This window comes from Pyxicephalus adspersus, chromosome 8, assembly GCF_032062135.1.
Source record: "Pyxicephalus adspersus chromosome 8, UCB_Pads_2.0, whole genome shotgun sequence".
Lineage (NCBI taxonomy): Eukaryota > Metazoa > Chordata > Amphibia > Anura > Pyxicephalidae > Pyxicephalus > Pyxicephalus adspersus.
The window spans coordinates 15479650-15623828 of record NC_092865.1 but is presented as its reverse complement, the minus strand read 5'-3'; the positions used below and the strand labels follow the sequence as shown (position 1 = coordinate 15623828).

The window sequence follows — 144179 nt, the reverse complement described above, 5'->3', positions numbered from 1 at the left end:
GGGAGCGAGTTGCACCCTGCTGTGCTTTCCAGCATAGGAAAGTACAGCACTTATTCATTGATAAATCATTCATTAATCCCTCAGGGCATATTGATGAACGACGCCAGGGCGTTGATGAACGAGCACAACCATTCATCTCGGGCAACAATCACCTGACACATTTACGCAGCTTTACTGTCCAATCACAGGCTGAATGTTGGGAAGTGACCCTGCTGTGTTGTTTACTGCATCAAATAAAAGTCTGATTGTCCGTGCTATATTGTAGATGTTTAAATCTCACAACTGTATAAACAATTTACCAATCTATTACCAATCCTTAAAGTGGAAGTAAACCCAAAACAATAAAATCACACTTACCTTCAATCCTGCAGATCAGTCTATCTGTCAGGAGGTTTCTTCCATTGGGTCCCACGTCGTCCTGGTATCTGTCTTTGCCCCAGCGCAGAGGGAGCACCAGGTGGCGCCATCTTCTCTCTTCTTCCACATCGTTCTTCATATGTCATCCGATCCCAGACTGTGCAGGCGCGAGATCAGGTGAAGTAGATTGGGAAAAAAAACTTGCAGATCTCACTGTGCATGTGTGAGGTCAGCAATTTTTTCCCTATTGATGAAAGGGCTCCTCCTGCACATGCCTGAAATGCTCGGGCATTAGTAGAAGGAGCAGCTAGGAGCCTCCCGGTATGCGTGACGTAGGTATCCCGGGAGGCTCTGCGCTCCCATTCACTCTTGATCTCCTGGTCGATCGAGAATTCAGGGGCCAGTGCTACATCCCCTTTTTTTTTTTTAATTTTCTATTTTTAGCTATTTGCCCTGAGTTAAGCTTTAAATGCCCACTGCATAAAAGCAATACAACACTTACCCACCTAAAGTGATATGTTCATTAATTACAATTACAAAACTGTAATCATCCTGAGACAATACAACAGACAGCGTTAATAATAAATCATTCCGAGCCTAAAGGGTCTCGACGTTTGTCCAGACCACAAAACAAAGCCAGGAGGACCCTGCAAAGGAGGAAAAAAGCATAAAAATAGGATAAAGAGAGCAAAAAACAGCCAAATAAAAAATGTGTTGTAAATGTCACAAGCAGAACGGAATTTGCATCCTCCTGATTGTCAATATGACCCTCGTGTAGAATAACAATGACAAAACTGACACAGGCCGGACGGCGACGCCTGGGAGGAGCCTACCAACAGAAATATATTTGCCGCAACCGCCATGATACAAAATCCCCAGCAGCCAAAGCCGTCCCTGGAGCTGCCGTTATCAGCATATTACACCTGCTACAGTTAAGAGATCAGGCTGAATTTTTTTTCCTGTAGCACACTGGGTTTTGGTACTGTTAATTATTCTCTGAGGGTTAGAAGGGCCCTAATCTCTAACTGGCACGCAGCGTCACTAACTGTCTGCAACCTCCTCCTGTAGGAGCTGATAATACAGCATCTGCATGAATGAACTCAATTATCAGGCCCTGTGCAGTGGCACTGACATGACTGCAGGAGCAGATAATAAATGTGCGCTGTGTAGTAATGACACGTCGCTCACGATTATCTGCCTGATAGCTATACGTTTACTTCAATTGTTTGGCTATCTGAAAATGACTGCTGATAAACGTTTGGTCTCAGCCACCGCTGTGCTAAAATACCGTCTTTTCACTGTGCCCCCTGATGCCAGCCGGGGGTATATTAACCCCATTTTTGGGGATCTTTGGATTAATATCTTTAAATAAAAATTGTCAAAGCTCAGATTTTAACGGCTGTAAAGACATAAATGTGTGTTTAGAGGACTTGTCAGTGAAATAAAATCAACGAGGGCAGATCTGTGAGATGGGCAAATTAAGGGGCTTTTTTTCTTTTCTTTACACAAGATGGAGAGTGGCGCTGGATAATAACGTAGATGTGAACCCCAGCCGGATGACGTAGTTTGTTCTGTATAGAAAACAATTGCCAATGTTTACCCTTTATAGGGATTCTGTTTTTTTGTGCTTTGTTTTATGCAAGTGTATTGTATATCTCTTGCAGCCCCCAATGGCATTTGGTTTATTTAAGCTCAGGACTGGAGAAGATAGACTATCACTTGGGTGATCCAGAGAAACCTGGACTGGATTCCAGGTTGGCTGGATCAAAGAGGTTCTCCCATGATAGTCTGGTTTACTGGATCACACAGGTTCTCCCATGATAGTCTGGTTTGCTGGATCACACAGGTTCTCCCATGATAGTCTGGTTTGCTGGATCACACAGGTTCTCCCTCTGGTTTACTGGATCACACAGGTTCTCCCATGATAGTCTAGTTTAGTGGATCACACAGGTTCTCCCATGATAGTCTGGTTTACTGGATCACACATGTTCTCCTATGATAGTCTAGTTTAGTGGATCACACAGGTTCTACCATGGTAGTCTGGATTGCTGGATCACACAGGTTCTCCCATGATTGTCTATCTTCTCCAGTGTTGAAAGGCTTTAATAAATCAGACCCTGTGTGTCCACATCCAATTAATCCAGAATCAGCTGCACATCAGTGCTTGGGACTTGCTTACCGTTAGTGACAACATTGTACCATAACTGCACAATGACACCCAGCAAAGCCACTTTAAATCTGATTTGTGCACCACGGTCACTCGATGATGTTCATGGATCCGTAAGGAAAGATCCATGAATAACCATTGGGGAACAACGCTATACAAGTAAAGGGAGGAGAGCACAGTGGGGTGCTGCACACTCGTTCTCCCTCCTCCCGTCTCCATAGAACAGAACGACACTGTGTGTACAGCGCTCATTCTTTCAACAGTCACTCTCTGCCCCTGGAAATGATCATGAATAATAATTTCCACATGTGCACATGTGTACACAGCCTTAGAATGACAATAGTGGACTGTACCAGCACAATGAGCATCGGTAGAGCTGTCTATGGCATCCATCATTGCTTTGGACTGGTTTCCAGATAGTGACAAGAGTAGCAATGTTGGTGCAATGAGCATTGGCACAGATCCTTACCATCCTCAAGAAGCACATATAGAAAAGTGGCCCCTATGGAATAATAACAAATAGACAGGGACACAGAGGAGTCACCCTGTAACAAGAAAGATCACCCAGTGTTATCACTTAAAGCGGAACTAAACCAAAAACAAAAAATTACACTTACCTTTAATCCTGTAGATCCCGCAATGGCGCTGGTCCTTTCCGTTAACCGGTCCTTTGTCGTCCTGGAATTCTTCTTCGTCACGGCGCCGAAGAAGCATCGGGGACCGCCATCTTTATTCTTCACTTCTTCTTCCTTGGTCTTCTTGGCACAGCACCCGATCTTGCACTGCTCAGGTGAGAGATCGCGTGACACAGCCCCTCTGAAGGGGAAAGAAAAAGAGAGCCGATCTCACTGTGCTTGCGTGAGATCGGCATCTATTTCCTCCAATAGAAAAAATGCCCCTTCCGCGCATGTCCGAGATTAAGGCGAGCACAGAAGGAGCACCCTAAGCCTCCCGGGATGAGTGATGTAGGTATCCCAAAAGGCTCTGGGCTCCCATTCAGTCTTGATCACAAAAAAGGGTGCAGCACCTCCTCCTTTCAGCACTTAAAAAAATAAAAATGAATAACACACACCTAGGTGTCACAGAGGATGGAGGTTCTTCTTACAATTTAAGTGCAAGTCTGATCATGGATGGAATCATATGATTGAATCTAGTTTTTGAAGGTAATTGCTTATTATCACTCCATAATGGAGTGAGCATTACCAATAATACCTGGAGAAGTACTGAATATCGCTGTGGAGAACATATATGGGACACCGCCATCTCTGTGTGTTGTGATTTTAATTCTGCCTTTTGCCTGCCTTCATGACAAGAAAGTAAGAATACTGGTGAATGTAACAACTTTTGTGCTGATACATCTACTAGCTGTACCAATTACATCCCTGAGGAAGCAGACACAGTCTGCGAAACGCGTCGGATGATCTCATCATATGTAATGTGTACAATGTATCTAGCCCATGTATGCTAACAGTGTTGATTAACTCTTCTTGAAACTTGGTATGAAGGAAGAGGCATGTATATTTTGTTTCTTAAAAAAGGAAATAAAAGGTATTTGATCATTTTTTTACAAATCCATGGGATAGAATAAAGAAATGCAGAATAATGATGAGACACAATACATGAAATGTTTAGGGCTATCAATAAATAAATAAATGTAAAGATATAATTAGAAAAAGCAGAGGAGCTGATTTTAAAATCAAGCCGACAACACACCTATTATATTAGTTTTGTTTTAAATGTAATACTGGGCCTTGGGATTGGGGTTCCACAATCTGCATATGTGATCACCAGGGACTCTCGCTCATTACCTAGAGATCATGGACTCCCAAAGAACGACTATTGCCTATATGGCCATAAAATGTGGACACCTGATCAGCAAATCTCTAAGTTTGGTGAGCATGCAATTTCTAAAACCATAGGTATTAATATGGAAATCGCTTTTTTATGGCTTTAGCAATCCTTACTCTGTTTGGACAGGCATGCCATACAATTTTGGAGAGAATGTGTGCCAATAAATTCATATGTAAGGTCAGGTGAGAAAACTCACAATACATGTAATTAATGCCAAAGGTGTTCTGTAGGGTTGAGGTTGGAGATCTGAGCAGGTCACTCCTGTTTCTGAACACCGGCCCCATCACACTTCACACAAGTCTTTATGGAGTTGGCTTTATGTGCAGTCATGTTGGAACATAAAGGGGCCTTCCGAAAACTGTTGCTTCAAGGTAGAAGAATACAATGGTCTAAAACAACATTTCTCAGCCTTTGAGGAACCATTAAAATTATGCTCAGATCTTGGAAAAGCCCCTCTAAAACCAAATTAGTGGTGGCCAGTAGAACAAATGACCCCTTACAGTTTTTATTAAACTTTTACCCTCATAGACAACTAAGTGTCATGCAGCTGGCCCCTCCACATGGCCTTGGATCCAGAACTATGCAGACATCATCATATAAGAGGTCAATCAGCCACAGTATAAGGAATTCTGATCCAACTCTGGAAGAACCCTGAAGTTCCACAGAACCGTGGTTGGGAAAAGCTGTTCTAAAATGTATTTGCATACTGCAGCATCAACAGTCCCGTTCCCTAAAAAACCCTGAACTCAGTTTGTAGTTTGTCTATATACCTTTAACCGTATAGTACCTGTCCCCTGAGACCACCAAACTCCTTGTATACGCTCTTATCATTTCTCGTCTGGACTACTGTAACATCCTTCTCGCTGGTATTCCACTAACCCGACTCTCCCCTCTACAATCTATTATGAATGCTGCAGCCAGACTCATCCATCCTTCGCTCCGCTCCTCTTCTGCTGCATCTCTTTGTAGTTCTCTCCATTGGCTTCCTTTTCACCTTAGAATCAAATTTAAGCTCCTGTGCTTTGCCTTCAAATCCCTACACAGTTATTGTCCCACTTACATCTCTGACATGGTTAAAAAATACTCCCCTTGCCGCTCTCTCCGCTCCTCCAATGACCTACTAATGACTTCCTCACTCATAACCTCATCACACGCACGAATACAAGACTTTTCTAGAGCTGCTCCAACTCTCTGGAATGGTCTTCCTCATCCTATTCGGCTTGCTCCTACTTTCTGCTCATTTAAAAGAGCACTCAAAACCCATTTTTTCAAACTTGCCTACCCGGCTTCTTCTGTCATTTGAAACCATCACTACTTCCCACACTACATATCTCCCATCCTATTGTGTGTGAAATTCCCCCACCTACTAGATTGTAAGCTCTTCGGGGCAGGGTCCTCTCCTCCTGTATCACTGTCTGTATTAGTCTGTCATTTGCAATCCCTATTTAATGTACAGCGCTGCGTAATATGTTGGCGCTATATAAATCCTGTTTAATAATAATAATAATAATAATAATAAATAGTGCACCTGTCTAAAAATACATGTTCTACTTTATATGATTATGTGCTTATTTTTATGAAAAGGTGCCAATATTAATGCTACCATATCTTTCACACATAAAATATAAATATTTAAACTTCCTTCAAAAATAGAATGTCAGTGTGTGATAGGAAGAAAATTAATATCCAGAATCCACAACAGCGACAGCGTTCTTGCAAGATCACTAATAAGCACCATGCTAAAAATACAGAAAGACGTATTGTCCGTCATGCTGGTAATTTTGGATATTTAACCTTGTATTGTATTCCCAGCCCTAACAGTAATAAGGGAAATTAGGGATTATGTGATATTATTGTGGAGTGCACATTGCTCAGATGCTTGGGTCTGCAATGGGCTCTGCTTTATCCCCTGCTGCCATCTAGTGGTAAATCGTGTAACCGCATTCATCAAAAATCAAAGAATCAGAGTGCCCTCCACCATTCATTGCAATGTAATGCACAGAGGAGGTGGTAGGTGGGCAGCTAATATGCACCTGGCATCCCTTCTGTAACTTCACATAAACTATCAGTCTAATTCAGCCTTTTTTTATTATTTTATTTTGCAACACTGTATCATATCATACACTAAACTGTCTCACATAAGCAATAGACAAAAAAAGTAAAACTCATATTTATTACATCTTGCTAATACAAGCATATTAATGCAGAGTTTGCATTACAAGAGGTATTTTTCTGTATTTGCCATGTTTTAATTCTGGTATGCACATATCTTCACACCCATTGGGAGATCTTTCATTACTTTATACCCAGGTGATGGCAGAGGTCAGGCAGGGGTGCGTGTAGCGCAAAAAACAGACCCACTTGCCCCAAAGGTGGCAAGGACAATCCTTGAGTGAGAGGACCTTTTCCTTACAATGTGGCTGGTGCTGTGGGGTTCTACGGCCTCCCGCTGTACACACTTAGTACAGGGACACATAGTACCCCTTACCCGTTCCTTGAAAGGGTTAAAAATCCCTAGAAATATTCAGGGCCCATTCAGATTTGGCACCTTGTTGCAAGGTGGTGTTGTTCCTTTCAATGTGCACTGCATTATGGAAGGAGTAGGCTGGTAACACCATTCATAGAAAACATCTTGCAGCATTTTGTCAGTGCAATTCAGCAAAATGAGGGCTAGTGCATTACGGCGTATTGTGCTGCGTCAGTGCAGCATTGTTATGTGATCAGTAGTTTAGGAATCTATTTCAAATTGCAGAATTGAGGTTAACAAAGGTCATTCAAAAAAAGTGTAGAAGGCCAATCTAAAATTGCTGTTATATTTATCTATTTCGGTTTTGCAGGCAATCATCAAATGATCTGCTGCCGTCTACAAGTGTGTTGTTTATGAAGCTTCAATCTTCCTAAGTTTTATATGAATTCCATTTAAAGAACGAAGAACTATTTGGGAGATTTTAATTGGTTCATTATCTGGATCTGGAAGCAGCTGAAACCTGTGTAGTGTCAGAGCCACGGCCACTTTCATTTCATTCATTGCAAAGTTTTGTCCAATGCAGTTCCTGTAAAAAAAAAATACAGTTGAATTTCTAAAATGAAAACATTTTTTTGTAAAATGCTAAAGAAATTTCAGGTGCATCAAAACTAAAAGTTGTGCCAAGTTTGTTTTTAAAGCAGCCACAGACTGAGATCTGCCAGGGCAGGTTGATAAATGACATCAGGGGATTGCTGTACACTAAATTTACACCTGAATCAGTCACAACCGTTTGTCTTGGGTGACAATCATCTATTCCATCCATGTAGTTTAACTTGGCATAAGTGGAAATTTAACAAAATCGAAAGTGATTGCAAATAATAATAGGGGAACTAAGATTCCAAATGAGTGACTTTAGCTGGCATTAACTTTACATATAGTACAATATTTTCATATCTGTATATGCCATTATCAAGGATCTGAAAACATTCTGTGCTCTGCCAGTTCAGCCTTCATTTGCCAATATATCTTACATTGAACTTGTGACCATGTGTGGTCATTTGGACTTTATATATTCTTAGCAGTTACTGAGCATTAAAAACAAGCCCACAATAACCTTTGTAACAGGTAATGTGGAAGACTTCATCCTTAAATCTCACAAAGAAAGAAATGACCTGATTAAACTCCTCCTCCTCCTGGGAACTTGCTGTGTGAACTACGGATAGTAAATATGCTTCTGCTTTGAGGATGAAATGTACAGTTCCTGCAGCTACATAGATCAGTAGGTGTTTGATTTGGAGGTCATTTAATGCTTGATAAAATATTTGAATGTCCCTTATGGAAAATGTTCTTTTGCTTTTTAAATCTGTGTTCAAAATGAGTCTTATGTGGCCTGAAATAATGTGGATAATATTTTCATATGCAATATGTTTTTAGCCCTAAACGCATCTTAAGCTACGTACACACGGCAGATTTTTATCGCCCGATAATCGGCATCGGCCAATTATCGGGTGAAAATCTTCCGTGTGTACAGTCGGTGTCGTCCATCGTCCGGACGACCGACCTGCCGGATCCACGGACGATGGACGACAGCCGATCGTAATGAAAGGGAAGGGGAGAGCGCGCAGCAGGGTGCCGCTCCGTCGCTCTCCCCCCTCCCCTCTCCATAGAGCATGAACGGTGCTGTATGTACAGCATCGTTCATGCATCTTGCAGCCCCTTGTCGTTGGAAAGGATCGTGAAAGATCCTTTCCAACGACAAAAATTGGTGATCTGAAACCAAAAGGTAAAATCTAGTGGCCATGTCTCCCCAAGCGTGACACTCAATCTCAATACAAGAATATTGAGTTTCATCTATTTGTACTTTTAAGACTACAAAGTTAGGAGCTGCGACAGGTAAGGCCACACCTAATGGAGATTAAAGACCTTATGGTTATTTATCCACCAAATTGTGTTAAAAAAAGTTTCAAAGTACTTAATGAATTCTATGGGGGAATGATTTTTTTTCAACGGATAAACAGTAAAGTCGCCTCCCCCATGCTTGTGAGGCCATTACTCCGCTCAGCTCCTACCTATCTCTCATCTTTCCAGCTCTCTTGTATTGTGAAATTGTCTTTATTTTGTAAAACATTTATTGCCTCAGCAGACTCACCATAGACCGTAAAAAATTAAACTTGGAGTCTCCGTTTATGTGTACTTCTGTAAAACCAAAATGGCCCCATTTGTACCTGACTAGTTTTTTTATCATATAGTCTATGAACTGTAAATTAACTGCCAGTATTGTGGTATAGATGGTGAAATCCAATGACAGCAGTAACATGGTGATGTGATCATGCTGATATTTGCTTACCGTGAACCAGCAGAGAATGGAAGGAAGGCGTGGGGATGTCTGTCTATTGAGTTGTCTGGAGAAAACCGAAGAGGGTCAAACACCTAATTGATACAGAATTCAGATATTATCTTGCAGGAACATGTAAGGCACCTCTATAATACCTTGCATGCACATTGCAGTACTCAACTTTAACAATTAGAAAAAAATGTAACTGGCATTTTTTTTGCCCAAACTTTCTTGTTTCAGATAAAGTGAGAGAAGGATTATGATTTCTGTTTTTTCTCGTTGTCTGTGTGTAAATTTAATACATTTCTATTGGTTTTTCTTGATATTTTACATGAGGATTACAATGGGAAAAGAAAATCTACCCAATGGAGATGCAAACAGAAGAAAAATCTGACAGTGGGTCGTGATTTGCCCCAATCCTTGTCATTCATGGAGGTTAATGGAATGCCATTATCGAAATTAGCTGCATATAGTTATCACTATATCAGAATGAATAGTTAAACTTTGTATAAATTCACTTCTGTCTCACTTATATTCTAAAATGTCTCTTTCTTTTAAATTGTCTGAATGTATGCTTGGCCTGTAAAGCCTTTTACACACAAGCCAATATTCACTTCCAATCTGATAAATGAACAGATTTGTAGAGAATCTGAAGGTAAATCAGCTCTGATCCACATTAGGGTTTCTGAACACACATGGATAGATTGGATGTGTACATTCAAATGAAAGTCGTATATACAATTGATTAAAACCAACAAAATCTAAATTAGTATTCAAACCACTTTCATTCTGAGAAAAACAGAAATGCACAACATCAAACAAATATATGAGGCATTGGTGATAAGGACGATAATTTCTGGGCCCCATACTAGTTAAACTTTCTGGGTTAATCTTGCCTACATCTATAAGTTCCATCATTACAAAAGTCAAGCTCCTTTGATTGGGGACCAGTACAGAAGTACCCCTTGCCCCTCTCTCGATGGTAGCTCTGCTTCTGATTGATTCATTCACAAAATCTATTGGATTGGTCAGGCTAGAGCGAAGTAAGCAGCAGGTTTGCTAATATGTGCTAGGTTTACGTCTTTTAGTAAGCCGGCTCTCCTGGAAGGGGCCAGTAAATGCCCCTGAATCTCTCTATTATGGGGAAAAGAAGTGTATTAACATATGATATTATCACTTATTTCTTTACCTCTGGATTTTCCCAAAAACCGGTTGATCTGTTTACACAGTAAATGCTCAGGATAATCAGTGAACCTAAAAAAATAAAACAAATGTTATTTAAATACTACAAGAACACCAGCATTTCAGTGGCAGCACCAAAACATAAGGAAGGCAGGGTATTGGACTGCATTTGTGCCAGTTAAAAAATATATAGTACATTATAAAAAATATAAAAAATAACCAATCTAGCAGGAGGTCTAAACAGCTTTTAATATTTTAAATATACACACGTCACACGCTCACAAGAAACTATTATATGCAGTTGATTGATTTTGGTTGACTTATCCAAGAAGCTTAGGCTGTTCCCTTACCAAAGGTAATCATCAAATTGCAAGAGACATTAACTTATCTTAGTGAATGAGAAAGTTCTAATGACCTCCCCTATCCAATCATATGTATGGAAAAATATTGTTGCATGTGATAGGGTAGTCTTGGCAAAATGGAATATTACCGCATTCATTAAGCTAAATGCATGGTAATAGTTCAACTTTGTGAACAATTGTACACCCACTTTTCTAAGCCTTGGATATATCAAGAGGGAATAGGAATTACATTAAAGCAGAACAGATTACAAAGTGCATTGAATAAGCACAGTATAGCACTTTTAATGCAAAAATAAACATAATGGTTGCAGTTAGTAATATTTACATTACTGATTACCCAGTTCCTTGTTTAAAATCTGCAGACAATTGCTGACTCTGATGGCTAATACAGGAACAAATATGGAGAACGCACACAGTGGACCCGATTTATCGCTCTCCAATACTGGAGAAGATAGTCCATCAAGGGAGAACAGATTTGCTGGATCATCCATGAAAGTCTATCTTCTCCAGTCTCGGAGAGCTTTAATAAATCAGACCCAGTGACTACAAAGAAGAAATATCATTTGTGTGTTCCCAAGCTGGGTAATATATCTCCAGCTATTGCAACTTACATCCTCCCCACCTAATGCAGGAGTTGCAAAACATTTGATCCTTTTCTGTTCATCATATAATACCTACTGTCTAGAAACTTCACCTACCTAAACTTTGCCTGATGAATCTGTGTGAAACTAGTGATATGCAAATCGCTCCTTTGTATTTTCAATTATTTTTTGTTTGCAATAAAAGTGAATATTGCTATGGTATAAGTTTTAGGGATCTCCAAAACTGGAAACAAAGTTCTGCATGGCCTTTAAAGAATGTTTATGATAAGAAAATTGATGGACCTTGATGGACCTGGAATAAGATTTTGTGAAAGTTCCCATTTATCCAAGTTTATGTATATCTAGTAGCAGTTAGTTAAATTCAACTGGATTTCTTCTTGTAATGCTTTGCAGCTTTCCAAGCCACTCCATTGGGTCTCAATGAACTGAAGTGGCCTGCAAAGTTGGGAACAGTCCAGCTGAATGTGTCTACCTAGTACAAGATAAAATTTGTTATAATACATAATTCAGATTCAGATCAGGTCTTTCACATTAAAAGAAGGATTATTTAAAATAGCATTTAGGACCAAACAAGAGATAGAAATGGATTTTAGTTGAATCTTATAATTCTATAGGCATAATTCTAAACATTTTCCAATTATATTTCTATTATACTAAAAAATCATAGCCCTCGTAGATAGAATGAAATTAATGTTAATATTTATTGAAACACAACTAAGCAAATGACATAAGCTTGTGTAAGCACAAATGTACCTTAAAGCTTATGACAATTGGAAGAGTTGCAGGTAGGCTGTATATTGTTGTATTTAATTATAGACTTTACTGAGAACACAAAGCTTTTTATGCCTGTGTTCCTTAGGAACTTACAATCTAAAATCTAGGTGACCAAACCTGCCATTATGTGTTTGGATTGTGGAAGGAACCTAAGATGCCCAAAAAAAAACCTAATATAAACTGAGGCGTAACAAACATTCCATTCAGCTAATATTTCAGGTTGGAAATTAACTTGGGATCCCAGTACTGCAAGCATTGTGTTAGTTTGTATTTCTATATATATATATATATATATATATATATATATATATATATATGTATAAGACCAGTCTGATGGTACAGAATAAGAAAACTAACCTTTTGGAAGGCTCCGTCCATCGCAGAAGGTGATGGGTTTACTCAATTTCCTAGCGACCCCAGGAACAGGAGGATAAAGACGCAAACTCTCCTTAATGCACATAGTGGTGTAGGGTATTTTCCCAAGGTCTTCCCTTGTACAAAATAAAACAATAAAAAAGTAGATTGGTAACTTTTAATGTGAAATAATATCCATGAATAAAATAAATTTAAGGGAAATCATACCAATGGCTGCTGCTCGGTTTAACTTATCTCTAAGTAGCAGTACACATTAGGCACTAATGTACCTATTAGGGATGAGAGAGTGAGTTTTTAAAACTCAACTCAACAAAGCTCAGCAAATACAACCATTCTCACTTAGCCGTTCTCGCTTGAGGAAAGCTTTCCTCAGCCAATCAGGGAGCACTAAAGGTTTTTAATGGGGATACTTGTCCCCATTTAACCTCTAATGCCGGGGATCGCAAACAGGATTCCCAGGGCTGCAAGAATGATTGCAGATCTGAGAATCCACTGCAATCCCGGGGCACTAGAGGTAAATTAACCTCTAGTGTCCGGGATCACAGTGGAACTGCAGAAGAACTCCCAATGGAGTTTCTCCATTGAGAGTTCTTCTGCAGTCCCACTGCGATCCCCGGGCACTAGAGGTTAGTTAACCTCTAGTGCCCGGGGATCTTCTCAATGAATACGGCCTTGGCCACATTCATTGAGAACAGTGTGCGATCCCCGGCACTAGAGGTTAAATAACAAACACAAGTTGGACACATGAACTCCTAGTGCCCCGGGGATCGCAAACAGGAACCATCAGATGTTCGAGGAAATTTTTGCCTAGTACCTATAAAATGCATGCAAAATGAAGCAAAAGTGAATCTTTAAATGTGCAGACTTGACTGAATTTTAATAGCCTTCCTGCTGACATGGAAGTAAAGCCTCATACGGATGTCTAGTGGACGTCAGATGATTGTTGTTGGAAACAATCTTTCTCGATTGTTTCCAGTGATGAAAAGTGAACAAGCCGATCTGTTCCATGGAGGAGGGAGAATTAAGCTGCCTGGTAATTCTCTGGATACAGGTACAAGTCATTAGAATGGCTTCCATATTACAACTATCAGACCTTCTTTGTCTTTTTATTATCATTATATGCCCATCTAGGCCAATTACAAACAGAAGAAAAGAGTCATTATGATAACTGCTTAATGAAGATAGCTCTCTTGCCTTTGCAGCACTAGGGTACAAGGTGCCAATCTTGACCAGGACATATGCATGGAGTTCATGTGTCCAACCTGTCTTTGCGTGGCTTTCATCCCAAAAACATGCACTTTTTCTAGGGTTATTGACTTCCCCTTACAAAACTGGCCCTAGACTATGTAAATGACATATGACTATGGTATGGACATCAGATTGTGATGGACAGGTATTGACATGACTACAGAATTTGTATAGCGGTGTTGGTGTTAATACTTTTTCAAGTTGTATGTAAAACTCACTTTCTCATTTTTTAAATGAATACACAACTCTATTAGGCTGGGTTTTTAATATCTGCCTGGAGTTAAGTGGTCATCAATGGTGGCCGCCATGTTTTATGGTGAGACGTTTTCTCCAAATATAACTGTAGACCAGAAGCTTTAAGCACAAAATAAAGATAATTTATTAGAGCTGATTCTTACCATTCTAGTGTGTCCCGATCTCCCAGCACCTCTCTGATCTCCTCCCGACATTTCTGTTGGTGTTCGGGGTATTTGGCCATACAGTATAATATCCAGGAGATTCCACTGGCCGTTGTATCGTGTCCTTCAAACATGAACGTGTCTACCTCTGCGCGCAGGTCCTTATCAGACAAACCATGACCGTTCTCATCCTAAAACACACAGCTAATACATAATTTATTTACCTTTGAGATTCACAAGTTCATCTTGGAACACACATGACCACATATTGTTCAAGCAACTCTGAGCATTCCCAAAACAGATGTATTTGTACAGAACAGGGAGACGTAATTGAATTGTGTCGAAGAATGCAGAAAAACGGGTTTGCTATGTTATTTTTTATTAATGTTTTTCAAAGCCTTTTAATGAGTTTCCTATTTTCTTCTATATGAACTTACACCCATTTAACCAAAGTTTCTATTTGTTAATGTGCCTTCTAAAAAATAAGCTGACCAATAATACCGGTAAATGTTCTCTTTTTAGTAAAAAGAAGAAAAAGCCAATGAGAGCAACTGTAGTGCACAATGCTGGCAATCTAATGCAGGGAGAATGCAGATAGCAAGGAAAAGCACGGCCATGTACATAGCTCCTTGACTATGTAATTAGAATCTAGGACAAGTTCTTGAAAAAGCACCATTCCTTTAACTGCAATACATAAAGTTAAAATCTTCATTAGTTAGAGGTGCCTGAATCACAAGGCTAAACTACAAATCTATTGACAAGCAAGGTAATTTACACAAACAGGATGTATTTGAACTAAACAGAGAGTTTAGCTGTTTACTGGCTTTTATCATATATGTAACCTGGATAACTATATTCACACCTAGCATTCACATTGCGTCTAAAATCTTACCTTAGCACACAAGAGAATATCAAGAAAATCAAGATGTCTCTTTTGGCTGATTTTGTCCAACTCCTTCTCACATTTTAGCAATTCTTTCCTTTGTTTAATGACTTTATCTGCAATGCAAATCAAATAATTATACAATTTACATAAACATGTGTGCTGTGAATAATAATTCCATGTTGTGTAGCTGACCATTTTTATCTCTGTTCCCTACAATCTTGCAATACGAGACTATAGTCATCCCAGCTTTTACTTTTTTGGCTGTATCAGCTTCACTAACAAACTGTTATATTACCAGCACCAACAGAACCAGTCCCGTGCCTTATGTAATAAACAGCCAAACATACCTAATGAGTAATCATCCCTCTACAAACAATATCACATTATGGCCATATGGCCACCCCTGTACCTCCAAGGAACCTTCTAGCTGTGATCTGATCTAAGTGGAAGTATCACCTACCCCTTCACCATTATAGACCTCACCTGGTATGTGGCATTCATTCTATACACACATAAAAAAAAATCCCACCTGTATGTTGATGCGCTATTCTTTGTGCCTTTCGAAAACGGAATCCCTGAGGGCTCAGGTAGTAAATAATGTCACTATGATAAATGAAGTTACGAAATCTGTGATCAACCTGGTAGGACAGCTGATAAACTGCTTTAATGTAGTCATTGTCACTGTAAAATAAAAATAAAAATAATGTAACATTAAGACTGAATTCAAACCATTTGTGTTACATTTAAATCATCTGCTAAACCCAGTTGAGTTGATGTGCATTGACATATCATTTTAACATGTGAATTAATGATGTCCTAAATTTTCGTTTACTTCTGATTTGCATGCCAGTGGGTTGTCCTGCATTTGAATGCATTTTTACCCAGTGAACACCATCATAGCATGTTGGTATGAACTGAGCCACTTGGAAACAATGGAATTTGGCTTGTCATTTAGCTTGATAGTTTGAATAGGTTTTAAGACTTTTTGCTATTCTGAAGACATAATGCTGGTAAACTGAACAGGAAACATTTGTATGACTTCAAAATCATTATACAGAAAAATAAGAAAAAACCTTTAAATATGTGAATTTATTGGCACTGTAATGATACATTTTCAGTATTCTGGCACAGAACCTGCATGTTTTTTTTAGCACAGAAGCTATCTGGGCAGGAATTGGTGGGGATGAAAAATGTTTAAGTGTTGGGAAAAGGGAATGGCAAAATTGATTCCTGAAATCTCACTCTAACATGGCCAAATCAATACAGTCCAGAAATCACCACCCTGGGCTTCTTCTTAGCTGAAATCTTCTGGCATCACTTCTTACCCAGTAAATGGCCATTACCTGCAAGTTGTAGAGTAGATGTATTTAAATCTCACAGGTGAGGGTCTGCAATCTTTAAAGTTCACATCTACCTGTATGTTTGGCAGTTGCTCTGATAACTGAAGGCACATTTCATGATCGTGTCCAGAGTCATGAGGCTGACATGATGAAAGAGCTCCAGTGGCTTCCTATCTGGAACTAGCTGTTCCCATTTGTCCTGAAATAAAAATCAGAATGGTTTTACCCTATTTGGCCAGCTTTTGAAACCACATCATCATTCCACAATATAGCCAACTGAAGTAGGATCAGGTAACCATCAAGTCAGTAGGACGTTTGAGAGTGCAAGAGACATTCCAAGCTAAGTAGTTTTAAGAAGAAAAGACAGATTGCATTTCCCTGAACAATACTCATACACTATTTAGCAAGGGAACCTAATCCCAAGACAACCATACCACTAAAAAAGTATATGATACGGCAGTTGTGAAAGACCTCAATCTTTCTGCAATTGTTTTCTCCAATTTCAAATATTCCATTAGTATTTTGCAGAACCCTTATCCCTTCTATTCTGTCTCAGTTGCTGCTGCTCAGTACCATTTGTGGTCTACTAAACAACTAATGAACCATTTCTGTTAGGTCTACTGTAGAAATCTGAAGTTACCGAACACATATTACCTTGGAATTAAAATAAATTTACAATTATCTCAGTTTACTTTGTATGTAAACAATAAAAATCTGATTGATATTATATAATCTTTAAGGAAACATTCATTACCAGCATGATCTTAGTGCAGTCAGACGTTATTCGGACGTAGGGTTTCAAGACATCGTAGTGGAAGCCAGGAGTCAGAAGCCTGCGATGTTGGAACCACTTTGGCCCAGATAATACCAATAATCCTTCACCTAATTCAAAGGACATTTACTTTAGAAAGTTGTCAGACCAGACTGGTAAGTAAAACAAATTGCAGTGCCCAAGGGCAACAGAACACACATCTTCACACGTTGTTCTGTGTCATTAGCATTTTACTGTTTTTATTAAAGAGCAGGTTCAGATCTTGCCAGCAACTCAGCTAACCACAATTTACAAGAAGGTAGCAGTGTGTGATTCAGTGAAGTGAAGAAAAGTTCTATAGGGCTAGCATGGGTAGACTCTCCCCAAGGAAGAATTTTAGTGGCGCGTGGAAGTGGTGACTGCACCACAACCTCATTGCCAGTCTGAACATAGCCTACATTACTTCCCAGACTACCATGCATTCCATATTTCTATAGTTTGTTTATTTAATGTGGAGGTTGGAACTCGAGTCGCACTACTTGGACTCAAGTCTGACGTAAGTCGCCTAATGAACGACTTGCAACTCGACTTGGGGGTTTTCCCCAGCTACTTGCAACTAGACTTAGGACTTGCTTTCTCTGCTGACAGCTAAAAGGGGAAGGGAAGGGGAAGAGAGGAAAGCCTTGAGGCTTCTGTAACACAGCCTACCTCCCCGCCCCCTTCAGAAGAAAAAACTTGCAAGAAAAGAATGCAAGAAAGTTGGGGAGGAAGGTAGCGAGTCTTCTATAACACTGCCTTCCTCCCCACTTTTTTTGCATTGTAAGTTTTCTCCTCTGACAGCTGAAGGAGGGGGGTGTAACAGAAGCCTTACTGCCTTCTTATTTTCCCCCTTCAGCTGTCAGAGGAGAAAGCAATGGACTTAAAATGTGATCCTGTGCTCTGAAGTCAGAGCTCTGTTTCTATGGGGGACAAATGGGGACTTGAAAGAATTCTTGGTGACTTGAGACTTGACTTGGAACGTGGTGTCAATGACTTGAGACTTGACTTTGACATGAAGAGAGATGACTTAGTCAAACCTCTGATAATGTATTCTTACATTTTTTCCACTCTGAGCTTGTAAAACTTGAACCAAAATAGCAAACTGAATGGGACAACAGTTTTCTGTGGTACCCCTAGATATTAAGGATTGTAAGTTTGAATTCTGCCTTGACAATGGACATTATATTTTATCAATGGCAGATAACCAGGATAAATTTATTCTAAAACATGAAGTAACATGATGGTTAAAGTGAAATCTAATATAAAAAAAAAACAGTTTCTATCATTTTTAGAATTGGTGGAGCATGGCTGAATCCCTTGTTAGGTCTTCAAAGCTAACTTCTAGCACAGATAGAAAAAGCAGCAAAAAGTGGAAGTGTTTTAATCATAGGAGGTTTCAACTACCCTGACATTGGCTGGAGTAATGGCACTAAAGGAACAGCAAAAGGGAGGAAACTTGTGAATTTATTACAAGATAATTTTATGGTACTGTTTATAGAAGCCCCAACTAGAAATGATACTCTGCTGGACATAGTTCTTTCTAACAATGCAGACCTTATAACAAAAGTGCATATAAAAGAGAATCTGGGTACAAGTGACCATAATATGATTTCATTTAATGTAAGCTGTAAACAGGGAGCAAAAACAGGAAAGATAAAATCATTTAATTTTAAGAGAGCAAATTTTCCATTATTAGGGCGGCTCTCTGTGGCTTGGACTGGGAGACAATATTGTCCTCAAAGAGCACAGAACAGAAATGGGAATGTTTCAAGTCTGTTTTACAAAAGCAAACTGAAAAATATATTCCAAGGGGTAATAAGTTTAATGGGCTAAAATTAAAACCTATGTGGCTCACAGCTGATGTTAAAAAAGCCATAAGGAACAAGAAAAGGGCATTCCAAAAATATAAAAAATTAAGGATCACCTTCATTGTTTGAAAACTTTAAAGAATATAAGTAAAAATGTAAAAAGGAGATAAAATGTGCAAAACTTCAAAATGAAAGACAGATTGCAAAGGAAAGTAAGGCAAACCCCATTTGTTTTTAAATATAATAATAGCAAATAGTTTAGATCTGAGCATGCAGGCCCCTTGAAGAATGTCTTTGGGTTGGTAACTGGGGATAAAGAAAAGGCAGATTTACTAAATACTTTTTAGCTCTGTTTGCACAAAGGCAAATGGCAGAGCTCATGTCCAAATTCATAATAGCAATGTCACTGCCTTAAATGAGTCACCATGGCTAACAATTAATATGATTGAGAAACAGTTGGGCAAAATAAAGGTTGATGAAGCACCAGGACCCGATGGGCTACATCCACATGTCCTCAAAGAGCTAAGCTCAGTTATTTCAAAACCATTATTTATAATTTTTAGAGACTCTTTAGTCACTGGCATGGTACCAATGGATTGGCCTAAAACCAATGTGGTTCCTATCTTCAAAAAGGGAGCAAAGTCATTACCAGGTAACTTCAGACTGGTTACTTTTAACGTCCATAGTTGGAAAGGCCCTAGAGAGTTTATAAAGAACCACATTGGTTCCTGGCCTCAAGCCTGTGCTGCCATTGGTTACTGGGACTTTATAGCCTCTGCTCCCTTTTGTAGTCTTTAGCTTGGCTGACCTGCTGCTGGTGTGATTCTCTGCTGGATTTACTGTTTCTTGACCCTGTAATTGTATGCTGCTTAGACCAACCTTGGCCTGTGACCCTGACACTGCTTTGTCTTTACCTTTGGATACTTTGGTGGACTGATTACCTGTGTATGGCCTCTGTTTTCTGGACTTTTCTGGCTACTGCTGGACTGCGTCCTGTACTGTGGACCAACTGGTTACTGACCCTGGGCTATCCGACTTCCTTTTGTGTCCTCTAACCTGTTCTGTAGGCTTCTGGTCCTCTGTCATTCCTTCCTCAGATGCCATCTTTGGTGCACAAAATATCTGGGGGAAACCGTGTGCTAGGACAGTGCAACTAGGTGAGCACTGATGCTGGACCACACAAAAGGTAAACCTTTCTAACCTAAAATTAGGTATTAGCTATAGATAAACTTTTATTCACTTACCAATCCATGGGACAATAAACCTATAGGCTGCATCATCTTTAGGATCTGAAAAATCATACAGAAATGTATACAGAATGAAAAGTTTATACAATTTTAATATAGAGAGGCACTTATTTTTAATATTTGAGCTTGTAGCCACTGACCCTGCAGAAATTTATGGTCCTCTTTCCCCAATGCCTTAAAGTCCCAGCATTGCAAGAGTCAAGCTTTTTTTGATCATGGCCCGGATACAGAAGTATCCTTTGTGCCCCCATGCTGGTGGCCCTGTGCACCATTCTCTGCTCTGCTAGGATCACATCACAAATGCCCCAAACTTCCTATGAGATGGCCACCTCAACTGATGAGGTACAACATATCGGGTTGATAACTATACAGGAAAATACCTAATTGCTTCCTATAGACGTATGCCTACTGATAAGGATTAATGGGTAAGAGAAGGCATGAATACATTCTAAAATAAAAGATATTTTCTTTAGAGGATATGTCAATGATTAATAAAGAAAGGTTGACAGAAGGTTGACAGTTAGGTCCCTTTCACATGTGGTTAGCCGCTCCTAGACGTGTAGCAAGCTGCCTATATATGCCCAGGAGCAGCAAACCCTACCACAGGTGAACACGCTTGCTCACGTTGGAGAGTTGTTCTTCTTCTAGAAGAGAAAAAGCAATTGGGTAGCCAAAATCAAATTGTTATTTCCAGAAACTGAACCAAGATCCACTGCAAACACCGCCACAACTGTGCAGAATGCTGTAGTCAACCAAGTCGAAATAGCCCCAGCCCTTCTTGTTGCCCATACTGATGATCTCAATGGTCTTCACAGACTACCCTGGCTGAAAAGTCTTTAGTACAAGACACTTTCTGCAGTGTAGAATGCCTGATTCCCCCCTATGGTCTGTGGTTTCTTGCATTGGAACCTATGTCACTGCAAGACATAACAGTGAAAAAAGACCAGACGAGACCACAGCATTTAGAAAAGAACCAGGTTTTGGACACATTGAGTGGGTTTGATGCTAAAGGTAGTATACCTAACAGAGATTGGTGGCACAGGTAGCAGAAAGGGTATTTACTAAACCCAGTGAAACTATTTTTCCCAATTTATTAGTCATTTTAACAACAATTTGACACAAATATAGACATGTTGATATCAATTCCTTACCTTGTCTGGCAAGAATAGCCTTTGCATATTCAGGATGGGTGATTACCAGCCATGCATTGAAATTGCCAAGCCACAATGGGAATCCATATGAATATATCTGAGCCCAATGTTGGGCAAAGTCCAAATCTTTTCCGATTTTAAGGAACTGCAATGAAACAGACTATATTAATACACAGTAGCTGAAGTAGACAATCATCACTTTTTTAGACAACATAGGTCCCTGATTTCCAAAAACATTCATTGGTATTGAAAGTTTTATTTTTCTGCCTGGTAATTTTTATCCTGGGGGTCTTATGTATAGCAGCGTTGGCTCACATTGTCTACTGCTTCATGCTTACTGTTCCAGATGCTGAAGTCCAAGCAGATAGTAACATTCCATACATGGAAAATGTGTTATCTACCAATGGTTTCCAAATTTTCCCCAGGCATTTTTAGGTTTCTTACATCTGTGACAAACAGTACAGCCAGAATAATCATCAGCCTTCTCTTTCAACATGTCAGCACAGCTGAATACAGCGGAGTCTAAATGACTTGAAATGCTGTCAAAAACTCTACCGAACCTAGGGCTTGGTCATATTCAGTGTCTTTATTTAGAATCTATGCGTCCCAACTGCAGCCAGGTGCTGGGATTTATGATGAACATTTGATAAGATTCATCAAACACCCTCAACCATCCCAGTGGCTTCTCCATAAGGCCAAGAGGAGCTTGCAGGATTCAGCATGCCAGGTTACGATGTGATGAAGTTTTCAGTGCTTCTGTAATAAACTCACAGGTTTAGAAGAAGAAAAAGATGGCATCACTAGTGATGGAACAAGGACAGGTGAATGCACTTGAAAAATTGGAACCAGGCAGGTAAGGTTATTTTATTGCATAGTCCCCTCCTCCCCACCTGTCCCCTCTACCTGACTGGTGGCAATGTTTGAAAACTTGGATCTCCACTTAAGTAAAGCTTGGTGCAGGCAGAATGGCAAGTATCATTTGGTTTTACGTCAGTTTTTTACAGAAACACAAGAAGAGTAACTTTATATATTAGTAGTAGTATTTTTTATCTACCTGTCGCTAATACAAACATTTACGAAATACAACACACTTATGCAATAATTTAGAGGATGAATGGAAAGCTTAGCACAATATAAACACCTTTGCTAGATTTAATTCTACATAAATTCATATAGGTCTAGAAAGAGAGGGAGGAGGAAGAGGAATGTTCGGCTTCAGATATAACAGTTACCTGCAAGGGATTAAAGTGCACCTTACCTCTCGTGCATTTCCATACAGCCAGTGACACGGAGGACCAGGAAAGGGTTGAAATGCAGTAACCAGCTCCCTCCAGTTAATATAAAACTTACCAATTCTATATAGTACATATAATGAAAACAGAAAGGCTGTCCCCTGACACAGGTTTGTGATACTCAGTGACAAGAGAGAGGAAAATAGAAGAGACAAAGCCATGGTAGTATACAGAACTGGTCTTGCAGCTACACTGGGCATGTGTAATAAATGACACAGCTGCAGCTGGGATAGGCAGCCTTGTCCTATCAGAATGACTAGAGGGTTGGCTATAAATGAGAAGGGCTGGGAAAATATTTTTCAGACGGAGGCGAAGCTGCAGGCAAAAGAAGGGAGAAATGGAGCATTTCTAAACATTGCACTTGCAAGAATCTCAGTGCCAAGCTTTAGATAAGAGGAATAGACGAGTTGTCTATAATGAATATTACCAAACCAAAACACTATTTCTAAAATGAAATATACACTCATTCACGGCATTCTTATTTGAAAATCTATGAAAGATGGATACAAGGAAGCAAACATCAGGAGTCCAGAACTACAACACAAAATGTTCACCGAGATGGCCATATGGTCTGCAGATCCCAGCACCTGTTGGTCCGACTTCAGTCAAACTTCAACTTCTTTCAGCAAGTTTTTGGAATGGTAAAGTTTAGTACGCAGTGATGGATTTTCACTTTTCATCTGATTTCTGAACCAATAAAATGATTAAGGAAAATTATAAACTGATCGTAAGTTGATTTTCCATTTGGATGTGTTGGTAGACATCGATTAAAAGTACACATGTTGTGTGTAGGAATGATGCAATAAAACCTGATCACAATTTCATATATTTTTATCCAAGGAGAAACAGAATGTTTGTACAGAGTTTTGAGGACTCTGATCAGTGAAATCTATGGGTTCCGTCAGTCAAGCAAAAATTTGGTGAATTGCTCGTGTGTGATTGGCCCCCAAGTTACAACCAGCACCAGTTGCACGGTGGAAACAGCACAAATATGACCCCCGGACAGGGCATCCAAATTCTTTTTGGGCCATAACATAGTCGCATTCTTTAGGATAAATTGGAGGGATGTCATTAATAGCATGAACCACCTTTTTACAAAATTCCCAGCAACAGGTTAGAGTGTAAAGTGATTTGTGGGAGAAAAAAATGCTTTCCTGGAAATCTCAATTCTTAAAGATAATGTTCACACAGAGGAGGATAAGAACAAAATATCTTGGCAGCCCTGCAAATCTCATAATAGCCAAAGTTTAAACTAAGCAAGTAGGGGCAGCAGACGATCCTACAGCTTGAGTGATGCAAACCAAATGAATGAAGAAAGGCAATGAGCTGGCTGTGTTCAGGAAAGATGGCCGCAAACTGCAGATCTTCTATAAAAGGCTCTTCAAGCAAGTATGGCAGGGACTGAGATTCAAAGGATGGGAGGAGGGAGTCAGTTATTAGCTAGCAGCAGCTAGGAATGCGTGCAAAGCACAAAAGACGAGGGTGTGGGGCCTTCCAGGCCTCGGCATTCAGACAAATCCCACCATGACTGAGAAGAAAAGGGGGGCAAAGGTCCAAACTGCTTGCAGAGGGTAACTCAGCATTGTGATGGCCCCTTTTCCATCTCTCTGTCCATAGGTGTGATAAATGCAGAGAAAATCCCAAGGACAAGGATGATTTTTGCAGGATGACCTCCACTGCTTAGTGGAGTCAGCCATGTTGTGACCACAAAAAGGGGTAAGCAAAAACTAGACCTAAGGTCTGGGTCTTTGTTTCCCATGTATCTTGAACGTTCATGTATCTTGAAGGCCGGAACAGCATTATGGAGATTTATTTACTTAGTTGTATTTATATAGTGCTGACACAAAACTTTACAAAGTCCATAGTTATGTCTAACTGTCCATCAAAGGAGCTCACAATCTAATGTCTCTATCATAGTGACCTGTCATTAAAATTTTTCAGTTTTTGAAAGGAAGCCAATTAACCTAACTGCATGATTTTGGAATGTGGATGGAAACCAGAGTACCCGGAAGAAATACAGGCAAATACGAGAGAACATCCATACTCTTTGCAGATAGCGCCCTGGCTGGGATTAGAACCTGGGACCTAGCACTGCAATGGTAATAGAGCCACTTAGACTGCATACACACATGCAATAATTGTCTTTCATGATCCTTTCCAACGACAAACTACTGCACGATGCATGATAGTCTGCTGTACATACATCACCATTCTGCTCTATGGAGAGGGGAGAGCGCCAGACCGGCACTATGCTACGCGCTCTTCCCCTTTACTTCCATTAAGATCGTTCATCGTTCGTGGATCTGCCAGAACAGTCGTTGGGACGATGGATGATGGGCGCTGTACACACGCCTAATTCTTGCTGTCAAAAATCAAATAATATTAAATCAACCAGCAGCTCTCCATTAAAAAGTTTACAATTTTAAAGCAGAATCTCCAATTATTTAAAAAATGACACCTTTACCTTTGCAAAGCCCTCAACCCCTATGCAGTTTCCATTTGGTCCCGCTCGCCCCTGATTTCTTCTTTTTCTCGGTGCAGAGGAACCACTGGGCACCATCATCTACTTCCAGGTTCTTCTTCTTACATCATCCAATACTGCACTGCGCGGGAACAAGATTGGGTGATGCAACATTCGGAAAATGTAAAAAAAAAAAAAAATGATTGCTGATCTCTCTGCACATGCGTAAGATGTGCACTTTTTTTACACTAGAGAAAAGCCCCTTGTGTGCATGCCCTACTTGAGCAGCCCACAGCCACCTGGGGTATGTGTTGTAGGTACTTTAATTTGTGCCTTGGGATAGGTTTTTAATATCAGATCTCCGCAGAAATGTCTACAGAAATAGACCTCAGATACAGGCTTTTTGTATGTGGCTCAGCTTACACAAAGCAAACATTGTGAGCATGCATTTTACATTAGGAGCCACTTCTTATGCAATCAGGCTGTGGTTGGTGATTCTGCCACTGGGGGGTGCTGTGCCGGTATTTATGCTTTAACTTCTTTGTTAAAGCTTTTTTCCTTCTTTTTGTTGTTTTTGGTGTTATTTAATATGGGGAGATGTTATTTTTTATGTTATACATTTTGTAGGAAGGAGTTTGCAGTAGTAATTTGTATAAAAAACATTTGTTCTCAAAGGTTTCCAGGGGTTCTTTGAGCAATGAGCAATTTGTGCCTCTCAGGTCAGTTTAATAGATACCAATGATCTTTTTGGCTAATCTGGAAGAATGACATTCTTCCTACTTGCCAGCTATGTAAGGAGCGTTCCTCCTACTGACCACCACACTAATGTGAGCTAATGTAGGGGATTCCTTGGAGACATAAATGTTATTTCAAGGGGTCCCCCATGTTAAAAAAAGAAACACCATAATATGCTATGGTCAGACTGGCCATAGGGAAGTCACTGTGAGCCTAATTCATTAAAGATCTCCAAGTTTGGGTAACATGGACTATTATAGGAGAATCTGGGTGATCCAGCAATCCTGGGATTAAAAAAAAATATTTGGTTCTAGTTGGTAAATGTTTTTATTCCTGGAACTGATCCATTCCAAGTTTGCTGGATTGCCCAGATTCACCCATGATAGTCTATCAGGCCCTATATGTAAAATCTACTGCAGTCCAATAGAGAATTAATTTAATTTGAGTTTAATAACTAGCAGTGTGGTACAGACAGCCAAGCAGCAGGCACCACTTCCCGCCGTGGGTTCATTTTGTTTATTTTGGGAATGTTAGGCTTTCATTCTGAAAATGATTTTGAAATACATATAACAAAACAATTAAATTCACCTTTCTGTACTTTCCCCAAAACAACTTTACACGCAGTACAAATATCTCCTGATATTAACCACGGGCTTTTTTGAAGTGTTATTCTATTTATTTAATATAAGTGAAAATAAATGAAATAGTATTTTTGTTAGCTTTTTATCATTTGCGTTTTTTATTTGTAGATGATTGTTAAGGATTCACTTTAATTGTGAGAAATAAATTCCAATGTTGTCTTCTCACTATGACTTACCTCTGTAACTCGGTGTGTGTTTTGAGGATATAAAACAATAATATAAATACAGATATCTAAAGTCAGTAAAATGATGTACCTCTATATTACATTGGGGAACACATTTTTGTTGAGTTAGATTTTACACTTGTTTTTTACTAATTTTTGGGTAGTGAATCCAGAAATGACCTCAGTTTTTTGCTATCACATCCAGCTTTTACAATACAGGATACCCTCAATTTTTGTCAAAAAACATACAAATTTTACATACAATGAAAGAATAATGAAATAATAACTTGAATGTACTGTTTATTTAAATTTATTTTGTTCATACAAAAGATTTAGTGTTACTATATGACATTTTTTCTTACAGTAAAACCTTTGAATATTAATTTGGTAAGCAATTGAGGTATACATTTACGCTTATAGCTTTTCCTTGAGTGTTTAGTGTTAGGACAATCCTGCCGGATGCTCCAACAATAGTCAGCCATCATATCTATATCCCATCCACTCTGATAACGTCCTTCCGTGACCTTCAGATCTTGGTGGAATCGTTCACCTTGCTTATTATTGACTGCACCAAGGTTTTCCGGGAAGTTAGAAAGATGTCAATGCAGAAAATGCACCTTGATGCTCATATTGCAACCAAGCATTTTGTAGCTGGACAATTTCTGTGTAGTTATTTGCTAGTGTGTTTCTAAGAAAGTCCTTGACAATGGCTTTGAATGATAAACAAGCATTCTTTTCATCTTTGATGAGCTGCCGAGTCTGTGGACCATCAAACACACCGGCCTTAATTTTTTAAAATGACAGGCTAGGAAATCCCAAAATTAAGTACTTGAAAAAGTCTCCTTCAGTTGGCAAAGCTTTAACAAACTGCTTCATCAAACCCAGTTTCATGTGCAGAGGCGGGAATATAATATTCCTTCTATCAACAAGTGGCTCATGTAGAATGTTTGGATCACCTGGTTTTAGGGCAGATCTTGGAGGCCAATTCCTTTCCACCCAATGCCTCTCACAAGCTCTGCTGTCCCACATGCACAGATAACAGGGATACTTGGTGTATCCGCATTGCTGACCAAGAAGGAAGCATACCATTTTAAGGTCAACACAGATGACCCAATTGTGTTGGTGATATTGCAACAAGAGAAACTGAATGGCCAATTGGGACTGACCCAAATATATTGCCATTGTGAAGGAGGACACACTTTAAGCTCCGCTTTGAGCTATTGATGAATACACAAAAGCAACTGTTGGTTCTAAAGTGTCACGGGATAAGGGGGATGGAGAGGAACACCAGAATGTAAACAGGAAGATAATGACAAGAACTAGACCTCCAAGCTAGGGAGAGGGAAACGGTCACCACCTACAGAAACCCTAATCTAGCCCTGGCTCCTGTCAGTATAAATAGACCCTGAAGGTGGGAGGATTCATACACCGGAACCTGAAATGCCCTGAAAGTAGTGACAGGGTATGAGAGTACTGGTTCCTTCCCAGATGAACAAACCAGCGTCTCCCTGAGGCCTAGTAACAACAAACAAAGGGTAACAACCAAAATACAAAGAGAAGTAAACTTATCTTCAATAGCAAATGGATGAGCAGGAACTCAGGAGAAAACCACACACCAGCTCTTCCACCTCCAAGCAATGAATATCAACCCCATGGCCTGCAGTGTAAGGCCAGCTTAATAGAGGAATAGAAATGATAACAAGCTGCAGCTGAGACCAGAGGTGTGGTCATTACCAACAACAACACTGAAACATGCAGCCAGTCTCTCAGGTTTTCTATCTTACCTCAGTCAGGGGAAGGACCGGGACATAAACTACTGCAGAAATGCAATTTCTCTGGTTCGGAAGTAAGATACTTTTGTTCCTTTTTCAAGTAAGTTTTTCTCACGCAGTCTTGATGCTAGGAGTTCTGAAGCCTTCTTCGATAGTCCCAAATCACGTGCAAAATCACTCAACTCATGCTGATCAAATCCCTTACGAACGGAGTCCTCTTCAATTTCAAACTCTTCATCATTGTTGTCACCTAGTTCATCACCATAATCATGTTCTTCAAGAGAGGGTAGTGTAACGAAAACTGACACTGGGATTTCATATGAATAAGCCACTGGGCGTATAGCCGATGGTAGACTAGGTTACTCTATGTTACATTTATTTTTCTTGTTATTTCCTGAAGTTTTCACTATACAAAAGTAACAGTCACTGAAATGATCTCCTGGATCTCACCAAACCATAGGTATACCAAATGGCATCTTATCACGCGTTCCCTTTGTCCACATCCGTAAACCCTCCACACACTGTTTGCACACCTTATGCGGGGCCCAAGACTTATCTTGATCACCAAGTTTAACTTTGAAATATGCCAAATTGGCTTGCTCTACAAATGTGCTGATGTTCACCTTTTGACTGGGAATGGTGAAACTGCCACAGATATAACAAAATGAATCAGGGTTGTTTAGGTATTTACAACGAGAAACAGCAGAGCCAGACATGATCTGAAAGAAAGGAAATACATGTGTAAGAAGAAAAATAAATTTTGCTTATTCACTACGTAGAGCAGCGCACAACCTCTGACCACACTGTCTTGCGTGTAAATGAATAGCCTATACAAATCCACGCTACAGTAATCACATTAATATGAGTGCTAGAGAAAAAACATGACGTGATAGAAGAAAACTAACTGCACTTTCAGAATCAGCATAACTATTTTAGAGTAAATACGCTTAAAAATTTAAATCAACAAAAAATTTGTTCAAAATTGTTCCCCGGTGTAATATAACTGTAATTGTCTTGTTTATTATTTTAAAAATCACATGAACAATAAAATGAGTGAATAGGTCTTTGTATAGTTTGTGAAGGATTAGCTTCAAATGGCTGGCTGGCAATAAGGTAACTCCGGGCAAACAGCTTCTCTTTAGGACTCCTGCCCATATTTAATAAACAAAGGTGGCAAACAAACAAAAACTTCCCCTGGAGGTTGTGTCAGCAACACAGGAGTTATTTAAAAGCAATAGCCTCCTGGCTAGCAAAACTGATGATTAGAGGTGGCTTCCAGAACTTCACCTTTCCCAGGTATAACTGAGAAACCACAGTGGCTGCTGTTCAGCACCAGGTGCGCTATATAGGTTTGTGGGTCTTGGAAAAACCTTGGACCTGGAATTGGGAATCTTCCCTAACCAACTCTTGCAGATTCACAGTAAAACAAGCCCCAGGACAGAAATTTTAAAGAACAAGCATGGAAATCTAGATTTTCCCAGCAACAAATCTCTGCTGGCTTCACCTCAATAATAAAAGCTGGGAAACCGCGGTCCCACATAAAGCCCATCCAAGACTTTTCCCAGTAACACAGGTGCCTGCTTTATCCTTGTGTTACAGGTTATATAAATATTAGTACCCCATCATCAAAATGCTGAGCTTTGGACAATAATCTGGCACTGCAATTCCTTGTTATTTATAGTCCATCTATACAAGCACCTTTAAACTACATACACATGTCAGATAATACATTTGACATGTGTACAACAGTCCCCCGACACCGGTCATCAATTCGCCACAGGTAGATGAATGACTGATCCGGAATGACTGCTAATCATTTCAATGGAAGAGACCGGGGTGCCGCTCACTCGTCCTCCCCTCTTCACAGAACAGAACGGTGCTGTATGTACAGAGTTAGTTCATTCATCTGTCTCTGGAAATGATTGTGGAAGTTCATTTCTATTGACAACCATCAGACCTCCATTGGAGGCTTTGGGCTGCATTGCCTATCGCAATCCCAAAGCAAAAACAAGGCATGTTCTTATGTCTTCTGCTTTGAATTCACAACAAGAATTTCCATGATTCATCACAATCTTCCACCCACACAACTAGATCTTACACCGACATACTACAAAGTTACATCATGAACAAATTCTTCATATCTGCCGAATACTTCTTGACAAGGGTGCTGTTTATTTACAGGAAAAATCTGCAGGAAGAGAGTCAATAAAAGTGATTATATAATGTGTTTAAGCTAAGGGTGCGGACAGACAGGTGATCACAAGACTTCCATGTTTCACCTTTACCTTCCTTTCAATAAAAAAAGATGATTGTAAAAATGATGAAATGGGCTGTACTGTCCTGAAACAACAGGAAAGAAGATATTTGTTCATTTACAACTCTAATGAGCCACAAGCTTTTTCAGTGAAGTAGTGAAAAGGGCAAAGTGCTGTATCCAAAGTAACTAATTAGATTACAGTTTACTGAAGACAAACAAGATTAATATGGAATCCAAATAGTTATTATGGATATGTACAGTGCAGTTTGCTCTTTGCTCTTTTTTATAGAACTGTCATTACTTTCACCTCTTACCCCAAAGAAGACGTACCATCATAGACATAGCGGTCTTGAAAATGTTTGTATTACATATACAGTACAGGTAGAAACATTCATGTATGTATTTTATTATTAATATTTTTTTCCCCCATGTAAGAATAGGTTTAGACCAGCAATCCCGCTTGGCTCCTGATGTCTGGTACTTTGCCAGCTGCTTAATCACTCGCACTCCTGTCTGCACATTTGACAGAGGGTTCTGTACCGATTACTGCTGCCCCTATTCATTCTCTATGGGGTTGCCACAAGTGGAATCTCTTTGTTGCATCTACCTCAAAGCAGTGGTTCACCAGCATGAGGAAGCCGTAATTGCCCCACAATCTTTTGGCGGAATGAGCGAGCAAAGTTTTTCATTTCAATCTTGCGGCGAATTGGGCCTTTTTCGTTTACAGAACATGTAAGCGAGAATGGCAGCGTGATTCGCCATGAGGTCGCGTTCTCGCCGGACTTAGGTGATCTCTCAATGGAGAATCTCCATTGAGAGTTCATCTGGGGTTCGTTTGCAGTCACCGCTGACTGGAGGCACCAGCATGGCTCCAATCAGCTGTGACTGCAGGTTTTCACGTTCCCTGGGCTGTACTTATCAATGATAAGTACAGCCCAGTGACCGTGGCAACTGAACTCAGATGAACTCTCAATGGAGAAACTCATCGAGAGTTCATCTGGAGTTCACCTGCAGTCACAGATGATTGGAAGCACTTGCGTGCCTCCAATTAGCTGTGACTGCAAGTTCCCACGCTCTCCAGGCTGTACTTATCAATGATATCAATGTACTTATCAATGATAAGTACAGCCCAGGGTGGGTGGGAACCTGCACTTCAATAGAGTTCGCAAAATCGGAAGTTTGGGGAAATTTTCATGAGAATGTCAGAGGCATTCTTGCTCACCCCTACTTATGGCTAATATGGCTAAATAAACATTATTACAGACTTTAATGGTGCCTTTTATCAATAGGTTTCACAAACATATTTATAAAATCATAATTTATAATAATTATTTTATATAAAATAATAAATATAATATATTATAAATTATTTAAATGTTAAAAAAACAATACTTGTAGCATCATTATTGGACCGTACGTTGGGGGTCTCATTTATCCATCAACGCGTTTCGCAAGATGTGCTTTTTCAGGAAAGAAAAATGATGAGACTAGTAGGCCCTACCCCATGGACAACCTACATAGAAGCTGATATGAGGAGCTGAACTCTTGAATACTTTAAATATGCCCCTGTAAGGCCCTGGACCAGCACCAGTGTGCACCAGACACCAGTCTTCCAATCTATTGCCACACTTTTCTCCTATAGCAATCACCCACTCAGTTGCCCCCAGGACTTCTGGGGAAGGACTTTCAGAGGACCAGCAACCCACCCAGAGTCCATTATACATAGGGGGGGACTTGACTACCCGTCAACTTTTTTAAACTGGGAGCAGAAGGCATAATATTGCTAATAGGACGTATTATTCTCATTAATATGCATTGAGAGATAAATAGGATCCCAATGTGCAGTACGTAAGTCCCATAATATTGCTACATGTAATATTTTTTAACATTTATAAAAAATTATGATTTTATGAATATGTTTGTGAACACCTATTGATAAAAGGTGCGATACAAGTCCATAAAAACTTTTATTTACACGTTTTGTATTTCTGATGATATTGGATGTGCCATGTTTATTTTTACTAGTTTTATGTGTTACTTTATACACTAAACATAGCTTATAAATGTATGAAAAAAAATATTTTTTTGTACTGTAGCTGCAATAAGTAAAATAATTACTTTGGATGATTTTGGCTAATTCATTACAAAAATCACTGTAATTGTATTTTAATAAACTCCATGGTTTGCTTTGCGCTGACTCATGCACCTGCTGTGCTCAATGAAATTGTTTGGGTAGTCACACCTTCCTGCAAGATCCGTCCACCTACTCTGCACATTGTCCTATCCTAAGCATTGCTGCAGTCATGCCTTCTCCTGTCACTGAACTATTTATATGGCTTGACATACAGCACACAGATCAATGCAAGCATGGCTTCCTCTTTATTTGGACTCCCTTCTCTGAGCTTCTCAGATACATTCCATTGGGCTATATGGCTTTGTGTTCTGTATGTCCTATACAAAGCTTATTCATTGCACCTGACCAGGAAAAAGCTGCTGAAAAGTTTTATTTCTTTTCCAGGTCCAGAGACGCACTGGCTAAAGGGTAACACTCATATGGTAAGGAATCGCTATGCTTAGATTGTCAAAGATTAAAATTTGGTTTCAAGTATCAGAATTTTAATATGTGCATATTGTGCATTTTATTATGTATGTTGGGATCTGTGCACTTTATGTGCATTGGATTCTATTTTCTTAAAATACTTTCTCGTTACAATCAATTTTATTGAGTTTTACAAGGTATAACAATACAATGATACAATGTTACAATAAAAATGATGTAACATGAAATGATATAATTTAGGTTATAATGTAAATGAAAAAAAAAATATAATGTAATTAAGATAACTTATAAAAAAGAGATAATTAAAGAAAATAATCAAATAAAAGAAAAGAGGAAAATAAAATGAAATATTCTTTCAGGGGAGATATGTATAACTATTATATGGAAAGAGTATCTATATTTATTTTCTATAATTTATCCATGGGTCCCAGATCTTTAAAAATTTACTTTCAAAGCAAAACAAGTTGTTTGATGGTTTTTTTGTAATCCTGCAGGTAAACATATGTGCACACATATTAAATTACCGGGACACAGAGCTTACCGGTATCCAATACTCATTAATAAAAGACCTTAGCTGAGCACAGATTACATTGAAACTGGACAGAAAACAAATATCACTGGGATTTCAGAAAGTAAAATCTTGTGTGAATATGGCACAAGCGCAAAGATTAAAAAAGTGAAGATTACCTCTCAATGTTTTTTGCTTGTCATATGTGAACAGGGCTGATCTGGGAAAACAAATCAGAGCATGACTTTTAATAAGTTTGTAGAAGAGGGGGTGGAAGCACATGACTATTTTTATTTTCTTTTTTTTTATTTTATTTGAAATTTTTGTAGCAATTTGGTTCCCAAATCAGGTTTGTGACCTTAAATAATTCTAACTATTATTTAGTATGTCAGGGTAAAATTCAAAAGAAGCATGCGTTTTATCTCTAAAATACATGCACACTTTTTTATGATCTATCCCTTGAGAAAAGCCTGAAGTGCAGAAAAATATCTGTTGCTCTGCCAGAAAATGCACTCTTTGTATTTTCTATTGTAGACTGACATTGCAAGAAAAAATGTCAAACTTGCCCTGTTGTTGTTTTCTGTACCATTCTGAGTCCTCCTTTAATAAGCCCAAAGAGTGGTTCTGTAGTCCAAGATAAGATGGGAAGGCTAATAAGACTTTTTCCAGCAGGATCAACAGATTTTTATGTCTTTTTGCATTTTTCAGATAGTAAGTAATAAAAAAAAACTACTTTAGTGGAGAAAAGGGTAACAAATAAATAAGTCCATTGGCAGGGTTGACACAATACTATCAGAGCCAGAGGATGGGTTTCTGCAGCTAGAATTCTATGCGCTTTGGTAACCTTTAGACCAGTGATCGCCAACCTTTTGGCCCTCACGGACCACTCCCACGGTCCACTAAATCCACAGAATCCAGACTGTGCATGCGCAAGGAGCCATGTGTCACTCAAAGGGGAAGAAACCTTCCTCCAGGGTGACGTCATGATGCCAGAACAGCGAACTCTACTATTGCAGGCTCAAACCTGCTTGCTTAAGATCCTGGGGGGACAGTAGCACAGGGCTGTGGACGCAACAAAAGTGAGCGGGTGCCCATACGGAGGACAAACCACCAAAATTTGCTGTTGGCGACCGCTGTCTTAGGCTATGTTCACACTGGCCATGAGGTTGTGGTGCGGTTACTGCTTCCTCCACATGTTGCTTCTCCTGGCGGCAGCTCCATAGGGAATAAATGGGGGAAGCAGTGATTGATATGCCAGCAGTACAGTTGCCAGCTATTAAACATGCAGACATTGTTTCTTTAAGAACCAGCACTGCAATACGAGTGACCAAGCCGCTGGCAAGATGCCAGCCACAGGGAGCTGCGCGGGATCCCTTGATCCTGAAGAAGGTCTGAACCTACCTTTACTTACCTTTAATGTATTAGGTGTACATGTGTAGCCAATAAGTGGTGAGATCTTTTATATCATTGTTGAGTGCATGGTCTCATGGAAGTTTTTCATTAAAACATAAAGTATAAGCAATGGGAGCAAAGAGGAATGGTTATATTTTCTTTATTGCTCTTCGTTTTTAGCATTCATTATAATTGTGCTGGACTGAACTACCAGTAGACCTGTTGGGATGAATTCACTACTTATCCTGATAACTGGGATTTATGTATGTGGGCAGGGATAACATAATGGAATACCTTACATAATGACCCTTATTTGCCAGGGATGAAACTAGTATCATAGCATGTAATTACACTTCATGTTATGACATGTTGTCCCTAAACAGGGTGTGCCAAATCAGTGTAGAGGAGCATCATGAAGGTTTGTCATGGACTTCATTTCCAGTTAAATTCTTCTTTACATTTCCAAATCTGAATCTGATTTTCTATGATGCAATTAAATTGTATTGGTTTTTGGGGATGCCACATCTATATTTAAAGGAGGACTCAATAGAGGTATTATGTGGGTATTGTTTGCTATTTATCCACCATTTACCAGCTTGTTTCCAATGAATGAAATGTAGGACCTTTTTTTATTTTTCCAATGTTTTCATGCTGCAAAAATGACAGCTTTACAATGCATTTTTCCGGCATGGAGACCATGGTAAAATAGCAGCATGCAAAAATTTCTGCATGCAACGTGCAACACCTCAGCAGTCTCATTCATTCCTGTTGGGTCATTTGCGCTTGGGTGGTGGGTTGGAGGCCACCATGAGTACTTCTCACCCGTAAGAGGAAACAGGGCTGTGTCGTGCATGCACAGTAAAAAAAAGGCTTTACACAGGATTGCACAGAATAGGAGGAATTATTTTGCCAGGCAGGCCGTGTTTAAAGAGTAGGTGGGAGAGTTAAAGAATAATTGCACTATACGTACAATTGTTTTACTTGCTTAAACAACTTTCTGGGTCTTTTCCAAAGATTCTATGTGACAGAGACCTGGATAGTAGGCGAGACCAGATTACAAAACAGCTTCTGACTCTATTCCAACAAGAGATGTGACTATCAGTCATACACAGGCTGCTAATGTGCAGGCAGGTAGTGCTGGGCTCTTACTAAACAACTTAGTTTGCATGTCTTAAAGGTTTATTTGTATCAGTGTATAAACTGTCCCCTCACAGTACATAATAAAACTTGTATTACAAAGTCCAGCGAACGTTTGCCCTTTATTTTAGCTTCACTTGTTTATGAAGCCTGAAGACTGCAGTTTGATGTCAGATTTCAGAGGTCTCGCTGATAAGTTTAACTGAGTTCTCCGTCCTATAACATAACTGCCTTGCCCGGTGTTGTGCATTACATAGCCGTGTCAATGGACTGCTTGTCACATAGTTCTTATCAGTTTTAGAATGGAAACAAAGTCAGGAGGTAACAACAGACAGGCCTGGGTTCAATGTTAAGATCAGATCTACTGGGTGAAAGGTGTAAATACACAATACTGACCATAGACACCCCGCAGTATCAGTTGTGTTCGAACACTCCAACAGTATAAGGAATTGGCTGAAGACGGGAGTCAATCAAAACTTAATATACGTTACTACTCTACTATACACATTGCAACTGATGTGGTCCAACAGGAGAAAAGTGCATTAAAGATAAGCAAGTGTGTGCACCAAAGTGTGATTGAACAGAAATACCAAATGTCTCAAATACCATTGGATACTTTTTGACTTGGAAATTTTCCGACTCAATCAAAGTTCTTTAGATTCCACATTTCCCATGGATTGATCAAGCAGTCAGTCAACTTTTGGTCTACCTAATTCAGACATTCCAAAATGATTTATTTCCAGAAAAACAATTCAATGGACAGCTCAAACGAGCAAGAAAATTGTTGCATATATAGCCAGGCCAAAGTGGACCACGTACATGCCTTTTTTCAATTTTGTATTCACCTACTTTTTCCATTTCGAATTCAGTGAACATATTTAGACTCCCAGTGATTCTAGCATTGTAGTCATTGTTTCCGTCATTCTGCTGCTTCATATAAGGTCCTGCACCACCTGGACTCTTTTTTGCTGGCCTCTCATGACCTCATGTATGACGTGGAAGCAATGTCCAATTTCTATCTACAGATTGGGCACCATGTTCAACAAAACCAAATTACTTGATGTGCATATGCAACACTGACCATCAAATGATTTCATTCTGTAAGACACCCTTAAAAATCATGGTGCCCGATCTCCCACAGAACAGGACTGGGCACTGCAGTGTAGTCATTTTTTAATCACAGCAACTTTCTTCTGTGATATGTGATGTGGGTATCTCACGTGACTGTGGCATTCACCTGTGGAAGGGGTGAAGGGAAGTCTTCCAATAGAGACACCTGTTTCATGAAAACACTGCTAAGGATCTAGTACATGTGGAGTTTCACTGCAAATCTAATCAATATATCAGTTCTGCCCTTCCAATTGTTTACCCTGTTTATTCCTACAAATGATAGAATTTGTGTTCCTTTTTTTAACATTCACCCATGCCTGATCTAATACCAACTGGACAGCCTGGATGGAGCAATGAGTATGGGAATTGGAGGGTGCTGACACTATTTAAATAATCCAAACCAACCAGAGCTCATCATCACTTCGTGCTTACACAAATCAAGATAGAATATTTTGGTTGGCAACTTTTATTCAATATATATTCAGTGACCCAAATGTATATTTTATTCTGTTTGATTACAGTTTAAACAAGATGGCACAGATCTGGACATTGTGGCCGGTTTCGCTAAACAATTTGATTACGCCTTTCCAATGTGGCTTGGGAGATACTTCGCTTCTCTTACTATCTGTCATCCAGACTATGCAAAGACCATTCTGTCCAGACAAGGTAAGAAGGTTTCTTTTTTTTTTTTTTGGTTAATGATTCAGATTTATTAGATGATAACCTTTTCTGCCATAATACTATAGGTAAGATATGGTTCTTGGTAAGATTAAGTGTTCTTCAAACAAGTAAATGGATTTCATGAGGATATAATGGCTTCAATACTTTATGTATTGCAGCTCCAGAGCAAGTATGTAGCAGAGGAATTTAGGATTTCTAATATGCATAATTGTTGCTGGTCCTGTTGAGGATACCAATGGCAATCTGTATACTCCTGTCCGTACAAGTAAAAAGGAAAGCTGTCATAGGACAATAATGAATGTTGCCATTGTGTACCTCATGTAGATTGAGAATTTGTGGATTTTTTTTTTGTTGTTGCTTATATAAAAAGGTCATTTTTTCTCTAACAGATCCAAAGGACAACTTTGCTTATTACTTTATCACTCCATGGATTGGTATGTAATAACTTTTTAATATGAATTATTGTTGGATTAGGAGCCACTTTTTATGTTGATAATTTGCTATTCTTATTATATCCCACCCTGTACGCTCTGGTTTATTGGCAGGTCCTATATACCTGCTTTCAGAGTCTCCAAATATCCAAAAATGATATTTTGTTTTAAAACACACATCTCTTTCCTGCAACAAGACACTTTTAAGTCCAGAAGAAGGGTAATTTGTGCATTCTTTTGGTTCAAATGAGATGACAGTCATAGAGTATGAGGGCAATTTAGCACCTGTAATTCTAGCTGTACAAACTTGCCAAGTATTATTGTCCGTGTTAAACTTTTTCATTGCATTCTGTGACAATAGAGCTGGAAGTATGAGACTTCATGGTAGAAAGGGATGTACAGGGGGCCTATAATCCTTTGCAGGAAGCCCCTCCGTCTAGTGCCACAAAGTGTAACGAAGCTGAAATAAAGTTTTTTTTCTTTGCTTATTATGGGACAAAATAATTTACCGGGATAAAGTTCCCCCACTGCCCTTTGTGTCTACAGGTAAATCTGGCCTTCATTTAATGCATCTGGAAAGGTATACCACAACTATTCTTAGGGTTTTGTTCACTTTAGGTGATTTTACATCCCCATACTAGTCTATGGGAATGCATAATCTGCTTTAAGTGGGTCAGATGCAAAACAAAAGGGGCTCAACTGCAGCTCAACTTCCCATAAATGCAGCATCTTAAAAAGGGATGAGCGAGCAAAATTTTTAAATTCGATCTCGCGGCGAATCGGGCCGTTCTCTCGATCAAATTTTTTGGGACCTGAAAGATCAATAAGGGGACCAGAGCTGACAGCTCTTGCAGCCCTGTAGTATGTGTTCTTGGATAGAGATTCTCTATCCAAGAACACAGAAGTCCAGCGGCTGTGCTCATCAATGTATCGAGTACTGCGGCTCATCAATAAATGCAGCCGTGGGAATCATCCCAGGATGATTCCCACAGCTGCATTTATTCATAATGAGCACACTAACTGGGACTCACACTAACAGGAGGAGTACCCGAGCCTTGAGAATCCTCCTGTGCGAGATCCCTGGGCACTGGAGGTTAAATTTCGGTTTGCCGAACTTTCGCGGACCAATTGCCAGTTCGAGGAAATTCTCCCGAAAATGTCGGAGGCATTCTCGCTTATCCCTAATCTTAAACAGATGTCATCAACACAAGCCCAAAGCCCCTTGACAGCTTTAAACATCTAAAGAGCCATTGGATGATTCAACTCAATTCTAGAATTAAACATAAATCTCTAGCTGCTCTAGATGAATAGTTCTTTTTGATCATTCTGATGTGCTTTTCTTATGCAGGAAAAGGCTTATTGGTATTGTCTGGTGCAAAGTGGTTCCAGCACCGCAAACTGCTAACCCCGGGTTTCCATTACGATGTTCTGAAGCCGTATGTGAAATTGATGTCGGAGTGCACCAATGTCATGCTGGTAAGGAGCAGAGTATCAGTATCAGAGGAGCTGAGTATCAGGAGTAATTAAGGATCTCTCAAACACTTTGATCAAATGTTTATTTGCCATTATTGACCTTCTAGTTAGAACCCTTCTCAGGGTTTTGTTGTGTTCCAATGGGGGGGGGGGGGGGGTTCCTTGTACTTGGAATAAGATTTGAAAAATTTAATTTGTACATTTCTCTATTGAATGTTATTAGGACAAGTTAGAGCATCTGGCCTCAGAAAATAAATCCATAGAGTTGTTCCATCATGTCAGCCTCATGACACTGGACACCATCATGAAATGCGCCTTCAGTTACCAAAGTAACTGCCAGAATGACAGGTCAGTATATACTTAGCTAGCAGTGTCCAATGTGCAAACTATATGGGGCCCTATACAGTTCCAAAGGGCCAAACAGTATCAGTGTGTTTTCATGCATTGAGGTACATTGTGTTTAGTTAAGCATCCCCTGTTAGAATTTGTTCCTACTGGATTATTTTATTAACACACATTTACATGGAAATGCATGCCTTACTGCAACGTACATCACATATGTTTGTGTGCTGTTTTTCTATTTATCCCTAATGGCACCCCAAATTCACCTTACCAATTCAAGGCATGGGCCTGATTTAGTAAAGCTCTCCAAGGCTGGAGAAGATACAAATTCATCACTAAACCTGGGTGATCCAGCAAACCTAGAATGGATTTGCTATTTGTTAGCAAATGTTTTCAATCCTGGACCAGATCCTTTACAGGTTTGCTTGATCACTGATGGAAGTGTATTGTCTACTGTCTTGGAGAGCTTATAAATCAGTCCCATTGTGTTTTACAAAAGTGCAGTATGCACAATTTTTATATGGGTTGTGGCGCATAAGTAAGCCTACTTACTACTTCTGTCCAAAAACAACATACATCAATGTGTTGCCTTTTTACACAAATGCAATGCACAGCCTTAGCAAGCACAGGTTCTAATGCAGCTCTTTGATTGCAATGCATTGCAATGCTCACTGAGACAACTGGTATCATTAACTGCATTAACCCCCCCACATATTTGTCAGGCTGCATGATAAGAACCCCCAGCTTTGGAGTTAGTGACCACAGTAATAACTCCCCGCACTGTTGTCAATAAACACAATAAAAACACCTAGTATTGTTGTTAGTAGCCATAATAAATCCCCCCAGCATTGGTGTCAGCTACAGCAATAACCCCAAGCATTGGCATTGGTGATCTTAATATTACCCCTTCAAGCATTGGTGTCAGCGTCCACAATAGAAACCTCCAGCAATATTGTCAGCTGCACCTGATGGCCCAACAATATTACTGATGGCACAGACCTGTCTCATGTTTTCTCCCCTTACAGTGAGAGTGAATACATCAAGGCTGTATATGAACTGTCCTATCTAGTAGATCACCGATTCCGCTGCTTCCCATACCACAATGATCTAATTTTCAACCTGAGCCCCCATGGATTCCGCTTCCGGAGGGCACTAAGAACCGCTCATCAACACACAGGTAAACGTCAACTTATAAATGCTACAGATCACCTACAATGAATAAAAATATGGTGGCTGCCATTACTGACCTGGATGTGTTTTGTCATGCTGCCTCTGAATTTAGTGCTTAATCAGTTACTGATCTAGAATGGGTATGCAGAGCTCCTGATCTTTGTGAATAAAAGATTACCAGTGCAGTAGAACTTTAGAAGGCTGAGCAATGGAATCCAGTGCTGGCCCATAATGGGAGATTGTATTGGGTAGACTTTACTGAACAGTTACTGTTGTTCTTAATGGTACCCTAAATTAAAGCTCGGTTTCGTATAACTTTGCTCAAACGTCATTATAACAAGATTTCTTGCTAAGTTCAAAATGTAAACTTGAAATCCAGGTTTGTAAACTAATACTGTCTCAATAAAAGGCATGCCTAATCTTGAAAGCTGGTGTTCATTGTGTATTTCTTTCCGTAGTAATCTAGCATGAAACTACTCCTTCATTTTTTTTGCTTATGGGCAGAGGGGTTGCCCAAATTGGATTGGAAGACCATCCAATCTTTCTTCTTGTCCCGGGTGGCCGTTCTTGTATGGTGGACCTCTTGGCTCCCTTGCGCTCTGCCCCCTGCACAGACTGGTGGTGCAAAGATGGTGTCAATGCTACTTTCAAAAGATAAAATACTGATTTAAACTGCTTCTAGTACACTCATGTTGGTTTTTATCCTATGTAGAAATTGAAGAATATATTGAATTACTCTTTTTGTTCCCAGAAATCAGGTTTGAATTAATTTTTGAAAGTAAGAACATATTATACATATGCATTATAACATCATTTTAGTTGTAACAACAGCTGTAACATTTTCCCTTTTCAATACAGAAAATGTGATAAAGCAGAGGAAAGAATCTCTTAAACAGGACACAGAACTGGAGAAGATCAAGCAGAAAAGACATCTAGACTTTCTTGATATTCTTCTATATGCTAAGGTACCAAATCCAGGCTGAATGGGCCACCTTACATAGATGACTTTATTATTTTCCAAAATATTGTATTAGGTTTTAGGGGAACATGGGGAATACTTATTTTTTATTAAAAACAAAGATTTTTTATTATCAGTAGATACATATCTTAATTTTTAGAAGATTGTCATAATGGGCTATTTCTCATAATTTGCCATTCAGCAACTGCTAGTATACTGTCTGCAATGATGACCTTTGGGACACTGACTTGGAACAAACACTCATATGTCTTAGCTGATCTGAAAAGGTTTTTTATTTTGCTGTGCTTGACTTCATTGAAAAAGTCTATCATGTTGATCCGGGAGAAAGAAAACTCTTCCTAAGGTTGATGTCAAAAGAGAGTCAACTCTTCAGTGACAGGACCATCCACTGACCCCTTATCTTTTCTTATGGAGTTCATTTCAGCCAGCCGGACTGGCAAGATATTATCTCTTATCTTTTTTAAGGTTCTTCAAGGCATGAGGAGATACACTTTCATCGGTGAAGCTAGGTGATCTAGCAAATCTGGAATGGATTTCTAAAAAGCCATTAGCAATTTTTAGCAGATGCTTTCAGTTCTGACCCAGATCAAATCCAGGTTTGCTGGATCACCCAGCTTCACTGATGAAAGTGTATCCTCTCCAGCCTTGAAGAGCTTTTATAAACCAGGCCCAAATGTCAATTACAAGCAAAGGAAACGCATAAGAGAAAACATCAGGTTCTCTGCGTCATTCTGGGCCAATATTGGGAAATGGTTACTCCACCAGGAACAGACTCACTCATCTTTTAAAGATGCAACAACTCTAAATACTTTTTAGTATAGTAGGGTAAGGCTAAATGTATAGAAGTTTGCTAATGCTTTGAGTGTTCTCTTTGGAGATTTAACTTCATGTGCTTCACCTTCTCATTGTTAACAGAGAAGTGAGGAAATCCTCCCAAAATGAACACAGAGTCATAAAGACCTCACAATACATCTATTACTATCCAAAAACAAATAATTATGGTCACATTTTAGCCACATTTTTATCAATTGGGACATGATGGGGTTAAAGGAGAGTTACATCATAAATGTAATGTGATGCAAGAAATCCATTTAACTGGAACAGCACCAGGTTTTAATGAAGGTGGGATCCCTTGGGGGTGAACTACAGATCACAGTGACTTTTGTCTTTATATTTCCGTCCTAATATAAACAGTGAGTGCCTCACATTCATTTCTTTGTACTTGTGATTTTTTGAAACCATCAGGATGAAAATGGTCAGAGTTTGTCTGATGAGGACCTGCGTGCAGAAGTGGACACATTCATGTTTGAAGGACATGATACAACAGCCAGTGGGATCTCCTGGGCATTATACTGTATGGCTATACACCCAGAACACCAAGAGAAATGTCGGGAGGAGATCAGAGAACTTTTAGGAGGTCGTACAACCTTGGAATGGTGAGAACAATTTATCTACATGTCTGAGATTAAATGATGACCCACTAAAAGCGTTGCACTAATAATCTCCAATCAATTACAATGCCGTTTAAATACCCATTATCTCACAGTTTTCTTTGGAGAGAACTATGAAGATAATGGTGCACATGTGCTGAGTTCTCTGATTATCCTGTACATGAAATGTAGAATAAAATGAGATTTCCAAACCTGGCAATATAATAGATTTGGGTTTTTGGGGATCCTATAGCTGGGTTTTCCAGATATAAAGATTTAGTGAGTAGTAAAATGTACTACTGTTCATGCAAACATTTGTATTAGTTTTGGTTGGACTTGGCAAACAGATAAACTGGTAAGTGGGATATAAAGGTTTTTTAACTGCAACTTGCCCTCATATTATAATCATGTAATATTCATATAATCATATCAATAAAGGAAAATTCATGATACTATATGCCATTACTAACATTAACAAACTTGTTATAGGGGATACAGTATGGCAACATTACGCAATGCTGAAATAAGAAGGTTATAAACAATTAATTAACATTAAATTCCTGCCTTATAGTCCGACCTGGTGGTTCCTGTCTCAGATAGATATCTTTTTGCTTACTTTTCCCAATAATTAAGGCTAGCCACGTGATATGCAGGGTCCTCTTAGTTTGTGGATCTTCTCTAGCAGCGGGCCATCCTTAGTAATGTTCTAACATGAGCACTGCTGTCAGCATTATTGTATGAGAGGGATCTATACCAATATTCTCTGTGCCATTCAACCCAAAAGACTAAGGATATTTGGTGGCAAGAAGGATCTACCATCAAGGGTTGGGTATTGCAGTCAGTTCTGGTTTTCAATTTTTGCTAGGAGAGTATTAAAATTGCTTTGAGTGGGTTTTAGGAATATTACACATTTTTTTTTTGTGTGATTAGGGAGGATCTTGGTAAGATGCCATATACCACCATGTGTATTAAGGAGAGCATGCGCCTGTATCCACCAGTGCCAGGAGTGGCCCGTCAGCTTACCTCACCCGTCACTTTCCCTGATGGACGGGGCCTTCCCAAAGGTCAGACATTACAAATGCTTTATATACTACAATACTGTTTACTATTTTTGTTTTAATTTTTCAGTGTGCACTTTTAATAAATGGCATTTATAACTTTTGTTAACATATCTATAATTTTACCCATAGTGCACATTAAGAATGTCATTGCTAGAAAGTTAGGTCACCCTTATACCAGCGACTGTACTAATTTGTAACTGTTAGTTGTTAGTACATCACCCGTACCATTCAAACTAACTACTCTTAGTATGACGACAACATGCCACTACAAACATGGGACAAAATTCAATGCTAAATATACCTAGATTATAACTTCTTAATGTGCCTATGCAACAGGAAATGCACCATTATGTAAAGTCATTCCCACATCAGTTTTCATTTCATATTACTAATTATAGAAGGTAACTTAAGTACTTTCTACTAATAACTTTTTTTTTCTTTATCCCCAATGGTTGTGGTTATTTCACTTTCCACCCTGTATGGTTACCAGCTATAGCTGTATTTCATGTGAACATAATTCAATAAATCCTAGAAACCACTGAAAACAAATAAACAACGTACCCTCCTACATGTGAGATTTGCAGACTTTATCAGACTTATTTCTTATTTCATTTGACAGATTCTGTTGTTCTTATGAGCATATATTCAATGAACAGATGCCCCAGTGTTTGGGATGATCCAGAGGTAAGGCTTTTCTACCTTTAACATTAATACATTTAATAATACCAAATTATTTAATATTTTATCTCTTTCTTATTGTTTTGTTCTGTGATATCTACAACAATTTAGTAATAGCTCTGTGCAAAATCACACCCCCTTTTGAAGAAGTAATATTTGCATTTGATGAAACACACCAATTTTTACATTTTTGCGTACGGCAATCAAACTCTGTGGCATAAAAAAAATCCAATTTTTTGCATCTCCTTGACCATCTCTACTAAACATGGTGGTACAACCCATTGTGGCTTTGTACACCATTGGCTGAATACTTTTTTTTACAGTGCAGTTCATTGTTCAGAAGTTTTAAACTTGTCCAATTTTGGGATGTGTCCCTCTTTAGCATTCCTACTCTGGAGTGTTTTCTTTATTAGGAATTTACTGTCACTCCGTCTATTAGCTGTTTCTATGCCCGCGCCTATCTTGACTCTTGCATTCCAGTCTCTGTATGTTCCTGTGCTGGGCTTGTCCTTTTTTTCTTGATATATTCTGACCAGACCTGTTTTTTTATGATTTCTGTTCCTTGTTGTCTTTCTGTCTGTTTGTATTAACTTTTAATTCCGAACATGTTTACTTATTTGTGTATTCTTTTACCCAAAGACCTGGGGCTATGTGTAAACTTTAAGAATAAAATCAGTAACAAAAGGTGAACATGAGAGGAGACCTATGGACCAAGAAGTATCTCTCTTCTCTCTTGAGGACTAAGGAGGTGTCTATCTTATGCTCTATCTAGACAAAGAAGGCATATTTTTTTTCCCTTCATGTTCATGTTTTCTTCTCTCTTCTAACGAGGAAAAATACGCCTTCACTTTATTCCTTTGAACACAGATGTCCTCTCTTTCTCTCTTTAAAGCACAGGTGTGCCTATTGTCTCATTTGGGATCTTCAATTGAAAAAAGGATTTAAACTTAACAGTACATTACAGTAGTATATTAGATCGCAGCTTTTATTGCCAGATGCTGGGTCTATTCAGAAGAATGGGAGCCAGGCACACAAAGGGTCTACAGTACCTGCTGGCCCATCCCAGATAGAGATTGCTGTAAAAGTACAGTTATTCTTTAACTTGTCAGGATCTAAACGTGGCTAGTGTGCCCTTCAACTAAAAGTAACAAAAGTTGGAAGTTTATAGGCAAACGTTACAACAGCTTTTTCGGTTTATGTATACCCAAAGCTTTTTAAGTTTATTTTTGGATATATAGATTTGTTGGTTTATATATCCTGTCTGTATCCTGTTGACCCAATACAAACCCTGTAATTCATTTTATGCTTTCAGGTGTTTGATCCCTTGAGATTCTCCTCAGAGAATACTTCTGGCCGACATTCATATGGCTTTATTCCTTTCTCAGCTGGATCAAGGTATACTTCTTAGCCTGATTTTACTGTATATAATAATGTCAAAGTTTATATGTAACTTACATGACAGCCTCTCCTTTAGGGTAAGCAACCTCCTAAAGAACAATAAGCTCAGAACATCACGTAGGATGGTCATCATGAAGTTCATTTCTTCCAGTTAAATCCAAAAAATAAAAAAGTGAATGTTGGGTAAAATTTGAACCTGGTGTGACAACATTTATATATATCTATATATACTTACATATATATCTTATATTTATACATCTACTATATATACTAGATGGAGATAAATTTATATAGACACATTTTATATTTCACTTTTTTTTCCATAGATGTTGTTTGACATAGACTGATGGTAGATATATACTCTGAAGGACTTAGTAAAGATATTAGGTTATAGTAAAGAAATTGCTAACAGCCGTTGCTCCATTTACATAGCCATAAGCCCAAATACCATTTTTTTTGATGATTTAATGGCAGAGATATTAACAGTATTTCCATTGCCGGGTATTTACTGCCATGTATGATGAATGTATCTCAATGGCATCAATTGCTTCAGATGGATCCATGCTAATGGACCTGGCTGTGTGTGATCAAAAAGATTTGGTAATTTATCATTTATTATTTGAAGATCTAGGCTCCTCTGTTGCACCACCGGGCCCTCCTGTTTTTTGGATCCGCTGTGCAGGAGTGAAGGTTAAAAAGCCATTACCAGACGCTGGGGCATACTGTATATGCCCATACTTACATAGTTAGTTTGGTGGAAAAAAAGACACAGGACAAGTCCATCAACCAGCATAACCCAGATAAAACCCAATAGATATAGTTGATCTAGAGGAAGGAAAAAAAATTTTTCAATTTGCTCCAACCAGGGGAAAAAAATCCTTACTGCTCCTGTGAGGCAGATGTTTCCTGGATCAACACTCCCTGGTGTCATTTCTTTAAAATTTTAATACCATGCATATCATGCTGAAAGTTTTAAAAGTTCTCATTGTTCTCCAGAATGTAATTAGAAAGATATTTTAGCAATTTCGTGAATATGGCGTTTTTTATAGTATAACAGTACAAAATATATCAATCAAACGAAGGTCCAAACAGTCTGAACAAAGCAATATTGATATACAATCAAGTTGCAATCACAGAACAATAATATATCATTTATATTTTAAAGAAATTCAAAGTAGTGTGTACTTGTGTGTGGTTTTTTTTTTTGTGTGTAAAGTATAAAATGCTTATCTGAAATGTGCCACATCACGATTCAAATATAGAAAACAATTTTTAAAAAAAAGATGAGGAAACACAGAGAAACATTGAAAGGTGGAGGGAACAGAACATGACAATGTAGCATGTGAAGGGGGATTGTTGGTGTGGTTAGAGATTTTTTGGATAATACAGGTTTAAATAATTCATTGCCCAAAAAAAATAGGTTTTAGATTCCAGGTGGTAGACTATATGGGGTAATGCATTCATACAGTGCATATATGAAAGTTCATTGATTCCTTTCAACATAGTTGGGATATAGAAGTCTTTACCAGGTCCATTGACACAGCTGATTTTTGCAGAAAAGGAAAAAGCAGCGGGGAAGGGCAAGAAAGGTGAGTATAGGGGCTGAGAAGGGGAGTCAAGGTCGAACCTTTACCAAGGACATCATAACTTTATACATAGGCAAGGTGACAGTGTCTTTTCATTTTTGAAACTTATCCTATAAAGCAACTTTTGGTACCAGCAATTGTTAAATGTCATATGGGGGTTACTATTATGTTTTAGCATATCGGCTAACGTAACGAATTGGCCACTATTATGTAGATGTTCTTTTTTGGGTTTATTTATGGACGTTTATTAAATAACTGTTACTCTGTTCTCTGCAGGAACTGCATCGGACAGAACTTTGCTATGAATGAGATGAAAGTCGCCCTCGCATTGACGTTACAGAAATTTGAACTGAGTCCAGACCCTGAGAATGTGCCAAAGAAAATTCCTCAGCTAGTTCTACGTTCCAAAAATGGTGTCCATGTATATCTGAAGAAATTATCCCAGAAAAAATAAGACACAGAAAACAGAAGAATAACATTTGTGTGATGTTGCTGCAATGTTACTGAACTTTTTTTGTAAAATACAAATATATCATTATGTGTGATTTGGATATTTTTGATATTTGACATTTTTTTTTTTGTAGAAGACAGGTGGAATAAACCCATTATGATGACACAAAATAAATAAATTGCTGCTTTTATGATAATGACAAAACTGTTGTGATACGTGTGTTATATAAGGGATAGCTGGACAGTCAGTGGGCGATTGACAGTCTGCCAGCCACCAATAAGCCACGACCACCAAAATGATGGATTTGGTTGTCAATGTTCATCAACCGTTCACCATGGTTCCTACATACCACAGATGTTGCATTCAGTATCTGGTATTTGGCCAAGGTTACATGGGGTTGTAAAAGTGAAAAACAGAACACTTCACAACCAGCTGTGCCAATTTCTTTGCAACAGTGCTGCAAAATACTGCAAAAAAGTGGATTCCTAACTGAAACACACAATAAAGTACAATACACTGCATGTTATCACGCTTGTGGTAATAGTCCTTAAATGTAAAATTGAAGAGCCTTTTTTGGGGGGTGCAGTGTCCATAGGTGGTTTGCTGCCCCTGCAACCTCCATAGCCCCGAATTAGTGCAGCTTGCAAATGCCTGAAATCATTTGTGTTTATACAAGCGGTTTCAATTCACATTTATAAAAAGTGAATAAAAGGAAGATTGGTGCTAAGTTTTTGCAGCCACTTGAAAACACTTGTAAAGGCTTTCTAGCCTGTTACTGTTACCAAGTGTTTCACAGCAGGCACCCAGGAGCAGTAAATGTTGCTGAAAAATATTGATTTCTTGCACGTCTGCCAAAAAATTTCAAACTCTGAATAAAACCAGGTGAAGATGGAATATTGAATTATTTAGAGACAAGAATGGTGGTGATATCACATGATTTGCAAACATGGTGTGTATACTTGGACATTATGGTGATCAGCATCCAGTGGCTCAAAACCTTTGGTGCTTTACTTTGGCACTCTGTGAAATGTTTTATGACCTAATTTATCAAGAAATATGGTGTTGCATCATAAATACATTTAATAATTATATACATTCATTCATAAGAAATAATATATTGCCTTTCCCCATGAGAAGTACCATGTAGCCAGTGAGAATTCAGATCTGGAAGGCACTGAAGACTCAATGGGGCACCTTACTCAGTGGGTTACCCCACTAAATGGGGTATGTATAAAGAAGAGAGCTCCCCAATGAGGACATATAAAAAACACAGCAGAGGTTCTAAGCCTTCTCCAGATTGTATAAACCATAAAAACAATAACATGCAGTGAGCTTTATGTTCATAACAACCTGGTAATCTGTGACAGATGGCTGACATCATATACAACATGAGAGCTACACAGAACTGATGAAACAGTGATGGGATTGCATGTTACAAGAATAGATAAATCATAGCAACAGAAGGAAATGGCTTATTTCCAGTTGCAGTTTGTTTAATCATTGGTCCAAGAAGATTCCTGGAAATGATCTGTCAGCTGATTCATATAAAACATATAAAAAATAAAACCTAAACAACCCTGCATACCAGACTTATCACTCATTTCCAATAAATGCTGCTTCTGCAGTGTATTAGGTAGTATTGATTTTGTTATAGATCTTTTTACTGAATATTTACTAGATTGGATTAAAAAAATTAATTTTTTTTTAATTTTCAGTGTACGTTTAAGGGTATTCGTTATATTTAAAGTAGAATATTCAGTAATATCACAATTCTTCACAAATTAGTTCATGACATGTTACAATATACAGAAATCCTAAACTTAAAAAAATATCTACCTTGTCATGAGAAACTTTTCTTAGAGCCCCAGTCCAATGCCTAGTCTGTGATTTTACTAGTCTGCTGCAGGCATGAGGAAGCATTTCCTCAATTTCCCTTTTTTAAATGACCAGACAACAACTTTGTACATTTGTAACAAGTAAGTGAGAGGCTACAGAAAGGGTTAATATGTGCCAGACATTTGCAAACACAGCCAAGGATTGTCGAGAGACCAGGATACACATGATTGTGTCATTGCAGATCCTTGGAAAGAAGAGACTGGGGACAGTTTGGTACAGGTACATAGCAAGGAATATCACAGTAGTGGCTAGGAGTCAAGGTGGCCTTGTCTTAGATTTCACATCATAGATATACAGTGATGAGGCTGTATGCACAGGAATGTCTAGACAGTGTTCCTCACCCAGGGTTCTGTAGAACCCTATAGTTCCTCCAAAACATGTTGGGGTGGCTATTCTTCCCAATGGCCAGCAATGTAGTTTAGCATTCTTCCCTTGACTACCACACTAATGTAGTGTGAGCTGTGGACATAGTAATAGTAGGAGGGGTAATCCGAAGACCTAAAAGTTATTTCAGAGGTTCCCCCATGGTAAAAAGGGCGAGAAAGGCTGCTCTAGCCTTACACACCAACATACTAGGACATGCACTGATAGTTTTTTGGCATTCAAGACAAAAGGTACAATTTTAGGCTAAGCTAATAAATTAGTTAATGCTAACATTTTTAGATATCTCATATACTGTAGCAATTATTCTGCAGTTCAGGTCTACTAGGTGAAAAATAATAAAATGTATCATTAAACACACATACGTACCTAAAATACTCACATCCCAAGCTCACATAGGTACATAAATATAACTGAAGTTAGAGTAAGTAATTCCAGGGCATTAGAATCCGAAAAAATGAGCTGCAAAGTTTTGTAAGCATTGCCTATGGACAATTTGTGGCATTGTACTGTTAACGAGGAAACACAATTATGAGGCTTGATATATGGGGTGTCTAATAACATGACACAGCCCCATCTTTACATAGTGTTGTGTTCACTTAAACTAATTTTAGTGTAATATTATGCAACATATCAATGGGCAACTCCTGTCCTACCAGAGGAACTGCCATTATTCTACAACCCCTCACATTAAAACATATTTGCGGGGAAATGTATCATTTGATTTGCTTATGTAAGAGTTAAACTACCAGAAGCCATGCTGAAAGTGGAACTATGAAAAATCAACAAAACCCTATGTATACCATTGGCTGCTGGAAAAAAATAAACTCCTGCCCACGTCATTACATCAATTCAGCATGGCCAATTACAATGGCTGAAAACCCAAACCCAGAAAAAGACCGAGTGAAGATGGTGGCACTGAGTGTACCAAAAAAATGCAAACTGGTGGGTAAGTTTATTTTATTGCAGGGACGTCGCCTTATAATTTTACCTTGGTTCTGCTGTAACCCGTCAAACATATTCTAAGAGGTGCCTTTAACACAAGTTGAGGACTTACTTTGAGAACTAGAAGGAAGCTTAAGTTAAGAACTTGTGTGACCTGGCTCATAGGGAGCGCCTCCCTCTCCACACAGTCACTGTGTGAGAGTTCACTAGAGTTTCCTACTTTCCTTTTAACTTTAAAGTATGAACAAGCTCTATGATTCATGTGTGTAAAAAGAAAAAGACACGTGTTGAACTCGTTTAACCCAACCATATTACACCGGTGAGCATAAGGATTCACGAGCATAAGGTGATTCATGGACAGCATTATATACTAAATAAAGAAATAAAGTTTTTAGTTATGTCCGTAAAAGTTTAAGATTGATAAAATATAGAGATTTCAAACACTTTGTTTACCTGCATATTGGTGGGTGTCTGTATTTTTATGCTGGAATATTGAGGAAAGCTGGGAAGAATTGTACATTGTATAACTATGCAGGGCAATGTGACAGGTTCTCCTTTCAGAACAACCACACCTATTAACACTCACCTTCATGCTCATTGAATTCTGGCCTTACCTGGGCTGCAGCTGGACCTTGTTACTCCAATAAATGTTAAAGTGTACCTGTCTTCCTCAGGCTTATATAGAGTAAAAGCATGAAAGTGCCATGTTAGGGAGGGATTGGCGCAGATATGATAATCTATTAAATGTTGAAATCCAATGCATTTTAGGTATCATACACAAATCTCCTTCCTTCAGGACATGGAGTTATTGTGAATGGTTAGGCAGATTTTGGTGGGGAAATCCTAAATTGTACAGTTCACTTAATTAAGCTTTTTTGACAATATAAAAATACCAGCTTCTAAAGAATTTAAATCTTGGATTAACAAGTTGTTTTTGCAAAATAAATTCAAGACCTGTGCAATAAATATTTGTGTATAACCCCTGAAATGTATTGGTATTTTAATTATTGATAGACTCTTTTTACAACAAAAAATACAAATTAATATCTGCACCAATTCTTAGCATTTGGTGTCCTAATCCTTTCACCTATACACACTGGGCCTGATTTAATACAGCTCTCCAAAGCTGGAGAGAATACACATTTTTTCAGTGAAGCAGGGTAATCCAGCAAACCTGGAATGAACCTGGTCCAGAACTCAAAACATTGGCTAGCAAAGAGCAACTAAGTTTGAAGAAATCCACTCTAGGTTTGTTGGATCACCCAGCTTCACTGATGAAAGTATATTCTTTCCAGGTTAGGGGAGCTTTAATAAATCAGGCCCACTGACTCCACCAAGAACCCATTGGGGCTTCACCAGGCAGTAGAGAGCTGGCACATGATACCAAGCAAATGATTTGGCAAAAAATTCCATCAAGCTTGATGTCCAGTGCTCCACCACCCTAATACATTTAACTAGCAAGACTTATGTACCAAAAAAGAGCAAACACGACTAAAACAAAGTAATCAATGGAAAAGACTACAAAAGTTAAATTTTAATTTTATGAATTACTGGACGTGGCACAATGTTATTTGCCTTACTAAATAAATCTTGGTCACATCATTGCACCCTGTTAAGTATTTGGCAGGAACTGTATGAACCCTGACTCAGGCTACATATAGTGGCACACCGTGTAATAGGTGCACATTAATATATTGTTTAATAAACCTGTTCTTTGCAAAAATGAAGTATAAAATTACAAAAAAATTGCCAGTTCATAAAATTACACTTTGCTCTTTTTGAAAGACTATTTTCTTCAGGTTTAGGTGATTTGAGTTCATAAAATTATACTTTATTCTATTTGGAAGAGTCTATTTTCTTTAGGTTTAGATGTATTCCATTTAAGGATCGCAGGACTAACTGAGGAAGAAGTAAGGGTTCCTTTCCATTATCTGGGTATAATTCAAATCTCTGTATTGTAAGTGCGATGGCCACCTTCATCTCATTCATTGCAAAGTTCTGTCCAATGCAGTTTCTGGAAGGAGAAATAAAAAGCTCTTAGTTTTTTCTTAGTAAAGTCATATTAAAATATTTTTGCACTATAGTAAGTAATTTACATTTCACACTCAAAAAACAAAACAAAGGATTTGTATGCCAAAAAGGGCAAAATATTGCTTATCTTGTAACTATAAACTCTGTGACAGCTCTGCTGCACATTTTTTTTCTATGCAAATACCAACTTTAGGAACCAGTCAGGTCAGTATTTGTATAGGCTCAGACACACTACCCCACATGGGACAGATTGTGCTTAGGCCTGGTACTTGGTCACTGAGACACTCAGCGTGGTCACAGAGGAGGTGTCTACCTTCGCTAATCCCCAAATCAGCACAACTAGGCAGCTGACATAGCTAAATTTATCACATTCACTATAGAAAACAATTACAGGTAGTTCCTGAGTTACAGACATCCAACATACGGACGACTCTTAGATACGAACGGGGCTTCCCTGCTTGTTGGTGTGCAGGATGCCTGATAAGGGGAGAGGGTGGTTTGCAGGACTTGCAGAAAAAGTCTTTTGCTAAATGCAGCTGAGTTTGTGGATGATCTTAAGGACCAAGCTCTTTCTGCAGCTTCTTGTAACTCTTTAATGACAAGACAAACTGCAGTTGTTTCTTTTTGCATATCAAATCACAGCTTGCTCTAGAAGTTAATGAAATATCTAGGCTCCATAATTTTTTTTTTCCTTTGTTTGTGATTAACTCACAGTGATTATTTTATATAGTACCATGCTGCCTAATATTATGTTGGGACAAACATCTGCCCTAATTGCATTTATTAAAAGAATGTACCTGTTCCAACTTACATACAAATTCAACTTAAGAACAAACCTTCAGTCCCTGTCTTGCATGTAACCCAGGGACTACCTGTATTTAGGAATAGAAGTACCGTATTTTTCGGACTATAAGACGCTCCGGCCTATAAGACGCACCCAATTTTAAAGGAGAAAAACCTAGAAAAAAAAGATTCTGAACAAAATACTAAAAAATCACTCTGTGTCAATGTATCGCCTTCTAATCACTCTGTGTCAATGTATCCCCTTCTAATCACTCTGACACAGAGTGATCAGAAGGGGATACATTGACACAGAGTGATTAGAAGGGGATACATTGACACAGAGTGATTAGAAGGGGATACATTGACACAATGTATCCCCTTCTGATCACCCTGTGCCAAAAAATCATACTCACCCGATACCGCGATCCAGCCTGCTTACCGGATCGCGAGGGCACGTGTGCCGGCTTCTCCTCGCTCAGAGGAGGAGGAGGAGACACGCACTGCAGCCGGGAGGAGAGCCAGGAGAAGCCGGCACCCGTGCCCTCGCGATCCGGTAAGCAGGCTGGATCAGCCTGCTTATGGGATCGCTGGGGTATGCGTGTCGGCTTCTCCTCGCTCAGAGGAGGAGGAGACACTCACTGCAGCCAGGAGGAGAGCGAGGAGAAGAAGAAGCCCACAGCATCGCGGGATCGCGGTATCGGGTGAGTATGATTTTTTTTAATTATATTTAACATGTATTCGGTGTATAAGACGCACCCACTTTTCCCCCCCAGTTTTGGGGAAGAAAAAGTGCGTCTTATAGTCCGAAAAATACGGTATTAACTGTGAAAAAACAATCAGATTTTCCTTTTTTATTAGTTTGGTGCTGGAGGCACAATGGACGATGATTACTGATTAGCTGCTCTGGGTTATTTGTTAAGATATAACACCATCCAAAGATGATATTTTCGGTACACAACCCCTAGGCCCTTTCTGAATGCAAACAATTCAACCATAGAAAGAAATTACTCTCAGTCAAAAACTCTGCTTTCTGCCATAACAATGGAGTCTGGCTGGTAATATACAGAGGCCTTGACAAAAATACCAAAACAGCAAAAATAACAAGGCTGTTAAGGAACAGATTCCTATGTCACACATAACAGTAAAGCCTTCATTGTATTTTTTTAGACCCACTGGCCACCTGGTTCCCAGGATTTTTTAAGGTCCTATCCCACATATTGAAACCATTTAACTATTTTCCAAAACATGTAGTGATATAAAGGGACTAAGATACCATATGTGGAGCTGGAGTGCAAGAGGTGGATACAACCATTATACATGCCAATCATTCTCTTATTTCTACAAATTCCAGAATAATATTTGGTAAAAAATATAGCAAAATATAAATTTATTTGCTACTGTACCCTGTATGTGAATGGCCCCAGCACCAATGGTTAGGAATGAAGGGAGTACAGAATATAGGGGAAACAGTACACAAATTTGTCAGTTAGCAGAAAATAAGAGATGATGTTGGAGACAAAAAACATCTAGTTTTCATTGTTTTAAGTCTCATAAATTTTCAATCTAGGAGACCTTGGCTGCCTCTGTCCTAAACCTAACAATGCCCCTAGACCAAAGCAATGCCCCTAGACCATATCAATGCCCCTGCTCTATTAAAAGATGTACTGATAGGGTCGCTATGCATTGATCGTGGCAAGGTGAGGGGAACCAATAGTAGTTGAATTAGGTTAACTCCCCCCCCACCTTTCTTCCCGAATAATCAAGGGATAGACCATCTCTCATGTCCTCAGTTTAATAAAACCATATATTTTGTGTATACCTTGATCCAGCTGAGAAGGGCAGAAAAGCATGTGAGTGTCTTTCAAAGGAATTTTCTGGTGAAAACCTCAATGGATCAAATACCTAAAAGTAAGGAAGACAGCCATTGTTCACATTCTATACAGAAAAGCAGTTAAACAACTTTCTCATATAAATAAAACAAATTGTTGTCTGTACTCTTGTCTCGGAGATGTACTTGTTCTGAATCTTGTCCAATCAAGAACTAAAGAAGCAAAACATTGTACAAAGTGGTACAAAGAATAGGCAAAAAATACAAAATCTAATAAATACTGTAATAGTGAAAAAATAAAATTTTGCTCAGGGTCAATTGAACTCCATCATGAACAAATATTGTTATCTTAATCCTCAGGGCACCTTTTCTCTGTTCATATTCTGCATTGAAGTGTTTAGTGCTATAGTGTTTGATTTTTTTCACTGATCTGTATGGTTCAATAAAATGGAAAAGATTAGAAAACCGAAATTACCTCTGGATCATCCCACAAGCTGGAGCATCTATTAATAGCATACAGACTTAGCAGAACATGAATACCTGGAACACAATAAGAACCAAAATCATTTGTCAGATATTCCAGTGATTCCAGTGATGATATATTGAAAAAATTAGAAACAATTCCTGACCTTTAGGAATTCTCCGCCCATCACAGAAAGTTATTGGAGAGGTAAGTTCACGAGCTATCCCTGGCACGGGTGGATACAGACGCATGCTCTCCTTAATACACATGGTGATATACGGCATCTTACTCAGATCCTCCCTAATCACATACAAGTTTTTAAATTCAATTTCTGCCCCAATACCAATGGTTTACAAATACAAAAATCATATATACATATATAGTGATATAATAAGGCTCTCCAGGAATGACGAAGATCATGGAAGAATGTGGTTGATTCAGACTTAGAATGGATCCGGTCCAGGACTAAGCACCCTAGCCAACTAAAGCAAATGATAAATTATTTACAGGTTTGCTGAATTGCCCCATGTTCTCCTATGATAGTCTATCTTCTCCCATCTTAAGTGTTGCAATGCCATTCATTTTAAATTGCACTACAATGTATTTTGCAAACCCACCCAAAACTACATTTATTCTCTATAAGTACATACCATCTGTGTGCTGTTGTGCAGTCCATTACAAAAGGTGATCATTTCTGGTTTAGGTGTGTGGAGTTGTATTGCACACCCAAATAAATAGGCCACCTAATAAAACCATTTAACTGTTTTTTCAAAAATGTAGTGATGTAAAGGGACTAAGATACCATCTGTGCAAGTGCAAGGGGTGGAGTACTAGGGATGAGCGAGAATCCTTCTGACATTCTCGCGAAAATTACCTCAAACTTCTGATGAGTCCGCGAAATTTCGGTGAACAGATTTCGATTTCACAGACCCATCGGAAGATGCTATCAGCTGCAATGTTATTGTGTTACTGCTAGTGTGACTCCCACGGCTGTGCTCACCAATAAATGCAGCCATGGGAATCATCACAGGATTATTCCCACGGCTGCATTCATTCATGATGAGCACAGCTGCTGGACTTCTGTGTTCTTGGATAGAGAATCTCTATCCAAGAACACATACTACAGGGCTGCAAAAGCAATCAAGGGAGCTCCCCTGATTGCTTTCACAGGTCCCAAAAAATTTGATCCCGACGGCCGAATTTACACTGTTCTCGCTTACATGTTCAGTAAGGCCCAATTTGCAGCAAGATCAAATTTTAAAATTTGCTCGCTCTTCCCTAGTGGATAAAATTATTATATATGTCAATGATTCTCTCATTTACACAAATTCCAGAATTTTTCTTTCAAAAGTCCAAAGAGTAATGTTTTGTGAATTATATAGGAAAGGACAAATTTATTTGGTACTGTACCCTGTATGTGAATGACCCCAGCACCAATGGGAGGTATGAAGGGAGTACAAAAGTATAGGGCAAACATTACAAAAAGATGGAAGTTAGCAGAAAATGACAAATGATGTTTGGGACTAAAATCCATGTAGTTTTCATTATTTTATGGTACAAATCTCATACATTTTCAATCTACGAGACTTTGGCTGTCTCTGTCTTTTGTCTGTCTCCAGTGTGGCTGATTGACTGTCCTCCGAGACCATCTCTCATTTCCCTAGTTTATTAAAAACATATATTTTGTGTATACTTTGATTTTTTTGTACATACCATATGTGTGCTGTGGTGCGGTGCATTACAAAAGCTGATCCCTTCCTGGTTTAGGTGTGTGGAGTTGTATTGGACACCCAAATTAAATAGGCCTTAACCTGTGGAATACTAAACATTAATGTGCATGCATTAAAGCACAGCAACAGTAAGAAAGGGCTCCTAAACATTTTTCAGAATCTCTATATTGTCTGTGGCTCTGTTGGGAAGATTTCACCTTAAAATAAGCTGGTACAATGTTACACAATACAAAAATATAAATAGAATTCTCACAATTCCACAGTATTTCGATCTCCAAGGACTTCTCTGATCTCCTCCCGACATTTCTCCTGATGTTCAGGGTATTTGGCCATACAGTATAGTGCCCAGGAGATGCCACTGGCCGTTGTATCGTGTCCTTCAAACATGAATGTGTCTACCTCTGCACGCAGGTCCTCATCAGACAAACCCTGACCGTTCTCATCCTGCGTAAAAGGAAAATATCAACCAACAGACCTGGATTTGTACTTTTTATGTCCCCTAATCTGGCTTCTAGGGGTCAATACTGGAGAAAAAGTGGAGGGTCATTGGTGGGAGCCATGATGGTTGTGGGCAGAATAGGCCTATGCTAAGCACTTCTATGTATTATAATGATTATATTACAACAGCCACAAATGTAAAAATGTCACCCTGTGCTAGGTAGTCTTTAGAGAAATCCGGCCCTGCATGCCAAATACTGCTACTGACAAACAACTTTTTTTGGTTTCTTATGGTTCTACTCCCACACATCAGCAAAACAATGATACAAATTTGAAGCCTGTATCTAGATAAAAGCTATCTACTTCCCTTCTCTTTCTTTTTAGGTATTCTTTACTATGTGAAGCAAAATATGCTCACCTAAATCTGCTGTGCAAGTCATTTGACAGTGCTTCTTCAGGGTCTTCGGGATCATTGATCCAACTCTGCAGATGCACCCCCTGTCCTCATCTGTGCCCTATTGCTGATATCACCATTGCATCTATTTCTTCATTCTGAAAACACCACTTTACTGGACAGACACGAGTAAGAGGCCGTGATGATGACACAAACCCCACCAGAAGTACATGGGAAGAAAAGATTTGGAGCTAGAGTGTCGGGGATAGGATTATCCTGGAGATCAACGCTAAATATATTCTATACCATTAATTGTATTGTAGCGATTCCTCTCTTCATTAGATAAATGCAGATAAATACATTCTCTTAACCTTAGCACAGAGAAGAATGTCCAGAAAATCCCGATGTCTCTTCTGAAGAATCTTCGCCAACTCTTTCTCTTTCTTGTGGGATTCTTTCCTTTCCTTAATAACTGCATCTATTAGAAATGAACCATATAAAAATGTTGCAGAATACAAAGCTACCTGAACTTTACTGCTCACCAACTATGCACCAAATAGGGAGAGCTAAACAAATTGAGGTATCTCATTTACCAATCTGATAACCCTGGGTCCATTGAGCTTCATTTCTATAGTTATAGCCCAGGAAAATTCTTATAAACTAATGTGGTACTGACACCTAGGGGAGGGAGATGGAAGTGTAGACTAATAGGTTCCTATAGTACTTGGAGAGGTGGCTAAAAAAAAAGTTATACTAGATGTTACTACATGTTACTAAAGGGGCCACTGTGATTGATGTCTATTTTAAAGTACATGGTTTATTGGAACTTACCTTTTCACGTAGACATGCTAAAAATTATGTAAAGTAGGAAATGCGTTATATATAAATATGTATTAGACTAGGTAAGACTGCTGCTGATCATATATTTTCAAGGGGTGCTGAAAGTTATATAGCAACTAGAAGCTGTCACTGAATGCAGGATTAATTGTATAAGTATTGAACGGGGTATTATCTCTACTCAGAACCACCAGACAATATATATTTGAGAACATTACTAGATTGTAAGCTCTTCGGGGCAGGGTCCTCCTCTCCTGTATCACTGTCTATTTTAGTCTGTCATTTGCAACCCCTATTTAATGTACAGCGCTGCGTAATATGTTGGCGCTATATAAATCCTCTTTATTATTAATAATAATAATATTAGGCTTTTATCTACCATAACACAAATAAAGCAAACCTCTGTGCAAATGCACTGTCCTTTTTGCTCTCCCGAATGGAAATGTATGGGGATAGGGGTGCAAAGAAATATCATAAAGACAAAATATGTCAGATGTATATGTATACCTGTATGCTGATGTGCTATCCTTAGAGCTCTCCTGAATCGGAATCCATGGGGACTCAGGTGGAAAATAAAATCGCTGTGATAAGGCAGACAGGTGAATCTATAATCCACCAGGTAAGAGAGATCATATACCGCCTTGATGTAGGCACTTTCACTAAGGAGAAGATAAACAAATACAGATAAAAGCATGGTATTAAGCTTCTCTCTCTCTCTCTCTCTCTCTCTCTCTCTATATATATATATATATATATATATATATATATATACAACTTTTATCATGCCTTGCCATAAAACCATTGCCCATGCACACATGCATTATACAATAGAGGGTTATAAAACTTTGTGCCACTTGAAATATCTCTTCATTCGTAGCTGCTGCTTACATGCAAGAGAATCTAAAAGATTCCGCAACTTGGATGAAACTGTTGGCTTCTATTCAGCAAATTGCAAATTTTTACAACATCTCTCTGGTTTGCAGAACTAACACTTAAGTTGCTGCTGTCCATTTATTGTTAGTTTTCCTTTTTGATGATTGTTGAATCAGAATTCATCAGGAGTACAAAATCATATCGAGACATATTTCCTTTTTACTGTGTCCCAGGTTTACTAAAAGCTCCTTGGCTTCTCTGTACAATTCAGATTTTAATTATCATTTAAATATGTCTAAAAGCTCATTTCGTATTCTGGTGATTATTGCCACCAAAACAAAAAAAGAGCACACCTCCATGTTTAATTGCCTCCTGAATAGAAGTAAAATGGAAGACTCCTTGGAAGATTCAAGGGTAAATCTGCTCAATGAGCAATAAAACTAGACCATGGAATGATCAGATTTTATTACAGTCCACATTACTTTATACATTTTAAACATTTCTGCAGAGCTGCAGTAAAAATTCTAGCTGATGGTAATGGAGGGTCCATTAATAAAAAGAAATATATTCTATTCAACCAATATATCTAAAGTAAGCCTCATTTCTTTCTACGGGCTCAAATACAGGCAAATATTTTCTTCCAAAAGCAGAGAAAAAAATAGTTAATCACTTAGTGTTTTAGGAATGACTACAGCAGCCAATTGATCTCTTGACTCAGTTTTAACTTTTGCTGGAAAATTTTAGAAGGTGATTGGTTGCTGAGGACAGCACAACATTGTTTTCATATTTTATACATCCTTTTGGGGTCTATTTTTAAAACAATGAATCTGACATTCCCTGGAGAACCTTCCAGGTCCATGTGTTTCAATGACAGTAATTGATTCTCCATCTAGGAATGGTGGAAAGGATTTCCCTGTTTATAAACAGAGCCTATTGTGTTTTGGCTGCTGAACAGTTAGCATATAATTATTCTTAAAATGTCTTAAAATTTAAATATCTAACATTATATATCACAGCGCTGCATACTATGTTGGCGCTATATACATCCTGTTTATTATTATTATTATTAATAATAATAATAATTATTATTATTATTATTAATAATAATATTAAGCACATTTTTTTGGTTGTACCACATTTCTATTGACTGATCCTGCTAGGACAGGGGTCAGCAAACTTTTTGGACTACTAGGCCATTTCAGGAGGTCAAGAAGGCACACTAGGCCAGAAGAAACAAGGTGTCCAAGGAAAGGTTTTTTCCAACCGTGACTGCAAGCGAGCAGCCCTCAGTCTTCCGTTCATCCGCGGTGTAGTCTCCGTACGTGTGAGTGTGCTTAGCATCAAAATGCCTCCTGAGATTCGACTGCTTGAAAGTGCTGTTGGTGTCGTTGCACACTAAACACAGGGCTTTGTTGCTGCGTTGGACGAGGAATAATTTGTCAGTCCATTCGGGGTTGAAGTCATGAGGTTCGAGGTCTACCTTCTGAGGCTGGTAACTGCGTGTTGCTTCTGCTCTTTAGGCATAGTAATTGGGGTTACTGTGCAGGAACTCGATGATATCGCAGGAACTCGCGACAACGCAACAATTCAATTAGGCCAGATCCAATAATAAATACCTAGGGGGGCGTTAGGCCGGACTGGAATATTGGCTAGGTCGTATCTGGCCTAAAGGCCGGAGTTTGCCTACCTCTGTGCTAGGAGATCCTGGATTGGGTGACTACACTGTTGATTCTGCAACAAAATCACACAACAGCAATGCCACCTGGTGGTCAGGGTTGTCTTAACAGGCTATGTAGTTTTCAATGGACTTTGAATAGGAGACATATTTTGATACTTCAGTTCCACTTTTTAGGCAGTTACAACTGTCTGTCTGTTATCTTTGGAAAAAATGTGTACACCATATAAATAACTACTATTGTAAAAACTGCTAAATGGGTATTTATAACATCTGTTTAACACTCTAACTTTACAGATTGGTTGAAGAATGTGAAACATAACAGTTCTGCTGGGAGGATCAACAGGCAATGTTACAGAGGGGACTTATTGATAGAAGAATAGTGCATTATATATGTATTTTTTTCTATGGCAAGCCCTTTAGTATGCTGTATTAAGCTTGAATTTTTCAATAATGGAAGCTGGTGAATAAATTCTCGGATACTAACCTGTCATATTGGCAGTTGCTTTGGTAACTGAAGGCACATTTCATGATAGTGTCCAGTGTCATAAGACTGACATGATGGAAGAGTTCCACTGGATTCTTATCTGGGGTGATACAATCCCATTTATCCTAAAATAATGGTAAAAAATATATAAAAAAAAACAAAACAATATAATTTATTAAAAGATAATAAAAGAACCTACAAATCATAAGAAATACAATAAACAGAATATATTAGCACTGAGACATTCATTACACATTATCACCATATGTAATGAAACTGTTTGAAAGAAAGATGTGCTACTTATAACAACCAATCAGATTTAAAAATTAAAAGGAAAAATCCTATTGGTAGTTTTGGACAGCTACAAAAAGGAGTTTAGAATTTAAATCAATTATCCAACTGTGTGAAAAGTAAATTACTGTATATTTATTTCATATGCACAAGACTGATTATTTAACATAAATAGGCAGTAATTGATTCCCACAAGGAAATGTTTAAGGGAAAGTCAGATTCTCTGTTTTTTAAATAGAGCCCTATGATAAATTAAATCCTTATTTCAGCTATGATTTGAATTAAACATACTAATATATGCTTTTTGTAATTACCAGCATGACATTCACACAGTCTGACATCAGTTTGACGTATGGCTTCAACACATCATAATGGAAGGCGGGCGTCAGCAGCTTACGGTGCTGGTACCATTTCTGGCCCGATAACACCAGCAACCCTTTACCTAAATGATTGAAAAAGATTATGAAAGACACAAATCAGTTTAAGATTCACAGATAGATTTTTATAAAGTTGTGCAGGGATTTCACACTCTTTCTTTCTTCATGGAATATTAAAATTAAATGTACTGTATAATATGTGCAAGATTAATTTACAAAGAAAGAAACTGAGCTGAAAGAATGCCAATTGCTTGAATGTATCTTTTTGTTTCCTTCACACATATAGTGTAGTGATTATCTGAACATCTGAGCTACATACTCATTTTAAATCAAAATGTATTAAAGGAAAAATTTACAGAAAACCAACTGATCTTAGATCATTTGAGAAATCCAACAGGATTCAAAACTTCAGTCTTTATTGGCCTAAATTTGGAGCTCATCAATTATATATTGGCTTAGCAAATCTATCTGGTGGCCATTGAAAGTTGTCAACAACTACTGGATGGATTGGGTGAGCCATTTGCAATGTCCAAGAACAAGTTTAGTGTGTGGGTATAGAGTATAGCTTAACCAATTTATTATCCAGTTCTGCATACTTGTATTCTTCATTAGATTCAGTAATGACCAGGGCCAATTTAACTCCTGAAAGCTGTAATATTCTAAACAGCCTTTCTCATTTTTTTTTACCATGGGGGAACACCTTGAATAATTTCAGATCTTAGGAACCCCTGCTATAATTATTACATCCACAGCTCACAGTATATTAGAGAAGTGGTCATTAAGAATGCCTCGTACATTGCCGGCCATAAGGAAGAATGTCATCCTTACAGATACCCAAAAAGATTATTGGGGTCAGGTAAACTGAGTTGAGAGCCCCAAATTGCTCATTGCTCAAGGAACCCCTAGCAAAGTCTGGAGTAACCCCAATTGAGAAACAATGTTCTAAACCAGGGGAGTCAAACTCAGGCCTGTGGGCCAGAATTATATTTGGCCCTCAAGAAAATACCAAATTTCTACTAGAGTTGGCCCGCCAGTAGATAGTACATGCACCGCTAATACTAATACAGCAGAATGCTCTGCTGGCACGTCAATCAGGACCCACAAGCGCCCCCTCCTCTGTTGACATTTATTAGTGACCTTTCTCAAATGTAGATATTTTTTCAATTTTTATTATTAAACAGGATTTATATAGCGCCAACATATTACGCAGCGCTGTACATTAAATAGGGATTGCAAATGACAGACTAATACAGACAGTGACTAATACAGACAGTGATACAGGAGGAGAGGACCCTGCCCCGAAGAGCTTACAATCTAGAAGATATAAATATCAAGGCTGGCCCTTGACTTTGGCCCACTGCGTTTTTGAGTTTGACACCCCTGTTCTAAATAATCACTAACACTTTGCATGCCTCTGAGGAAGTTGGCGTTAATAAATTGTTTTTTGTAGTGAAATGTTGACACCTGCGTGGAAGAGAAGCTACAACATTAAACCTGACTGAAGGTGGAGTAGATGGGGCAGCAAATGGGAATTATGCATGTACAGATTATGTTTAAAAGAGAATCTAGTCCACTCCAACACCTAGTCTCTAATGTACAAAACATAAATCACATTGCTTTTAATTTTTGGAGAACTGTTTTCTGTTCAAATAATGATACTTACCAATCCATGGAGTAATGAAGTAATAGCCAAAATTATCCTTTGGATCTGTCAAAAAAAAATACTACTATTAGAAGTCAGCATTATATATAAATAATTCAATTCAATGTCATAAATATCAGGACTTACCCTGTCTAGAGAGAATGGTCTTGGCATAATCAGGATGACAGACAGTCAATGATGCAAAGAAATTCCCCATCCATAGTGGGTAGGCATATGGATACTGTTCAGAATAACGCATAATGATATCCAAGTCTTTTCCATCACCGTGGAACTAAGATTCATATAAAGACACAAACTCAATCGTAAAAGAAACTTGTGATGATCCATAACTGGTTAGTGTTATTGCACACATCTGAATTTCTGTAATACATAAAATAGAAATTCCCACTTTGTTCAGATGTACGGGATGGGTGGTCACATCACTGCGGAGATGAACATTAATTGTCCAACTTGCAAGGCAGCGGGGCAGAGGCACCAAATACAGAATCACCTTTATTTTGGAATTCTTTTAGGGAGCCAGCCTGCTCCCATTATTTTTTGTTTTAGCTGTTTGGAAAGAAATGTCCGTGGTACATAGTAACATGCATCAGAATATCTTAGTGTTTCAAGTTTACAGAAGACATTATTCAGTGATGACCTTAGCACAGAGAATGTGGTTTATGGTAACTCAAGCAAAGTAAGAGCGCAGATTTATTATGCATCATTAAAAGACGTGCTAGAGCCATATACCATGCGGCCGTACACCAAAAGTACAACAACAAAAGATAACAAAGACACATTATCAGATATCTAACTATCAGAAGACATCCTTGATATCATAAGTATAGTCCAAACTCCAGACCTCCGATAGCTGTACAGATTACTACAATTACTGCTGTAATGTAATCAATACAGATCAGGGGCCTACAGACAGAAACCTTATCTCAAATTACATATTTTATTCAGCCCAAAGGTATATTGATAGCAGAGGGAAGACATCTACCTGTTATGATGTACCATCCAATTCAGTTGACAAATCTTTATGTTCTCCATGGAAAAATAAGCCATTTTTTCTTAAGCTGTTGCCTTGTAGTTTAGTAAATACATTTTATTCACTTTAGGATATATGTAGGAAAGTTAGGTAGGTAATTATTTTAAACCTGTTACAAATTTCCTTACATAAAGGATGTACATCTCTTTCCAGGCTTACAACCCTAAGCTGTTGCTTTGCGATGATTGGTCCAATGGTCTGCCTATTGGGTATGTGCATGTTTTTGGCAAACCCGATAGGCAACCTAAAGGAAATTGCTGCTCTTTACAAGGCATTGTAAGCATGGATGGGCCCATTCCCATAGAAATACGTCTACATTTTGTTTACAATGCAAACTTTTTATGGAAATGCTTTTAACTCCATTATATGGCCTTTTTTGGTGAAATGTGACCAGTGTTAATGTTCTTATCATTGGTTTCATTAGTATCAATTCAAAGGCTGATCAATTTGAATATTTGCTTTGCAAGTACCACTTTGCAGGGGACCTATCATTTAGGTAAATATCACCACTTGTTGGGTAATTGCAATTGTTGATGTATTTACATTTCTGGACAATGCTTGACACTGGATCTACCTTTTATTGTTTTGTTTGGTATTTGTGATTTTATTGTATTAGGACTTTTTCACTGTGTGAAGCACTATGCACAAATATATTAAAATCTATGTGGGAATAGGTAAGGCATTACCCGTACAAGGGCAAAATTGTTCTGCTTTTCCAATTAATTCCAGGCTATTCCTCCATAATTTCCAAGGTTTACAGCTAGGCAGAATTTACAATTTTACCTCATTCTTAAGTCTAAGTTTATAACAAAAAATGCTTTCACTGACAGTATCTACAGTTATGATTTTTTCAACAGATCTAAAAAAAATGATTTGCTAATGAACATAGAAAACAAAGTGGGATGATACAAAATGTACTGAAAACGATCACTGAATATAGCTGTGGATATAGCAATCACAGAAGGGGTTCACCAAGACCTGAAAGACCTGAAAACTATTTCAAGGGTTCCCCTGTTAAAAAAAAAGTTTAGAAACACTACTTGAGAGTATACCTAAGGCTATGTACAAACGTGCAATATTTATTGTTGAAAACGAAGGACTAATGACTGATCGTCCGATAAGCGACGCCAATGAATGAGGAATGTCGCTGGAATTGAATGACCATTCCGGCAGATCTGATTGAGCGACGATCATTCGCTATCCATTGTGTGTACGGTTGTTTAGTGATCCTGGATTGTTCTGTGAGACACTTTCTCCTGTAGACGTCACTTCCTGCATCGTTCAAACAATCGTATCTTGTGTGTGTACAATATTGCTGGATTATATTTGAACAAAATAATCATGAATAATCGTTGAGCGGTCGTTAATCGTTTAGTTTTCTGACAACAATTATTGCAGGTGTGTACGTAGCCTTAGTCTGTTGATATCCTATCCAAGATGCCGGCCCCAGTAAAAGTTTCAGGCATTTTAGATGTCTACACGAGGAACGATTTGCAGGTGAATAAAATGTTAGGTGCATATATATTTGTGCTAGAACCTTTTTGTTGAAATAAATATTCTGGCAACAGGGTCTTTTTTCTGCTGTACAACAAAAATAAAGCAATGCACCCTATTCTGCTATTCTCTCCCCATTTTGGTTAAATAGGGGCATTGTGGTTAGCTCAGTGGTTAGCACTCTGGCCTTTGCAGTGCTAGGTCCTAGGTTTAAATCTTGGCCAGGACACTATCTGCATGGATTTTGCAGGTTCTCCCCGTGCTTGCATGGGTTTCCTCTGGGTACTCCATTTATTTCCTCACTTACAAAACATACAGTTAGGTTAAATGGCTTCTTCTCAAATTTGCCTCAGGTTGTATTATGACATATGACCATGGTAGGAACATTAGATTGTGAGCCCCTTTGAGAGACAGTGAATGACGTGACTGTGGACTTGCAAAACTCTACGTTATATGTCGGTGCTTGTGACACCAAGGCAGGATTGGAGGTGGAAGGGAGATATATTTGCCCAGGATTCCACTTTTATGTGAGGTATAATTGCCCAAGATTCCTCTCCTGTGTGGAGTAGCAGGTGGAAGACTCTCACCTGTGAGATAATTAATGAAGAAGCACTAAGGGTGGGGATATAATATAGAGCCAGGAGCTTAGTCAGTAGCTTAACTTGGAGAGACACAGACAGTGGTCTGTGCGGGCTCAGCTTCACTTGAAGAGACACAGACAGGGGTCTGTGCGGGCTCAACTTGGCTTGGAGAGACACAGACAGGGGTTTGTGTCAGTGCAGCTCTATTTGGAGACACAGACAGTCGGTCTGTAAGGGAGCTCGGCTGAGAGACTCAGAAAGTCAGTATGGGTGAGTGAGCTGAAAAGTGAGCAGAAGGTTGCTGAAAGCTTTGTTTGGAGCTGACAGGGAGAAGCCCTCCAGCTGATAGACAGGAATGTCAGATGTAAAGTAAGTGCCGGACAGGCAAGGTTTTCTTTTGCAGTTTTGTTATTTTATCTGCAACCTTCAATAAACCTGGCTGCAAGCCATCTTAACACTTATACTCGGTTTGTAATCTGAGTTGGATGAACCAGACAAGTGTCCTTTGACCCCCGCAAAGGTGATCCTGAGCGTAACCCCTCACAGTGCTATATAAATGAAAGGTAACAATAAATAATCTCAGATATATGGCTTACCTCATGGGCATTCCCATACAGCCAGTGACCTTTAGGACCCGGGAATGAGCTGAATGCTCTGTTTAGCTCCCTCCATCTCACATACAGCTTGAAGGCTTTAAATAGAACATAAAGGAGGCAGAGCCAGGCAGCCCAATGACACAGACCAGAGAAGCTCAATGAAAAGAAGCCAAACAGCATAGGGAAAGCCATGACACATTCCTAGACAAAAGCAGGGTGAAAGCTACAGAGTGGAAAGCGACAGCAGGAAGAGCCTGCCCAGATGACACAGGGACATAGGACAACGTACAGAATCAGATAGAAGATCAGAAAGCGAAGAGGTGGAGCTGAGCACTGTGTAATACCTTCCAAGTAAACAATGCCCTTTAAAGAACACCTGTACAGTATTCATAACAGTCCCCATAGAAGCTGTAGTAAAATGGCTTGCAAATCTAGTATATTGTAATTGTTTGGATAACAGTGTTCCAATTGTAATTATTCTCTCATCTGAAGAAGTCATTAAATAAATAATTGTTGTTCCCAGAGGGATCGTTAAAATTGGTTAGTTGTTAGTTACAGTTTATCCTCAATGCAAGGGAGAAACCGTTCAAGCTTTTCTGTGCAGCTCTTTGTCACTCCAATCACATTGTGGTTCACAAAGGAATATAGGTTGTTACTTAGCAAAGTGTATGACCTGCTTGTAGGAAATATTTCACTTAGTTTAGTGAATTCAGTGACAAATTCACATTGAATAAAATACGTAAAACCAAAAACATTATTTTTCCTTGCACGTGATTGGATGGCTGAAGTAAGCACAGCTTCACTTCGTTCATAAAGTGAACATTCTCTTTGCAAAATGATAATTCACTTAGGTAAGTAAACACATTGGACCTGATTTATTAAACCTCTCCAAGACTGGAAAGGACACACTTTCATCAGTGATCCATCAAACCTGGAATGGATTTGGTCCAGGAAATATTTGCTAACAAAAAGCAAATTACTTTTAGGAAATCCATTTCAGATTTGCTGGATGACCCAGCTTCCCTACTCCAAATGGACTTTACCTAGTGCTCACCTGCACCAGGTATGAACTTCCCCTCCACCCGCAAAACACACTTAACCAAAATTCAGGATGGATATTGCTATCAACATTTTTTTTATTTCAGTCAGCTTTATGAATACAAAACATACAAACAGGCATTGTTACGGATTTGTATGTTTTGCATTCTTGGATTGGACGTGGCACCATACTTTTACCAGTTCCATTAGCTAATCTATAGAATTTCAATCAGTTTTATTTGCTAATTACCAGCATTACAAGGTACAGAAACATTTCTATTACAATACATTGTAATATGAACTTAAGTTCATATTAGTGGATATTCAAGTTAAGGAAAATCCTAAGCCACCCTTGGGAGATCACTTCTAAATGACTGGAGTATTTTCTCCATATAAATTGACAACCCCCACCCCTACGGTGCATTGCATTTAGCTTATCTCTGTAATAAACTCTTGTACTGTCCAATAGGAATCTGCTAGAGGCAAAACGGGATAGGAAAACTTTGCAACTAGCTGAATTCATCAAAGTTTTGCAGTCAGAATTGATGGGATTTTAGTGGTAGGTCATGTAGGTATGGATGGGCAACTTTAGATATTTAGATATTTGCATTTTATATTGCCAGTTTTTTTTCCTTAATGAGTGCCAGACTTTTTAACTTCTAATTTATTCTAAATTATTATACCCTTTTTTATTGGGATTGTATTTGGAACCTTTACATATATATTTTCATTTATCAGGTTTAAGCTAGGAAGAAAAAGAGAAAAATATTACTGTAATTACCATAAAGTAACTGCAATGTAATTTGTAAATGTACATTATAATGTAACTTGCAAATTTTCAAAGCCCCAGATAGTTACTTCAAAATATTGGTGTCAAGGTAGCAATTTTAACCTAATATAATAGAATATTTAAATAAAATTAATTTATTCAAAAATTATGGAGCTTGTTTTTACCAGGTGGAAGGATTCAGGTCCAGGAGTACAAACAAGTTTTCTGCAGGCAGTACTAGGCACTTGGATTGCAATGGTGGAGCCTAGCCCAAAAATCTAGTGTGCCTCCAGCTACACTTAAACCCGAACTCTGGGAGAAATTATGATTTACTCTTTGTACACCTCATTGTACAAGGGTTGTGTACTTGTTTTGTTCAGGGGTAGTTAGTTTTAGAGAAAAACCTACCTTGTGCCTCACTTACAAGACAGCCAGTGCTCTCCCACTCTTCTCTGATCCCCCATAGCCTTTTGGACCACCAAAATTTTCCTGCAGACCACCGATTGGCGACCACTGATCTGGAGCATTGGCAAGAACAGAGTGCCGCATTCCTTGGAACTTGGAATAAGGTAAGTTTTACTGCTTATTTATTTACACCCACACAGTTAGTGCAATCCTTTTTGCAACTACATAACCTGAGCTATAATTTTTGAAACCAAATAGTGCAAACCTACTTCATGGTGCTCAGTTTGAGATGGCTGATGTACATGCACAATGCCAGGAAGTGCAACCGACAGGAGTAGTAGTCAGCAGTTTTATTTATCAAAATCTAAATTAAACCTGTTGAATATCCAATTATAAATTATCTCCCGTCTAAAGAGAACTAGTCATAACTTACTTTATGCAGATATCTTCATTGTATGTCTTTCAGTGGTAAAACTGTGACAGCTTGCTTTTAATATAAATATATGATTCTCCGTTAATTTTACTTATTTTGCCTTGCATGGCACTTGCATTGTCGAAGGGTTCATAAATCATCTGAAATAAATCTTGTCAACTGATTGATCTCACATGATATGCAGAAGTAAGAAAGATGGTGTTAAGGACTGGGTCATTGTGCCTGATTTATTAAAGCACCCCAAGGCTGGAGAAGATACACTTTCTGGGTAATCCAGCAAACCTAGAATGGATCTTGTCCAGGACTGAAAACAAGCAATGACAATTTCCACATCTTGCCAGCTTCCTTTGAAGAATGTTTGTAGAAACATGGCAGAAAGGAAATTGTCGATTCTCGATTAGCTTCCATTTGCTGCCATACTAATCCCAAGGCTTCACCTTCATGAGTCACTATGGCCAAAGGAAGTATAAAATTAAGTCAGACCTCTTGTCCTGCCTATTCATTTCTGATCAGGAATCAAATGAGTCAAAGATTTAGCATTATAGGCAGGTGACTTTTATTTTAAGAAATGAGAATGGTAACAGGAATTTGGTTCATGACAGCTTTCTTAAATGGAAAAAGAAAAAATACAGAAAAAAGTAACACCCCTTATCTGCTAAGCATACACTCCTTTTTATTTACACAATACATGTGTTAATATGATATAATATTTTAGTATTTAAAAAAAAAAATCACTTTAATACATACATACTTTGAATACTGACTTGATTATGTGTATTGAACTATTGCAATGATAATACTTGGTTTGTACAGGAAATTTTGTAAAAGTTTGCCAGCATTTGCCCTTACTGGTTCTTCTCTTGCATGCGGTCGATTTTTTTCAGATTTAGGTGAATTCCATTTAAAGATTTCAAAACCAACTGTATAGTTTTAATGGGTTCCTTTCCGGGTTCCAGGTTCAATTCAAATCTCTGTAATGTAAGTGCCAGGGCAACCTTCATCTCATTCATTGCAAAAGTCTGTCCGATGCAGTTTCTGGGAAAAGGGATCAAAAGTTTTAACTTAAATTGTTTTAAATAACAATACTTCCTTAACTTTTTTACTTATATTATTGTAGCATTTTTTAATATACAAACCTTTATTTAGGTGCCTATTTTCTTTCCTACATTTTTGTTTCTTTAGCAAAACTGTAACCTGTATTTATTTTCAGATATCCACATACATGCCATGATAGTGTGATATCAGTGGCGGGAAGGGGAAGGGGGGTCTTGTGTATACTTCACTTTTTCAAAAAGCAGATATTTGTATAGACACTGCAGAGTCCAAAGGTGCTAGGGAAAACTGGACAGTGATACAAAAGGAATGCCCTGCCAATATATGATGTCTCCTCTGTTGAAGTGTTACTTTACAACAGTTTATTTTTGTTTTACATTTTTAAAAGCCCTACCTAACAATTGTCACCTGCTTGCTAGATACAAAAAATGGGTACAAGTTTTCTTGACCATAAAAGCATTAGGCTGCAGACTGATAGTGTTTATCCCAAAAAAATTGCACAGGGTCCAACAGTGGGCCCCTGTACAAAACTTACTCAGGCTCCCCTACTGAACTGAGTTGGGGCCCCTTGTGGCTAAGGAGGGTACAGGGCACAGGGCTGCACTTCTCTATGTCTGTCCCTGTATGGAAATAACCTGTATGAAAATAAACCTTAGTATTTCAAGCAATATATGTATATTTAGGACTTTAGAGGCACCATATGTTCAACATTTCTCAATGCCCACAGTTATTTACCATATAATAATTCATTATTGGTATCTAAATTAGAGTTCATATGACCAAATGATTAATACAAAAACATTTTAATAAAACATACCAGCATGTATACAAACATGCATGTTCTCTTTAGCATGCCGCTAACAGAGACATGCAATCCTAGACGCGTTTCGTGGATTGCGTCCACTTCTTCAGGAGGAGAGAACAAACTAAAAGCCTCTAAAGTCCCAAATATACATATATTGCTTGAAATACTAAAGTGTTAATCCACATTGGGATGTGGCATGTGTTGATTAATTAAATTTAGGGAATTTTTATAAACTTATTATTAAATGGAAAAAAAACTTTTAAATTCTTCTCACCAAGAGGTGAGTTCTATTGATTCTCTCAAACACAAAATTTTTTTTAATGCCTCCCATGACTCCAATTTGAGGGTTGAGTAAGCCCCATTATTATAGCAACACCACACATTTTTTGAAGAATCTTGCCCCTGGAGATAACATATTTACTGTATATACTGCTGTGTATTAAGTTGTAATAATGGGTTTCAAACTAAAATGTCTAAGGCAGTGTTTCTCAACCTTTTTACCTAACACTGGTAGTTATTGGAGGGAGGATTTATGCACCATAATTGTTGTCAGTGCGAGGAAAAGTGTCCCGTTTTTGGTGTCCACAGGAGTAATAGAATGTTGGTATTAGTGGGAGGAACAGAGCCCTATATCCAGTTTTAATAAAAGGAATAGTGCCCCATCATTGATGTCAGTGAAAGGAATATTGCCCCATTATTGGTTCCAATGAAAGGAATAATGTGTCATCACTGTTTCATTGGCTGTGCATCATTATTAGTATTATTGGGTGAAACAGTGTGCCCCATTGATGTAATTGCAAAAGGTCTCAAAAGGGCCATATGAAAGTGTCCAGTCTGCAGTTTGAGGAACACTAAATAAGATGGTGCCCTTCAAGCTCTCTTACTGAACCATAAAAACTAATGGAATAATCTGATCATTGGACACAAAAAATGCATTTTCTTTTTGAAAAAAGCCTGTTCTTTTTAACTGAAAGAAAAGTGCAGGGATACCTTCCTCCAGCAGAGAAGGGCACAAAGGCATGTGAGTGTCTTCCAGAGGTATTTTCAGGAGAAAATCGAAGGGGATCAAACACCTAAACAGAAAGACAAATACCAATTATTAATATATAAATAGTTATTAGCAGTTTATTTAACAGAGTAACTCCTCTTCTTTTGGAGGAGGTCCTTTTTAGAATAACTGAAAATGATGAAGGTGTCTGTGAAGGTTCCACAATAGGGTAAAGGCGATCTGACTACAACTACACCTAAAGCCAGGTAACTGAAACAATAAAACCTGTTCCAGACTTCATATAATGTTGATAATTGAATTTTAAGAATAAAACACAGTGCATTTGCATTTCTTACCTTGGATGCAGCCAGTCCATACAGCCCCTCACCATGAAGGCATTTTAAATATTTGCATACCACATGCATGCATCAGGGCTGTGGACATTTGAAAGGAGAACTAAGGTAGAAAACTTAATGCGAAATTAGCATGTTGATGAGAAGGAGGGGAGGACAGGGAAGCTAAAGCAGACTAAAAATTAGCTTTAAACACTTGCCTCCGGATCTTCCCATATACTAGAACATCTGTTCATTGCATATATGCTCAGGAGAATAACTGAACCTGTGAACACAATGAAGACATTAGTGGATTAAATATTTGTGGATGTAACAGATCCAGTAAAAAACACACTAAGCAGAACAATAAAATTTGACATGCTTAACATATATCCCAAATACAGAAATTGTTGTATTTGTAAGCATTTTTAAAACCTGTCTATAGGCCTGTAGCATGGGCTTTCTCAAACTTATTTTAACCTTTAGGGAAGGTCAGGTCTGTAGGAAACCCCAAGAAAACCATAGAAGGTAAATAGAAAAAAATACACTTTTACATGGTTATATGGTGGTCAGTGGGAAGACATTCCCCCCATCCTTACAGATAGATACAAGAGCTTTGATGTCATGCTCTTTGATCATGAATGAGGTCACCATCACATTGGAGGTCAACCAGCCAATGCCAAGGAACCCTTATCAACCTCCCAGGACTTTGGTTAGGGAGGACTGCATAGCAAAATCTATTTCTAATGACACTTTGTAAATAAAACAAACACTTCTGGGGACAATAATGAATGTATCCCATAAAAAAATAAACAAAAGAGGAATGATGACCAACCTTTGGGAAGGCTCCGTCCATCACAGAATGTAATTGGTTGAACCAATTCACGGCCCACTTCAGGTACAGGTGGATACAAACGCATGCTCTCCTTAATACACATTGTTATATACGGCATCTTCGACAGATCCTCCCTGACCATACAAAGGGTAAACTTTTAGCAACTGCGTTTTAAAATTGGATTTACGGCTCATGTATTCATAGAAAACCAAAGAGCTGTTTAATGATAAGACTGCTCTGTGCTAATAAATGGCATAGCATGATAATGTTCATCATTCCATAACTTCTACCGAGTGATGATAGATAGGAAATAGATCTGAGGATTATTTTCATCAGAGACACAGCACTAATGCTGCTCACCACCTGTACAGTTTAGGGTCAATTAAAACCTTCAATTAATATTGTAATAAATAAAATAAAAAAATAATGACATTATTAGTGAATTCTCACCACAACACAGTGTCCCGATCTCCCAGCACCTCTCTGATTTCCTCCCGACATTTCTCTTGATGTTCAGGATATTTTGCCATACAGTATAATGTCCAGGAGATCCCACTGGTCGTTGTATCGTGTCCCTCAAACATGAAGGTGTCTACTTCTGCACGCAGGTCCTCATCAGACAAACCCTGACCGTTCTCATCCTAAAAACATTAAAAAATTTATATAAAAAGACATACACTCACTTAAGTTCTAGACAAAAAACAGCTGGAGGAGCAAGGTTTTAGAGGATCCATCTTTCTTGCAAACCAAAGAGCATAAGAGCAAGCTGCTATGCCGCAAATGCCTTAGTAAAAGTTTCATTGTTCAATCATTTTAACTCAGGTAGTATCCAGTGCACATAGCCCAACTCACTGCTACAACTAAGCTTAGTTGGTAAATAAAAGACATCATAGGCAGAGCTACATGCTCTGATTGGAATAATGGTATTTTGTGAACATGGATGAACAATATTATAATTATCTTGTATTTTTATGCATACTCCTGTATTTTTATACATACTCCATACTCATGTCACTAGTTGTCCCTCAAAGTCCCTACCATAGTCATACTTCATTATCACAGTCCAAGGTCAATCAGGGGGAAGCCAATTACCTAACTGCATGTTTTTGGAATGAGGGAGGAAACCAGAGTCCCCGGAGGAAACCCACACAAATATGAGGAGCTCATACAAACTTCATGCAGATAGTGTCCTGGCAAAGATTGTAACTTGGGACCTAGCACTTCAAAGGCTAGAGTGCTAACTTGGCCTTACTTTACTCTTCTCTAGGTTGCAGGTCTTCAAAGGCACTGCCCACTCCACATATCGTCTTGCAGTATGCGCCAACCCAAATTATTTGTTCCAAGTTCCCGTCTAACACCATCTTTAAAGGGGGTCAAATTAATATAACCTAGGAGAGATCACACCCGAGATGGTTCTTCCCACCTGTCACCCACAAGATTCCCCCACTCCGAGGACCTCAATCTCCCCCATGAAATCCATACACTGTTCCCATCACCACCCCATATACCTTCTTCTAAAGTCATTTCCTCCATTACTCTTCTAATCCCCCCCCCCCCCAATTTCTCCTCTCTCTCATCCCCCTCCTTCAAATGCACTAACATCCCTCTTGTCTCACCGTACTTACACCTATTCCTTCCTTCCTACCTGTCTACCTGATTCCCCTAGCCCTTGGTCATGCCGCCCTACCTCTAGCACCTCCCTGTAGATCTATTAAAATGATATTGCCTCCTCTGCAGTGGATTTTGGTATATTTCCACCCCCAGCATTTGGTCTTCCTCTTTCATGCAGCAACTCCGTGTCATTATTTTCAGTTCTGTCCCGAATCTTGTCATGACAAAGAAAAGCCTCATGTGTGGTGATTAAGCAGCTGGTTGCATAAAAGAAAAGCCAACAATAAAAACTTTTTATTTACCAATGCCAGCTACTCTGCATAGGAGGTCATGGTGGCTTGGTTGCATATGCTATATGACCTCTGGGAATGGGTCCCCCTGGCCACTATGGTCATACAATATTTACAAAATAAACATTGTATAAATTAATTATGCCTGTTCATATTTCTTGTTTGCAAAATTTTTTTTTTTCTTATTAAGGAAATATTGTATATATTGTAGCTTACCATATTGTTTTGTCATATTAACAGTGTATATGGCTATATCAGAAAGGTACAATAACTTACCTTAGCACAGAGAAGAATGTCAAGAAAATCCAGATGTCTCTTCTGACGGATCTTCTCCAGTTCCTCTACTTCTTTGAGGGATTCTTTTCTTTCCTTAATAACTTTATCTGAAAGAAAATGCATGAAACTCATAATGTAGGTGACCAGCCCTGACAAGAAGAGGAGAAAGTGGTGCCAAGGGTCCATGTAAAAGTAAAATGAGACAACACACTGCGGGGTTAGCTATACCACATTGAGTTGAAATAATTTTCTGCTTAGAGATGATCGTAACAAAATCCACTCCAGTCTTGATTCTTAATAGTAACCTGGTAAAAAGGTGTCAAGAAGATCAAATCGCTGTAGCTGCATTTCGCAGAGGAACTTCGCTTCATCAGGGATTTTACATATACAGATCATCAACAAATTGAGCGCACTAAAAATGCAATATAGATGAACACTGAAAAAACACTGAAAGAAAATCTATGAAACACAATGAAATAGGTAACCAGCCCTGACATGAAGAAGAGAAAGTGGTGCCAAGGGCCTAACCTCTGTAGCTAACCGGTGTGGGAGAAGTGCCAGCTTTTCATATTCAGGCAATGACAGTGTAAAACTACAATATTCAGGCAGAATCAACCTCTCAACAATCACATACATTTATGAAGATTTGTGATGAAGCTTGCTGTTCTGTGGAAACTACCCTGTAAAAGTAAAATGACAGAGAGGAGCAAAGAAATAGTACAAAGGCAGCAGAATATGCTAGATGTATATGTATACCTGTATGCTGATGTGCTATCTTTAGAGCTCTCCTGGATTTAAATCCATGGGGACTGAGGTGGAAAATGATATCACTGTGATAAGGCAGGAAGGTGGCTCTATAATTCACCAAGTAGGAGAGATCGTACACTGCTTTGATGTAGTCATTTTCACTGAAGAGAAAAGCAAAAAAAGGACAAGGTAACATATTAAGTTTACTCTAGACCCGTAAAATAACAAGTAGAACTATGGCCCCCCCATTATGAATTTCTATTACTTTTATTATTATCATACCGCCAACATATTATGCAGCGCTGTACAAAAACCATAAACATGTCAGCAGCTGTCCCTCTAAGGGGCTCACAATCTAATGTCCCTATTATAGTTATATGTCATTAACACAGTTGATTGACTAAGGTCAATTTTTTAGGGGGAAGTCAATTAACCTAACTGCATGTTTTGGAAAAAAGGAAACCTAAGTACCCGGGGAAAACCCACACAAACATGGGGAGAACCTGCAAACTTCATGCAGATAGTGTCATGGCCGAGATTCGAGCCTAGGACTTATCCCCGCAAAGGCCAGAGTGCTAACCTCTGAGCCACCATGCTGCACAAATTCAGTAAATAATTATTCCTATCCCAACACAGGAACAGTCCTTCATATGGCTTCCTAGTGACCTTCTCATGTGTAGTCTTCTGCTTTCTGGACAGCATTGCCTACCCCTCTGAGTGAGTGGTGAGAACATGGGACATAAATGAAGGCAGACTTGGTTCTATCAGGAAAGGTAAAACAATTTCGTTGGTTGCCATATGACAATTACCATCTTTTAGGCAAGTTTGTCTTACTAAAAAAACAATATTTTTCCTTGCTACTGACCCGTAGTTCTGGCAGTTGCTCTGGGAACTGAAGGCACATTTCAGGATGGTATCCAGTGTCATGAGGCTGATGTGTTCAAATAGCTCCACTGGATTCTTATCTGGGATGATACGCTCCCATTTATCCTAAAATAAAGATAATTTGTATGTTAGGTAACATGGGGGTCAGTGGAGAAAAAAATTTCAGAAAATCATGTAAAAGAACTAAATGTTAATCACGTTTAACAAATAGCAGGTAAAGCACATAATCTCTGGGATTGTCTTTTAGTAGACTCACACTAAATTACTGTTGGACGAGATGAATGGTCATGTTTGTCCCCAGTAAAAATCTGACATGTGCACAGCGGTCCCCTGACATGGTTGATTGATCTTTCCTGATAGATCAATGAACAACTGATCAGAAATGCATTTCAATGTAGGAGAGCACAGTGGGGTGCTACTGTTTGTGTCTAAAATGTCAAAAGACAACCATTGAGATACTAAGGAGTAGAACGTTGTGCTAAGAATGTGAGTCACTTTCAGAGACAGTTAGTGACATGTCGAAGGAATATAACAGCCCTATATAGTTACAAGTTATTTTTACATTTCAGTTTTGGGCCTGATTTATTTAAGCTCTCCAAGACCGGAGAAAATAGACTTTCATGGAAGAACCCAGGTGCCCTTGTAAACCTGGAGTGGATCTGGTCCATAACGGAAAACATGTGCCAATTACCCCCCTAGCAGTAATCCCAAGTGTGGCTCGGGGTGGAATTTACCTGCAAATAGCGGTAATCCTGCGTCACACTCGGGGTAGCTTTAACCTAAAGAAGAAACACTTACCTTGCTCTGTTGTCATCCCCTGTCGTCCTGCTGGTCTCTGCAGGTCCTGGGGACACGTCCGCTGAATGTGGTGTCATGATGTCATAACCCCGCCCACTCTCCCATCGCAGATCTGAGCCTGCGATGGCTGAGTGGGTGGGTTGTTCCGCCTACTTCTTCGAGCCCGGGATTTGTACAAGGGACATGCTGTGCCGCTCTGGCCAGTGGGGCCCCCCAGCAAGGCGGAGTTCAACGAGCCGATAAAAAAGCTGTATATGGCCCGGGGGCCGTAGTTTGCCCGTGTCTGTTCTATAGTCTAATCTAAAGCTCTTGCAGAACCTTATTACATCAGGCCCCTAAACAAAAATTTCAGGAGATTTATGCCAATATGCAATCAAGTAAATAGATTTGTGGAAAAATACATAAATTTGATCAAAAATGTCCTAAAGATGTCATGTTACAGCAGCACTGATACTATTTCAATAAAATCCTGAAAACAGCTGGGATCTAGACTTAGTGATATTGGAGTTTATTTATAGCTTTATATGTAGCTAATAGTCCATTGAAATAATCAGTACAAATCTGTGTAAATACCAGCATGACATTCACGCTATCTGACATCAGTTTCACGTATGGCTTTAACACATCGTAATGGAAGGCAGGGGTCAGCAGCTTACGGTGCTGGTACCACTTCTGGCCCGATAACACCAGCAATCCTTTACCTGTGTAAGAAAAATTAAGAATTATAGGATGTTAAAATCATCACACCCTACAACAATCCTTGTATTTTTGTACATGGAATGTGGGGACATTTTTGTATATTCAGCATGTAAAACAAACATGGCTCTGCCAACATTCATAATCACCCACCAAGCAAAACATAATTACTGTACATGTAACAACAAGATAATTTGGTTGATAGTCTCAAAACGGTGAATGTTTATCAACCAAGGAACTATGGGCCTGATTTATTAAAGCTCTTCAAGGCTGGAGAGAATACACTGTCATTAGTGATGCTGGGTTATCCAGCAAACCTGGAATGCATTTCTTCAAAGCCATTTGCTATTTGCTAGCAAATGTTTGGATCCTAGACCAGAACCATTCCAGGTTTGCTGGATCACCCAGCTTCACTGATGAAAGTGTATCCTCTCCAGCCTTGGGGAGCATTAATAAATCAGGCCCTATGTGTCTTTCCTTACGTGCCCTATTGCAGTTGTCTGGTGCATTTGTTTTTTCCTGAATGTGCAACTGAAAGCAATGACGTGTGTGCTATGGCTCTCAGTCTTCAGTTTTATTCTGTAGGCACCTCCATTATCAGTTTGTATGTTCTTGCAGGTCTAGCCTTGTATTCTTGTTGCACAATGTTTTTGTAATGTTGTCTAAACCTCCAGTTTTGTCTAAACTGGCAAAATGAAGCTAATTTCAGCTTGTTTATTACAAAGCCACAGCCTCTCCTCCTAGGCATTTTAGCACTGCAGCTAGTTAGCCTAGAGATCCTACATTAGCAGTAGAGGTGACCCACTTCCAACACACTAATAAAGCAATATCCAGAATTTTGCTTCGTCTTTCAGATCATTATGATTTAGAATGGTGGAGATGGTCAGAAATGTAGAATGTCCAAAGTCATCACTATTGAGGATGCATTTCATTCCTCTTAGAAGAATCAGGATATGCAAAAATTGTGTTACTATGGGGAGTGGAGGTTAGCATTGGCTAACTATAGCTAACTATGGCTGGGAAACCACTTCAAATCTGCCTGAAGCTAGGCTTCTTCATCTTGGAACCTTTATGTAATCCATAGGCTATACTACAAACATGTACAATGCACTTGTATTTGCAGCTTTACTGTAACGTTTTCAATTGTGTTACATACCGATCCATGGAATTAGGAAATAATACGTAAAAGTGTCTTTGGGATCTGTTTGAAGAAAAAGATACATTTATTAGATTTATCATTTTTAATAGCGACTACATACAGGAACCAGGGCACAAAATGCCTTTAAAATAGCTAAGAAAATGAGTATGTAGTAAATGTAGTGGTAGCTTTCCTCAATGAGTTGGTAATTTAAGATGGGTATTGTATTATTGATCAAATCTCACAATACAATACATTTCATATATTATAAACACATCAAACACATATAGTAGGAAAATAACGAAGCATCAACTGTTTGTTGGCCAAAGTAATTGTCACAAGACAGTAATAAGCTAGGAATGGGTGGTTTTCCCAAAGAAGATTTAATATATTAAATTATCCCCAAGTTGGACACGTTTCGCCTGACACAGGCTTCCTCAGGGGTGGTCGCACAAATGTGAGGTATTGTTAGGTTATGCTCCGCATCTTACTAATATATATGTAGATGAGTCAGTATAGGAATTAAGTGTTTTTCCAATTGATTGATGCTTTAGTGTACAAGGCATGATGTCAAGTCAGATGATCCAACGAGAAGGTAAGATGGAAGGGGGGAGAGGGCTGCAGCTGCTGTTTTGGGCGAAGTTCAGAAACAGCCGTTACTGATTAGGCAAATTATTCTTAGTACCCTGCAGTGTTGCTGATAAAATTTGTCGAGTGATCATACTAGATAGCGTCTGGGTTTTACTTTGGAGCCCGTAAGGATCTAACTTGTACAGTAAAAATTATTAATTTATTAACATTCTGCCGGACTAGACTGTTATCAAAGGACCTAAAAGTAGCCAATCAAAGTTCAAGTTTTATCATTTTATTCCAAGCAAAACACTGAAATGGTGCTTCCTAGTTTGTCAAATAAACCATTATAAAGTATTAAACAATTATAAAATAAATTCCTTTTAACAGTTATTCCCATCATCTTCTTACCCTGCCTGGAAAGAATAGCTTTGGCATAATCAGGGTGACAGACAGTCAGCATTCCAAAAAAATTTCCCAGCCACAGAGGGTAGGCATATGGATACTCTTCAGCATATTGTACTACAGTATCCAAATAACTTTCATCTCCACTGAACTGAAATAATACAAATACAGATAATGCAGTTAAACAGAAAATAATAAAAGTTGAAAGCGGTTCTAGCATGCCCATACTGAATTTTTTAACAAAAATACTTCTTTCTGTGTTGCTGTTAGAGAAATTTCTCCACTTCCTGTCCTGTTGCAACAACCTTACCACCAGGCTGAAAGTAAAAGGATGTCTCCTACTGAGTCCTTAACTCCAGGCAAGTTTAACAGAAGCTCTAATCCCTATCCCTTATACAGGTAGTCCACAGGTTACATACGAAATAAGGAACTGTATATTTGTTCTTAAGTTGAATTTGTATGTAAGTCAGAACAGGTACATTATTTTAATAAACTCAATTAGGACAGATGTTTGTCTCAACATAATATTAGGCAGTTTCAGTTACTGCATAAAATCCTCACTGTAAATTAATCACAAACAAAGCAAAAAAAAATACATTATGAAGTGTACACATTCATTAATTTATGAAGCAAGCTGTGCTTTGATATGCAAAAAAAAAACAACTGCGGAGTTTGTCTTGGTCATTAAAGAGTTATAAGAAGAGCTCAGTCCTTAAGATCACCCACAACCTCAGTTGTGTTTAGCAAAAGATTTCTTCTGCAAGTCATGCAAACCACCCCCATCCAGCCTCCGTCCTGCACACAAGCAAGCAGGGAAGCCCCGTTCATATCTAGGAGTCATCTGTTAGTCGGATGTCCTTAACTGGGGGACTACTTGTATAACATCAAATAAAGTTCTCTATTATTCCTAATTTTTCAATTGGAGGGCAGTTATGTTATGTTGGCTTGAAATTTCCCCAGCATGTGTAGAGATACAAAGAAATGGGCACTAGTTTTACAGTGCTTTTACTTCTTCCTTGGAATAAAGCATATAAACACTTTAGATTGCAGGATCTGGATAGAAGTTCACTTAAAAAAAGGTGAATGCAATAAAAACTTTTGACATTCCGTTTGTCACACCCTACATAACTGATACACCCAGGTGTTAGATTGGCATGGACAGCATGGCTGGTTCAGTGGATGGCACTCTTGTCTTTGCAGCACTTGCATCCCAAGTTGGAATAATGGCCAGGAGTCTATCTGCATGTTCTCCCTGTGTTTGCGTGGGTTTCCTCCAAGGACTCCATTTTCTCCCACAGCCCAAAAACTTGCAGTTATATTAATTGGCTTTCCCTTGTCCTACATATGACTATGGTAGGGATATTAGATTATGAGTTCCTTTGGGGAACAGGTGGTGACTATGGACTATGTAAAACGCTGCATAATATGTTGGCGCTATATAAATACAAGTTCTTAGTAATAATATAAATCTTACCTCTTGGGTATTCCCATACAGCCAGTGACGTTTTGGACCTGGGAAAGGGCTGAATGCTCTATTCAGCTCCCTCCATTTCACATACAGCTTGATGACTTTAAACAAAACAAAGAAGAGGCAGAGCCAGACAGCCCAGTGGCGCAGATCTTGGAAAATCAGAGACAGAAAGCCCAAGAGCCCAGTGGTAGCCATAATGGTCAGTAGCCCTGACAACAGCCGTAGCAGAGCTTGCTGTTTCGATCTATAGATGGGAAAGTGCCTGTGGAAGGGAGTTTGCTGGCTCCAGTACAGAAAAACAGATCTGAGAAGAATGGAGGTGGAGTTTGGCATAAACAAGAATAAGCTTTTGATTGTGAAATACAAGTGAACATTCACTCTTTGTGCTAAATGTTTCAACTCTTGTAGTAAATAAGCTTTTTGCCAAGTACTTCACATGCATTATAAAAAGCAGCAAAAGACAGAAAATACAATGATTGCAGAAGGAAAAGTTTACAGCAATGTATTGCATAGCAAAAAATGGTTAAAAATTCTACATGACGCATTCTAAAAAACTCAGCTAAACTTTGCCATTGAGTTTAAAATAAGAATGCAATGTTATATTAGATCAAGGCAAAGTGTATTAAAGCAAACCGAAATCCTTATAGGTGTGGGTGAGCTTCACCACTCACAGCATACTGATTATAGTACACACTTAACTTTTATAGGCACCCTGCAGATATACCAGGATCCTGTCAACACTGCATTCCCCAAAGCCGCCCTGTTTGTTACTGATTGAAAGGCGGACTTCTGGGTCCAGATCGGTCCCTTTGGACCATTGCACACCCACTGATTATGTAACACAAATGCCTTGTATGCAGCTGGGTTCGACAGTGTACAGTGAATACAATAAAAACAAAAAGCCACTAAAGGCGAAAGAGACTTTACATGTCTCTTCTGCCAAAGAACTCTTCCTCCAGGTGACTTATTGTTTAGTGGGTTTACGTCTGCATTAATAAATGCATTATATCTTTACTGAAGAAAAAACAACAAACAATTTATTTTAAAATTAAATAAGACCTAAATCCCTACAAAAATCTTATATAAGCGTTAGCATTTTAATGCAAATTCAGATGTGGTTTTTAAAATACTGGGAAATTCGTCCATAGAGGTCTTTGGTTAGGCACTTTATGTAATAGAGCAACCACTGACTCCCAATGCCACCCTATACTCTACCCAGTTGATGACTATAGTTGGTTGTGCCAACATATAGGGCCTGATTTATTACAGCAATTCGGGAATGGATTTAATAAAAAATATTTTGCTATTGGCGAATGTTTTCAATACTGGACCAGATCCATGATCACACCCCATGTTGGCCTATCTCCCCCAGTCTTAAAGAGCCTAAACAAATCAGACCCATATTGTGCAGGGTTGACCACTGAAAATCAAAGAATTGTCTGCACACAGGACCTAATGTCTGTTAGAATTAGGCTACAAAAAGTTTTTTATGGCCTAGGGAGTAAAAAGTATAGAGGTATGATGAAACATGTTGGTGGATATGAAGACATTCTACTCTTCTTCTGGGTGCTGCAGGAGACATGGAAAAAGTCCCACTAGTGGAATTTAGTTTGGGGTCCACCATCCCTCACTGAGGGTGAAAAAATGGAAAGAGAAAGTGAAAAGAAAGGGGAAGGGAGAGGAGTTAGGTTGGGAGAAAAGAGGGTGAAAAGGAGGAAATGGAAGAGATGAGGATAAGAAGGGAAGGTGGGTACCAGCTAGTGGCATTTCCCTTTGCTAGTACCCCTGCCCTCCAATGAAAAAAAATTAGGAATGATTGAGAATGGGTCTCAATGAATGGTTGTGAATAGTAGGAGGATAAACTAGGTGGGAATTATAGGGTACCTCTGGGAAGAGAATCAGGGGAACACGGACAGAAAGTTCCAGATTACTGACCTTTAAAGTGTGCCAGATGAAGTCAAAGGACAGGAAAGGACCTAAAGATGGTAAATATCAATGGGTACATGGGACTCCTGGGCAAGCGCCCAAGAGCAATTTTAGCCACAATTATACCAGTGTGGGTAGGAAAAAAAGGCAATAGGCAACAAGCTCAACTAAAAGGATTTATGAATGTATAAGGGTAGTTCAAATGATTAACATAGGAATTTATGACAGAGGTTTATGGAATAAACAGAAGTAGATAGTTTCTATGAAGGAGATGGAAGTGAAGCCTTTCTTCTTCTTCTTCTATGAAGTGAAGCCTTTCCAACATTGCCAGGATATCTGCTGGGGAATACATTGTAGAGACCTTACATACAAACAGATGAAATAGGTATCCCCATCTGTATTTGACATCACTATCCCATTATTCAGACATTACCCTGCTCAATGTGTTCTTAGAAACAATAAATTTCAACCTGGCTTGCCGGGCCTTATGGAGGATTTCCTTCTTGATGGTAAAAAATGGACATCTCAGGGACAAAAATATACAAAGAAATATTTTTTCAGGCATTATGCATATAGGCTGACAATGTTAGGATGGTGCCTTGTAATTAGCTGTCACTGTGCTGCCAATGAGGTCTGTACATGCTTTCTGCAGACCTGATAGGCAGCCTAATAGCCAAATGAAAGAAGTTGCTGCTCATCACAAGACATTCTGAATTTTTAGGCCCATTTTTGCCTAATCTCTTCCACATAGATAACTACTTTGCTTTGTACTTTAACTTTGTTTTCATCATTTATATCAGTATAATTGCAAAGGCTGATCAATTTGATCAATGATATTACTTAGAAAATCCTATACTATTAGTACATTGCAGAGGACCTGCCATTTAGCAATGAATAAATATCACCACTTGGGTTGGATTTTGAGGATTGTTGATGGATTTACATCATTGTGTGCAAGAACTGTGGTCATATATCCTTAGGTTTGTGGATAGGTAAAGCGTACTTGCTTTACGCTTTAAGAAGACCCTGTCATTAAAATGTGCAAGTAGAAGCACCAAAAGTAAATACTTTAAATGCTAGAAAATAAGACCTGGGGTAAGTGAGCTCCCTAACACGGCCTCTCAATATTTGCACATTATAACCCTCCCCTATTCTGGTAGTGTCTTATTACTTTCTCTGCTGGTCCAATTCCACTATGCTCTCCTCATATTTTTACATAATTATTTTTAGAGTGAATCAAATGGGAATACTTTAGAGCAGTGTTTCTCAACCAGGGTTCCGTGGAACCCCAAGGTTCCTCCAACGTTGCTAGGGTTCCTTGAGCAATGAGGAATTAGTGCTTCTCTGGTCATTTTAACTGGCACCAATGATCTAATAGTAAGTGCCACTTAAATCTGATGACAAGTGTGTCCAATTCGAGTACCCAAGGTGCTTCAAAGTACAATAAAAAGTAAATATTTCAAATTATTCAAATTATTGTTACACAGTACAGTGGTACCTCGGTATAAGTCCACTTTTGAATAAGTCCAACTTGGTATAAGTCCTGTTTGGACATGAAAAATTTTGCTTGGTATACAACCTTTGTGCTAGAACTTGTATGGGTCAAAATCAGTCATAACACCGCGCGCTACCTTTATTTACCTCTCTCGAGACAAAGCCAGGACTGCCCACAAGCGTCAGCATGCCAGTTGCTACCATTCAGTAAACAACCCGCGCTATAACTCTCTGTGAATTACAGAACATCTCCTCCTCCTCCCTTCTCAGCACCATCCTAGTAGGCACTGCACTCTTCTCAGCAAGGTAAAGGGAGGTTAAATTTTCATTTATTTCATCTACTTGCTTTTGTATTTATGTATTTTAGTATTTTGCAGTGTTTAAATTATTTCATACAGCCCCATCAATGTATATTATGCCAATAACAAAAGGATTTTTTTTCATGGGAACAGATTAATCATTTTCATTTTATTTCTTATTGGAAAAATTTGTTTGGTATAAGTCCTGTTTGGTATAAGTCCAAGGATCTGGAATGGATAGTAAAGATACCACTGTATTCCTAAAAAAAAATATTTTATTTACATCTAATAAAAGTTCTGTATAATATTACATATATGTGGTTTACTTTAGTTGTAATGCCAAAAAATACACACCAAACAGAAATTATGTTGACATGTCCCCAATACTGTTATTACATTCTGTTTGACATGGGTTTCCCCAAAACCTGAAAGCCCCCCATGTTAAAAAGATTGAGAAAAGTTGCCGAAGAATGTCCTTTAAATGACAGATGTAATTACGTCTACTGACATCACATCCCAGATGCTGAGATATAGGGCCTGATTTATTAGAGCTCCATCTGTTCTATCTCGATCTGTGAAGCTGGGTGATCCAGGCAAACTGGGAGGAATCTGGTCCGGGACTGAAAACATTTGCTAACAAATAGCAAATTACTTTTAAGAAATCCATTGCAGGTTTGCTGGATCACCCAGCTTCACTGTGGAAAGTGTATCCTCTCCAGCCTTGTGAAGTTTAATAAATCAGGCCAATCTCAGATGTACAGTTAACCTCATGAACATTCCCATACAACCAGCAACCTTTAGGACCCGGGAACGAGCTGAATGCTCTGTTGAGCTTCCTCCATCTCACACACAGCTTGGAGGCTTTAAACAGCACAGAGTCAGGAAGCCCAATGACACAGAGGAGCTCAGAGAAAGGAAACCAAACAGTCCAGTGAAACCCATGCCACATTCCTTGACAAAAACAGAACGAAAGCTACAGAGTGGAAGATGACAGCAGGAAGAACCCATCCAGATGACACAGAGACATAGGACAATGTACAAAGTCAGAAAGAAGATCAGAAAGCAAAGAAGTGGAGCTGAGCACTGTGAAAAGCAGACAGGAAAACGTGTACACTATGTAAACAAGGCCCTTTAAGGCTGGTCTACACTGACTTTTTTTTAAAAATGCATGTAGGCGTTCCTACTGTGTTTATACGTACTTTTATTAGCATTTTAAAGCTTGCCAGTAAAACGCTGGAAAACGCCTTTACGCATTTATGTTTCAAATGCTTATAAATGTGGGAAAGCGCGGGAAAACATCCCATTGAAATCAATGGATTTTCTAGCAATAACCCCCACATATTAGTTTTTTAAATGTCACAAGCAGTGTTATGGATCACGCTTATAAACGTGCCTCAAGGAAAAGTCCTGGTGCAGATTAGCCCATTGAAATGCATGGGAATTTCAAACATGGGCATTTAATACCTCAGGGTAAACGCTGGGGAAAACATCCATGTAGGCTAAGCCTAATGAAAACTTGTGCAACATTTATACCCAGTGGTGGATGCAGCCAACAATTGGCCCCTGTACAAAACTGACTAGTGGGGCCCCTGTGCAGAACTGACTAGTGGGGCCCCTGTGCAACTGACTAGTGGGGCCCCTGTGCAGAACTGACTAGTGGGGCCCCTGTGCAACTGACTAGTGACTCTTCCCCTGACACCTCGCTGTGGTAAGCAGAAAGGCCTGCAAACCTTCCTAATACTGGCTGGTGCAGGGATTGCTGGGAGTGGTAAATTCACTTTGCAAAGAACATCCAATTATAATGTGAAAACAAAACATGATTTTTCCTTTCACATGATTGGATGACACAGCTTAACCTAATAAAATCCCCTTGCAAAATGATAATTTACTTTGCTAAGTGAACAGCCTGGATTCCTTTAGTAAATATACCCATTGTGTCTTGTTAAAAAAGGGGTGTCATATTTTTTATAAAACTGTGACTCAGAATAAACTGTATATATGGTATTTGTATTGAATCCACTAGAACTTATGGCTCGCCTGCACCAGGTATGAACCCCTCACTAAACAAAAATTCAGGATGCACACCACTGAGAGGGTTTTTATTAAATATGTTTTGTTTGCAATTGAAAAACATTTATCGGGTAAATCATTAAATTGAGTAAACACATATTAATATTAGCGATAATAACTAAAATTCATCCCAGTGGAGAATATTATTGTTATTAAACTAAATTTTAGTTAGCACCAACATATTATAAGGGTTGCAAATGACAGACAAATACAAACCATGACACAGGAGGAGAGGAGGAACCTGCCCAAAAGGGCTTCCAATCCAAGAGATTGGGGAAGTGGCACACCATAGGAGGTTCAAATTTTAATGACAAGATTTTTATGGGCAACTCCCCAGATAGGTAATCCAACATATTAGTGACAAGGTAACAATTTATGGAGCTTGTTTTCACAATGTTTCTAGATATTTGATATTTGTAAGAGTTGGAAGGATCCAGAAGTACAGCCAAGTTTTCTGCAGGCAGTAGTGAACTGCTGTGGTAGAGCCTAGTCCATATATCTATAGTGCCTTCAGCTGTACTTAAAGCTGAACTCTGGGAAATTACATTATTTACCCTTCCATTGTGGGCCTTCTTCTGCACTGCAAGTGTTATGTACTTGTTTTGTTCATGGGTAGTTAGTTTAGGGGAAAACCTACCTTGTGCCTTACTTAAATGGCAGCAAGTGCTCTCTTCACTAAACTGATCCCCCAAAGCCTTTTCATAAGACTCACTCATGCTACTGGTCTGAATACTAATGCCATTGGTCTTCAATGTGAGTCTGCAGGTTGCCCCCTCACTTTACAGGATGACACCAAGGCCTTTCCCACAATCTGGCAAGATGTATAAACAAGAGCTTTACATACAGCGCCATTCTGTTCTATGGAGAGGGAGGACAACGAGCAAGCGGCACCCCACTGCGCTCTCCCCCCTTCACTTCCAATGCAGTTGTTAATTTTCTGTTGTTCATGAATCCGCCAGAACGGATCCATAGGCAACGTCATATGACACATGTCAGGCGTGACAGCTCATATCGGCCCTAAATCATCTGACGTGTGTACGCAGCCTTCATATGACCTCTGATAGCCTTGGCAATGACCATTCTCACATACTGCCTGCTTTCTTCGAAGAATGTTACTAAAGATAACATGACCAAAATACCAATTCTGCCATCTTCTATTAGCTCCTGAAAACACTATTCCCGTTGCTGCCATGCTAATCCTGGGGCTTCACTATTTAAGTTGCTATAACCAAACTAAGTATTCGGTGAAGTCAGACCTCTTATCCTGCCTATTTGGTTCTGACCAGGGAACAAATGTGCCAAAGGATCAACACGATAGGCAGGTGACTTGACAGACAAGCTGAGAATAGTAACACAGCAATTTCTTTATGACAGCTTTTAAAAAGGGGGAAAGAAAAAAAACTCCAAGTAACACCCCATTGTCTGTTAGGCATACACGTTTATATTTACACAATAAATGCATTAATATATTACAAAGCTTTTTACAAATTCTTTTAAAAGGTTCCTTTGCTACATAATTTGAGTACACAATTAATTACAATTTTGGCTAGTTCAGGAAAGTTTGCCAGCATTTGCCCTCACTGGTCTTTCTTTTTCATACGGTTGATTTTTTTCAGATTTAGGTGGATTCCATTTAAAGATTTCAAAACCAATTGTAGAACTTTTATGGGTTCCTTTCCAGGTTCCAGGTACAACTCAAATCTCTGTAATGTGAGTGCCAGGGCGACCTTCATCTCATTCATCGCAAAAGTCTGTCCAATGCAGTTTCTGGGTAGAAGGATCAAAAGTTTAAACTTTATTTATTTAATTTACAATCCTAATTTATTTTAATCCAATAACCTTTATATTTTTTATAATACATATCTTTAGTTAGATGCCTATTGTTTTGAAACTTTTTTTTCTTTAACGAAACTGGACGGGCTATGGTATTGTCAGTGGTAATGTCAGTGCAGTGTTTATTTGTATAGACACTACATAGTCCAAAGGTACTATGGAAAAGTGTACAGGGATACAAACGAATGCCCTGTGATATCACCTGTTAAAGTGTTGCTTTACAACAGTTTTTTTTTTTCTAGATGTTTTAAAATTTTAAAAGCCCTGCCTAACAGCTGTTACATGCCTGCTAAAAAAAGGAGTTCCATACAGTTTTGTTGACAATAAAAAAAGAAAAAAGTTAAAGAATTACTGTGTTTTTAGAATTCAATATGTAGCCAACAGTGGGCCCCTGTACAGAACTCACTTGCCCCCCTCTGAAATGACTTGGAGCCCCTGTGGTCCCTAGTGGCTGAGGAAGGTATGGGGTCTTCGTGCAGAGGCATACTTTACACTACCCTATATCTGCCCTGTACAGAAATGGAAACTGTCAACTTTTTTGAACTTTTAAATATAACATTTTTGCCACCAAGAGGTGTATTATGTTGGCTCTACTGAACATAGAAGTCTCCTAGAAGAAGTTCTTAGAAGTAATGGCCCCCATGGTAACACTACTCCAATTTGTTGGGTGGTAAGCTCCTCTAATAAAGCAACACCACATATTTTCTGAGGAATCCTGCCACTGGAGAAAACAGATGTACCCCATAGTTGGTGTCAGTAGTAGGAATAGTGCCCCACTGTTGCTGTCAATATGAGTAACATTACCACTTTAATGGTATCATTGGGAGAAATAGTGCCCCATTGCTGGTGTCATCAAGAGCAATAGAAGCCCTTGTTTGTATAAGCGGGAGGAATAGGGCCCAATCTTTAGTGTCAGGGAGAAAAATCGAAAACCCCATGGTTTCAATGGAAGAAATACTGTTCCATTAGGGTGACAGAATGGATAATGGATAGTGAAGGATAGTGCTTCAATTATTGTATTTGTGGGTGGAACAGTGTCTCCCCATTGGTGTCAGTGGAAAAAATTGAGCCACAATGGCAAAGTAAGGGCATCCAGATGATGGCATTCAGTCTACAGTTTGAAGAACACTAAATAAGATGGTGACCTTCAAGCTCCCCTACTGTATCAAAAAAAGAAAATAGAATAATCCGACTGGTGGACACAAAAATCGCCTTTGCTTTAGACATTTTGATTAAAAAGACCCTTTTACTCAAGTGCAGAAATACCTTCCTCCAGCAGAGAAGGGCACAAAGGCATGTGAGTGTCTTTTGGAGGTATTTTCAGGAGAAAATCGAAGGGGGTCAAACACCTAAAAACATAAAGAGAAATATCAGTTATTCATATATATGTAGAAAAAAAGTTATAAGCAGTGTTTTTAATAGGTCCTTTTTCAAATAACTGAAAACTATAAAAATGTTTCTGAAGTTCCAGCCATTCTTTCATTCTTGCACAGTTGTGCACACTCCTCTCCTGCAAGGAATTTTTTAGCCTGCATTTTTTCCCAAGCTTTTCCCAAGTCATAAATAAGCAGCATCTCAAGTAGGATTACGTAAGACAGTTTGCAAGCCACTACAGCCTGCCAGGGAATGCCTCCTACCCATACTGGCAACAACCCATCAACTGCATAACACTTCTCAAGGGCCATCTATAGGCATGCACCAGGGCTGTAGATACTAATTTGACTTAGATAAAGTGATATGTTAAACAAGCTATGTACAGCACCCTGCTGGCCTCTCCCACAAGCCATGATCTATGTTCATTATTTGGTCTAAAATAAGGCATGTAATGAAAACTGAATATGTCTATTGATATATGTAATAACATGTTGATAAGAAGGAAGGAAGGTAAAGCAGATTGAATTTCAGCTTTAAACACTTGCCTCTGGATCTTCCCATATACTAGAACACTTGTTTATTGCATGTATGCACAAGAGAATACCGGCACCTGTGGATACAATATAGACATTAGCGAATGAAAAATCCGTGGGTGTACAGCATAAAAAGCCCAGACAATTACATTTTAACATGCTCATATAGCCCAAATAAGTCAATTCCAGTCTTTCTAAGCAATTTGAAGTAAAAATATAGTTTTTGTTGTTTCCTGAAAAACCCTTGACATTATTTCCCCAGGTCTTGGGAAACTCCCAAGTAAAACCATAGAAATTTCGGGAAAAAATGTCAATGGAAAGAATGACACCCTCTCTTACTTACAGATAGGTAAACAGAGATTTGGTGCCATGCTCTTTGACCATAAAGCTATGAGGTCAACCTATTACATGGGAGGTTAACCAGTCAAACCAAGGAACCCTTAGCAACTTCCCAGAACCTTGGTTAAGAAAGACGGCATACCATATTCTCTTTCTAACGACAATTCATGAATAAAACAAACACGTCTGGATACAATGATAAATGTACAACATAAAAAAAAAATATTTTCATTAATACAAAAAAGAAATAATGGCTAACCTTTTGGAAGGCTCCGTCCATCACAGAATGTAATTGGTTGGGTGAGTTCTCGAGCCACTTCAGGTACAGGTGGATACAAACGCATGCTTTCTTTAATACACATTGTGATATACGGCATTTTTGCCAGATCTTCCCTGAAAATACAAAAGGAAACATCTTTAGCAATGTTGAATAAATTTGGATTCTTAGCTTGTGGTTCAAAGAAAACTCAGGAGCTGTCTAAAGACAGGATTTCCCTGTGCTAAAAGGTGTCTAAGGCATGGCATTACATGATAATGTTTATCTTTTCATAGATTTTGCCAAATACCTAAACAAAAATACATATTACAGACCTGATATAATAAAAACTTTCGTATAAACACATTGTAAACATATTAAGCCTTTGCAGACAGTTACCTAAGGATAATATTTATCAGGGACACAGCGCTACTTTTGCTTAGAAGAATCTAAGTTTAGGGTCAATTAAAACCTTTATTAAACAAAGTAATAAATAAAATGAAAATATTAAACATTATTAGTGAGTTCTCACCACAACACAGTGCCCCGATCTCCCAGCACCTCTCTGATCTCCTCCCGACATTTCTCCTGATGTTCAGGATATTTGGCCATACAGTATAATGTCCAGGAGATCCCACTGGCCGTTGTATCGTGGCCCTCAAACATGAAGGTGTCTACCTCTGCACGCAGGTCCTCATCAGACAAACTCTGACCATTCTCATCCTGCAAATATATACACAATTATTTCCTGTGACATAATATGTAAAAATAAATTCAGAACAAACCTCTAAATACACAATAAAAAAAACATTATTGTAAACTGATTTATTTGCCATAGGATTTGTCAATTTTTGGACAGTACATCCAGCAGGACACCCCATCTTTCTTGAGTTATCAAAAACAGTGGTGTTATCTCCACAAACCTAGGCTACTGAAGGGATAATGAAGGAGCAGCAACACTGTGATGTGTTATTAGTTCTGTGCACACTGGATTTTCTTTCAATTAGGATCAATCGAGATGTGCATGCAGCAAAGCCTAACTGGCTCTTAGTATAGAATGTACAAAAGTTTGTAAAGGCGCATTCACTTGTAAGATCTGGACCAAAACCAGCCAAAGGTGCCAGGTATCAGATGATCAATTAAGTATTAGGCAAATGCCTTAGTAAAAGTTTCCATTTTTAGAAGTAGAATCCTACCGACACACGTATCCCCATTCGTTGCTACAACTAAGCCTAGTTGGTAGATAGTACACATCATAGGCAGAGCTACATGCTCTGGTTGGAATGATGATATTACTTCTGTGAACATGGATGAATGATAAAGCTTTTACTAACGCATTTTCAGTAGTAAGAATTTCTAGTTACTTTAAATACTGAGTTCAGCTTTTACCCTAAGTTACTAGAGGTAAATACATATATAAAAGTTCCATAGACATAGCTACTGGGGGCACTAACTAGGAAGAGTGTGGATCTTGCCAACTTACCCTTCCTATCCCCTGACACGTTCCTGCAGACATATTAAAACTATATTACAACCCCCAGCATCGGGTCTTCCACTTCCATGCAGCCACTCATTGTATTCACCTCAGTTCTGCAGCCAAGCTGAAGTCTGGTGAGTAATGGAGGGTAATGGCATGGAAGAAAACCCAATAGTGGGAGAGGTAATGTCGCACTTACCTGTTCCTCACTAAAGCACAGGCATCACTCCCCTGCACATGCTTTCAGTTCTGTTGCTGGGCGTGCCTCTCTTTCCAAGCTTTATCAACTCCGTCCAATCCGTTGGCCAATCAAGAAATATCCTCTTGATCAGTCCTGGCTATTTAGCTAGCTCACAGACTGTATTTTGTGTTCGTGCAACAAGTTACTAGTGCCGAGCTCCCCAGTTCTGTGAACTAGTTCCTGTACACCTGCTGTTTAATCTACTGTTTCCTGTGTCTAGCTCCTGTGGTAGCCCCTCGTTGTCCAGTCTGTTGGTTCCCAGCCAACTTCCCTGTGCTGTTCCTGTGTATCTGTCTGCCTGTGGATATCTCTGCTTCTCCTGTGCCTCCTGCTGTTTCCAGTGTCTCCTGTGTTCCCTGTTTCCACAGTGGCCCCTGTGTCATTGCTGTCTGTCTCCTGGATCCCTGGATATTGACCCCTGGTGTGTGATCTGACTTCTCTTGCTTGCTGCCTGTCTCGACCCTGGCTTTCCTTGAATATCCTCCTGCCTGGTGATTTGGTATCTTGCTTGCCCACCTTGGTGTGCCCAAGGACCGCAACCTTGCTGTAACCATTAGCGCAACATTCTCACCATCAGAGGCTCTGCAGAAAACCTGATTACTGCTTAGACTCAGCGCCTTGGCCCTTCTCAGGGCTTGCACCACCTCTGTGCAAGTCATAGCGCCCCCTAGTGGTCCTGTCTCTCCGTGCGTGACAGTTAATATTATTTTAAATAAAAATAGTCCAGCTACTCTGCATACAGGGACATGATGGCTTGGCTGCACTTGCTATATCACCCTTTGGAATGGGCCCCCTGGCCACTGTGGTCATTCAATATTTACAAACTAAACATTAAAATAATTAATTATGCAAGTCTTAGTTTGCAAAATTGCTTTCTTATCTTATTAAGGCAATATTGTATGACTTGGAACTTAGCTTAATTTTATTTTTTTTAATTTTGATTTATAAACAGAGTATGTGGCTATATCAGAAAGGTACAATAACTTACCTTAGCACAGAGAAGAATGTCAAGAAAGTCCAAATGTCTCTTCTGACGGATCTTCTCCAGTTCCTCCTCTCTTTTAAGGGATTCTTTTCTTTCCTTAATAATTTTATCTGAAATAAAATGCATGAAACTCATAATGTAGGTGACCAGCCCTGACAAAAAGAGGAGAAAGTGGTGCCAAGGGTCCATGTACAGTAAAATGGGACAACACACTGCAGGGTTAGCTATACCACATTGGGTTCAAATAATTTTCTGCTTAGAGATGATCATAACAAAATCCATTCCAGTCTTGATTCTTAATAGTAACCTGGTAAAAAGGTGTCAAGAAGATCACTTATCAAATCGCTGTAGCTCCAGGTCTCACCAACAGAATACTCTGGGTGGCCTCTAGTCAGCAGGCAGTATCCTGCTTTTAAAACCTCTAAAGTATATAAAGCAAAATGCCTATAATTACTGGGTAAGACTATTAATAAGGCAATGTACACACACCAGATGACTATGGCCCAATACAAACGTTCATGCTGGTCTTGGGTGAGAATCCGACACATGTGCCGCCGTCGCCCAACATCATTCATGAATCTTCCCCCTCCCTTCTTCATAGAACAGAACTGGCACTATGTGTACAGCACTCGCTTGTTCATCTGTCACTCTCTATCGCTGGAAAGATCATAAAAGATTGTTTCCAGTAGCAAAAAGTTGACGTGTGTACGATGCCTAAGATCCTAATTTGACTTTGTCAAAAAATTGTATAAACCAAAATGGTCATCATAGGACAATATAGTCCTTTTAGAAGTAAATTAGAAAACATAATTTCAGTATTCTATACAAGATTTCTCTGTCCAAAATCCCATACCTGTATGTGTACAGAAAACATAAAAGTATGTTATACACTATTTGTATTACAATTACTTGTGATTTATGTTTTATATAGTTTATTCCAGGCATATCAAAGATAAATGAAACTGAGTCGAATAATTGCAAGGGATCACATTTTACCTACTGAGGGCTGCACCTTCCTAATCTACAATTGAATTCAGCAATTCACTGATAATAATAATAACTACAGTGGTTTCTACAATATCATATAAGTGTCAGAAAAGAAAATTTTTAAAGAACATAAGTGCAAATGTATTTAAGTAAATGTAGACCTGTGTAGAGGTATTTGTTAAGTTCAAATTTTTTAAGCAGGCCAAGAGGTGCAAAAAAAAAAAGAAAGAAATTGTACAAAGGCAACAGAATATGTCAGATGTATATGTATACCTGTATGCTGATGTGCTATCTTTAGAGCTCTCCTGAATTGAAATCCATGAGGACTCAGGTGGAAAATGATATCACTGTGATAAGGCAGGAAGGTGGCTCTATAATTCACCAAGTAGGCCAGATCATACACTGCTTTGATGTAGGCACTTTCACTGAAAAAAAAACAGGTTAGCGTAATGTAGTTAATAAACTGTTGACCTGTAAAATTATAATTAGAACTATGGCCTCCCATTAGGAAAAATGTGTGCTACATCACCTAATTGTAAGTTTCCCTGCAAATCCCCCAAATGCCTGTTGATCCTAACAGTAAACTCCACCTAATGTTGCTTTCTATGATGGGGTGGCAACAATACTGCACTGCTCCTGTGTTTAGAATAGAGTTGCCACTCCCATGTAGGCTGTGCTTGCTTGTGCTACAGTGGGATTAAAATACTACTGGGAATGTGGCTATTAACATTGTGGTTACTGATCCACAAGCCTGTAACCAAGTGACCTGCAGACAAGGAGTTATCAGCAGCATACCATAATCAGTAAATGCTTTATTCCTATCCCAACACGTCATAAGGCTTCCAAGTGACCTGGCCTCGTGTAGTCCTTTCTGAACTGCTGGCATTGCCTATCCTTCTGGAAAGGGTAGAATGTGGGACTCAAAAGAAGGAGGATTTGGCTTAGTCAGGAAATGCAGGAAAAGCATTTGCCCCGTACTTGGCAATTAGTTAGGAAGATCTTGTAGGTTGCCATAGGACAACAGCCTTTTATTAGGCAAGTTTGTCTTACTTAAAACCCATATTTTTCGTTGCTACTGACCTGTCCTTCTGGCAGTTGCTTTGGGAACTGAAGGCACATTTCAGGATAGTGTCCAGTGTCATGAGGCTGACATGTTGGAAGAGCTCCACTGGATTCTTATCTGGGATGATACGCTCCCATTTATCCTAAAATGAAGACAATTTTGTATGTGAGGTCACATCAGATCAGGAAAAAAAAAAATTGAGAAAATCATAAAAGAGATGAAAACAAGATGTGAATTACTTTTAGCAGGAAAATCGCATCTGACATAAAAATCTGACATGTGTACAGCAGTCCCCTAATGTTGTTCATAATCTAGCCTGCAGGATCAAAAAATGACTAATCGGGAAGGACTGCTGTGCATTTCATCTGAGAAGAGCACAGTGGGTGCTACTCGCTATCTGCTGACTGGCTGTTTGTGTTTAAAACATTAAAAGAAAACCATTGAAATACCAAGAAGTAGAACTGGAGAAGATAGGTTATCAAGGGAGAACCTGAGCGATCAAGCAAACCTGGAATGGATTTGGTCCGGAATTTGAAACCTGTGCCAAGTAATAGCAAATTATTTAAAAAAATGAATTTCAAGCTTGCTGGATTACCCAGGTTCTGCCATGACAACCTGTCTTCTCCAGTCTTGGACAGCTTTGATATATCAGGCCTATGCTGTCTTGCTGTAGCTAGGCTAAGGTAAATCAAGAGATTTGTATCAATCATCAAATAAATGATTTTAAAGGAAAATAAAGGACTATGATCAATAATTTACTGCTGATGCCATTACAGAAAATTCTAAAAACAGCTGGGATTAGGACCTAAGAGATATTGGAGTTTACATATAGCTAATGATCCATTAAATAATCAGAACATATCTGTGTAAATACCAGCATGACATTCACGCTGTCTGACATCAGTTTGACGTATGGCTTCAACACATCATAATGGAAGGCAGGGGTAAGCAGCCTACGGTGCTGGAACCACTTCTGGCCTGATAACACCAGCAATCCTTTACCTGTGTAAGGCAAATGAGAAGAATTAATATTGCACCCCTCTTTGGTGAGCTATAAGTAGTAAAGTGTTTGTGCTAAGGTACAGACAGAAGGTCACCAAAAGTAAGGGGGTTTGGTGGCAAATCGTAAAAAGAAAAACACTTTATAAAAAAAAAAATAAAAAAAAAAGAAATTCTTCTATATTAATATTATTATTATTATTATTATTATGTGTACTATATCATATAATATCATACTGGTGTCAGGATCTGATTACTTCAAGATCTGATCTGGTACAAATTCTAATTGATCAGACACATTGTTCAGAAAAGATGGGACAGTCAATCGTTTCGGATTCTGCTTTGTCTGGAGAGGCCTAATTAGTTCCGGATATGCCTGATGGGATTCTAAATCCAAATCCATGAAGAATGGATTACCAATGCCTTGCTAGGTGCGAAGGGTTAGGTCCACTCAGAACAAAGTCAGAACTTTCCATCTGCCCCCTAGACCATCAGTTATTCATTCGGTCCGTTATTTTAGGATTGAGACCTGGATCCCCTCTAAATTGCATCTGGTTTTGCACTTCAATTGGCTTGTGACTATAGAGAAGCATGTGCAAAAACACATGCACGCAAGCTCCAATAATATTTGCGGTAAAAGTCCAGGATCAGAGCATAGATCATATTGTCTAGCACAAAAAGATGGGGTGCTTCCCCCCAAATTCACCTTAGACTGTTAAAAACAAATGACTATAGTAAGAACATTAGATTGTGAGCCCCCTTGAGGGGCAGCGAGTGACATGGCTATGGACTTTGTACAGCGCTGCATAATTTGTTGGCGCTATATAAATACTGGATAATAATATTAATGAATTTTCTTCCAATTCTAGAGCATATTGCATTTGGAATTTTAGAAATAGGACATAAACAGTTTTTTTAATGGACAGCCATTTAGTGTTACCTGTTTACCAATGCATACTGTGAAGGGGTTAAGCTCAGGATCGCCTTTGCTGGGGTCAAAGGACACTTGTCTGATTCATCCAATTCAGATCACACACTGAGGTAAAGGTGTTAAGCTGACTTGTAGTCAGGTTTATTTGAAGGTTGCAGATAAAATAACAAAAATAGCAAAAGAAAACCTCGCCTGTCCGTCACTTACTATACATCTGACGTTCCTGTCTATCAGCTGGAGGGCTTCTCCCTGTCAGCTTCAAACAAAGCTTTCAGCTGCTCACTTTTCAGCTCACTCACCCAGACTGACTTTCTGAGTCTCTCAGCCGAGCTCCTTACAGACCGACTGTCTGTGTCTCCAGCAGAGCTCACTCACACAGTCCACCTGGCTGTGTCTTCAAACAGAGCTCTCTCCAAATAGAGCGGCACTGACACAAACCCCTGTCTGTGTCTCTCCAAGGCAAGCTGAGCCCGCACAGACCCCTGTCTGTGTCTCTCCAAGTTAAGCTCCTGGCTCTATGTTATATCCCCACCCTTAATGCTTCTTCATTAATTATCTCCCAGGTGAGAATCTTGGGCAAATATACCTCACTTCTACCTCCAATACTGCCTTGGTGTCACAATACTTATACTGTAAGCGTAGGGCACTATAGGGAAACCCCCACAATACCCTATCGTCATTTGGAATTATTGATGGTGGGTGTCATTCTTCCCAGAAGACTAAGGACATGTACAAATTGTATTACTACAGGTGAAGTAGGTTAGCATTCCTGCCAGAGTCTTTTTTCATCTTTTCTAAGGTGCACCACCTAAAATGTGCTTGAAGCTAGACTTCTACATCTTGGCACCTTTCTGTAATACATAGACTATACTACAAAGAAAGGAGAACCCGAGGGTTAGCTCAGTAAGGGGACTTTTAGGGCACACATTCCTTAACTCAACAAAGTTGTATAAAAAAATATACCTTTATTGGATTTAATATAAAAACATTTACAATAAAACATATTTAAAAATATGCAACACATAGGGACAAGATTTTTCTGCCTGGGCTAACCAACCCAAAGGGCAAATCCCACAGCCTTTCAACGCGTTTCATGGATAACTCCGCTTCTTCAGGAAAGAAGAGGAATTATCCTTCCCCCTTCTTTCCTAAAGAAGCGGAGTTATCCGTGAAACGCATTGAAAGGCTATGGGGTATGCCCTTTAGGTTGGTTAGCATATTTGCATATTTTTAAATTTGTTTTAATGTAAATGTTTTTTATCAAATCCAAAGTTATAGTTTTTTGATACAAATTTGTTGAGTTAAGGAAAGATGGCCCTAAAAGTCCCCTTACTGAGCTAACCCTCAGGTTCTCCTTTCTTTGTGGTTATAACTTTGGGCTCAGGCTATAGGGTAATTAAGAGGTAAGCTGAACTTGTTATAGACAATACTACACACATGTAAACTTGTATTTGCAGCTTCACGGTAATAATTTCAGTTGTTTTACATACCGATCCATGGGACTAGGAAGTAATACATAAAAGTGTCTTTGGGATCTGTTTGAATAAAACAGTACATTTGTTAGCTTTGGCACATTTAATAGAGACTACAGTCAAGTAGAAACCAAGGTACAAAATGTCTATAAAAAAACAGTTGTTTTGGCTGAAGTGAAGGAACAGTCATTACCGATTACACAATTATTTTAGTACCCTGCATTGTTGCTGATAAAACTTTTCGGGTGATCATTCACTCATAGGGGTGTCTAATTTGTGTATTCAAAATCAATTATTTAATGGCTGTCTACCAGGCTAGACTGTTAATAAATGACTTAAATGCACCCAATCAAAGTTCAAGTTTTATCATTTTAATGCAAGCAGGACACCCGAATGGTGCTTGGTTTGTCAAATAATGGTCACAATTGTAAAAAAAAGTAACAATCTATTAATAGTAATTTCTGCCATCCTCTTACCCTGCCTGGAAAGAATAGCTTTTGCGTAATCGGGGTGACAGATAGTCAGCATTCCAAAAAAATTTCCCAGCCACAGAGGGTAGGCATATGGGTACTGTTCAGCATAACGTAGTTCAACATCCAAATCACCTCCATCTCCACGGAACTGAAATAATAAAAATACAGGTGAAGCAGCCAAGCAGACAATAATTAAAGCTGACAGTGGGTCTAGCATACCCATACTCAACTTTAAAAAACTACTTCTGTCTGTGTTGCTGTTGAAATTTCCCAACTTTTTTACCAGGTTAAAAGTAAGAGGATGTTTCCTCGACTGCAGTTAAGTCTGACATTAGTTCTAATTCTTACCGACTATAAAAAAAAGTTCTGGGTATATGGCTGCTTGAAATTCCCCACCATGCTTACAGATCAAGAGAAATGGGCACTTGTTTTCATTTGGATAAGGGTTTACTTTAAAAACAGATAAACTTAATATGAAATTTGACATTGGTTGATCACACCCTACATAGCTGATACACCCAGGTGTTACATTGCCTTTATTTTGGATTGACCATCCCAGATATACCTTTCTGTATACTATGCCATGGGTGGTATGGCTGGCATAGTGGACAGCGCCTGGTCCCAGGTTTGAATCTCAGCCAGGAAACTATTGGCATGAAGCTTGTAAGTTCTCCCCATGTTTATATTGGTTTCCTCCAAGCAATCCAGTTTTCTCCAACATCCCGTAAATATGCATTTAGGATAACTGACCCTCAAAAACTAACTTTAGTCTGTGTTAATGACATATGACTATGGTAGGGACATTAGATTGTGAGCTCCTTTAAAAGACAGGTGATGACAGGACTGTAGACTTTGTATGCCGTGTAATTTGTTGGTGCTATATAAATACAAGTTAAAAATTATGATTATATATCTTACCTCATGGGCATTTCCATACAGCCAGTGACGTTTAGGACCTGGGAAAGGGCTGAATGTTCTCTTCAGTTCTCTCCATTTCACATACAGCTTGATGGCTTTAAACAAAGCAAAGAAGAGGCAGAGCCAGGCAGCCCAGTGGCACAGATCATGAAAACTCAGAGACAGAAAGCCAAAGAGCCCAGTGGTAGCCATAATGGTCAGTAGGCCTGACAACAGCAGTAGCAGAGCTTGCTGTTTTGATCTATAGATGGCAGGGTGCCCTTGGCAGGGAGTTTGTTGGCTTCAATACAGAAAAACATCGGAGAACGGGAAAGGTGAACTTTGGATTACACAGGAATTAGCTTTTCCATGGTTGAGAAAATAAAGTGAACATTCACTCTGTCTGAAATTTCTCAACTCGTCTCAAATCAGCTGTGTTGCCAGGTACTGTAATGCATTTTAAAAAGCAGCAAAAGGCATAATATACAGAATATACATTGATTGCAGAACAACAAGTTCACAGCAACGCATTGCATGGCAATAAATGGTTAAAAATTCTGCACGAAAACCCTGAGCTGAACTTTGACATTCAGTTTTAAATAAGAAATCACTCCATAAGCAATTTCATATCAGATCAAGGAAACATATGTTAAAGTAGACCTAAATCCTTATTAGTGTGGGCAAGCTTTGTTACCCACATCATGCTTGCCAATTATAGCACACACTTACCTATTTTTAGACACCCTGCAGAGATGACGGGATCATGTCAACAATGCATTCCCCAAAGCTGCCGTCCTGTTAGCTGACTCCACCATGATCCCTTTTGACCATTGCACTCCCAGAGATTATTTAATGTAGGTGCCGTGTGTACAGCTGGGCTCTACAGTACACCGTGAATAAACCTTGTAGGTTAGAAACAAAAAGTCACCAAAGCCAAAAAAGATTTTGCATGCATCTTCTGCCAAAAACCTTTACCTCCCGGTGACTTTTCATTTAGAGAGTTTAGCTCCACCTGCATGCATTATATCTTTACTAAAGCACACACATGCATTAATTATCATTAAAAACGAACGACTAATGACCGATCGTCTGACAATTGTTAACAAAAACAGTGCACAAAAACAGGAATGTCACTGGAAACGAACGACCTGATTGGGCGATGATTGTTCGCTATCTATTGTGTGTACGGTCGTTCAGTGGTTGTGGATTGTTCTGTGATACACTTTCTCCTGTACATGTCACTTCCTGCATCATTCAAACGATCGTATCTAGTGTGTGTATAATATTGGTGGATTATATTTGAACAAAATAATCGTTGATCAGTCGTTATCATTAATCGTTCGTTTTCTAACGTCAATTATTGCACGTGTGTACATAGCCTTAGGAACAAAAAAAGCAGGATATTAAAATTCAATTAGACATAAACACAATCACAAAAATTTCATATAAGCTTTAACATTTTAATTTAAATGCAGAAGTGGTCATAAAATATTCTTGTCACCTTTTCTGGCTCCCAGTTGTACTCTTGCATTGTCTTCCTCGACTACCCTGTTGATGACTACAATCGGTTGTGCCAACACATATTGTGCAGTTTGACCACTGAAGATCAAATAATTGACCACAGACAAAACCTAATATCTACTAGAAGCATGAAGACTACAGAAACTGTTTTTTTTTTTTTTTTTTTTTTTTAATTAAGGGTCTTTTATATATTCTTTTCTATAAATAGTGTTTATTAGCAGTAACAAAACAATGAATAATCATGAGTAAGGCATAAAAATGAAGTAAGGTGGAATAAATAAAAACAACAGAATTGGTATTTTATTGTGATTCATTTTTAATAAAAACAGATTAGTCGTGTGTAGTGACTTCTATTTTTAGGACATGAATTGTGTCTGATTAGGATTTCTTATATGTAAGATTTAGGATTTTAGCCTGCCAAATAACCAGGGTGTTAAGACTGGGACATTTTTAGTGAAATATTGCTCTGTTTTTTTTTAATCATATCCAGTGGAATGGGGGTGGGAGCATCATTCAGATATTTCTGTGTTGAATCATTTACGGACAAGGTCAGCAAATTGTGTGCATTGTCCAATAGAGTTATGTTATTGTGTTTAGGAAGATTAATTGTGTTCTGGGGAGTTTATTTGGGGGGTCTAAGGTCAGAGGGAGAAAGTGAAAAAAGAAAAAAAAAGAGGGAAAGTGGGTACTGGGTAGCAGCAATTCCCTTTATTAGTTCCATTGTCCTCCAGTGGAAACGTGGGAGTAGGAAAATGGGGAAAGATTGAGAATGAGTGGAAGAGAAAGGGTCTACATCAAGGACTGGAATGTAGGATATGAGTGCCAAGAGGTGGGAATTACAGGGTACCTCTGGGTAAAGAATCAGGGAACAGAGACACTTCTAGATTTGTGGCCTTTGGATTGTGCCAGATGAAGCCAACGGACAGGAGCTAATGGTGGTAAATATTCAATGAGCACATGAACTCCCATGAGTATTCTTAACCCAAATTTATACCAGTAAGGGTATTATAAAAGGCAGTAGCTAACAAGCTTAAAATACATAGATGGATTTATGAATGACAATTGTATATTTAAGAGTAGTCCAAATGATTAACCTATGTGATTATCGCAGAGCTTAAAGAGAATTATTAGGAAAGCTAGTTTCCAAGAGGAAGAGGGCTTGACTTTAAGCCTTTCCAGCATTGTCGGGACATCTGCTTGAGGGTACACTGTAGAGACCTAGCATACTAATAAACAAAAAGGGTATCCCTATCTGTACATGGCATCACCTCTCAGCGTCTGTCCATAAGATGTTTTAGCATTATCCTGCTCATGGAAAGAATCAATTTCACCTTGACTTGCCAGGCCATGTGGTGGACTTCCTTCTTGAGGGTAAAAAATGGACATCTCAGGGACAGTTTAGGTTAAACAAAGCCCAATGCACTTTGCACCCTGTCCAAGTTCTGTCTCGGATGTGAGAGTTTCACAAAAATTGGTTTAAAATACCCAGGATGGTCTCATAACCCCATCATCCGAAGGTGTTGGAAACTGACTACTGGTTTGCAATAGTGGACCTTGAGAGAGTAAGAGATCCAGAAACAGGGACCCTGTTGGTCATATGTCTAGCTTTGTCTCTGCTCTATTGGCTCCTGGATATGTTGAGGTGAGGATATTTAACAGTTCTAAGCGCACTGGTATGTGGTATGTGGTAAGTGGTGTGCAAACAACTAGTATAAACTCCAAAATACTCTCCTCAAGCTTCCATAGTCTGGACGTGTACTCCTTACTACATTTATTTTTATAGCAAAGGGTTATTCCTCATGTTAGCTGTAACCTTAAAAAGTGCGTGGTTAAAGTTTAAGGAAAGAAAACATGGTGATGGGGACTTTGTAAATAAAAATATAAAACTGGTTGTTCCCCTTATTGCTCTGTTGAAAGTTTGACTCAGCCTTGATTGCCTGGATTATAAATGTACATAACTGCTCTGGACTGAAGTGTCCACCAATAGCCTGAAACATGGAGCAATAAAATCCTATAAAGTTCTATTTAAAAGTTTTCATGGCATATCAGAGCACATACATATCTGAGGAGGGGAGCTGGGTGAAGGCATCACAGAATGGAAGCCTGGCTTGTGTTAGGGTTACTGGGATTTCATATCTTCTGCCCAGCTGTATGTTCTCTTGTGAAAGTTACGGATGGAGGTTATGATGACATTGTGATTGCAATCCACCCTGCAGTGCCTGAAAATGATGCCATTATAGAAAAAATCCAGGTAAGATCATTGCTCAGACTTACAATAAGTAACATTATCTTAAAGATAATCTTTCACTCTGCTGTCTCTTGTAAGTCCTTTACCCTACTTACTGAGACACCACCACCTTGTACTCATCTCACATATCCTCGTGGCTTGGCTTATGCTGTCCTTTATCCTAAAAGTCTCACTATTTTTCTGAAGTAGGTTTTAAATCAAATCAATGGATACTGTTTCCACGAGTTGCATGTTCTGTATAGATTGACTTGATCAAAGCAAACATTTGGTTAAAACATCTATTGCACGTATGAGAGTGCAGGGCCTGGTTTGGCCCACAAGATAAGAACACATACGTGTTTTATTTGTGACACAACCAACTTTGTCAGAGTATTTCATTCCACCAACATGATTCCAGATGGCAGTGAAGACATGACAGAGGACTGAACTTGCCCATACACTAATCTGCCCTCAAATGAATCTCAGAATTATTCTTAAAGATACTAAATGTGAGATTTCTACATAAATTCCGAGGGGATTTTTTATTTCATATACAGAATATGATGGCAGGAACTTGACTCATCCAGTACACAGCAGGTGAATTAGTAACAACAGTAAAGTTTACCACAGAAATGTTTATGAGAGGCACGGTTAGTAGGCAGTGTGGTTTGCCATTGTTTATACACAAGTGAAATAAAAATTTAAGGTTTTTTTATATTTTTACCATACACAAGTTTCCTTTGTGACGGACTTACTGACTCCTGTCTGACCCAACTTGTTGCATACTAGTTCTGGTTCATTGACGTAAGTACCCACATCAGACAGTAAGACATGGAATTGTAGAAGGCAGTTGGTATTGGCAGCCTTCATATTGGTCTCAGCACATGCTTACTTTAATTTTGGATTTTTTGACCTAAAGCAGTTCTTGCCTCTGGTCGTCAGACAGTGAAACCCCTTTAAACTAATAATTAATGGTGACATTTATAACATGTATTATATGGTACAATGCACTTGTCTTTGCACAATCCTGCACTGTTCTTTTTTTCATAGCTTATGATAAGGGAAGCTACACACGATTTATTTCACGCAACCAAGCAAAGACTTTTTATCAGAAGCATCAAAATCCTAATTCCTTCAACATGGTCACAGAAAGCTACTTATGGCAATCGTGGAAGGGAAAAATATGAGAAGGTAAAATGCTAATTCAACACTGTATAGAAGCATGAGGTTTAATAAAATGTAAACTTACTAATACAATAATAAATAAATGGGCCAAAACAATTATACAATGTTTCTGTTGGGCATAATCAACTTCAACTGCTTATCAGGGTCATATCATTTTTAAATTACTAACATTTTTGCACCGATCCTCTTGTAAAGTCCATTTTATTCACACATGCATAACTGGGACATCTGAATCTTCAGAGCATGCAAGTGTTGGATGAAGACTATATATAGCAAATATACCCTTAATTATATTGTAGTTTATATTTCTGGCCTCTTTATTTACATCAAAGGTCGATGTTGCCTGTTCTTTGCAAAGTGCAATGTCAGTCTTACCAGTTCAAACGTTTCTGCAACACAGTCAACAAAAGTTGGGTTGGCAAAGGACAAGGAGAAAGTAACTGGTACAGTGGATTTCAGTGTTCTACAAGAATAAAAAGGGAACTAAACTGGTTTTTGGGTCAATATTGGTTAAAGAAAATACATTCTGAAATTCATATCTATGCTTTGAATTAAAAAATGAGAAAGCTGAAAAAACAGAAGTTGCCAATAGGGTAATCTTATAGGAGGTTCGAAATCTGGATATAAATTCTAATATCTCCAACAGGTATATTGGTTAGATAAAAATGCTACTGCTAATCTCAAAACATGGAGAATATAGATGAAAAGATTTTACACCAGAGTAGCTCTTTTTCAGACTTTGATTGAAATGTTTTCAAATCTGTGTGAAGAAGTCATTGCACTAACATATACAGTTCTGTAAAAGTAATTTCACCCTAACCTATTGATCTTTGCAAACAGGATTTTGTTGAAGGGTTAGGTGGAGAGAAAAATGTTAAGAGTCTAGAATTCCACCTCTTGATATTAGATAACCTCAGGCAATATTTAATATTTACTAAAACATCCTTTGATGTTGCAGTAAATGCGTTGCTCTGCATGGCGTTGGTGTACTGAATCTGACCGTACTTACTGCTTTAGATAAAGAAGCCCATTTTGGAAATAAAGTAGGTACAATGAGCCAGACCAAATTAGCATTTAAAGTACAATAAAAGTTAAATGTTAAACAATGCATGTTTGTTTGATATCCATTTTGCTCCCTTTACTAGGCAAATATTATAGTTGCTGACACATTCTTGAATATTGGAGATAGTCCTTACACTAGACAGTATGGGGGCTGCAGAGAACAAGGACAGTTTATTCATCTGACTCCAAACTTCTTACTGAATGAAGATCTGATCTCGGTGTATGGACCCCGTGGTGAGCAAAACTGCTTTGTTATTACCAAAAAACTTTGATGGGAAAGCTATTCTAGACCCATCATGGCACAAATGTATTCCTTAGTATACCAAGCTAACCTATGTGAGATAACCCACAATAAAGGAAATTAACAAATATCTAAATCTCTGGATTTCCACAACCGGACACAATGTTAAAGGCCATCATAGCACTGGAAATGTCTTGCACAAATAGCCACTCTTGGGTCACCCGAGCCTTCTTGTGTCAGGAATATATCAGTGCAGGAGGGAGGGTGGAATGCAATCTAACACCTCCAGCCATTGATTGCTCAGAACTAATAAATGCAATTGATGGCTATTGATTTCCCTGGGGTTTTAATGATTCCTGATAACACATATAATAAGAAATTCATTAATTTTTTATCTTAATTGCAGTATGAGATCATGGAGTTTACTGAACATAAAATTCGACCATAGTTGAGTTTTCGCCAATTCATTTTAGTTTTGTATTTGATCGGTTAATACTAATATTTCAGTCTTTAGTAGATCCACTGGCTTCTTATGTTTCTGCAGCTTACAAACCTTTCCCCTGATAATGACTATAATGCAAGTCATAAATTAAATGTAATCTATCCATCAAAGAAACAAATCAGCCAAAAACTAATTGCAGTATATTGGTTGAAAATATATAATTGGTAACATAACAGCCAGCTGTAGAACTCCGCTGCTACCCACTGCTACCATGCGATGATACCTGTTATATGCTTCCTGTGCAGTGAACTGATAGATCAAACAATGTTTTCCAGTTTGCTTAGCTCAAATATTTGAACTCCCTATGTAATGGAGATTAAGAGAGTTGGATGAGTTTGTAATCCAAATCAGGAGCCCAGACTAGAGTAACATACACAAAATAGCCTGAAAAACAGGAATAAGTTAGGCGTGTGTATTTGGAACTGAATGCATACCCAACTTGCTCAATGTAACAGCAAACAAAAGAGGATAATGTGACAAGCTGAAACACAGTGCAAACAACCCAATCCCGCAGTGCAAAAAGTGAAATATAATATACAGAACAGACAGGGTATACCTAGGCTGGTCTATGGTTATGGCTATATGCACAGGTGTTGCATGGTTGCAGCAAGGCCGCTGTTGGTTGCCAGCACATGAGGGACATAATGAAATAGAGTGCCATCAGCAGGCAACATATGGAGCTGCAGGTTTGCTGACAGCCCCATCACAAATCAGTTATTACTGTGTCCAATGCAGAAAGGTTAGACAGTAAAGAAAAGATGTACACCAGAATAAAATATAGTGCAGATTTTGTTACCTGACAGTCTTTAGTGTACCAGGATGCCAGAATGACAGTCACAATTCCAAAATATGTTTATGTTCCTCTGACGAAATGCAACCCAAACCAGTCAAGACTTGTCCCTTTTTTATGTTTCTTGTAATGTAAAAAGTATATATATGTTTGGTTTTATACAAGTCCATGATGTTGCATTCAGTAAGTGGGACATTACATAGGATTGTATAAGGTGGAATGCAAAGAGAAATACGAGGGGGTGCTGAGAAGTTCCTGGCTTTGCCCCCTTTCCAGATGAAATAGAAAAATGAGTGTGGAGACATATGACAGCCTAATATCTTAGTATGTAACTGTGTAAATATCAGGTCTTTGTGATTTTTTTTTCTTTTAGTGAGAAGCTGTGATGGCAGAGGCACAAGCAAGTTTCACGTCGTTGGAGTTACGGGCCATCATGAAGTTTTTTTTTCTCCAGGGAAATTCAGCAAAGGACATTCACACTGAGATGTCACAAACACTGGGGGAGAATTGTCCTTCCTACAGCCCTGGTAAAACCTGGATATCTTGTTTCAAGCCTGGGCATTTCACCGTTGAGGATGAGCCCCACAATGGGCGCCCCCAACCTCAACTGACCCGGCAACCTGCGATGCTGTCTATGAGCTGATTATTGAGGACCGGCGAATATCCACAAAAAAGAAAGCCCAGATACTTGACATCTCACGGGAGCGTGTTGGGTTTGTTATCACCACTATCCTAGACAATGATCAAGAGAAGGAACGAGTTGAAGCATCCAAAGCCGTTTTGGCCCATTTTGAAGCTGCATAGGACTTTTTGGCTAGGTTAGTGACTGAGGATGAAACCAGGGAGAAGTCAAAGGAATGGCGCCACGGGGGGTCCCCACGGCTGAAGAAGTTCCGAACCCAGAAATGGGTCAACAAAAGTCATGGTGTCCATTTTCTGGGACAAAGACGGTATTTTGTTGGTGGACTACCTACCTCAGGGCTCTAGTATCACTGGACAAAATTGTGCTAACCTCCTGGACCAGCTGAAGGAGGCAATAATGACGAATTGCTGTGGAAAGTTGACCAAAGGGGGCACACACGTCCAATGTTGTGGCTGACAAATTGAACACCCTGGGTTTCCATTTGGATCACCATTCCCCTACTCACCTGACCTGGCCCCTTTGGACTATTATCTGTTCCCAAATTTGAAGAAACACCTAAAGGGGCAACGTTTTGAGGACATTTCTGACGTCAAAGATGCTGCTGAGAGCTGGTTTGCGGTCCAACTAAAGGACTTTTATTTGAACGGTTCGGAAAAGCTGCAACTACGCTGTACCAAGTGCATCAGTCTCAGGGGGAAATATGTTGAATAAATGTGTTTTTTCATAACTCTGGCTCTCTTCTTTCTGGGCAAAGCCAGGAACTTCTCAGCACCCCCTCGTACAGGCCTATTTATCAACAGAATTTGTTCTCCACTATGTTTGTAACTTTAAAAACACCAGACTTAACAAAGTGGGAACAGGTTGTACCCCAGCAAACAGGCTTCTAAAAGTGGTCAAAAAAGGTACCGTAATAGCTCTAAAGTGTCAGAAGCTCCAAACCTTTAAGCAAATTGACAGATTAAATTGTGAGAAATATTGCCAAAATAGTGTTGATATTCTTATTCAATATTTGATAAATGTTCCCCATAATGTAAGCTGCATCAAGGGGAACAATATTAAAGTGAGATAATTCTTTCCATATATGAATATGTTGCAAAGATTTAAGAAAGCTTTACTGTTGTATTTTTATTTTTGCCAGATTTTGGAAACCAAAGCTAGGTACAGAGCGAATTAAATTTTTTACTAACATGTATTATTAGCTATATGTTTTTTGGTAAATTAAAGTAGAATTACCATTTTTTTTAAATGAATGTAACCCTCCATTGGTGTTGTCTGGGCATCTAACCTCTCCTGAGTATCTTTTCAATGACTTCACAATTGTAGGAAAGTTATTTGTCCGAGAATGGGCTCGTCTTCGTTGGGGAGTCTTTGAGGAGTACAACACTGAGCAGCCCTTCTACATTTCACCAAACCTTCAAGTAGAAGCAACACGGTATGTTTTTATCTGTTTTCCTAATAGACCCTTAGCTGGGTCCCTCCAGCTCATCCTCCCCACTCCCCTCTCCATAGAACTGACAGCGGTTGTTCCATTTTGCCGCTCAGTGATCTGCCATGGCAAACTGACAACAACGGGGGATTGCTGTACACAGACAATCATGATCTTTGTCCTGGGCAACACAGTTATCAAACATGTGCAATTATCAAGCATGTGTACATAGCTTTAGCAGCTGAGACTTTCTGTAACAGGTTTGACCTGTTACAGAAAAAACACAGATTGTAGCAGGATCATCATATAATAAAAGTGTTACATGGGCAGCAGGAATATAATGCTTTGGTATTGGTATTACCGTAATACACTGCATCACATATGTCATTTTTAATTTAGCTTATCATTTTATTATAAGTAGTTGGGATAAAATTCAGGATAATGTTACCAGCATGATGATGTTCACTAATAGTCCAAAAATCAATCAGGATGGGGCAATCGGGGCCCGAGATTTCAGTGCAGGGACAAAATATATATAACAAAATATAACAAGATATAACAAAATGCTTTCAATTCTGTTAATATAAAGAGGAAATAAAGAAGAAAAGATTGTTGTTAAGGTTTACACACTTTTAAGGAAATATAACACCCATAGTGATACTACAAGCAGGGCTTGAGCTTTACACCCCCTTCCCCAAGAATCCCAGCTTCAAATGTAATATTGCATTGTATAGATAATGCTTATTTATTACTCTATGTCTTATTGTGACCAATTATACAGCTATACTCCCCCCTTCCACTGTATAGATAACTTCTATGGGTAGTTTAGAAGAAGATTCTTAGGCCTGACAGCAAGGAAAGGACTGTATATGTAGTTGTTGGTGAAGGAGAACTACATAATTCAGAACAAGGCCACATTGTTTTTGGCTCCTAAGTGTTTGTGCCGTTCACACTTTTTTTTTTACTTGCAGGTGTTCGGTCAATATTAGCGGTATTTACAGAGTTTTGGAACATGAGCAAGATTCCTGCTTAACCAAGACATGTAACATAGATCCCAATACTGGCTTGTATGAACAAGGCTGTACATTCTTCCCCGAGAGGAATCAGATTGCTGCTGAATCTATCATGTATTTCCCTGGTCTGCACTCTGTGAGTACTATTATTGTCTGTTTTCCTGATATTATTCATACATTGGTGAACTCAATAAAAAAAACCCTGGGATTTTACCCGTTACCCAAATAAGCCAGCAGGAAGGTTCCTATCAAGAGAATCAGTATGATAGAAGTTTGTCACCTTGTGACTGCCTGGTATACAGTAGATGCTGAAATTCAGAATTTATTATCATAATTATTATTATTAATAATAATAATAATAATATTAATAAACAGGATTTATATAGCGCCAACATATTACGCAGCTGTATATTAAATAGGGGTTTAAAATGACAGACAGATACAGACAGTGATACAGGAGGAGGAGAGGACCCTGTCCCGAACAGCTTACAATCCAGGGAGGTTTGTACTTTTTTGAAGGCACCCATAATATACCCAGCTACAGTTTGGAAGAGGAGATTGAAAATTTAATGGTCAAGCCTCTGTAGGTAGAGGGAAAGATTTAGGTTTGGGATCGTCTGATCACTACTAAATGGTGACTTAGCTAAGAGAATTCTAAGGGCTGTGTAAGATTACTAAACAGCATTCCTCTCTATCCTGGAGGTTTTCCCCTCTCAGTTCATCTTCTCTTTTACCCAAATCAAGCTTTTCTATAACTATCAATGTGGTCCAAGGGTGGATTCGTCTTCTATATGATTTGAACTAATGGAGGTGTCTGTTCCTTATGTCTAATAGTTGGGAGTTAAATCTTTAATTAGAAAAGCTCCAACCCCAATCCAGAAAAGGGGTTTGAATTTAGGTTGTGTCAGGAGCCATATGACTGACCTGTTGCACTCCTTGTTAGTCCGTGTTTTAAGCTTTTCTCAATTAAGCAATGGAAAGGCTAATCATGATGTGCAAACCTTCAGCAACCAATTACATTTTAGATTTATTTAAGAGACTATTTATTTTTGGTTTTTGCCTCTTTCATTTTGCATGGGCATACTGGATAAGCAAATACAATGCACAATACAGTGATACAATTGACTATAGGTGTTGGCTATAAATAGAGTAAAGTAGAATACATAGATATGCAGAGTTGTAAATGATTTGATAGTGCTGTTTGCTAGTTTTAAATAAGACCGTTTGGGCATTGTGCTTTCCTGTGATAATATATGATCCATAACTTGCAAATGGCATGGAATCCACAGCTATAGGCAAAGAAGAATTCCCTATGGGGACATGTATAAAACTGATTGCTAATTATCAATTCAGTCCAGGAAGAAACAGCATTTTTTCAAGTCAATTATTAATACATAATAAACATTAAAACTTAAAAAAAAATAAACATTAAAATAGCTTTTTTCTGATTTTACTGCATACCATATGAGTCTTACAGTAATGAATAGAAGCCACAGGTCTCTTTATTTCCTGGCTAGACAAAATCATTCATTATTCCAAATTTTTATAACCAGCTGTACTGTTTCTGACTTATCCTTTTCATTCATTGGGCCTGATTTATTAAAGTTCTCCAGGGCTGAAGAGGATACACTTTCAACCGTGAAGCTGGGTGATCAAGCTAACCTGAAATTGATTCCTTTAAAGTCATTTGCTATTTTCTAGCAAATGTTTTGAATCCTCCAGAATCATTCCAGGCGTGCTGGATCACCCAGTTTTACCACTGAAAGTGTATCCTAACCAGTCTAGGAGAACTTTAATAAATCAGGCCCATTGTATTTGGGACCTTCCAATCATAGAAGATCAGCATCATATGTGAGTATTACTCAGGGCAGTCTGATGGCTTCAGGGGGCTATGTACTGCCCTGCACACTAGCAATGATCTGCCTGTATTGCATAAGGAATCACAGCAACCCAATGATGATATCACATGCTCTATATGTAATGGAAATAGAAGGATTATATTAAAAAAAGCAATTGTTATGTTGATAAATGGGGTGGTGATTAACCAGTGAATGCAGAATATCTGCAGATTTAACATCCACTTTAAATTAGGTCTACAGTAAATCAATCAATCAATCAATCAATCATCAATTTAGTAATTTGTGAGTTAGTTATGGTTAAGTTATGGGTAATAATATGTAAATATAAACTTTCAGAAAGTCTGACATTTGCATAGGATATTTGTTCAATTTACACAATGAAGCAGTCAGATTCACAAATGATAGGAATGTTCTGCTTACTGAGCCAGTAATGAGGCATTTTGTACTGAACATGCCTATAACAGGTATGATATATAATGGAATAAAAGAGTCATGAAGCCCAATAGAGATTTCATTATGGGGTTCTGTCCTTTGTACCTTCTCCTTCCTCTGTACACAGGCCTGTTGCCCAAAAGCAATAGATTGTGTTTATAGGAAAAATCTGATATCTGCAAATCTACTGAAAACACAGACATACTTGCTGGCCTGGTACTTATAAATAAGTTAAATTTTTTTATACTTCCACTGTTTATTGTGTCAGAAATAATTATGGCAGCCATTGCCTTGTTAAAGAGTAACTCAAGGAAAAATCTAATCTATAGATTTTTGCAATCAGCAAATACAGTATCAGTGACACTGACCTTTTGCATGCATTTTAGATAAATACAGTATATCGCATCTGCTGGCTGTGTTTCACATGCTAAGTGGGTCTGAGTGTCACTATGTTTTACCATAGAAAAAAAAATTTAACTTAAAGAAAACAAAGAAATACTTTTCCAGCACAGCTAGTGTAAAATATTAAAAAAGTTTATTTTACTACATAGAATCTATTACAAACTCAGTATGTGTTTGTAATTTAGTGTTTTATTATTTTATGTACAGAAAAGTGCCTGACACCATAAAGATAGCATGCCAGAACCCTGGCACTGCCAGTTCACACTGCAAACCACCCAACTAACTTTGTGTCCATTATATTTATATATTTTTATCATATTATATGTAATATAGCAAGGTATTCATACCTGCAACTTACTTTGTGTGATATACAGATTTTCAGCGAGGACTCTACCACCATCTAGCGGTCATTAAATATTCTGCAGGGTTTTTTTCAAAGTCATTTTCTATTTGCTAGCAAATGTTTTGAATCCTGGACCTGATCCATGTCAGGTTTGCTGGATCACCCAGCTTCACTGATAAAAGTGTATCCTCTTCTGCCTTGGAGAGCTTTAATAAATCAGACCCTTTTTATCTGTTCCCATGCCTGTCAGACTTTATTGTTATTAACTTTGTGGGATACATTTTTGGCATACACAAAAATAATCCACAAGGGGATAGAGCACCAACAGGCTTTGTTTCAAACATATATATATATATATATATATATATATATATAAATATATATATATATATATATATATATATCTCGTCTGGGCTACTGTCCCCTCCTCCTCTCTGGTATTCCCCTAACCCGACTTTCTCCTCTACAATCTATTATGAATGTTGCAGCTAGATTCATCCATCCTTCCCACCCCTCCTCTTCTGCTGCATCTCTTTGTAGTTCTCCACACTGGCTTCCATTTCACCTTAGAATCAAACTCAAGCTCCTGTGCTTTGCCTTTAAATCCCTACACAGTTCTTGTCCCACTTACCTTTCTGACTTGATGGCAAAATACTCCTCCAGCTGCTGTTTGAAGAAAAGAACTTTCAGGTCATTCACTACTTTTTGCAGACTCTATTATGTATGTATGTAGTATTCACAACCCAGCAAAGTTGGGGAGTCACAGTCAGGGTAGAATGCAGTTGTAAAGCAGTCCAGGCGCTCACAGTTTTCATAGCAGGTATTCTTGATCGTAGATACACTGATTAGACAGACAAAAATGAATACAAGCAGTAATTTACATTATACTTTTATTATTTTATATTTATCCTCATCCCCAGAGTTATCTCCAAGTCCTTTTCTCACCTGCAGGTATTCCAGCAAGATACTGCTAGCTGGATTGTACAGCTGCTCCTATGCTAAAATGTCTATGGCTTTGCACTTTCAATTCATTCCTATAGAACGGGGAATGAATGACTCCAGGGAAATTAATATGAGTACAGAAACCAGCTGAGGGGAGGTGGTGTATTCCACAAAGCAATTATAACTAATATTTCAGCTGTCATTAGTTTAACTTAAATAATACCAAAGAAAGACAATTGCTGATTGGCTCCTATGGTTTCCTGCATTGTTCTTTGACTTGCTGCATAGTTCTGTATAAAAGGCATGATTACCTGGTATTATTGGCTTTATATGATTGTACTATAACATTTTCCCCTATAAATACTGGAATATATTTAAAAAAAAACTTTCTTTTCACAGATTTCTGAATTTTGTACTGAAAATACTCACAGTATGGAGGCTCCCACAATGCAGAATCGGATGTGTGACTGTCACAGTACATGGGACATAATTAAAAATTCCAGTGATATCTCTCTGTCTCCTCCAAGGGATAATGTCAGCATTACCGAGCCGCTCTTCTCTCTCCTACGTTACAAAGAAAAAGTGATTACTCTCCTGATAGATGTTTCTGGAAGCATGGCTACTGTACGTGTTATAATCTTCTCTCTGTAGTTGGTTGACTAGTAAAACGTGTTGTACAGCTGAATTGACATTGACAATTTAAATAACTCCAAGCAATCTTGGCCTGCTGTTCTAACCCTTTTTATTCAACTTTACAGCTCAGGCTATTTGCTAAATGCTTGGGTAGAGGAGTTTGATCCAGAAGAATGAATCAAAGTAAAGTGTTTATACCCAAAGCAAAATTATGTTACACCGTATGCTTGTTGTGCATGTAAACATTTCCTATCTGGTTTTAACTGAAATACTTTTTTTTGCACATTGTCACTTATATGTAAAGCCTATTCCATTATGAAGGTGACTGGCTGCAAAGAGAGGCTAGAAAATGCTAGCTAATGAGTTCTTTCCATGGATAAGGGAAAGGAGGCCTACTTTGTATTTTTTTTTTTAATTTTCAATTTTTGTAAAGGTTTTCAACATATACAGGAAAAAAAAACAGATACATACAAAAGTATAACAGAACTTAGGCATTACAATATGAGCCAACTTCCAACAAGACAGCAAATATGAACAGAATAAAGTGAATACAATTCAGGTATGGGCTTCATTCTGTGGAGTCAACAGTTAGATACATCACACAATACCGGTAGTCCCCAGGTTACATACGAGATAGGGACTGTAGGTTTGTTCTTACGTTGAATTTGTATGTAAGTTGGAAAAGGTATATTATTTTAATAAATGCAATTAGGACAGATGTTTGTCTCAACATATTATTGGGCAACGTGGTGTCCGTTACTGTAAAAAATCCTTACTGTGTGTTAATCACAAACAAAGCAAAAAAAAAAAGTCAGAGTTTAGACATTCATTAACTTCTGGAGCAAGCTGTGCTTTGATATGCAAAAAGAAACAACTGCAGAGTTTGTCTTGGTCATTAAAGAGTTACAAAATGCTGCAAAAGAGCTCAGTCCTTGGGATCACCCACAACCTCAGCTGTGTTTAGCACAGGAGCTAGCAGGACAGCCCTGTTAGTATCTAGGAGGCATCTGTATGTCAGATGTCCTTAACCCAGGGACTACCTGTAGGTTCAAAAGTCTGACTCCTCCTAATGAGCTCACGGACCACTAAATCTACGGACTCCGGACCGCGCGGTGAAGGGGAAGAAACTTCCCCCTGAGTGACTTCATAATGCCAGATCCCACCCATTCTCCCATTGCAGGTCTGAGCCTGTGATGGGAGAGTAAGCAGGTTGTGTCCAGAGACACAACCTGCCCACCACCCAGAGCCTGTGATCTGTATAGGGGACATGGTTCGCTACTCTGACTGGTACGCCACTGCTGGTCTCCATGCTCTTGCAGTTCACCGGTCAGACGGCTGGGGTTGGGGACCCCTGCTTTATAGGGTACAATGCCCCCAGATCTCATGTGGATTGTTCCGTTAAACTCTTGTCTTTTTCTTTGTCTTCAGAACAATCGTCAATGGCGAGTCCACCAAGCGGCAGACATTTTCCTTACCGAGGCCACTGCTCTTGGAACTTACGTTGGCCTTGTTGAGTTTGCATCCTACCCATTTATCCTTAGTAGGCTCACACAAATCAATACTGATGCAGATCGTGAGAAATTGAAATCCGAACTTCCAGGTACCTCTACAAACTATGGATCAGACTTCTGCTCTGCCATACAAAAGGCTTTTGAGGTAAAATAGATATTTAATTTACCTGTATGTAGAGTCTATTAGCCAAATTATTTTTCCCACAGTAACGACCGGATCAAAGCCCATTCCTATTCAGATTCCCTAAGAGGTCTAAACAACATGGGCAACTTTGAAGCCTACACGGTAATGTGATACAGCCCATAGTGATAAAAAAAAGGAAAAAAGAACACATTCTTTAAAGCTGAACTTCCAGATATAGAAGCCATTAATGTGCACAGTTATGTATTCATTAAAAATAATTATTAAATGTAGCTTCGTACTTAAATATAACTTGATATCAGCTTTTTGTAAACCCCTTGGAGATGAAGAGGCATATCTAGAAACCAATTCCGTATACTTTCTGAATACGAGCTGACAATGAATATGGGCAGAATACAATCCATGGAATGAGCTCATCAGTCTGCCATTAACCAGGCACCGGTAGGGAGCAGCTAGGTGACCTAGCCGTATTACTTAACTGTACATAGGAAAGGTCAGGTCACCTGGTCAGCTGTGTGGTTTACCAGGGTCCTAAGGCTGGATTCACAAAAAAATCCAGATAATTTGCAGGTAACACATGTCCTTTGTGAATGTAATTATTTTTATGAATTTAGATCAGTGTTTGTCAACCAGGATTCCATGGAATCCTAGGGTTTACCTGGAAGTTGCTAGGGGTCCTTTGAGCAATGAGAAGCCTATGCCTTTCAAGTCAGCTTAAGGAACATTTTGGCTATCTGTAACATTATCGGTGACATTATTCCCTCTGGCCAGCAATGTAAGAGACATTTTCCCACTGAACACCATGTTAATATAGTGTGAGCTGTGGATATAGTAATTAAAGAACGGGTTCCTTAAAGACCTGAACACTTTTCAAGGGTTTCCCCATTTTAAAAAGGTCCAGAAGGGTGGTTTAGAGCAGCGGTCCCCAACCACCGGGCCGCGGCCCACTACCGGTCCGCGGCGGTGTTTTCAGTGGGCCGCGAGTACATGATCCATTATTGAAAACGAAGCGGCACCCAACCACCATCCGCGGACCGGAAGTGGTCCGCAGCGGTGTTTGTATGAGATGCCGGTAAATGTACACAGTAGTCTGTGTACAAGCAATGCGAGCACATGACATGCAGCTCGATTGGCTGTCAGATGTCATGTGATCGCTTTGAAGCAGCAGAGGTGCACAGAGAGAAAAGAGAAGACGCCAGAGTATGTCTTCTCTTTTCTCTCTGTGCACCCCCCCCCCCCCCCCCCCCCCCCCCCGGTCCTCAGAGAAATTTCCTTCCGTGAAACCGGTCCCTGGGGCCAAAAAGGTTGGGGACCGCTGGTTTAGAGGTTTTCCTGGATCCTCTTTAACTTCTGGAGTTAAGAAGTAACATCAACTCTTTTTATCACCCAGGTGAACAGGAAGCTTATTGGATCATTAGATGGAACTGAAATCCTATTTCTGGCAGATGGAAATGATCTGAATAAAAACACTCTATGCTTTCCTGCCATTAAAGAGAGTGGAGCCACAATTCATACTATTGCTTTGAGCTCTGATGCAGCAAAGGATTTGGGGGAGTTCGCCGATATGACAGGTGAGAGGTAGATCAGAAATCCTTTAATTATTAATCATGAATTCCTGAAAACTGTGCACCTGTTACTAATGGTGAAGGGGATAGTTTGGAAAAACTGGAACAAAAACACCCAATAGGATTTCTAAAATTCCAAAAAATGTGATTTCTTTGGTGCTGTGTCCACTTTGTTTCTCATATTTCCATGATGGACAGGTTGTTTTACAAGTATCCCCACGCAATGCTGACCACATTTTACTGCTCATTCCTCATTTTTGTTTTGTTTTCCATTAATAAAAGATTACATATAATCTTAGCAGGTGTAATACCACACCTTGCAGTAGAGTGGTGACAGAATTGGAGTAATTGTGCAAATATCTTTTTTTTCAGGTGGTTTGAAATATTTTGCAACAGATAATCTACAGTCAAATGATCTCATTGATGCCTTTATAGGAATCTCAAATGAAAATCTGAATTTCAATCAGAGAGTTACTCAGGTAATGGTAATATTTCATTATTGTTTACTTGTGTGCAGTGTAAAGCTCATACAGTATATAAACATGGGAAAACCACATTTAAAAGTTGTCTATAGTATTAGTAAATCATTGTTAATTGTTGGAGTGACAGCTCTTGAAGTAATTTACCTTTCTGTATTTTACTTTATCTTCTTTAAATATGACCAATAAATGACCAACTAATATTAACACAGCTCAAATGGTCGAGAAAAAGTATCAAATTCAGACAGATACCCTAAAAAATTAAAATAATAGTAGATAAACTGCTGCAGCAATGAAAATCACAAATTGTGCGGGTCTAAAATGGATATGAAAGTAATTCTCCTATTAGTTTCCATGTGGTATGGAAAAGTATTTCCATTTATGTTATTTTTCTTCTTATGTTACAGCTAGAAAGCAGAAGTTCCATTGTAAATCCAGGTAACTGCTCAAATGGCCTTGTCCACACAAACAGTACAGTGGATGGAGAAGTGTTCTTCACTGTTACCTGGCAGTTCACTGCTCCAGATATCCAGCTGAGGGGTCCAACAGGAACTGTGTATTCTACACACAACTTCACTACTTATAAAGTTTCCCACCTAAGTAGACTGAAGATCTCTGAAGGGGCCGGGGTAATGTACCTTGTCTTTTTACCTTAAAAAAAACAAATACCTTTTTTTCTTTTTTTTTAATAAAATTACCCTGCTTTTTTTTTCCATAAAGGCTTGAATAAGTAATAGGAAACTTTTCTTGCAAATTGTGTCACCGGTTTTTTGAACAGTGATCAGCTTTTCTTTCTTCTCCACTTCCCTCTCCCCTCTTCATAGCACTCATTTGTTCTTTCTGTCACCCAAAATATTCAGCAATTATTATTTTGCATGATGATCAGGGCCGGATTTCCCTTCAGGCCACCCAGACCATGGCCTAGGATGTCACAACCACTAGGGTCAGCATTACAACATCTCTATGTGGAATTAGTACCTGCTGCTGGTTGACAACCTCTACAGCAGGGGTGTCAAACTCAAATACACAGAGGGCCAACCGAGGGCCAAAATTAAAAACTTAGACAAAGTTGCGGGCCAACCTCAAAATTTATTGAAAACATTTAGGAATATTTTCCTTCTCATTAGATATAAAATCATACGGAAACAAAGAGGTTTTGCATCACGTTCACTCTGGAACAAGCCTGTAATAGAGATAGAGGCATAAAAAAATGTTTACATTTTGTTTAAGAAAAAATCATATGCCTTTCTTTATTTGTAGCCTTCTGAGTTAAATTTCAATTGTAACCTTTTTGCACAGGGTAACAATAATAATAACAATTTTCTTTTATGAAAATCCAATCATTCAAGTCCATGCCTTGAAGTAGCAAGGAAAAGTACAGCTGGAACCCCCTCTTCATTGAAAGAGCGCCGCTACTAAAATTCCTGGCATTGCTTGCGTCTATAAAACAGTCCAATGCATAGGCAGAGAGCCCGCTGGTCTATAGACGCGAGTGATGCCGAGAATTGTAGTAGCGGCACTATTTCACTGGCCAGCTGCAGTTTATATTTAGGATTCCTTTGGGGGCCAGAAAAAAAGATGTTGGGGGCCGATTTAGCCCCCAGGGCCAGAGGTTGACACCCCTGCTCCACAGTAACAGGATGCACAAATGTGATTATACTGAGAACACAGTGCAGAGATCTGTGCAGGGTGATATCTGCATTTAACGTATGATTGTTCTCCCTCCATACCATTCTCCCAATACCCCCTCTCTCCCCTACCTCCCTACCTCTCTTTCCCCTCTCTCTCTCCTTCTCTCCTTTCTGTCCTCTCTCCCCACTCCCTCCCACTTTTTATTTCTTTACCTCTGCTACCTCTCTGCCATGTCTCTCTCTTGCATCTCCCTCTTCTCTCTCTAAATCCCCTCTTTCTCTACCCTCTTCTTCCCTTTTTTCCTTTTTCTTTCACTCTCTCTTTTTCCTGTCTCCTTCTCTACTTATCCCTCTCCCCCCTCTCACTCCCTCTCTCCATCTTGCAAAATGTTGAGCTGTACATGCATCATCCCATTCCGACCAATCAAGATAGTCGAAGATACAGGTAGTCCCCAAGTTAAGGACATCCAACATTCAGACAACTCCTATATACCGATGGGGCTTACCTGCTGGTTCAGAGATGGAGCCATGTCTTGCAGAAGAAATCTTTTCTGTTCTGCAACCTCTTGTAACTCTTTATTGACCAAGAAAAGCTCCATAAAGTTTTTTTTTTTTGTTTGTTTTTTTTTTTATTAACTCACAGTGAGGATTTTATACAGTAACTGACACCATGCTGCCTAATAATATGTTGAGACAAACATCTGTCCTAATAGCATCTATTAAAATAATGTACCTGTTCTGACTTACATATAAATCCAACTTAAGAACAAACCTACAATCCCTATCCCGTATGTAACCCGGGGACTACCTGTACTGTACAGGAAGAGAGAAAGAAGTTGGCAGGGCCCTGTGAGGGAATAGGAAAAGGTAATGCGGGTTTAGTATCGCTTTAATTGCAGTAGAGAAAAGTCAGATCACTGGCAGAGCTGTGTAATTCTTAAAACTAAAAAGTTAAAAGTAAAAATCCTTTGTCAAACAAAACAGCTCCTAAATATTTATTTTACCGGTGTTTTCAGCTGTTTGCATGTAGCTCAGCCTTTTTAATTAGCACCCTTTCCATTAATTTAGTTTACTGTGAATTTTTAATTATTACAACTTTATCCAGCTACTTGTGGATGACCATATCCATGGTTGTGTGTATATATACTAATAAATACCTATTATCTGTTTGTAGACTGGAGTCTGGTCCTATGTCATTTGTAATACCTATACATCCAGACAGGCCTTAGGTCTGGTGGTGACATCCAAAGCAGCAGATACAAATGTGTCTCCAATCACTGTAGATGTTCACATAAATAAAGACACAAATTATTACCCCTCTCCAATGAGCGTGCGGGCATCAGTAAGCCAAGGATTGCTGCCAGTGAGAGGGGCAAAGGTTACCGCCATCATCACATCAGAAAAAGGCAACCAGACTTTTCTTGAACTTCTGGACAATGGAGCAGGTAATTTTTTTTCTCATACTAGTAAACTTGGCAATTTCAAGTCACTAAACATTGGACTTTAAATTAACTTAACATTTTATGAACTTTCACTTTCCTCATTGCTTTTTATTTCTGGCACAGGTGACTTTTCAGATTTTATTGGTTGCAATGAATGATGTGTACAAAAAAGGTCCTTTTCCTAGTTCATCACACTTTCTCACTGCAGCAACATCAGCTGAAGTACTAATAATAACATGCACAGGAATGTACATACTCCATGTGTACTGCATTGTGGTACCATTCCTTGTGAATAGCACCCCAACAAACTGTGCAGCTTAGCACAGCACGACAGCCATTTCCATTATTACATAAGTTGTGATGCTGGTGGCAACTCAGTAGTTAATGTTTATGTAAGGCGACATTTTTTTAAATGGAAAGGTTACAACCTCTTGTCAGGTTTTATTTGTTGTCTGTGTTCCTATAACTCACAGGAGGCGAGAAGAAACAGGAGAAACCTGTCCTGGTAACAAATGAGTGACAGGAGATGTTCCCTTGCTTTGAAAAGCTCTCTTCTTTCATCTTGATGTGTATATAGTAAGGGAATTGAAGAAATATCTCAATAATGGGACACAGATGCAAAAAGAAAAAAAAATAATAATACCAGGGGATCTTAACCCTTAACTATTCCATTGATAAAAAGTTTGACTTTAGATATGCTTCCTTTAAATCAGAGAGAAAAAAGGGTGCAGTTGTCCTATCTTACAAAGGAGGTAATTTTAGTTTAAAACCTTAGTTAGAATAGTTGAAAGGTTTGCTGTTGTATTATCGAACCACTTATTCCAGCAAGATTCTAAGCACACGCATGGTGCATAGATGACACAGCTGAAATGTATTCATGTAGACTGCAGTTGTATGCTAGTTTACCATTGTTTCTCTTTTTGCTCCTTTCCTGCATTTTGAATGCTTACACTTGTGTAATGTTTTGTTGCAAAGGCGCTGATATAGCAAAGGATGATGGAATCTACTCCAAGTATTTCTTTGCATTCTCTGTAAATGGGAGATACAATGTGAAAGTCCAAGTGGATGGGGAAGATGGTGAATGCAGGCTGACCCATCCCAGAGGCAGTGCTTTTTATCCAGGAGGCTTTATGGAAAATGGTGAGATATTTGCTTTAATTAAATTGTTGGGGGTGGGGGGATAATATAGAGAAATTTTAATATTAAATTAGAAGAAACCTTGAAATAACTGTCAGGTTTTGAAGAAACTTGGTATTATTTATGATGCAAAATTGCTTTTTGCTAAATGAACCCCCAGCAACATTTGAGGACCCTAGTGGAACCCTGGTTGAAAAAAACTGATGTAGAAGGCACCTAAAAAATAATTGTTCCGTTATTGGTGGGTTTTTATTGCAGTTCATGCTTTTCACAGAGGATGGAAGACGAGAAGCTACTTCTTTGAGGGGAGATGGTAATTTTGGCAAGACTTAGCAATATCTTCTAAATTATTTGGAAATTGTAAGAACCCAGCATTTTCACAGATGAATCTGAGGTTTCATTATTAGGTTCATTCTTTATGCTTTATCCTTGTTATAGGTAAAGTTGTCATGAAGCCATCCAATCCTCTGGGTGGAGAGGTTCTACCTGCACTGGGAAGCTTTAGTAGAACTGTCAATGGGGGCTCCTTTGTGGTGTCTGCCATAGCTGATACAGGAGCAGATGTCTATCCTCCAGGGAAAATCACAGACTTGGAAGCTCAGTTTAAAACCAACAGAGTGATTTTATCATGGACTGCAACCGGTGATGATCTGGATCAAGGAACTGGTATGTTCCTTTTTTTTACTAATTATTTTAGGTCTGCATGTTAAATAAACATTTGTTTAAAGGCCATTACTAAACCAGCTGTAGATGCTACATACTGTGACTGTTACCTACTTTAGTTGAACTAAAGTCCCATTTTGAAAACTTTAAGATCAGGTAGGTGGTTATTGTGGAAAGGGGCAATATAACCATTATTACCTGCTTGATAGCTGCCCAGCTGTTACATTTTGCTGAGCTGCGCATGCACTGTTCAGTGGTGGTTGCCAGAGAAAACTGATAATCCTGGCTTCCATAGTGTATGCCAAAAATGAATGCACTTCTGCAAGCCTAAATTACATCATCCCGGTACAGCCATTCAAGATGGCAGAAGATTGCAAGGAGGAAGAAGTAAAGAAGGAAGATTGTGGCACCTTGAAATTGAATGGGGATGGGTAGGTAGTGCAGGTTTGGTTCCAGTTTACGTTTTCTCACACCTAGAATGTCCAATGTTTGTGTTACCAGTGAGGATGTTTTTCTTCATTTCCTCTTCAATTTAACACTCCTCAAATAAACAGGATGTGGACAAATGTTCACCCAAAATCTTGTTCTGTGTAGAAAAGAATCATATTTGGAGGCAGCATTACAAGGATGTCTTTAAAACTTTCTTCATATTTTAGGATAGAATTAGACATAGCTATAACTGAATACTTATTTCCCACTTTTGGTTATGTCCGCCACTGACTGCAGGTCAATGTTAGGCCATCCTTTGAAAGTATTCATATTTAATAACCTAATGTAATTTTAATACTGTTGCATTTACAAAGACAGTAAATACGATTATCTACAGTCTTGGAATATTTACCTATAGCCTTTTTTCTTTTTTTCCAGCTCAGACTTATGACCTAAGAATGAACAAGAACATCAAGGAATTGAGGGACAATTTTGAAGGATCTTCCCTGTTGAATATTTCTAGTTATACCCCAAGCCCAGCTGGAACAAAACAAGAATTTCAATTTATTCCAATATTTGATACAACAAATGGGACAGTCTTTTATTTTGCTTTGATTGCAGTTGATAAAAACTTGCAGAAATCAGCCATATCTAACATAGCTCAGGTTGCATTCTTACCTCCCTCATCCCTGAGACCCACTGATCAGCCAATCACTAAATGCTCCACTCCTAAACCAAAAACATGCACCACTATAAAATTCATCCAGGAATGTAACCCAACAACTACCCCAAAACAGCCCACCACATGTCCTCCTAAACAATCCCCAAAGTGTACCACTCCAGGACAAACTGCAAACAGTCAAAGCCAAACCAATGCTACACTCCCATAAGGTAAAGACTCATTTTGGTCCTTTTGTTGTTAGAATAAGAAAAAACTAAAAAGTGTGTTAGTTCAATTTCTCAGTTAGGTTTTGTTCAGACCTGGGAAAATCAAATTAGGATATTACTGCTTCTGGATGCCTGCTATGCACAGCTATGCAACCAGGATCAATTCAAGGAAAAAAAGCTTGTTTTTTGCAGAAATTTGCAAATGCTAATACAGCAGGATCTGTATCCTTCTGTCATCTAGGTCAGCTGTGATTGGTATGACCTTATAGTTTCGTTTCATGATCTTTATAGAGTTTGTGTAGACTTAATTTTCTTCATAACCAATTTAAATCATATTCATGTTGTCATTTTATATTATCATAGAGCTTATAATTATCACACTGATTTTCTTTCATTTCCGCACTAATTGTGAAATTAAATTTGAAGCTAAGATGGTAAACACAGTTGTGCAGGATTGTGTATGGTATAATAAGTGCACCTTCACATTGAAAGTAAAAACTAATTCTTATGTTATGTTGGTAAATTAGTGAAACCATACTATTCCATACCCAATGGAAAGATTTGTAAGAAATAGCAGAGAAAGCTTCCTTGGTAATTCTGAACTTCCATTCCCTGACATCAAACTAGAGGTCTGTGAAACTAACACATTCAAAAGCCTGCATACATCAAATATATATATATATATATATCATATGACTTAATATAAAGAACAGAAAACATTCTGAATATGCAGTCCTATATTATACAGGGCAACTCTCAAATGAAAGAAAAACAAATAGGTTTATTCTGATTGATAAGTAAAGCTGCATACGTACGTGCAACTATTGTTGTTGGAAAGGATCTTTCATGATCCTTTCCAACGACTAAGCACTGCACGATGCATGAACGAGTGTTGTACATACAGCAGCGTTTAGCTCTATAGAGAGGGGAGGGGGAGAATGATGGAGCGGCACCCTGCCGTGCGCTCTCCCATTTTCCTTACTTTCCCCCCACTCATTCTGGGCAGAACTCTGCACCCACTGGTGGTGATTTACTAAAGAAATTTAGAAAAGTGAATTATTACCTTGGATGGGAAATTTCACCTGGGTTATTGAATGATGTAATGATTCACTTTGAAAATAATACATCATTCGGTGTAGGAAAATCTAAAAATACCTTTTCATACATAATTGGATGGTAGATGTTAGCACGTCTTAACCTAATTTGCTAAGTTAAATAACTCCTACAAATAACTCTTACTTTGTTATGTTAATGTCCTGTCTTTCTGTAGTAAATAAACTCTATTCAGTTCTATCATCAGGCTGCACCATCTGTAAGGTCTAGTGTACATCTATAATGCACACATTGTATAAATGTGCAGATTTCCCAGCCATGCCACTGCTTTATAAATGTGTCATAAATGAGGTAATATTAAAAGGTGCAGGAAATAAGCCCCCTTTCCTGGTGAATGTGTAAATGAGTGGCTGTAAGTTGGAGTTGTAAGCATGTGTCCCCGCTGCTACATGGTGGTGGTATTAGGTGTGAAGTGGTATATAATGGTTGCTTATGCAAGCATGTGCTAACCTTAGTTGTTCCTTGAATTATTTGTAGATTACAAGTAGCAACCATGTATATTGCAATGTTAGTGGTGCTGACATCCTGTGCAAGCATTATGTGTATACCACAAATGCATCTAGTCTGAAATAAGAAGGGAAGGAGCAATCAGAGATGTACCATAGGAACCGCAACATATGTAGGTACCACAACAACCATTATGATCTAGTCTGAGAGGCAAGTACCATAGCTACCACTACAATCCAACCAAACTCCAATAGCAACTTCTGGATCCAGTAAGGGGGGTAATTAATTCGGTGTTACTATGATACAGGGAGAGAGGGGAATAATAAAAACACTACTATCATCCAGTTGGAGAGAAACATATCATAGTAATGGTTAAGTCCCATAGGAATCACATTTATTAGATAGGAAAGGAAAGCACCACAACACCATTTACATTGCAGTCATAGAGGTAATTCCTTATGAGTAAGCACTGTAGTACAAAGCTGGTCATGGCTTTGCTATTGCTGCGTGTGCTGCCTTAAATATAAAAACCCCATTAATTAGTCATGCTCTCATGACTTCTATATTACTGTCCAATAAATGGCAAATACAATAGAGAAAGTGAGGGAGAACACGAAAGTGAGGTGGTTAACCAAGATGTCTAGCATGATGGAATATGTAAATCTTATATATACATGAATGGGCTTCTATTCACATCAGAATCTCTTCTCTTTCTATATATATATATAGAAATATTAAAAAAAAAAAACAGGTACATTTAGTTTAGAAGGTGATTAAGCTGCAGATCAGGAAGATGATATGGAAAATGCAGCATTCAGATTAGGAATGGTGTCTCAGACTCTTAATAAACACAGGCCTATTGCATCTAGCAGTATGTTGCATTTTCCCATTGAAAAAGTCCTTAACACCGTAATAAGAAGCGTTCCCTTGTGTTAAAGCTTCTGTACTTTGCACAAATAGTGAGGCTTGTTTATAAAGAACACTTGCATTTTATGAGCAATGCTTAAAATGATTGTTGTAGCACTTGTAATGTCCTACAGAGCAGCGGTGGACAACCTTTTGGACCTTATGGACCACTGAATTAATAATTTTAAGTCCCGTGGACCATTAATATGGATTTTTAAAAAAAAGATAAATACATTTGTAAAATAATGATCTTCCTAATGGTGCCTGATGAGGACTGTGGCGGCTCTGATTCATTGATCAGCTCACGGTTAAGTGAAGTATTACTATTGTTACTATTATCATTAGTTGCATTATCTTTGGTATTACTAAAGAAATGCAAAATATTTGTTTGCTTTTCCTCACTCATTATGGGTTTATTTCATTTGAATCTAAGACCAAACAAGAAATGATAGTTATCAAAATCAAACTATTTGATGCCATTAAATATACCAGTTAAAGAAAATACACAGTTAGGGTCAAACTTACCCAAAACAGCATCTGAGAAATAACCAAATATAATAAAACAACCAGACGTGAATCAGTGACTGTTGTAATGGTAGAAACAATACTGAAGCGTACGGCTCGGCAACAGTTGCCTCATACAACTTAAGACTACATTGACGTCACGCTGCGCCTTGTTTTTCCGTCTCTAGTACAGTTTGTGAATTTAGTGCAATATAAAGCTCATTCAGAATATACAAATTTATTGGAATATTATTTTTGTGTTATTATTATTAAAACAGAAAATTGTCCAAATTGTTTGCGTGGACCACCAAAGTTTCGCGCGGATCACCAGTGGTCCATGGACCTCTGCTACAAAGTATTTTCTGCTTGGCACTTGCAGAGAACTGCAAAAGAAAAAGCTGGTAACACAGCTTTGGTAGGTAATGTCACTGGGGTTTGATCCTCACAGTACTGCCCCTTTTCCACATTTCTAAAAGTTAATACTCAGTTTTTTCTTAAAGTTCTGAAACAAGTATACCCCATAAGATATATAATATAGGATTAAAAACTTAGCACATTTTATAAGAACACAATCATGATCGTGTTTTTTAAGCAGCAATACAGCCATGATATGGGGATATTGTTGCTTTGTTAACTGGTCCTTCATCTGGTTTCAATTCATTTATGAAATCATGAATTTTTACACATAAGTAAAAGCCACTAGATGGCATTGACACACAGCAAAATAAAAATGTTATATTCCTTGGGAAAAACTCCATCCTCAAGCAGCTGCACAGCTACTTGAAAAGTCTATTGTGCAGCCAGTAAGCTTTATCCATGCATCTTTATCCTGAAATGTGAGGTATTTCTAAGAATGTAATACTACATTAACTTTCCATAATCCAATACTTTAAAGCAGAACTAAACTTGTTGGTGGGTGGTGAGCTTTTGCCATAATCAGAAAAAAAATATACACATCATGCTTGCCAATGATGTCACTAACTTACCCTGTGCTGTTGCCCTGCAGCAATGACGGATCCAGGACTTGTCATGGCTACACGCATGTAAGGCTCCATCTTCACCACCAGCTCCATGGTGAACTTCTCATACCCCCTTGTGATCCCCTGTATGGACAGGAGTTACATTATCCCCGATGCCTGGCTATTAGTGCTGGAAAAAAAAAGACAGGAGCATTGTATGTCTCTTTTGTCAAATAGTACGGCTTGTAAGTCAGCCTGACTTCCCCATACTTTAGGCCTAATTTATGAAAGCTCTCCAGGACTAGAGAAGATACATTTTCATCTGCGAATCTGGGTGATCCCACAAACCTGGAATGTATTTCTTAAAAGTCGTTTGCTATTTGTTAGCAAATGTTTTTATTCCTGAACCAGATCCATTCCAGGTTTGCTGGACCACCCAGCTTCACCAACCAAAGTGTATCCTTTCCAGGCTTGGAGAGCTTTAATAAATTAGGCCCATTGCATTGAACATTGAAAACATGTTTAGGCACTGAGGTTATTTTTAGGCCGGTTTACAAAAAAACAGTACACAGGGATGATTTCATCCGGGATTTGATCCATCCGGGTTGATGCTTGCTCACAATTCAATAAGAAACATGAGGCTAACACAACAACGTACCAGACTGAAAGCTCTAAAAAGCAGGATCACCTTCTGCAGGTACAGTGTTGCAAAAGTATGTATGTTAAAAGAGAGGATGAAAAGGATTACAACCACTTTGTCTGACACATTTTTAGGCCTTTTTTTTAAGTGCGACACTGCCTCGACGACTAAATGGGAGCGCAGAGCCTCCCGGGATACCTACGTCTCGCATCCTGGGAGGCTCTGGCTTCTCCTTCGGCACATGCCTTGACCTTGGGGCATTTTTCTTCCTAGGGGAAAAAGATGCCGATCTCAAGTATGCACAGTGAGATCGTTTCTCCTTTTCTTCCCTTCACAGCGGCTACATCACCTGGGCAGCGCGAGATCGGGTGACAAAGAAAGAAGACCGAAGAAGAAGATGGAAAAGAAGACTGATGATGGCGGCGCCAGGATGAAGAGTAATTCCAGGACAACGCAGGACCGGATCATGGGAAGAACCTTCGCCGTCGAGGGACCTGCGGGATTAAAGGTAAGTGTATTTTTTTTGTTTTTAGTTTAGTTCTGCTTTAAATAATATTGAAGAAAAGCTAAGCATCTCGTCCCCCTTACTATCAGCACATACAAATTGTATTAGTCCTCATTATATTATCTTTACATACTGTACAGCTTAAGTAATGCTAAATAAAGAAGGCTTTTATGTCATTATGGGAGCCAAGTAAGAATATTTTGTACAGATCGACCCACATGATTAGTAGCAAAGACCACATTTTTAATCACTTTTACAATGTTCCTGGATTAGCAGGTATTTGTCCCAGAATTATTTTAGGATGCCACCTTATCTTGGCGGCTGCAGCAGGTCCATGACATCAGGGACCATGGTATATCAGTAGGTGCCTACATATTATTCTTGCGTTGTGCTTATAGGAGGTGTGAGTCCAGTACCCATCATTGCCAAGACAGAGCTAACCCCACTCTGCCCCCCTACGTAGTGCTAATGATGAACAGATCACTTTAATTAGTATTTTTTGGACTGAAAAGGAATATGGTAGGAGCAGGATCAAGTTTTCCATGACTTTATTCAGTCTTTAACAAAGATAAATACATCAATCAAACTTATTTAAAAAAAAAAAACTTTTTTAATCAAAGGCATTGGATGCTCTGGATGACATATGTGTTTATTGTATGAGCATCAAACAATGAATAAAAGCATGCACTTCATAGAAAATTTTAGTAATCAATGTGGAAATGTCAACACAAAGTCCAATTTCATCTTGTTTTATTCTTACAATTTACACAAAGATAATGTTCTTTTTTTACAGGTCTCCATATAATGCAAAGAAAAAATAGTTGTATGTAAATCCGTTTTGCCAGAAGTCTTTGTATGTTATATTTTAGAGTAAATGTGCAAATAATGTAATTACGCTAGGAAGGATTATAGAAATTAGAGATTTTTTTTTACATTTTGCCAGATTTTTCCCAATTAATACATTATGAGTCTTGTCCCCCTCATGTGTCATTGTTTGTATCTGTCTGTCAATTGCATCCCCTATTTATAGTACAGCGCTGCGTAATATGTTGGCGCTTTATAAAAACAGTTTAATAATAATTATAATCTGTTTTGTGTTAGGATTGACCAACACATCACTAAATGAATGATATAGGACTTCAAATGGAAATAAAGTTTTACTTTTAGGAATCCACATTGTTGCAGAAAGGGACAAGCAATGGCCCTTCCATAATAATCCCTCCTACCTACCTGATGGCTCTGGGTATTTGGCAAAAAAATGAACTGTGCACATGCAGCGCCAGTTTTGGTTGCCCGGAAGGCGCATGCTAAGAATAAATTAGTTACATCATCCCGGCCCAGGCTAATTAAGAGAGCTAAGGATTGTTTACAGGTAGAGAAAAAAAAGATGGCGGTGCTCTGCAAGGAAAGGGGGAGTATTGTGGGTTTAGTTTCACTTTAAAGTTAATACGTCTTTTATCCATGTGGTGAGGAAAGAATGAAATCTCTTGGCCTTGTGTTTCTTTTTTAAGCTTTGCTACTTATAAAAAGAAGCTATCCTAGCCTGGTTTATTAAAGGTATCCATGGCTGGAGCAGATAGACTATCATGGGAAAACCTGAGTGATCCAGCAAACCTAGAATAGATTTCTTAAAAATCATTTGCTATTTCAGGTTTCCTGGATCATTAGGCTTCTCCTATGATAGTCTATCTTCTCCAGTCTTAGAGAGATTTATTAAATAAGGCCTTTTGTCTTGCTATATATACGTGGAATTTGTATGTGCTACCTATGTCTGTGTGGGTCTTCTCCGAGCACTTCAGTTTCCTTGCACATCCTAAAAACATGCAGCTAGGTGTATTGGCTTTCCTTCAAAAATTGACCTTAGACTGTACTAATGACATATGACTATGGTAGGGACATTAGATTGTGAGACCATTTGAGGGACAGCTAGTGACATGACTATGGACTTTGTAAAGTGCTGCCTATTATGTCAGTGCTATATAAATACTGGCTAATAATAAAAATAATAATAATAAATAGACCTAAGCTCAAGCCCGGGCTATTTTTTTAAACCAAATGGAGCTGCTGCTGTTGAATCACAATAAAGTTAGTTATTTGCCCACAATAAGCATGCAGTTAGTGAAGCAGAAAGGCTGGATCAGCTTATTTGTTAAAAGTCAAATACCTGATTTTTTTTTTAAAGCAGTAATTATGACATTCTATAACACACAAATATTCTGTTGTGGAGAATCATTCACCAGCAGCTGAATCAAGAAACCATTCAGAAAACACTTGAACCTGGTACATTTTGCAGCAGAGAATGTCAGATTCCCTGCTTTATAAATATGCCCCAGTATATAGGGAAAATCATAATAGCCCCAGAGTCTTCAAGTATAAAAAAACAAGTCAGTATTTCTCACAGGTTATCTTTATTTCATTGAAGAGTTTCTTTATTTCATTGACACAAGAAGGTTCTCATCCTTTATTTAATATCCTATATTTTATACATAGCATTCCCATCACATCTGAAAAACATAAACTGCAGTTCCATGTTTTCTGCAAGGGATGCCAAAATCTCTTCGAAGACCTGATACTAATAATCCCTAAAGGATCATTTGGTTTATTTTAAAGCCTGGCTTCATTTCAGTTGGACTGATTTACACAGAGTCCTATCTGATAACATCCATTGATCCTACTCAATATTCTGCTGCTTAGACCAGTTATAGAAAAATTCACCTAACAGTTAAAGTTAATAAGCTATTTCCAAATCTACTTGTTTCTATGAGCTTACATCATTGGAGCGACATGCTCAGCCCTGCATGTAGATAACAATCAAGCAGTTGGTTTAAATTAACAGTACAAAATAGAATCATTCTTTGTAAAGGACGGTAAAACAATTTTACTTTCTAGTTTAATTTTTTGAAAATGTTTACATTTATTACAAATATTCTTTCATGCATTTCTGCCTGCACAATATTAATATTTTACTTTATTTTTAAAGCATAATTTTAATATTAATATGATACATCAGCTGCAAGATTAGTCCTGGAACTTTGCAACCCAGAGCTCCCAATTATATTTCTTGGCGTTAGGTGTTTCTTTTTTAAGCTTTGCTACTTCAAAAAAGAAGCCATACTAGCAGATACTTCTGTCCTGATTTATTTAAGGTCTCCTAGGCTGGAGCAGATAGACTATCATGGGAAAACCAGGGGGATCCAGCAAACCTAGAAAAGATTCCTTAAAAATCATTTGTTATTAGTTGGCAAACATTTTCAATCCTGGATCACCCAAGTTCTCCCATGATAGTCAACCTTCTCCAGTTTTGAAGAGATTTAATAAATAATGCCCTAAATATATATAAATATATATATATATATATATATATATATATATACGCAAGGAGTTTGTAGGTTCTCCCTATGTCTGTGTGGGTTTCCTCTGGGTACTCCGGTTTCCTCCCACATTCCATAGCTGTCCCTCAAAGGGACTCTAAGACTGACTCAAACGTACCATCCCTGAACTCCAACACTGATCCTCACACTTTCCTGTAATCCCTGACATTGATCCTAACACCTTTTCTTCAACACTACCCCATACCTAAGCTTCACTGAGAAATATACTTACAAGATAGTTGAGTCACGTACCTACTAGGTAACCTAATACAGACAACAATGGCTTTAATGGCTAAATGTGCGACCAATCCAAAAATATTGTAAACGTTATTCAAAATGCACTTAAAACACATCCACAAATATAACATTGGTACAACAGCACCAGTGATAAACCTGTGGTGTGTATTTTTTTTCCTCCTCGATTATCATCATTAAAGCAGATCTAAACTCAAAAAACAAAAAAACACGAGTAGTACTATTTGACAAATGAAACCTGCAATTACCGGTACTCTTTTATCAACAAACTAACTTTTACTCAATTTGACTATCCTTGGTGCATTGCTAATTATCACTTAGGTCCCAGACTCCTGTACATATTCTAGTATTTCAAGATATATATCGTATGTTAAAACAACAAATAAGATTGAATTTAATTACATCTGGTTCTCCTTATGTTTACCACTGCATGTATCTCCTGTCGAAGTATTTCCTACAAAACGCATCAAGGTGATTTCAGCAATTGATGGAACTTTATATTATTATCTACTGTTATATTTTAATGGACTGTTCACGTTGTCAATTAAGAAGAATCATACTATATTCTTGTGCCACCATAATATTTTTAAGTGGATTTTAAATAAAGTATATTGTCTTTTATGAGGTTACAATATTTTTAAATTAGTTGCACATTCAGCCTATAAAGTTCCAGTTCTGTATTTTGTTAGGTTTCCCACACTAACCCTTGCTGTAACCTGTGTCAAAAGGCACTTGGTCTCTGGAAATGCAAAAACCTGCCTAAAACATCAAATGCAGAAATGGATGAGGTCAACAGCAGTTCAATTACACCTAATAATAACTTCTGAATAATCTCAAAAGCATCTCAAACTATTATCTAACCAATACCATAGACAAATCCTAAAGTTTAGTTAATACCACCCAAAAACCAATCTCCACACTATCCCTTCCTATAACCCTGACACTAATCTTCCGTATATATGAGTTATTGTGTATTAGAGCCAACTTTTTGCCATGCATTGCAACATCAAGATGTCTTTTTAACTTTTTATACCCAGTAATTTTGGATATGATTACACAGCGGGTAAATCTGGCCAGTAATGAAGAGGATGTAAGTATTGTCTCCAGATGCTTTTTTTCTTTTTTAATTTATCTGGATTGCTAATACATCACAATGCTAATATACTTGCACCATTTTTTAAACACAGTTCACCACTGCACATAGACTGTTCATATCTATAAAGTACATGATTTAGGGTAAGTGCATTAAATGGCACTGTACAGCGCCATACTTTTGTGCATTACCAGTAACGCATGGTAAAACACATGGTTTACCACTGGGTACTACAACAGACAGAGATGTAAGATATACCTGGTGACGCGGGCCAACAATTATGCTCAAAGCTCCAACAAAGCTCAGTGACCTTAAAAGCTGCCTATTTATGGTAGCCTGTATTCTGCAAATTACTTCATAGGAAACATATTTCCCCAACACAGTGTTTACATTCTAGCAAAAACCTGTAGGCAACCTGTAAACATCTGTATGTGTATTCGGCTTCACTGCATGTAACTTTCAGAAAAGAAGCTTGCTGCAGGCAGCCACCTGTGCTGTCTCCTTACACCTATAGAACAAAATACATAAAAGCAAATTCAGTGTTAAGTTCTTACATGTCCCTAAGTGGATTGAAGCATTGGAGCAATATAGTCTTGTTCAACTCTGCTGAATATTATGGTTATGAAGAATTGCTGGTACTACTTCATAGAACATTTCATTTTGCTGAACGTAGTGATAAAAGGTGGATAGAACTTACTATTCAGAGATTTTACCTTTCTACATGGGAAGTCTTAAAAATCTCTCTAGAAGATAAATGGACAGCAATTCTATTAAACAGAAGTGCTTTTTAATTTGAGAAGAGAAAGGTTAGCATTTTCTGATTCTTTCTATATCCGCAGAAGTCATTGGAATCCCACCAATGGGGATGTAGAAAGCAATCCAAGCTTAAAGTTCTAAACTTTTCCTACTCTGTCCACATTTTGGCTGAAATTCTCCGGTAACAAACAGTAAATTATTAAAGTTTAATATATGATCCAAGCATGTGGGGTCAATCAACCTAATCATACAATGGAGAGGAGAAGCCAATCTAAAATGTACTTGATCCAGCTTCTGTTATTGAAAGCTGATAATTCCAGCATTAAACCTTACCCCTATCCATAACTGTGTAACTGAGACTGATCTCCATTTTTAGGACAAATACATTTTAATCCAACACTATTTTAAAACACCACCCGGAGGAACTAAACCCAATTACACGTACCTGTCCCTATTCTGTCACAGGCGCTGCCATCTTCTTTCTTCTTCCCTTCTGTATCCTGATCTTCGGCCATCTTGATTGACCTGCTCCCATGCAAGTACATGTAAGTTCATTCAGTCCTGGAACAAGCAAAGGAAGTCTGGATTGCCTTGTGTGCTTCTCCCAGAAATCCCAAAAATCCTTTGCAATGGGAGTTTTTCTTTGGCTGACATTCCTTCTAAGCCTTAACAGCTAAAGTAATTCAGAAGGTACTCCGTCTAGTATTACAATGCAAATTTTGCTCAGGTGGTAATATTAAAGATGGGTCCCTCTACCCATCAGTTTGAAAAAACACGTTAACACAAATCAGTCAGTTTAGAATAGAGAATAGTAATATTCCACAACAAAGGGTTAAGGACCTTGCAATGTGTACATTTGTCCCAAAATGGAATAATTTTTTAATATTTGCAAATTGACCATCACACTAATGTACTGTGAGCTATAGATATATCAGTTGTAGCAGGGTTTCTCTAAGACCTGAAAGATAACTCAAGGGCTGAGAAACACTTCCTTAGACAGGTTCATAACAAGTGAAGATATATAAATTATTATAAATTAAATATTTAGATTCTTGCAATAACTGCGGTAAGTTGGCTTTGATTAAAGACTTGATTAAAAGATCTGACTTGGTTTAAAATAGATAAATAAATAAATAATCGGTAATGGCACACAAAAACTTCACAGTGTGTGGCCACCACTCCAGTTAAGCACATTTATTGCCAAGATTAAAAAGCAGGATAATGATTTACAGATGCTTTACTAACTATACTGGTCTTGGGTTGATCAGAGATCACAAATCTAAGAAGACTTTAGTGTTTAGTGTTAAGGGCTTAGCATCTAATGCATTTCTTATGGACCTTCCAGCTCCTGATACCCCAATGCAGTGACAAGATTATCCAAGCTTGCTAACCGTGATGATACCTGTGAATAAATAGGCAACAATACCACCGTATAATTACAAAGGATCACTCAGCATTACTTACAAATGCTTGTAACATACCACAAGCTGAATCATTCATTTTATAAGACTAGGACATAAACAACAAAGAGGAAGATCATCTCAAGATATTACAATCCATCTAATTAAAAGAGAGTCCATAGTATAAACTTTATCTTGCATGCCATCTCTCATCTGTAAATACTACAGGCAGTAACTCATTACAGAACAGATAATATGTACTCTAAGTATTATATTTAGTATATACCTAATGGCTTCCCTACTTTAGTTACAAAACAATTGTCATATGGTTTTAATGAACACATATACTGATATAAATATGGTAAACACAATTCATGCATGCATTTATCCACCTGTCCCCGTTCCCTCAGAGGGTCTGCCATTATCTGCCTTGTTCTCTTCTGGTAGATGATCTTTAGCCATCCTTATTGTCCAGGTCCACTTACTGACCAGGATGACCTAGCTCCTGCGCATGCACTTGGGAGTTTATTCATTCCCAGCATGCGCAGAAGAAGCCGAAATTACCAGGTATCCTGACAAGCAAAGCTAAAGATACATATGTGCAGCTCAGCTTTTTGCCAGAAACCTGGAGAAATCAGCCAGGTAGGAGGAAATATTGCAGATGGGACATCATCAGTCCCTTTCTGCAATAATGACCTACCTGATCATGGATTCTTGAGAAAACTGGAGCTAGAAAATGTTAACCTCCATAAAGGCTTGCTCCCTGGTTATTTATTGCTACGCATGGGATATTGCTAGTGTGAATTCTCCAATAGATCTGTGTAGAAACCACACTGTGCCAAGGGAAACTGATGCTGGTGTGTGGTATATATTTGCAATTTTATGCCAACTGAAAAGTGCCAGGGAAACTTTATTTTTAGTACATCATTATTGGACCTTCTCACCGTGTCCTTCCAAGCTAGGTGTAAGTCTACTGAGCCTTAACAACTTGTCTTTTTTTTACACACAGCAAACACAATTTTTTCTTATATACAACAAGAACATTTGTGATTCCTATGCAGAAGCTGTTACAGACAATTATGTAAGGTTTACCCAGCTGAATGTTGTTATTCCATTGTGAATTGGCAAATATGTGTGGTTTTTAGATCCTGTCGGAAATATAACTATGTGAGGCCCTTTCCTAAACGAATATCTGAAAAACTCATTATGACTTGCAATGGAAACAGACTGCTTTTTAGCAACAAACTGCTGACTTAGGCACTTACGGCCTGTAGAAACACGGTGACAGCAGGAAATACTATAAAACGTTTGTGTGGTTTGATCCAACTTCTCTCTCAACAAACTGAGACTTGTGGAAGGTCTGCAGAATCTATCAAGATAGGAAGAAAGGCACATTCATCGAACTGAAAATAAAAACATAAATGTTGACGTTGTTTTGAACAAAAAATGTTTGTTTTCAATGCATTCTTCTGCAAGAGAAAACATAGGTTATTCCCTGTCAATAAATAGCAGTTTTGTTCTTTTAATTTCTATGATTTTCTTTTTTTATTGTCTTTAGCTTAAAGTAAATATGTTAAAAGAAAAATTAATTCATAAACCTTGTCCTAGGCACTTTCTGGTGCTTTACCAAGTGTGCCACATGTGACATCACTACGTTGTAAATGTGGCAAATGTGTCACCGGTTTTCCCTATATTCACACTTTTATATAGTTGTAGTGATGTGGAATTTTGGTAAGTATCAGTAAAGGTAAGCACAGACACCAAAGTGTGCCTAAAATTGTTGGGATTTTTTCTTACAGATTTGCTTTACGTTCCTGTAAAGCTGGTGTAACATATCCAGCTCAAAGCCCGATGCTAGAGACATGACAACATTACCATGACAAGGAGTTTTCTGCAGAATCAGTTATGGGAAGGACTCTGGATTTGGCCATTCCAAACAACTGGTACAGGTAGAAAAACAGGAGCTGACTAAGACTGCATACATGTTACATTTTTGTTGCTGGAAACAATCTTTCACAATAGTGTCCAGTGACAGATAAACGAATGCTGCTCAAACTGCTCCTGTTCTATTCTATGGAGAGGGGAG

The 144179-nt window shown here is 38.5% G+C and overlaps 6 protein-coding genes across 8 annotated transcripts; 2 read left to right on the top strand and 4 right to left on the bottom strand.

The window, feature by feature from the left end:
- Positions 1–6529: 6529 nt before the first annotated feature.
- Positions 6530–22807, bottom strand: LOC140336471 (cytochrome P450 4A4-like). The gene is made up of 12 exons (XM_072419598.1): positions 22599–22807; positions 21341–21485; positions 20187–20231; positions 17099–17226; positions 16419–16543; positions 15534–15685; positions 15011–15117; positions 14119–14309; positions 12455–12588; positions 10367–10431; positions 9190–9272; positions 6530–7428 (listed from the first exon to the last, which is right to left on the bottom strand). The coding sequence occupies exons 1-12, from the start codon at positions 22791–22793 to the stop codon at positions 7254–7256; spliced, it is 1545 nt and encodes a 514-aa protein (XP_072275699.1). The 5' UTR covers positions 22794–22807; the 3' UTR covers positions 6530–7253.
- A 10186-nt stretch (positions 22808–32993) lies between these two features.
- On the top strand, positions 32994–49253 carry LOC140336187 (cytochrome P450 4B1-like). Its single transcript, XM_072419197.1, has 12 exons — positions 32994–33218; positions 37891–38035; positions 38440–38484; positions 39830–39957; positions 40178–40302; positions 41322–41473; positions 42325–42431; positions 43691–43881; positions 44806–44939; positions 45556–45620; positions 46927–47009; positions 48875–49253. Exons 1-12 carry the CDS (start codon positions 33030–33032, stop codon positions 49050–49052), a joined length of 1542 nt encoding a protein of 513 aa, XP_072275298.1. The 5' UTR covers positions 32994–33029; the 3' UTR covers positions 49053–49253.
- Positions 49254–53785: 4532 nt separating this feature from the next.
- On the bottom strand, positions 53786–70154 carry LOC140336476 (cytochrome P450 4B1-like). The gene is made up of 12 exons (XM_072419604.1): positions 69843–70154; positions 66268–66412; positions 66142–66186; positions 64416–64543; positions 63811–63935; positions 61283–61434; positions 60310–60416; positions 59360–59550; positions 57543–57676; positions 57389–57453; positions 56905–56987; positions 53786–54285 (listed from the first exon to the last, which is right to left on the bottom strand). The coding sequence occupies exons 1-12, from the start codon at positions 70032–70034 to the stop codon at positions 54108–54110; spliced, it is 1545 nt and encodes a 514-aa protein (XP_072275705.1). The 5' UTR covers positions 70035–70154; the 3' UTR covers positions 53786–54107.
- Positions 70155–73019: 2865 nt separating this feature from the next.
- Positions 73020–86054, bottom strand: LOC140336475 (cytochrome P450 4B1-like). Its single transcript, XM_072419603.1, has 12 exons — positions 85391–86054; positions 83923–84067; positions 82960–83004; positions 81681–81808; positions 80290–80414; positions 79434–79585; positions 78678–78784; positions 76951–77141; positions 76501–76634; positions 75887–75951; positions 75336–75418; positions 73020–73522 (listed from the first exon to the last, which is right to left on the bottom strand). Exons 1-12 carry the CDS (start codon positions 85718–85720, stop codon positions 73333–73335), a joined length of 1695 nt encoding a protein of 564 aa, XP_072275704.1. The 5' UTR covers positions 85721–86054; the 3' UTR covers positions 73020–73332.
- Positions 86055–91186: 5132 nt separating this feature from the next.
- LOC140336470 (cytochrome P450 4A4-like) lies at positions 91187–105948 on the bottom strand. Of its 3 annotated transcripts, none has more exons than XM_072419595.1 (13): positions 105766–105948; positions 105058–105483; positions 104143–104287; positions 103685–103729; positions 101139–101266; positions 100282–100406; positions 99475–99626; positions 98218–98324; positions 96044–96234; positions 95515–95648; positions 94929–94993; positions 94276–94358; positions 91187–92943 (listed from the first exon to the last, which is right to left on the bottom strand). In XM_072419595.1, the coding sequence occupies exons 2-13, from the start codon at positions 105247–105249 to the stop codon at positions 92754–92756; spliced, it is 1557 nt and encodes a 518-aa protein (XP_072275696.1). In that variant the 5' UTR covers positions 105250–105483; positions 105766–105948; the 3' UTR covers positions 91187–92753. The 3 variants fall into 3 exon arrangements, with proteins under 3 accessions (XP_072275696.1, XP_072275697.1, XP_072275698.1); XM_072419596.1 differs by having other exon boundaries at positions 105058–105337; XM_072419597.1 differs by having other exon boundaries at positions 105058–105152; positions 105766–105947.
- Positions 105949–108652: 2704 nt separating this feature from the next.
- On the top strand, positions 108653–130577 carry LOC140337168 (calcium-activated chloride channel regulator 1-like). The gene is made up of 14 exons (XM_072420739.1): positions 108653–108808; positions 109835–109975; positions 111115–111265; positions 114531–114639; positions 115605–115782; positions 120024–120248; positions 121686–121913; positions 123301–123481; positions 123848–123954; positions 124362–124583; positions 126760–127030; positions 128003–128167; positions 128603–128830; positions 129695–130577. Exons 1-14 carry the CDS (start codon positions 108653–108655, stop codon positions 130144–130146), a joined length of 2814 nt encoding a protein of 937 aa, XP_072276840.1. The 3' UTR covers positions 130147–130577.
- The last annotated feature ends 13602 nt before the right edge of the window (positions 130578–144179 follow it).

Coding starts and splice junctions, on each gene's coding strand:
- LOC140336471 (XM_072419598.1), bottom strand. CDS start 22,793: ATGGCTTTGTCTCTTCTATTTTCCTCTCTCTTGTCACTGAGTATCACA. Junction 21,486..22,598: donor TGTATGGAAATGCACGAGAG/GTAAGGTGCACT, acceptor GTTTCATTGCAG/TTCCTTAAAATCGGAAAAGA. Junction 20,232..21,340: donor GGCTATTCTTGCCAGACAAG/GTAAGGAATTGA, acceptor ATGATTTTTCAG/ATCCTAAAGATGATGCAGCC.
- LOC140336187 (XM_072419197.1), top strand. CDS start 33,030: ATGGCTTCCTCTTTATTTGGACTCCCTTCTCTGAGCTTCTCAGATACA. Junction 42,432..43,690: donor ATATTCTTCTATATGCTAAG/GTACCAAATCCA, acceptor TGAAACCATCAG/GATGAAAATGGTCAGAGTTT. Junction 43,882..44,805: donor GGTCGTACAACCTTGGAATG/GTGAGAACAATT, acceptor TTGTGTGATTAG/GGAGGATCTTGGTAAGATGC.
- LOC140336476 (XM_072419604.1), bottom strand. CDS start 70,034: ATGGCTTTCCCTATGCTGTTTGGCTTCTTTTCATTGAGCTTCTCTGGT. Junction 66,187..66,267: donor GACCATTCTCTCTAGACAGG/GTAAGTCCTGAT, acceptor TTTTTTTGACAG/ATCCAAAGGATAATTTTGGC. Junction 63,936..64,415: donor ACTGTGTGAATGTCATGCTG/GTAATTACAAAA, acceptor CCATTATTTTAG/GATAAATGGGATTGTATCAC.
- LOC140336475 (XM_072419603.1), bottom strand. CDS start 85,720: ATGCCAAACTCCACCTCCATTCTTCTCAGATCTGTTTTTCTGTACTGG. Junction 78,785..79,433: donor GATAGCACATCAGCATACAG/GTATACATATAC, acceptor ATTTTCTTTCAG/ATAAAGTTATTAAGGAAAGA. Junction 77,142..78,677: donor ACATTCTTCTCTGTGCTAAG/GTAAGTTATTGT, acceptor TAATGTTTTTAG/GATGAGAACGGTCAGGGTTT.
- LOC140336470 (XM_072419595.1), bottom strand. CDS start 105,249: ATGGCTACCACTGGGCTCTTTGGCTTTCTGTCTCTGAGTTTTCATGAT. Junction 104,288..105,057: donor TGTATGGAAATGCCCATGAG/GTAAGATATATA, acceptor TTATTATTTCAG/TTCCGTGGAGATGGAGGTGA. Junction 92,944..94,275: donor CCCTTCTCTGCTGGAGGAAG/GTATTTCTGCAC, acceptor CCTTCTACCCAG/AAACTGCATTGGACAGACTT.
- LOC140337168 (XM_072420739.1), top strand. CDS start 108,653: ATGGAAGCCTGGCTTGTGTTAGGGTTACTGGGATTTCATATCTTCTGC. Junction 123,482..123,847: donor GGAGTTCGCCGATATGACAG/GTGAGAGGTAGA, acceptor CTTTTTTTTCAG/GTGGTTTGAAATATTTTGCA. Junction 124,584..126,759: donor AGATCTCTGAAGGGGCCGGG/GTAATGTACCTT, acceptor ATCTGTTTGTAG/ACTGGAGTCTGGTCCTATGT.